General features: G+C 43.8%; 2 protein-coding genes across 2 annotated transcripts; both read left to right on the plus strand.

Annotated features, from left to right (window-relative positions):
- Positions 1 to 28,775: 28,775 nt before the first annotated feature.
- On the plus strand, positions 28,776 to 102,874 carry LOC116147421 (trafficking protein particle complex subunit 9). The gene is given in 12 exon segments (XM_064496841.1): positions 28,776 to 28,868; positions 34,016 to 34,093; positions 34,095 to 34,248; positions 34,251 to 34,313; positions 34,316 to 34,409; positions 34,411 to 34,590; positions 37,818 to 37,858; positions 40,888 to 40,941; positions 40,944 to 40,988; positions 43,718 to 43,846; positions 96,299 to 96,419; positions 102,700 to 102,874. Coding segments are annotated over 11 exon segments (1,026 nt in total). The 3' UTR covers positions 96,394 to 96,419; positions 102,700 to 102,874.
- On the plus strand, positions 56,624 to 79,090 carry LOC135318544 (trafficking protein particle complex subunit 9-like). The gene is made up of 5 exons (XM_064475970.1): positions 56,624 to 56,819; positions 57,329 to 57,378; positions 70,310 to 70,527; positions 73,832 to 73,968; positions 78,719 to 79,090. Exons 1-4 carry the CDS (start codon positions 56,624 to 56,626, stop codon positions 73,833 to 73,835), a joined length of 468 nt encoding a protein of 155 aa, XP_064332040.1. The 3' UTR covers positions 73,836 to 73,968; positions 78,719 to 79,090.
- Positions 102,875 to 144,179: the final 41,305 nt, after the last annotated feature.

Genomic DNA, 144,179 nt, shown 5'->3' on the forward strand with positions numbered 1-144,179 from the left:
GGCCCGATGTGGCCATAAAAACGGATGCCACAGGCCCTGACGTCACTTCACTCGCTGCAGGGATGCTCCCACACTGCCCCGTTCCCCCCCAGAGACCGAGGGCTTTCTGGTTGTTCCCGAAGGCCCCACCCCCGAGGGGGCACTGGGTCCAATGCAGCGTCCAGCCTGCTTCCCCTCCAGCCCTTAGGGCCTTGGTGGGGACTGGAACATCCACTACCCTCCCCTTAGGGGCCCGTTTGTCCTTTCCAGCCAACAGACCTAGGTCATAAGCACTTTAACCCACCTGAGGGTGTTTTCCTCACTTCAGGGGCAGTGAGGACGGGGCTTCTTCACACTCCAAGTGCCCCAGGTCTGGATGCAGACAGCCTGGCTCTCCCCCCAGTCCTGCAGGTCCCGGCCACACCTGCTGCTGGTCACAGTCTGTGCTGTGTTCTCTTCCAGGACAAGAGGTGCACTCTGACCCCTGCCCCGCCCCCACCAGCAGTGGCAGAGGCAGCGGACAGGCAGGTGAGCTGGGGACTGAGACCGTGCCCGGAAATCAGTGCCCCAGAGGCCGCTGGTGACTAGAGGGACCACGGGGCAGAAACCAGCATGGGACGGGAGGAGGAGGAAGGTTCAGGATAAGGAGATGAAAGGGGGTATGGATAGCACTGTGAGGACCTTGACCATGAAAGGGAAGAGAAAAGACAGTGACAGCTGGAGTGGTGTCGGCGTTAAAAGCTGCAGGCTTTTTTTTAATTAATTATTAATTGCCATTACATATAGTGACATTTTTATTTGTTTAAAGATAATGTGCCATGTCATATAACAGGATATAGTATGTTATTATTTATTAAATAATACATAATAGTAGATATACTAGCATACCATGTTGTTTTTTTATTATCAGATAGTATATAATACATATGTAGGTATTTATATACACAACATATAATTCATGCATCTTTATAATATATAACACATAACAATGTAGGATTATGATTAATATATTTTATAACAAGATTACATAACAATAATGATGTAATAGTACCCATTGTATGTCTTGGTTCATGACACATTCTCATCTTAGGTGCCTGTCAGAGGTATTTATGTATTAAAATAAATATTATAAGAAACAGTTGTGAACCTATCACCCAGCATCAGAACAGGACTATTGACAGTGACATACTGTGTCCTATCCTGCTCTTGGCCTCTTCTCACAGGTAGTAACCAGCATCCTGAATCCTGGCTTACACTTGTCTTGTGTTACTTTCACACGCACAACATTTAAGATCAGTTAAAACAAATGAACTGCAGGTACATGCAACGAAATGGATGAATCATACACTCTATGTTAAATTGAAAAAGTAAGCCCTAGAATGCAGCCTATAGTGTGCTATGCCTTTAACTGTGTATATATATGTCAACTAAACTCACTAAATTAAGAACAACTACAGCTAGAGTCCAGGTGGGAGAGGGACAGATAGAAGGTGAGGTGAGCAGATTTGCTGCAGGTGAGCGAGTTCCTTTCCAGTAACATGTCATTCTCTCTGAAGCAGGAGGCAAGGCCATCTGCTGGGAGTCAGGGAAGAGACAGAGGGAAGGTTAGAGGTGTGCAGAGAGCAGAGAATGTTGACACCACTGAGTGATAAGTGGGGAAATGTGCTCACTAGAGAAATCCTGGAGGATTGCCTGGCAGTGGCAACATGGTGGGCATTGATTTGTAGTCTTAGAAATCGGTGCTGGGAGAGCCTGCTGCCTGCAGGCTCAGGACAAATAGAGCTGGGTGAACTGAGATGGAAGTCGTCCTGGTGAGGAACTGAAAAGATCAAGGGTCAAGGGAGTTTTGTTTGTCATAAAGAGAGTGCTGACTTTGGATGCAGAGCTGGAAGGTGGGGAAGTGGAAGTAAGTGGAACGTGGACAGGCAGGAAAGCAGAGGAGTCAGTGCATGATGCCCCAGTGAGGGTGAAGGAGGGCCAGGGAGGCTGGTGGAGAAGAAGCCGGATGGCTAGAAGTGGGCACTTAAAGGAGAGAGGCTTGACCTGGTGTGGAGACACGCCCGGGTATGAACCCGGGGTTAGGGTGAATGGGGGGTGGCTGGCTCAGGCTGACGAAGAAGAAGACCCTAAAATGACCATACTGGGTGGAGGAGGGAGAATGAATTTTGACGTCTTGATGGGAGGAGGTGAGGCAATACAGAGCTGGTTGTCCAGGTGCTCCTGACTGAGGCAGATGAGCAGGGAGGCCAGGGTGGCAGGCACTGCTAGGAATGGATCTGGGTTTTCCAGGTGCTCCCAAGAGAGGAGGAGCAATCATCTGACAGGGGAAAGTGAGCATAAGGAGGCCAACCCAGGCTCCTGATCAAACAGGGGGTGTGAAGGGGCAAAGTGTCAACTCCAGAGATGGTTGCCCAGGAAGCAGGGACCATGGGTGAAGTGAGGGGACACTCAGAGAAGAGAGGGAGAAGAGTCTTCTGGGTGTAGGGGGAAGAGAGGCCCCAGGACAAAGGAGCACAGAGGCATAGTGATGAGGATGGCCTGGCTCTATGGTGACACTGCAGGGATGGCTGGATCTTTGTCCTGAAGGCTTAGGTTGGGGGGGCTACTGGCCTCATGAGGACTCCCCTCTCAGCAGCCTGGACAGACTCTCCCGCTCCTGAGAGCTGTGTGGCCACTACTGTTCCCGGAAGGGCTCTGCCTCCATCTTCTGTCAGACTTTCCTGCCCAGCCCCCGACTGCCAGTGAGGGAGCCTGGGCCCCACAGCTGTTTGCCATGGAGGGACAAAGGCTCCTTGGAGAAGTAGGCTGATCTTACTTTTCTCCTTAACCCAGGGCCTAGCTAAGCGCCAGCCCATGTGTGGGCCATGCAGGGGCTCGGATACTTACTAAACTAACTCAAAGCAGTAGAATATCAGAGCTGGAGGAATTGACCACTGAGCTCACAAAGTTCACTGCCCACACCCCCATTCTACAGATGAGGAAACAGACCAAGCGGTGAAGCAGCCTTGGCCAAGGTCACACTGCTCATTAATGCTGGCCTGTGTCAGGCATGCCAAGTGATGAGCTGCAGTGAAGGGGCTGAGACGGGGCTCTGGGGCCAGAGAGCTTGGGTTCAAGTCCCAGCTCTGCTATTTACTAGCTGTGTGATTAATGACTGTCCTTCCTGTAAAGGGCCACCTCATTGGGTTGTCATGAACACAGAGTTCCTGGAACAGCAGGACAGAGTTCTGTAAGGGTTTGCTGTTGCTTTGGTTACTATTATTATCACCAAGTAAACCCTGAAATGAAGAACAAAGACAGCAAGAATTTTTATTTTAAAGGACATTAAAATCCGATGATGAATGTTTGATTTAATCTATTCAAGTGTGCATTTGACCCTTATTAACAACTACACAATGGATGACTTTCGAGGAAATGTTGCTTCATGTCTTTAATTCTCACTAACGACACTGGCTATTCAACAGGAAGCAGTTTTTATTTTCCAGGAAGAGGGACAAAAAGTTAACAACATCTCGGTACCTCTCGGTTCCCAGTGAGTTGGTTGTGACCTGTCAACCCAAATTTGGGGAAGTGCCCGCTCCTCCTGCGCTCGCTGCACTGCCCCGCGGCCTCCAGGGGGCGCTGTAACCCCACACGAATCCAGTCTCTTGGTTCATATCTTTGCTTCAGATCCCTCAAGGACTGCCCATGCCCCAGGGCCCCATCTGCCCCGCCAGCCTCGCCTGCTGTACTCCAGGACACCATCCTCGGTCTCACCCATCCTCTGTTCCTACGCCCGCCCCACTACTCTTCACTTTGTCCTTCAAGTGTGGGCTCCTGTGGCTCGCCACCCAGCAAGGGTCTCGCCGTCCTCCACCTCGGGTAACTGCATCGTCCTGCACCGTGCCTAGCGAACCCGTGTGGAGGCAGTAAGAATACAGAACAACAGGTGCTCAGAGGGGCTGCCTTTCCCACTGCAGGGACCCTGGAGGGCTTTCTCCAGGCTGGTTATTCACAGGCACTGAAGCTGTGGAATCTCGACCTCACCAATTTAAAGGGCATCATCACTAATTACAAAAGCAATCATTTTTTCAGTAGCAAAAGGAGAAAAGACCTTGTGCCCCGCACCTCCAACTTTCTTCCTCCACCTTCAGAGGTGATTCTCACTCTCTGGGCAAGGATAGAAAGCCCCATGCAGAATATTATTTTTCAATGTTTTTTTCCCACTCTGAAGATTGCTTTCCCAGAACCGATGAAGGCTAGGATGGTTTGGCTTCCCTGGACTGAGGATTCAGAGGTGCAGGGGGGAGGGGGTGGGGAGATAACTCAGCATTATTGAACCAAATAGAGACATTAAAAAGTTCTACTCTAAACAGAAAGGAAGCAGGATGCTAAAGAAATGGGAAAACCATAGTTGGAAATGCAATAACGAGTTATAAGAGAATAAACATGAAGATATAAAAAAGAAAAAGTACATCAAAATACAAAAAGGTGGGAATGGGAGACGGTAGCAAGAAAAGATAGATTTTTTTCTCTTTCTTTTTTTTCTCATTATTCTTAGGATGTGTTGGAACCTACGTGATTATCAGTCTAAAGGAAATAGATATAGTAATGTGTTGATATACTTGAAAAATAAGGTAACCACAAATAGAAAGCATACAATAGAGTCACAAAAAAATAAAGCAAAAAGAAACAAACTCAAAATGGCTTAAAGACTTAAACATTAGACAAGTTGTTATAAACCTCTCAGAAGAAAACATAGGCAAAACATTATTTGACATATATCTCAGCAATGTTTTCCTAGGGCAATCCACCCAAGCAACAGAAATAAAAGCCAAAATACACAAATGGGACCTAATTAAACCTATCAGCTTTTTCACAGCAATAGAAACCATAAGCAAAACAAAAAGACAACTTATGGAATGGGAGAAAATATTTGCAAAAGATGAGACTGAACATGGCTTAACTTCTAGACTATATGAATAGTTCATACAACTTAATAAGAAAAAAAATAAACAACCAAATCCAAAAATGGGCAGAACAAATAGACAAGCAATTTTCCAATGAAGATATACAAATGGCCAATAGGCATATGAAAGAAAGGCTCAATATCGCTAATTATCAGAGAAATGCATATCAAAACTACAATAAATTGTCATCTCACACTAGTCAGAATGGCCACCATTCAAAAATCCACAAACCATAAATGCTGGAGAGGCTGTGGAGAAAAGGGAACCCTCCTACATTTTTGGTGGGAATGTAGTTTGGTGCAGCCACTGTGGAAAACACTATGGAGATTCCTCAAAAGACTAAAAAAGACTTATCATTTGACCCAGCAATCCCACTCCTGGGCATATATCCAGAGGGAACCTTAATTCCAAAATATACCTGCACCCCAATTTTCACAGCAGCATTGTTTAAAATGGCCAAGACTTAGAAGCAACCTAAACGCCCACTGACAGATGACTGGATAAAGATGTATTATTTAGATATAAAAGAATATTACTCAGTCATAACAAAGAAGGAAATAATGCCATTTACAGCAACATGGATGGACCTGGAGATTATCACACTAAAGTGAAATAACTCAGACAGAGAAAGACAAGTATCATATGATATCATTTATATGTGGAATTTTTAAAAATGATACAAATGAACTTATTTACAAAACAAAAACAGACTCACAGACTTAGAAAACAAACTTAGGAGTTTGTGATTAACAATTACAAACTACTATATGTAAAATAGATAAAAAACAAGGATTCACTGTAGAACACAGGGGAAAATATTCAGTATCTTGCAACCTATAATGGAAAAGAACCTGAAAAAGAATAGACTATGTATATGTACAACTGAACCACTATGCTGTATACCTGAAATTAACAAAACAGCTGTATATCTGAAACTAACAAAACATTGTAAATCAACCACATTTCAATAAAAAAAAAGATAAGCTCTAAATACCTTTATTCAAAGAAAATCTTCAACATTTACCTCTTACAAAAAGTAAAATGGGAAGCTTGAGCAGGACCAAATTATACTGAATGAGAGGTTACATACCTTCTCCAGCAAGTGACCCATGCTACACACACATCGTGTTTTCCTTTAGATAAGAATGGCCCTTACTGCCCAGGGAGCGAGTCCTGCTGGGACAAGGCCTCTGTGGCAGTGGCCTCCTTGTCACAGCTCCATCTCACCAGAAGACCAGGGTTTTCAGAGGGGAGGGAACACAGAGCTCATACACTTCAGATCTATTTCCTGAGAAAAACTATGGAAAGACCAAATTCATCTGCAGTGCGGGAAACATGAGCAGGGCCCCTAAGCAGACTGACAAGCCCGAAGCAAGACGGCCCGATGTTCACATCGGAACCAGAACAACAACCGTCTGGCCCTAGTTAAACGATCACCTTCTCACCTGCAATGAGCTGTTCGTACTCAGTGTCAGGGATGTTTCTGTTGAGACTTGAGGGATCAAAAATGTCAGACCAGGGAATCCGAACTTGGTGGATGTCCAGACTCTGCCAATGGTAGAGGCGGCCCCAAGGGGGTAGCACCAGCACCAACTCTTCCATTTTCAGCAGGGTCTTCAGGAGGAAGGCGATGTGGATACAGATGCCCCTACGGAGGCTGAAGCCCTCTGGAGGGTTGACGTCACACAGAATGTATCTGGCAGGGAGCAAAGGAGAGTGGGTCTTCAGGGCCAGGCCTCTGCACAGGAATCCTGGCTTAGATAGAACAGATACAACGGGAATCCCTGCACAGCCCATGGCCTAGGCTCAAGACACGTTCAGCAGCTTCTGGTTTGTATAGTGGAGGCACTGCCCACCCATCTCCATGTGGCCAATTACTTCGAGTCCGGGAGCACATACAGAAGACATCTTGGCATCTGTCTAACAACACTAAGCACCTGACTAGTACCTTAGCACCCGTTCTCCAGGGGCTCTCAAGCTTCTTGTTCTGCAGACCCCAGTACACTCTTAATTACTGAGGACTCCAAAAGGCTGCTGTTTATGTGGGTTAAATCTATCAACAGTTCCTGTGTTAGAAGTTAAATAAGAACTTTAAAAAATGATTATGAGTTCACTTAAAAATAATAACAACCTACTACACGTTACCATTGATACTCTTAAGCAAAAAATAAGTATATTTTCCTAAACAAAAATCATTAATGAGAAGAATAGCAGTGATTTTAATTTCTGCAAATCTCTTTTGGACCGGTGAGAGCTGAATTCTATCTGCTTCTACATTCCCTGTTTTGTGATATCACAGACCAGGTTTTCCCTGGAAAACCCCACAGGAAACTCGGGAGTGCAAGAGTGTGCAAAAGGCAGGTGACATACCGGCGTTTCTACGAAAATAGTCTTGCATCTCAGGGGACTCGGACACACTTTGATAACTGCTGCCCTACCCTAGGCGAGACTGTCCTTCAAAAGAGCCAGGCAAGTGTCCTGGCTTTTTAAATGAGTTACCGCAGCCACACCCCTCCCTTCCCTGTGTTAATGTTTCCCACAACCGCCATTACTGCAGATGAGGATGTAATCCTCAACTGGGGCCTCTAATCCCAGAAGACTGCCAACCTTGAGAGGGAGGGCCCATCTACAATCCCTACACCCCGCACAGTCTATTTTGAGTCAAGCCCTAAATAACTGCTAATCGGCACTGACCCTTGTCTTACTCCTGAGGTTTATCGAAGGAGCCAACATCTGGATGGAACTGAAATTTCCCTGCAGATAAACGAGGCTGATAAACCACCCCATTCCAACATCTGATTCTGGGGATCTTCAAAACCCTGGTAAGGCCCCGCTTCATAAAAGACGGGTCCTCCGCCTGCCCTTCCTGGGGGATTCTGGGAGGCCGCGGCCACGCAGGGCTACCCGGACTCGCGGTCCCAGCCCCAGCGCCCGAGGGGGAGGAAAGCCCGAGGCTGTGCCCCAGCCCTGTTCCCCCCGCCCCAACCCGCTCCCCGGCACCACAGCCCCTCCCCGGCCGCCAAACCAACCCGGATCCCACCCCGGTCCATGTCCGCTGGCCCCGCCAACGGCGCGGACGTACGTTTACCGTCTGTGGGACGCCGCCCCAGATAGGATGTCGGCCGCCGACTGACCAGGCCAGAACTAGTCACCAGGTCGAGCAAGCCGCCATCCCCAGCAGCAAGCACCGCCATGGTCCCGGGCAGCTGCACACTTCCGGAGCCCGCTGCCCGCCCCAGAAACGCACGCAGGCGCGTGCGGAGCGGGGCGCCTGTAGCCATGGCAACGCCGCGGTTCCCGCCCCTAGCGCTTGCGTCTGCGTCCTCCCGAGGCTTGACTTGCGAGGGGAGAACTTGCGGAGCCAATGGGAGCCAGGGCGCGGCCAGGACAGGGGTGGGGGGAGGCTTATGGGACAGCTGGGCTGGGCCGGGGCGGGAGGGGCCGCGCGGACGTCCACACCTGCAGGTGGCGCCGGCCGGAGGCTGGGGCAGTGCCGCCACCATTGGGCGGGGTTGCGGGGCGGAGGCACCCTCACGTGTCCGTGTGCGGGTCTCAGCCTGGGCTCCGCGGCCTCCGCTTGCACCGGACGTGGACCCGGGCTGCCGGTGTTCAAGATAGAGGACTGAGCCCAGGCACGCACGGCTGGCCAGGTAGGGCACCTGAAGTGCAGAACCGCTAGGCCCGCTGCCGGCCTTGAATTCGCGCTGCTGGGCAGTTTCCAAGAAGACAGTGTCTGTCCCAAGAAGGGAGGTAAGGCAGGGGTGCCAGATGCCGGGTTGGGTGTGGTCTCACGGGAGAGCCACGGTGAGAGGGCACAGAGCTGCCCCTGTGTTGGCGGGGCTAGGAATTTGGGGTATGGGGAGGGGATGGTGTGTGCTATGCTCTGTGATCTCCCCAAGAACTCTAACCCCCAAGCAAGGGGCCCTGCTCCCCCCACCCTTCACTGCACCCCCTGCCTTCCCCAGCATCACCGCCCCTGCCCCCGGAGTGTCCCATGACCTCTCCCCACACCGGGCACTGTCCCTGTTACAGGTACTGAGCTCCTGGTGGTTCCAGCCCGAGGGTGGGGGCTGTATCTGACCAGTTAGGATGCCTGGAGCCTTTGTATGAAGCCTCAGGCCATAATGCAGGCTTGCACAGTGGCCCCTCAAACAGGATTCCCTGCATGGCCCTCCCCACCACACACCCACAGCGCAGCTGCCACACCGGGCCAAGCCTGCCAGAGGACCACTGGTCCCTCTCCTCCTGTCCCTGATCAAGAGTGCACCGCCCACACTGCTGGATATTTAGGGGGCCTTAGAAGAGCAGCTGGTATTTTCATGGGCAAATATTTGCTCTTTTGTGAAGATTTGAGTGCAAAGGGATGTAGGGTATGCTTTTTCTGTTGCCCTGGAACTGGTGACTAGAATGCAAACTTAAGTCAAAGTTTTTAGAGAGAGCCGCAAAATATCTAACCCAAAAATCACTGTTCCCCAACAAAGGCTTTTCCAGCACAAACTGCCTTTATTTTGAATCTGGGTGAAGGAACCAGCTGAGAAATCTGGGTAAATCTCCCTGGGTGTAACCATGCCTTTTATGCTGAATGAAAGAGCGGCTTTCCACATGCTAACATCTTAGAACTGAATGTGTGTCGAAGCCTTCATGCATGTAGCGTGTTGGGAACAACGTTTCATGGTGAGGGGAACTATATAACTTACATGTGTATGGGGAAGCCCTCACTCCAACAGGCTTTTCCTGCGCAAACTGCCTTTATTTCGAAATTGGCTCTTGCTGAGAAATCTTGGTAAGCGTTCCTAGGTGAAACCATGCCCATTATGCTGGATGAAAGAGCGGCTCTACACCTGTTCACATCTCAGAAATGAATGTGTGTTGAAGCCGTCATTCATGTAGCGTGTTGGGAACAGAGTTTCGTGGTGAGAAGAACTATGTAAATTACATGTCTATGATGAAGCACTCGCTCGAACTGGGTATTCCAGTGCATACTGCCTTTATTTTGAAACTGGCTTTTCCAAAGACCTGTGGTCTCCACTGGTCTGTCTCCAAGCCCAGGGCCAGCATGGTGACTCTGCTCCCCCTGTCTATTCTGGGAGGTCTAGGTGTCCTCCATGGCCCTTCCACCATTGTTTCTTTTGAAAACACCCCGCAGATGAAATGGGCCTGAGAACAGGAGAGCTGGATGCCAGCTGCCACTGCCCAGTGTGTGGCTCCTGGGAGGGGCATCTCCTCTCTGTGGGCTCTGGTCTCCCCTCCCCTCTCCCCCACCCTCACCCCTCTCCTCCTGCAATTCCTGATTGATCCCTGGATAATGGTCCATACCAGGAATGACCTGGGAGAGGTTTTATGAGTCTTTAAGGGAAAAAGAAATAAAAGAAATCTTTAGACAAATTAGTGAAAGTAACTTCAAGCTTTCCCAGGAAAGTCCCCTTTCCAATGTTTAAGGCTAGTTGACAGGGTGTCAAGTTGCCTAACCACTCACATCTGAGCAAGTGCTAACTCTCCCTCCAGCTGCCCGCAGCATCCACCTGTGGTAGCTTGGCCACAAGAAGGCAAAAAAGCTCTTTCCCCATGCCAGTGCCAGCGTGGCTTTAGAGGCAGTGGAGGCTGAGAGAAAGGGCGCCACCCTGAGGTTTGGGGGGCCTCCAGCCACAGCCAGAGGAACTGGGGGTTTTCAGAGCTGGCCCAGCATGGAAACCAGTCAAGGCCGCCTGACCCAAGTCTTCCCTGCCCAGAGAGCCCCATGAACTGCCCTGGGCCCCACTCCCCATTTGGGCCCCCTGCAAAATGGTACCACACCTGAGAAGGCAGAAGGACAGCCCTTTGGCATAGAGTCCCAGCAGGTGTGTCCTGTGAGACCTGTGGCCACATATCTTCCTTGTCTCTCCAGGTCACTGAAGGGTCTCTGCTGGGCACCTTGGTGGTCAGGGACATGGGAACAACTCTAAACTCTGAAGAAGGACAGAGAGACTCTTCCTGGAAGCAAGGATTCCAGGGAGACACCTTGCCCAGAACTGGAGGACTGTGTCCTGAGTAGATCCCTGGGAGGCAATGAGGGGCTGTGGGGTCCTCTTCAGAGAAGGGAGCAGGTGTGCTTTCTGGGGGTGGGGTCCTGCTTTGTCCCGTCATGTCCTTGTGTAAGACTCATTAACAAACACCTCCCAGTCCGCCTAGGGGTGCCCCCAGTGTTGGGGGTAGAGTAGGAGAGAGAAGGGTGCAGACCTAAGGCCCCCTGACACACACAGGGAGCCAAGGTTCAGTGGGAACATCTTGGGAGTCTATTACAGGTGTGGAGGACGAGCACTAAGAACATGGCAAGTCATGCAATAAAGTGACCCGTGACCACGAGACACAGGTGGCCATACAACAGAGGAGGGAGATAGAAATTTTGACCCAGTCTCTGAGAACCTTGAGAGGGGCTGGAGGGTCCCAGGAGCCCTCAGGAACAGCTCTTCTAGGGGCACAGATATCCCAATACACACATTTCACATGTATGCTTTTTGGGGTGCAGAGTGAGTTACCAGGATCCTGAACTTAGTATGGAATCCCACCCCCTTGTTCATCACGGTTCCTGGCAAGAAATTGCTGTCATTTGTCTCTGGACATGCACAGGGGAGGTGAATGCTGTGGGGGTCACTACAGGACTGGAAGATTCTGGTGTGGGCTCTGTGACCACAGAAACCCAGGGGGATTTCTTAACGGGAGCACCTGGAGACCATGCCTGCCAGGACCACCCTCATGGGATGGCCAAGGAGCCCGTGGTAACCAGGTCACCAAGTGATGAAGTTGGGAGGTTGCCTGGAGTATCCTGGGGGCATGTAGATTTCTGTGGTCAGCACGTGGGCCCAGCACTGCAGGATGGTCTGCACAAAATGGGGCCTGCCCTCCTGATGATGGCTCCTAACACCTGCAGGGAAACTGCTCCCAGGGCTCCTGAAGGTCCATACTGAGAGTGTCCTGCCAGCTATGTGGAGTCACCTCCCCCTGATGCCGAGGCAGACCTCTCCCTCTTGAGGCCCAGGGGACACCTGGCTCAGGTCCCACCTGTGTGCCCTGGACACGCAGAGCCCCAGAGCTCTGGCACAGCCTGGGATGCGGTCATGTCGGGGCAGGGAAGGCCCAGGGAATGGGCTCATTCGGGGGCAGAGGCCACTCTGCAGGGATGTTGGACCTGGCAGTGATGTGGTGCTTCAGAACTCCCCTGGGCTGGGTTTCCAAGCTGTGGGATGGAAGGGCCTCTCCTTCCTGCGGTGCAGTGGGGGGAACTAGATACATTGTCAATGTCAGCCCTGAAAATTGAGGCTGCGCTACATCCTTTCCTGGAAAGAAAAATCAGGCCCCTCCAGTCCAGGTGACTCAGAAAGTCATTAAGCAATGTTCGGGGTCACCAGTTTAGGCTTTGAATTAGAGCTGAGCGGCTCAGTAGGCCAGATCCCTGTCCGTTGCTCCAGGAGTAGGCTTTCTGCTGGGCGACAGGATCCTCACAAACACCTGTGTCTTTGTGGGACACTCCCCTCTGACCAGCTGGGAGGCAGGGTGCAGTTGTGGGAAATCGTGTTTCCATGAGCAGAGGGCCACCAAGTGGTGGGGGCACAGGAGACTGTGAGAATGAGTCCCAAAGAATTTCTGGAATCAAAAAACTGGCAAATGTGAAAAAGTGAATAATTTGTTTTATTGAACAGGCTGCTTATGTACGTTTGGAGGGTGCCAGGTTCAAGGACTCTGCATCCCTCCAGGACAATAGCCTCAAGAGGAGAACGGACAGAGCAGGAGGAGATCTGAGGTTTCTCCCAGGAATGAGGCAGAACAGGCACTTCTGCAAATTTGCAAGGAGTCCCTGACCACTGAGCACAGGGTTACAACCCCACGTGACCCCTGTCGTGTTTGGCTTGGGCTCTGGGTCTTGCCTGATCATATATTCTTCCAGCTGAGTTCCAGAAACTCAGAGGGTGGACTTAGAGGGGCTGCGTTTGGAACCTAGTGAGGAGTTGGGGGGTCCTTTATATTGAGTCCCTTCAGCCTAATAACCGTAGCTGAAGCCCAACAACCCCCAGGCCCCCAGGGAGGGAGAGCAAGCCTGGCAGGCAACCTAGGGGTCCCACTACTTTGTCCCTCCCTTGTCTTCATTCCCTTTCACCCCGGAAGGTGTGATTGTCTCGTGTCATGGTGGCCACCGCAGTGTCCCTCCCAGCAATCTCTCTTCTCCATCAGGTGGGGTTCCCACCCCCGCTCAGCCTTCTCTCTGCATGGATGCTGAAGGACCAGGACCACCTGAAGTTCTGAGCTTGACCAGTAAGATGGAAACAAAGAAACCAATGGAAACAAAGAAGCAAGTGATTGTGGCAAAGCTCCCTACCACAGAGAAGCTGCCCTGATTGGAAGGGAGGGTGTGGGCATGCCCATTTCTTTCCTGTCTCCCAGTGCTTAGTTTTCTTTTGCAGACCTGCATGGTTACAACAAAATGATCTGCAAAACTGAAAATATTTACTCTCTCGCTTTTACAGAAAAGGCTGGCCAGCCTCTGGTCCCGGTACCAGGCAAGTGGTTGGAGTTCCTTTCCAGTTTGGAAACATCTGAGCAGGCCCAGGTTTGCAAAAGTATTTAAGAGTATTTACAGAGTTATGCTACTAAAATATTTTATGGCTGTATATAATTCTGAGATGCGGTTGTGCTATGTAATTCTGAGGTGGGATTTTCTCAAACTGTTTCTCACTTGTTATACCAGACATTCCTAAATTCCAAGGGGAACTGCTTATTAAGGAAGCCATGGAATTTAGGAAAACGATACAGATCTCATTTCCTTTTAAGCATCGTTGTACCTCCATCATGGCAGTATTGGTTATGTGTTATTGATAGGGGAACTAAATAGTAACCAGATTAATAGAAAATAGGGGATTTTAGGTACACAGGTTCATCTTTTCAACCTTTTTTGTAATGTTTGCAGTTTAAGATGACCATTCCTGAGAAACAGGCAGCCTCTTAGAATGAAATAGCATTTCCTCTGAACCATACTTAATTTTTATTTCGTAGACAGCAGGAAGGGTAATCACACATCACACATTTGGGGAAGTCAAAGAGAAAATGTAACTTACTGGGAGCGCACTCACCCGTCTGCCCCTGCTCTTTTCACTGTCCCATTCTCCCTGGAAGGCTCTTTCTTATCTTCTGCTCATGGCTCCAGTAACTCTTTCTTCCTCCTCGTTCCTCAGCTGGTAAGGTTACTTTTCTACTTTGAACAAGCAAACAAGCCAACAGAAGAGAAATTTCACAAGCAACTCCCAGCGCATCCGCTCGCCTTCTGATGTCTGTGACCTCACTCTCGGTGCCCCATGTCTTATTACAGGTGACATCGAAAGCCAGTTCCTCCAAAAGTCCCCCATCCCTCCCATCTTCTCTGGGTTGTCACTCCCAAAACCAACCTCTCTTTCACTACCTCATCTATTTTGTTCTCCTGCTAGTTGGCTCCTATCAGTATATAAACGTCCATCTTCTTAAAAGAAACAAACAGCACTCCTTGATCCTAATTCGCCCCCACCAATTGCCACCCTGTGTCTTTGCAGCAAATCTTTAAGGAGTTGTTTAAACTCGCTGTATGCATCTTCTCTTGAGCCATCTCCTTTTACACCCACTCTGGCTTTTCCCCTGATTCCTCGCTCTATGGAAACTGCTCTGTCAAGGCCATCAGTGACCCCACGTTGTGAAATATAGTGGTCAATTTTCAGTCCTCATCATGCGTGGCCCCTCGGCTGCATTTGACCCAGATCTTCCATCCCTCCTCCCCCGTGTTCCTGCTTCACTCAACCTCCCGCCCGTCGCTCTGTCTGCTTTCTGCTTTTGGTCTACTGGCTGGTCCTTTGCCAATGTCTCCTCTTTTTTCCAAACATATACTGTGGGTGTGCCCCAGGGTTGGTTCCTGGGCCTCTCCTCTCTCTCTCTGCTATTCCTTTGTTGGAAGCAACCCAGCCGTGGAAATTGGCATGCCATCAATTTCTCGAATTCTCCAAAACTCCCTGATTTGCCCTTTCCATCTGGACCTTTATCCCTGAGACTCACATTCTTTTTCTTTCATTCATCTTGCTTTCACATTCATACAAATGTTCTACTATGTAATTACTTTTCCAAATTTTGAATCAGTACATATATATCATGTAAAATGCTCAAATCTGTATTATTTCCACTAAGATGCTTATTCTACCTTAGAACATTTCTGCATTTCTGTATTTATGTGAATAAAGTGAATAGTATTTCTACAAGCCTCATAGTTAAACAGTGTGTTTGGGGCTATTATGTAACATGGAATAATGATACATCAACATAGTCCTTTTTCATTTATTTTTATGTAACACCGAGATGAGGTTTTTTCATTGAAGACTGGTTTTATTGAAATTTTACCTACGTTATGGACAGTCAGTTTATGTGAAAGCCCTCATTTCTCCCCTTTTCTGATATATTTCCCATTTAGCTATATATAACATATACCTTGGCATGAAATAAAATTCCAAATTCGTTCACATAATACAATTAATACATTTAAATTATAATTTTTAAATGTTAAAAAAAAAGACTCCTCTACATATTAGGCATTTCTGTGGCAATATGTAATACACCCCTTAACTATGACATTGAAGAACTGAGCTGATACCAGCCCCTTTCTACCTGCTCAGCCCCAACTTGTCCCATCCCCTGTGGATGGAGAGGACATCCCTCCCATTGTCCAGGACCAGATGTTGGAACCATGTCCTTTCTCTCTCTTTCTCTTACACACACAGACAGCAAATCCAGCTTGTTAGAAAATTCTGGGTATTCTGTCTTCATTAATCACCAGCTCCCAGCTCCCTACCCTCCTAAGAGCCACCTTCAGCCCTTCCTGGACACCAATAGCCTCCTGTTTGATCTTTGCTTTCCTACAATCTCTCATTCACACAGAGTCAGAGGGAGCCTATAAAAGCATATATTGAGGGGGTGGGTGTAGCTCAGTGGTAGTGCGCATGCTTAGCATGCATGAGATCCTGGGTTCAATCCCCAGCACCTTCATTAAAATAAATAAATTACCTCTCCCAAAAAAACCCAAAAACAAAAGCATAAGTTGGACTATATCACCCCTCCCCTCAAAACTCACTAAACGGATCGCCATTTCATTAGGAGCCAAAGTCATCACAAAGGCCTCAGGACCCTGCATGCTCTGCCTCTCTGCCCACACTCTCCCCCTCACTCATGGGGGCCTCTGGGTCCGGCTCTTCCTTCTTCCTCCGGATCTGTTCTGCTTCAAGTTCACTACTCCGTGAGATCTGTCAGGATTGCCTTGTTCCCTCCTGCCTGCCTCCCACCCCATCGCCATCACCCGAGTTTGCTCATATCACTATTTTTTTTAATTTTTCCAAGCTCTTGCTAACCACAACATGCTGCCTGTTTCCTCTGCTGAAACTCTGAGCCTGCAGTGATGGGGATTCATGTCTATTTTGTTGACTGATAAAGCCCAAAAGCCTTGGGAACGGGTCTAGTTAGGAGATTCCCATACGTAGTAGGAGCTTATACACATTTGCTAAATGAATGTAGAGGCCCTGGTCCAGTCCGATGGGGCACTTCTGTGTCCTGCTCAAAGAATAACTCTCCTTTCCACCTGAGAGGGGGTGACAAATTCCTTGGTGATCAAAGGCAAGATTTTTTGCTTTATGCTGTTAACCTTAGGTGGGGAGACTGGGGGATCTTCATATATATTTTTAAATTTGGTTCAGTCTGCAGTTTGTCTTCGGTCTCTGTATAATTTTGAGAAAATTTTTATGAGTGATCATTCTTCCATCAGATTGAACAGGGTCCAGGGGGAAGAACCAAGCCTGTCCCATCGGCTATCCTGTGTGTCATGTCCTGGGACCCAGTGGATTCTCAGCACGTAGTGAACTGACAGGAGTGATTGAAGAGATGGGAGCATCTCCTTATTGTGGTGGCTGCTCTCTGTCCGATGCCTTGAGATTTGGGGAAGGGTTTACAAGTGCGGAGGGGAGACGTCATGTCCTCTGTGCTCTTCCTGAGTGCCCTGGCCTTACCCATTCCCCCAGCCCCCTCTGGGCAGCCAAGCCGAGGAGCTGGGCCACCGGGTTGTGCTGATCAATAATCCACCTTCACCCCAAGTCTGGCGGGTAGGTACAACTGGTTGTAGACTCTGGAGTCAGGTCCTTGGAGGAATTCCTCACCAAACTATGTTTTGGAGCTTTTATTTTTCTCTATAACCTCCAGCTGAAGAAAAAGTTTGTCTTAGACACATGAAATGTGAGGACAGCTACTGTCCCTTCGGAACCCAGGTGGGGCGGGGATTCTGCTGTTTGTACAGCCGGTGGGGTCGTGTTGCTTTGGGCATCCCTATGCCTCAATTCCTGCAGTACACTCGGTGGTAATGATGGGGGTGCCTGGCAGGGAGGGAAGCGGGTCGGGAGACTGCACAGCTGGGGAGACGTTAACCTGGGGTGAGCGGGAGCCTGCTGATGCATGGCATCTAGGTGGAGGGAACTCTCCACACTCAGAGGGGTTCCCATTCCTGCAGGGGCCCTTTGATCAGGGTGTTGGGCTGTCAGGGGACCGCAGGGGTCCCAGTGAGGATTAAGGTGCCTTCAGGCAACGGGAAGTGAGGGGTCCAGCGGCACTTAAATTAACTGTGCACCCAAACCCAGCCCCCACCTCTTTCAGCCTGTTTCCTAATCTGCAACACTGGAATGATGTTAACCATCCCGTGGGGTCGTTGATGGGCTGGGACAGACTACACAGTCAGGAGCTGGAATTCCTCTGTCCCCTGATTGTTTTCCTTCTTTCTGACTATTTGCTCTCACAAGCTCTGTCTGTCTGTCTGTCTCTTTTTCACTTCTAACTTTCTCTCATGCTCTGGTTTCATTTTATTTCCAACCACCGCCCCTCCCCCTCGCCAATCCCCAGATGACTAAACTTGATTTCTGTGTGTCAGTTCCAAATTCCCAGGAAAGATGCTCTGTCTCCCTCTGGATCTGTTGTCCAACCCATAAGTTGTGGCCAGAGGAGCGAGTCCCTCTGGGACCAGCGGAGGGTCTCTGCCCAGCCCCCCAGCCACCACTGTGGGAGCACATAGCTCTCCGAGGAGGAGGTACTGTCTGTGACCTTGTGTCAGTCAGTATGAATTTATATCTTCTCTTGCCCCACATTCATCCTCCTAAACAAAGATGAAAATTAAACACTCCCCGGATTTGTGTCATGGAACACTCAGGGTGAGGACTAAGGGGGCTGGAATCTCTGCTGCATTTAAGGGGCTAAAGTGAATCCCCAACGAGAGCCTGCAAAGGGAACACCACCGGCCCCACCCGGCACTTAGGGCGCTGAGTCTGCGTGATGTTGAGCTAGGCTTCTGACCACAGCTCAGGGGTCTGGTCTGACCAGTTAGCCTTTGAAACCAACCAGCTTTGGATTCCTCAATCCCTCCCTGAGGTTTTACCTGAACCACCATCTCCTGTATCTCTGAAGACAAATGATGAGGACCCTTCACGTAAGCCGTTCGCACAGCCCTGTGCAGGCCTTTGTGTTGCACGGTCTGCCCGGCGAGCTGACCGTGGTTGGTATTTTACTGATGTTAGAAATAGTCTGGTTTCCCGATGCACTGTTTCACTGAACAAGCAACAGAAGCAACTTCTCACTGATAAAATCAAAAAAGGGACCTAATGAAAAGATACTGGGAGGGTGTGTGGAGTGGCCAGGACCGGAGTCAGCCCAGGAGCTGTAGGAGGTGTTAGGGAGCCCCAGGCACCAGGCCGGGCGGGGTGCTACCGGGCCCCCTGCCACCCCAGAAGGGACCCCCCTCCACCCAACACTCCACCTCACTCACGGCAGGTTCATGTCCCAGCAGGGCCAGGTCACACTGAAGCCACCAGCACACACCTCAATCGCGGAGTTGGCCCCATCTCAGCTGAGGGAGTGCCTGGTGTGGGGAGATGCCCAGTTAGAGGAAGGCGGCTCTCCTACTGTTCCGAGTTAAGGTGCAAGTCAGTGCCCATCACTCAGGAGAGCCAGGCTGGACGGACCTCATTGTGGTGACAAGGCCGTCTGCGTTCACTTATTACTTTCTATGTTTGAAGGCCCTTGGGAGAGAAAAAGTGAAGGTTCTAGTACTTATTTTATGTTTCCCACCTACCAGGTGCAGTAAGCAAGCCACTTCAGACAAGGGCCAGAGCAACCACGTTAATAGGCCACGGAGCAAGTCGTGCAGTCAGGCCTCTGTGGTCCCGAAACCTGTGTCCCCATTGGCTCCGTAGTTACCAGTGGAAACTGGGGAGATATATGGAACTGTGTGCTCCTGTAGGGGCTGCGATGTGTGTGTTTAAATCCACATCTTCAGAAACTTGGCTAGAACCACAGCCACTGATTGCACGGAGGCAGAGGAGGGGAGGATTCCAGCCTCTGGTCCAGCTCGCGTGGAGCTCAGAAGTTGCTCCTTCTGTCCTGAAAACACCAGAGCTGAGGGAGCTGCAAACCCACGGCCCTTCTTAGATCCCAGAAAACTGAGGGTAAAACCTGCTCCCAACCCAGAGAGGCAGCCGGGCAGGCTTGGAGAGTCACAGCTCCCAGGGCAGAACCCGCTGTTATAAGAACCCCGGGGGCAGGCAGGTTTAACAGGTCCCTGAGGCCAGCGGGAGGCTCAGCGTGGGGAAGACTGAGTGTGACAACTCCAGGGGGCCAGTCAGAGGAGCCCCATGCTCTTTTTCATGCATTTTACCTCCAGGACCGTGTCCTGTTCTCAGAATGAAGGTCAGAGTAAAGCCACTCATTCTTCCTGCCTGGAAAGTATAAAATAGCTCTATTGAAATACACCCAGAACATTCTGTTTCATTGGGAGAAGTTGTTTTTTGTTTGTTTTTTTAAGGAGAAGTTATTTTACCAGAGCCTAACCAACCTGGGGGAAGGGAAATCCCTTCTGTCTCACCCAAATTGGGCTGGGGGAAAGAGACACACTTGTGGACATCACAGCTCAGGGCACAGGCTCAATGAGAAATAATCACAGAACTACAGATGGTCCCCTCTGTCCCACAACCCCATCGCCTTACCTCCATGAGAGTAGGGCCCCTGTGTAATAACAGGAATAAAACTAAAAGAAGTAAATATCTCAGGAGTGCAAAGGGAAAACCCAAAGACAGCGGGGAGATGAAAACAAGGACACACAGAGGGCTTTAGCTTCTCACACCAGTAGCTGTAGCAAACTACACACAGCCCAGCCCCAGTAGATAAACAGAAAACCTCACAGAAGAAACTATTTCTTTTGGTTCTCTTACCCAGGGCATCCCACTTTGCATCCTCGCCTAGTATTTAATGGAAGCAAGTCCATCTCAGAAGGGGCATAACTGAAGAGGGATGGCTTTCCAGACTCTGACGGGCAGAGAAACACCAGCCTGGGTGAGAGCACTGTGAGCGGTGGGGTAGGGGGTGGGCTGCCTTCTTCCCCAAATAAGGAAACTTCCTGAGGCCAGCACAGTGGGAGGGAGGGCCATGGGGTGGAAGCAGCCAGACTTCTTCCTGAGAACTGATGGGATGCCTCCAAGGGACCTTTCAGGTGCCCAAACTGGGCCCTGATGGTGTGAGCCAGTCTGTCTGCCTCAGAGCCCAGGACTGAGGTGGGCGCACAGCAGGCCTTACTTGGCCGGGTCCATTTCACTTCCGTGAAGCCCTGTGTAAAACATGAAGAGTGGACGGCCTGGTGAGCACAGCTCTGCCCTCAAGAGCGGTTTCAACTCCTCTCTTCCCAGAGAACAGCATCTCTGAGCCTGTCCTGGGTGACCTCACAGAGATCACACTAGTGGCCCAGCCTAGTGGCAGGGAACATATACTTTCTGGCAGGCAACCCCAGAGGTCCACTGATGCATCATGTACTGGCAAGGATATGAGTCCCTGCACGCTGGTGAAACAGCAGAGGCTCTGCCACAGGCCCAAGAGTTGGTGTGTGGGACATGCAGGGGTGCAGGGGTGTAGGTGGTGCAAGGTGAAACTTGTGTCAGGAGTGCAAGGGCTGTGGAGTGTGCAGGCAGTTCTGGGGCGCAGGGAGTGCAGGAGTGCATGCAGTGCAGGGGGTGCAGGGGTTGCAGGGGTGTAGGGGTGCAGGGAGGTGCTCAGGCTCGTGGCCAAAATGAGAAGGCTGGTGCACATCCTCGCAGTCAGCCTGACCCCTGGAGGCGGGTGTGGTGCGTTTGGGGTGGTGGCGGCGGGAGTGGGCTGCCCAGGCAAGCTGGTTGTTTGCTTCTCTTCCCCTCAGTTTGGCCTGGAGGCAGCCTTTGCCGCAGGAGATTCCCCGTAAGTCGGACTCCAGGTAAGCTTGCTCCTGGGAGGCGGGGCCGTTCGGTCAGGGGCGGCCACAGAGGCAGAGGCAGCGGCAGAGAAGGGGAGTAGCTCTGCCCCTGGCGAGCTGGTGGATTAGCTCCCGTCTCCCCGGGGGCCGGGCCTGGGAGCGGCCTCTGCTGCCCCAGGTCGCCTGACACACCTGTCCCACTCAGCTTGCTGAGGAGGGGAGCATGGCAGTGCAATTAGGGTGCGGGGGCAACGTGGGTAGGGGGCCCGCCGCCCGGGAGCCGGCAGTTTGCTCCGCTCCACCCCGCGGCGTGGTCTGGGGGCGGCCTCTGCTGCCCAAGAAGCCGGACGCCCGTCTCCAGGTGAGCTTGCTGCTGGGGGGGCGGGCGCGGTGCGGTCAGGCTGCGGGTAACCTGGCGCAAATAGTTTCTCTCTATGGCTTGTCTTTTCATTTGATTATCAGTGTTTTGAAGAGCTTTGAAGAGTCTTCATTTTGATAAAGTTCACTATATCAGTTACTTTTTAAAATAGGTTATACTTTCGGTGTCATAGCAAAGAAATGTTTGCGAAACCCAAGGTCATATTGCTTAAGCCTATGCTTTTCCTCCTAGCTGTTTTATAGTTTTGGATTTCCTATTAAGATCTATGATTCATTTTGAATTAATTTTTCTGTATTTTGTGACGTATGGGTCAAAGTTCATTTTTCTGTTTTTGCATATGGATATCTAATTGTTCCAGCATGACTTGTTGAAAAGATCCTTTCTCCACTGCATCCTTACTGAGATTCAATTGTCCATATAAGTGTTGGTTTAGTTCGGAGCATTCTATTCTGTTCCATTATTCTATTTTCCTGTTTTACAACAATACCATACTTTCTGATTACTGTAGCTTTATTTAAAAAATCTGAAAATCAGATAGTGTAAGTCTTCAACATTTTTCTTGTTCAAAGTTCTTTTGCATATTTGTGATTTTTTGCATTTTTATATGAATTTTAGAATTAGTTTTTAAATTTCTTACGTCCTGTTTTGCCAAATTTCCACCCATGTCGTCGGCCATCTTCAAAGCTACATTTTCGGAAGAAGTTTCTCTAGATCCCAGGTGAAAGGAATTTTTCTTCTTCTGTGCCCCATAAAAACTTCATAATATTTGATTGCATTTATTCATATTAAGCTGTATTTATTTGTCTGATCTTTCCTGCCATATAGTAAACCTCTCAAGATTAGAAATCTTGGCTTGGTTCCCTCTGTCTGCTGAGAAAACTAGTTCTGTGCTTTGCAGGAGTGAGACCTGCAGTAAGAGGTATCTGCAGCACACATCCAGCCCATAGCTTGCATATTGTCAAGGAATCCTGCAGATTTAGAATTAGTTTATTGCTTGTTATATCCAAGACAGCTCAGTGTTTATTATTTCTGTTGCTACTGCTGCATATTCAAAGAGCAATGGGCTAATTTATTCCAAATATCAAAACATGCTACAATTGACTTGTGATGCTAGTTATGTACTGCTGTGCCTTAACAACCTGCTCAGTGTTCACAGGCTCCTTCACTCACGAAACTTTTGGTAGGATGTCTTTGGCTACTTGAGCAGCACTATCTGAACTGACTCCTCCTGTATTTCCAGTGTCCCCTCGATCCCTCCTCCAGCCCTCCCTGGGGGACCAGTAGTTCTGCCCTCAAAAAGCCTGTTGTTTCTCAAGAAGAGTTTCCTATGAAATATAAACATGTCCCTCTTGTGGGGACATTCAGTCCAGAGATTTGGCGGCAGGGGAAAATGTTTAGTCTGCTTTTGGTAGAGCCTAAACTGTTCCATAATTATTAGAAGCAAATCCAATGAGGTAACTGTGTTGGCATGTAACAAATCAGCATAAATGTTTGATGAGGAAGATCAGCTTCCCCATCCCACTGAGGCGTCATGTTGATGTGACGCTCACCTTGGCTAACGTGTTCTCCTGTGAGCAACGTAAGTTTGAAGACATTATGAATGACTTTTTGTTTTTCTTCCTTAGTCTTTCCACATTCAGTGTGTCTGGTGAAATTATATGAATCCTACTTATTTGCAGCCCAGCACTAACTTTTTATTTATTTATTTATTTTTTAAGAATCACGTGTTTAAAAGGCTGGTGGAAAATTTGTTAAAAGATAGAAGTCCTCTTAGATTTTGGTCCTAAATTCAAATCTTGGTTAGTGGTGAATGAAAATTCCCCTTAAAATTTAAAATACAGTGATATAAAGTTTTAAAATTAGTTAAATTTTAGTCAATTTCATTAAACACTATAACAGTTATTTACCTTTAACCTGTTTCTGGGGCAATTTTGCAATGATTCCCTCTCTTCATTGATTCTCTCTGTATCAGAGTCCTTGAGAGGCCCCTGTCATCACTGTCAGTATCATCATCATCATCATCGTCATGGAACGGATTCCTCTGGAAGATTCTAGGAAAATAAAGAGATGGATGAGGAGACATGTAGATGAGTGTGTGCATATACACTGAGAACAATTATTAAACGTTAGATGCACAATATCCATTCCATTTAGAGAAGAATGTGGTCATGAAATCCAGGTGTGGTGAACGAAGGAAGCGGTGGGAACAGGCTGGTCAGTGGAAAGGAGGAGGAAGTGAGCAAAGCTGGGAGCATAGATCCTCTGTTAGGAGACCAGCAAGTTGGTGTGAATGAAGGGACTGTGGTGGCAGAACAATGTGTCCCCACCCCCACAGGGAAGCCACCTGTGACATGTTACTCTGGACAGTAAAAGGGATGACAGGCATTTTAGGACAAACATCTTAAAAAATCTTAGAGGATTTCCTTCTAATTTGTCTATTAGCCTTCTAAACCCATAATACATTGTTAAAGATTAGTTCCAGGTTACAAATAAACAGGATTTGTATAATCTCACCAGACGTACTGAATGTGGAAAGACTAAGGAAAAAAACAAAAAGGCGTTCACAAGTGTCTTGAACCTTTAATTGCTCACGAGAGGAAATGTTACCCAAGGTGAGTGTCATAGCCACATACATAATGCCTGAGTGGGGTGGGACAAGGGGATCCTGAGATGAGGTGATAGGGAGAGTAGCCTGGATTTTCCAGGTGGGCCCAGTGTAATCACAGGGGTCTTTACAAGCATAGGACATTTCCCATCTGAGTTTAGGATCAGAGGGAGGTGCAGCCGTGGAGCAATGTTCAGAAAGGCTGCTGGCCATGAAGATGAAGGAAATCATGTGGCACAAGCTAAGGAAGGTGGGTGACTGCTGGAAACTGGGAAAAAACAAACAAGGAAACATTTTCTTCTAGACCCTCTAGAAGGAAGGAACCCTGCTGGTACTTTGAATTTAGCCCAATGAAAACTGTGTTGGATCTCTGACCTCCACAGCCATAAGCTGATAAATCTGTGCTGGTTTAAGCTATTAAGCTTATAGGAATTTGTTACAGTGGTAATATAAAAATAACATAGTGAGTGGTAGTGTAAGGGATTAAAGGTCTAGGATGCGATGTGGAGAGGATTCTGACACTTACACCTAAAAAATAACCAGGTGAAGTGGGAAGGTGTTTTAAGGAAGACCTACCTGGCAGGGCTGTTAAGCAGACTGTTTGGAGTGAGGAGAGCTTTGGAGTAGAGGAATCAATTAAATCTCTACCAGAAAAATAAGGAATAAAATCTAACAGGGCTTCAGTGTTAGTGGATGTAGGAATGGAATTGGTCAGAGAGATATACACATTACTTTGAAATTAGTTACATGTTTGATGACTGCATTTTGGGGAGAGTTAGCTGATATGTGGACTGAAAGTTTGCATCCCCTCAAAACCCGTATGTCGAAACCCCATCTCCCAGGGTGATGGTATTGGGAGGTGGGGCCTTTGGGAAGTGATTAGTAGGATAAAATTAGGTCAAGAGAGTAGAGCCCTCATGAATGGGATTAGGGCACTTATAAGGGGCCCTAGAGTGCTTGCTTCTCTCTGCTGTCCACCCCATGAAGATAGTGGGAAGACAGCTATCTTCAAGCCATGAAGGCAATCCTCTCCCAGATACCTTGATCTTGAATGTCTCAGACCCCAAAACTTGAGGAATATGCTGGTTGTTTAAGCCACCTGACCCATGGTAATTTTTTACAGCATCCCAGACTGACTAAGACAGTGGAGTATGCCTCCGGGTTTGAAACTGATTGCCTGGAGAATGCTTAAACCCAGGGAAGTGGGCAGCACACACATTAAATCACTTAATCCTGCCAGCACAGTAGGAGATAGAGTCTACATATTCTTCACCATTAAAAGGTTTGGAAAAAGAGGCACAAATAAGTAAAATAATAACAACAACAACAAAAACAACAACAACAACAACAACAACAATAATAATAAAAATTTCTCCAAAATTCACACAGAACCCCCCAGAGGCAGAGTGAGAATTTATACTCAGGCAGGCTGGCCCCGGAGACCCTGCTCATAACTACTAAATCAAATGGCCTGGCTTATGTGGATCTTTATTTTTCAACTGTGATATGACGGTACTGTGTCCAGTAACTTATAACTTCAAAATACCTCACTATAAGGGAATCATTAGTCATGGGCGTTACAAACCACAGAAAGCTAGACAAACAAAAATAAACTGTTAGGGCAAGAAAACCACTAATGTTTCTAAACATCATACGTGCTGAGCCTTTGCTGTAAAATGTTTATTTATAATTCTGCCTGGCTACAGAATAACTTCATATTTCTGCATGTGGCTGGTGGCTCACATGTTGGACAGCACAGGCCTAGAGAACTGAAATGACTTGCCGAGCCTCACACAGGAAGCTCATGGTGGAATCAGATCTACAATCTGGGACTTTTCCTTCTTATCCAGCAAGTCCTTCATGGAGGCTTAGAAGCTTCTCCTTTGGTGCCCAGCTGTCTATCCATGCTTATGACATATTGTCAGGTGTTCCAGCCTGCTCCTGAACATCAGCCAGTACACACTTCTGGTCTTTTCTGACCATGTAATATCTCTTAGCAATTTTGGTGACATCAGTTCTTATCTGGAAGGCTAGTGGCTAGAGATGTAAATGTGTCCACAGGAGCAGACAGACAGCTTTTTCATAAACATAGCAGGAGTGGTCAAGAAAAGAAAAAGTCAGGAAGAAAGACCAGCAGAAGCAAGTCATTTAATATACCAAATGAATACTTTAAATGTTTGGTTGTGTTACTGAGTCCAAACTCATTCTGCTCACTGCAGGACAGGCAAATAAATTGGAAGACCACGTTTTGTGGCAAGAAATAGCATGTTTAATTGGAAAACCTGCTGACTGAGGAGATGGCAGAGTAATTGTCCTGGAGAACCATCTTCCCCTAGTCACAATTCAGGCTCCTTTTGTATTAAAAAGGGGAAGGGGGTGTGCTTGGTTGTTGGAAACATCTTGGTGTAGAAATCCTTTTTTGTTAGAATCCTTTGTTGTTGCAGCTGTCCACCTGGGTCAGATCCCTGTAAACCTCCAACAAAACAAATGTTATTTTCTGTTCGGCAACATGTTATCTTTATAAGAATGGAAAAGTGTTAATATCCTTAAAGGTCAAAGCCTTGAGAATAGGTTCTCCTGTGTATTTCAGGCTCTAGGCAGCATTGTTTTATAAAAGGTGCAGAACCAACAAGACTAAGCCTTGGAAACAGGGCACAGGCTCAAAGTCAAAGAAAAAGATGTAATATGGAGTCAGATTTGTTCTTTCCTATTACAATAGTGCCATGGAAAAACCACTTTGGTCAGCTTTTTGTGGGGCCCTAGAGGATTTCTCTCTCAGCCTCTGGGCATCTCTGTTGAAAACCCTTCGTAGCTGTCTGGCCTGCTGGAAACCCATTTCCACCTGGTTTGCCCTGAAGATGTTTTCTGTTAATAACTCATTTATACTCCTTGGAAAACAACTCAATAAAAACTCAATTGGTTTTCCACCAGCTCCCCTGGGCAGGGGCCAGGGATATCATGTTATTATTTTATAAAAAATATACATAATAAATGAAGTCATAATACAGCACTGGGCACATAGGAGTCAATAAATGCTTCCTGGCTTAAAGCAAAAGTGACGGCTCAGTTTTCCATGGCTGCTGTACTTGCTGAGTTAGTTACTCCTTCCCTCCATTACACTATTTTTTTTAACTGAAAAAGAAACCCATGCGTGTGATAAAAAAAAAAAATCAAACAGCACAAAAATACACAAGGGAAAGGTTTCCCTCATCCTTTGTTCTCTCAGCCTTCCCTGGAGATGCCACTGTTTACAAACCTTTGTGAGCTTTTCCAAATATTTTATGCACATTTCAACCTATATATGTAAATTCCTTTAAAGTTTTACTTATTTTTAACCTAAAAGGATTTAAATCCTCAAGTGGCTTCTGCCTCGATAATAGCAAAGAACACATCAGACTCTGTATTAGATCTGTTCCTTGACTTTAACCCTGTGCTCTGTTTCCTAGGCTTAGTCTTGCTGGTTCTGCACCTTCTGTAAAATAATGTTGCCTAGAGCCTGAAATAGACAGGAGACACTATTCTGAAGGCTGTGACCTTTAAGGATATTAACATTTTTCCATTCATATAAAGATAACAAGTTGCAGAATAGAAAATAACGTTTGTTTTGTTGGAGGTTTACAGGGATCTGAACCAGGCGGATAGCTGCAAGAACAAAGAATTCTAAGAACAAAAAATTCCTACACCAAGAAGTTTGCAATAAACAAGCAAGTAGGAAAGGATCCTGAAATCTGACTTGGGGAGATGGTTTTCCAGGACATTAGTTTACCATCTAGGTCTATAGAAACTTGCTATTCCATACCCCAACACATGGTCTCCTGATTTATTGGCCTGTCCTGCATTGAGGAGAATGAGTTTGGACTCGAGAACACTCCTATGTACATAGCAAGCTGGGCACTGGAACTGAGGACAGCTCTCCCACACCCAGGGACCTACTGTGAGCCCTTCATTGTTCCACTAGGGTGGAAAGATGTTTACCCAGGAGAGATGGGGAGTATGCACCGACACTCGGGCAGTCTGCTCTGTCTGGGTCTCTGAACTTGTACCTCCCGCTCCCTGCCAGCCCAACACCTGGGACAGTGCAGCTAAGGCAAAGGTCATGCCTGCCTCAGTTTCCCGGCCTGTAAAAGGGGAATTTATACTCTTCCCAAGGTAGTTCTAGGCGACAACGCCTGTGGGTGTTTGGTTCCGGGAGCAACAGGAAGCCCAGCTCCTCTTGGGGGCAACAGGTGTGATCCCCGTAGAGGTTCTGCAGGGCCTTGGTTGGAGGGCTTGACCAGGGAGGTGAAATTTGAGCTTCTGGCCTTGAGGGGCTAGAGAAGGGAATGGAGGCAGGACTGGCTCCTCCTTCGGGGTGCCCTTGAATGTAAAGCTTTTTCTCTTCATCTCTGCTACTCCCCTCCCCCTTCTCTCTCTAGATCTGTCACTTCTCCTTGCTCCTCCTCAGTCCATCTCTCTCCCTCCACTTTTCCCTTCCTCTCCCACTCCTCCCATCTTCTCCCCCTCCCATCTTCTCCCTCCCTCGATTCCCCAGTGTATCTCGCAGAACCCAGAGCCCAGAGCGGATCGCTGGCCCTCCCGCCCATGCCCAAGGTTGGATGCCAGCTGGACCGCGGGTCCGAAGCTCCAGCTCCGAGCCAGGTATCAGCCCCAGTGGCTGCTCGGCTCTGTCGCCCGGTAGGCCTTTGGCTCCTGCCCCGGGTCGGGGCCTCCGGCTGTGTAAATGGAAGGCTGGGGTCTCTGGGGAAGGGGGTCCGCGTGTCACAGCCTGTGAGGGCTCGAGTCAGCAATTGTCCAGCTGAGGGGCTAGCGCCAGCCCCCTCTGCCTGCGCCACCTGCCCTGGCGCCCAGACCACACCTGTCCAGGGCTGGGCACTCACCTGCCGGGGACATGGCCACCCCCGTCCATACCGCGGCCCGCACCTGCCACCTCTCGCCGCAGCCAGGCTCCCTTCAGTCAGCGGCCTGCGCCCCCTTCCGCTCTCCCGCCGCGGGTCCCCTCCTCCCGGTCTTCCTCTCCTAGGCCGCAGACCCCGCCCCGCCCCTAGGCCGGCTGTGTCCGGGGCCGGCGAGATCTGCGGTGCCGGGCGAGGGCGGGGACACTGTCTGGGACTGGCCTCCTAGCAGGGCTGCAGCCCGCGACCCCCGCCGCTTTCCCTGCCCCGCCACCACTAGACTGCACTCCTTTCCCTTTCCCTGTCCCCGAGGTCCAGCCCAGTGGCGTGGACGCTGTTCCCTGGGGCTGAGATACTCTGGCTGTAAAGCCCAGCTTCTCCTGGCAGAGACTTGGGAAAAGAGAGCGCCAATGGTGAGCATGCTTCTTTCTCCTCCCTCAGTGTTTCTGCCCCAGGTAAATACCCTTAATACTTTTTCTGTTATTAAGATGGTGGTGCTTGTTGATGTCACGTGTTTTTATAGTGAGCGTGATCACAGTGTTGAAAGCAGGGCTTGGTTCACTTAAAAATGAGCTGAGGAGTAGGGGCAGGGCTATACTTAATATGTTTGAGTTGTTCTGCAGGAGCTAAGGCTCCCACCCAGGTGGAGGATGGTAACTTCAGGCTGAGCATGAGATTCCTGGAACACGGTCCTATTACCTACCACCAACTAGTCAGAAGAAACTCACACACCTGGAAGCCCTCAAGCCTCATTTTGCCTATTAAAAACTTTACCCTAATAAAAAGAAAAGAAAAAAATTCACCTCAAAAACCATCAGAGATTTCAGGGGTTTTGAGCACGAGCCACTGTTTTCCTTGTTTGGCCCTGCAGTAAAAAGTTTTTCTACTCCAAAAACAAAAACAAAAAAAAAAAAAGAGATGACGGCATGAGGCTGTGACATTCTCCATCCTCCCCTCTCCCAGGGTGAAACATATGAACGTCGATTTTAAAAAGATACAGTCCTTAACTTGTCCAGCCCAACTAGTGTGGGTTAACAGGTGCAGCACCATCAGAGGCATTTTGGAGACCCAGGAACATTACAGTCCTAAAGATTTCCTGGCAAATTTTTGTTTGGTTTTGTTTTTTTGTTTTTCTTAAATTGTGGGCAGACTAGTAATATAGAGGGAAAAATAGTGGTCCAGAAATAATTTTTCGTAGAACAGATTTATTGTGATATTGTTCACACCCTGTGAAGTCCACCCATTTAAATGGTACAATTAAGCGGCTTTTAGTATATTCACAGTGGTGGAATCATTATTATACCAGAACGTTTTCATCACTTCAGAAAGAACAGTGGAAATGAATGATCTATCCACCCCTCCCCAGTGGTGGTTCTAAAGAAGTTTCCTGGCTGTTCCTGACCCTGAATTAACTTGTTACTTTCCATAAAATATCTGGTAGGAATTTAATCAGAATTGCATTGAATCTATATATCAGAACAGGAAGAATTAATGTCTTTATGGCATAAACTTTTTCTACCCATAAATGTATCTGGGACCCAATCTTTTCATCTGTACTGAGCCTGGCCTATGGAAAGTCTTCACTAATTTGTTGGGTCTGTGAATAATGAGATTATATATATCGTTGGTTGCCACTGTAGCTTTTCACGAAAGAGAAAAGTAACCTCAGTGAAGCCAATTGACTCCCTGATGGTCAGAAAGAATGACAGCCATTGCGGGAGTGATCGAGTGGACTTGGTGCTTGCAACCAGTGTTCTCCACCACCTACAGCTAAGGGGATTACAGTGTTCTTTTATTTATTTATTTATTTATTTATTTATTTATTTATTTATTTATTTATTTATTATTTTTAAAATTCTTATTTTTTATTAAAGTGTAATCAGTTTACAATATTAGTTTCAGGTGTACAGCAGAGATTCAGTTATATATATGCATATGTACATGTATATTTTTCAGATTGTTTTCAGTACAACTCATTACAAGAAATTGAATATAGTTCCTTGTGCTATACAGAAGGTCCTTGTCATTTATTTATTTTATATATAGTAATGTGTATCTGATCATACTAAACTCCTAAACTGTCCCTCCCCCTTTCCCACTTGCTAACCACAGTTTGCTATGCCCATGAGTATTTCTAGCAACATCCTTTTTGCTGGTAATATATGCTGGTTATCTGCCTTCATTTTCAGTAATTCCATCTTAGCTGTGGGTGTTTTTCTTCTGGTGGGCCTGCATGTGGTTTGCACACGTGTTCATAGAGATCTGTATTTGGGAGAACTCCAGGCCTCGTGTAGTGCCTGGCACGGAGCTCCCACTGAGCTCATGCTTGAACTGGGAAAAACCATATAAAAGTTGGAATTTCCACTGTGGTTGAGACCTCAGGTTTCTATAACCTGTTTAGCCCACGTTAATGTTGGCAGCCCCCATACTGGATAATTTGGTGGAACTGCATGGTATGATGGTGTAGAGAGAGGGCTTGTATGCTTCTTCTCTTTCCTTTTTCTAACACTCATTCTCCTGGGACTCCCACATCCTTCCCCAGCAGTGCCCAGGGCTGGCTTGGTGCTGCGCTGAAGCAAGATTTGTAAATAAGGCCCTTTCCTCATCTCTTCTGAGCCTCCGTTTCCTTCTCTGCACAATGAGGGCTTAGACTAGATAAGTGCTTTTAGGTTTCTTTTAAACCCTTGTCTCCTTTTAAGAAACAGAGAACTCAAATCTCTGCTCCAACCCTAATTCTTCAGATTTTGATACATCGTCCAAGGGGGTGACACAGCTCTTTGTGGAAAGTTAATGTGACTTTGGTTCTTTCCAGGTAGCACAGAAAAGGCTTAAGAGATTTATTACAGGAAGGGGGCAGGAGGGGGGCAGTATGTCACACTTTCTAGTGTGAGAACTGGAGCAGGGGCTTGGATTTAAATACAACCTCTGACGTGGCCTCTCTATAATCTTGCACAATTTGATAAACCTCTCTTTTCCTCCGTTTCTTCATGTGTCAATTTCGAGTGATATTATTTTAGGTTTTTGTGAAACAATATACACATAAGCCAATTGTGTCTCAGTAGAAACCTGACCTGTTAGAGAATCAGGGGTTTCTTAAAAAAAAAAAAAATCTTGTCCATAGCACTCTATGTGTATGTGTAATTTGAATTTCCTGGAGTGTGTGGGTTGAGACTAAGTTCTATCATGGGACAGGTGGCCCCTGGTTCTGGGGGCCCCAGTTTCCTCCTCCTCCCCAGGTCTCTTCCTCTCAGTCCAGGATGAAGTTCCTGCCGTTAGAATTACACAGAGTTCTTGTGGATATGGCTTTTAATTTTATTGTTTCACTGGGGAGGGCTGCTGTCATATTTTCCGTGGTCAGGTTTTGGTGACCTGAAGGCTATGCAATTGGGTATTCCTATTTAAGTATAAGAAAAGAAAGTTACAAACACAAAATTAGACCTAGGGTGGAGGCAGGGGCTCTTGGAAGTGGGGACCATTACCTTTGTTAGCTTCAGGTGCAGTGGCCTCTGGCCATGAGAACCCATCCTTGTGCTCTGGAGTTGGAGGGAACAGTGGGCTCGGTGGGAATGTTTACTGAGTGTATCTCATGGGCTGTGCATTGTCCTATTTGTACTGTGTGTTCCTTATTTAAGACAGTGAGCTCATTTAATCTCAATAGCCTCTTTAATAAAATCGGAGTTTTTAGTTTGAGATGTAAAGTAGATTCCCATGCAGTTGTAAGAGATAATATAGAGAGAGTCTATGGACTCTTTGCCCAATTTTCTTTCATGATTCCATCTTGCAAAATTGTAGTACGATTTGTTATTGACTCACTAAACCTTTGAGTTTTGTGTTATTACTCCCATTACTATTCATGAATAAACTGGGGTTTAGAGAAGCACACAGGCCTGCCCAGGTCACCCACGTGGTTAGTGTAGAGTCGGGTGGAACGTGGGCTAAGGGTTTCCAGGCAGTACCATTGTGATGGTCTGTGGCAGGGGCAGCATTCACTTGCGTGTTTATTCATTCACTCAACAAACATTTATTGAGTATCTTCTGTGGGTCAGATGCTTTCATAGGGTTATCGAATTCTTCAGCAGTACTGAGAATCAGGTAATGTTTTCTTTTTTTTTAATCTGAGAAATTTAGCTCTGAGAGGTTATAACCCCCCGCAAAGGAAATATAGCTCATAAAGGAGGAATAGTAAATGTGTACAGTCCCCCATTTTTTATGCAGATTGTACCCAAAGCATTTTACATTTGCAAACTTCCATAATCCAGATATATTCTTGTAAGGCAAGGATTTTTTTTTTTTTTAATTTAGGTATAGTCAAGTTTACAATGTTGTGTCAATTGCAAGGCCTTTTTTAGAATTTTGAATTAAAAAAAATTAATATTTGATGTGGGCAATTGGGTATATTTATTTGTTTCATTTTTTTTAATGGAGGTACCAGAGATTGAACCCAGGACCACATACATGCTAAGCATGGGCTCTGCCGCAGAAATGTACCCTCCTCCCCAAGGAAAGTTTTCTTATCCATTATTCTGCAGCTTAGAAGTTCAAATAAATTGGAGTTGAAATCCAGATCTTTTGATCCCACTGTGGTTCTTTTCTTTATATTCTGCTGAAGGGGGTTGGGGAAAGCAGTTCCTTTGTTCATTCCTTTATTCAGCATTTTTGAGCACTGACTTTGCATCAAGGCCTGGCTAGGTGTTGGAAACTGAAAATAAGAAATGACCCTTTTCTGCAGGGGCTGGAAGCCTAGACCAAAGGCTGGGTAATGTGATCCGAGCTATGGTAACCATGTGCAGACGCTGAGGACAAACTGTACCGCTGGCTTTGCTTGGGCTTTCCTGCCTTACGGCTGCTACACACCAGGTCACCACATCCCAGAAGGGCCTGCAGCCCACAGCAGAGTGTGTACCTCAGTCTCCTCTCCCCTCTCAGCAGGGCCTGCAACATGAGCATCCCTACTATGTGCAGTGTGCTGAGGACAACCAGAACCTCCACGTGGTGGTCCAACATGTTTGGGATCGTCTCAGAGGAGAATTTCTATTGCATCTATAAGTGAATCTCCTCGGTGAGCCAGATCAGCCCATGTGACTCCCAGTGGGCACTCTGTATCCACTACAGGCACCACTGCAGGCCCAAAGATGGGTGGAGCGACTTCCAGACCCACCGCAAGGTGTGGGCCTTGTCACCATCACCGACTGCCTCTTGGACAAGACATTCGAGAAGCTCCACGTGCAGAGGAGCTGTATGGCACCAGGCTCTAAGACCCTCAGCTCTTTGCCTTTGGACTGCATGGGGAGGTGGTCAAGCAGCCGCCCACTGATGTGGCCTTCAACCTACAAGGCCTGCAGAGTGGTGGAGAAGAGTGTCGAGGACATCATCGAGTCACTTTACATCGTGCTCGTGTCCAAGAGCCTGGACGGGGCCCCCGACAATTCTAGGGACAAGATCCCCCTCCCCTGCATCCTGTTTGAGCAGGAGGACTTGGTGGGACTGGACACAGACAGCAGATAAGACTACCTGGAGGCCGACTGCCCTGGCTGTGTGCCGGGTTGCTTCCCTACATCCAGAAAGGGATTGGCAAGGAGGAGGGCTGTCTTGAAGCCAAGGGGGGAGGGAGGGGCATCCCGCCAGTTTTCAGGCATTTAAAAGTGAATCCGCCTTTGTTTCACAGAGATCCTTTTAGGGTTAGTGTGGACACTGACTCTCCCTTTTCAGCCAGGACCCCTGGTGGGACCCCTGGAGTTGCTGTCCAATAGAGAAGCCACAGCCACTTATGTTAGGAGCACTGTGGGTTTCTAAGTTTTGCTTGTTCCTCTTTTTCTGCTTTTTCCGTTTTCTCTCGGAACTCCCTGTGAGCATGTTGTTGGGTCTGAAAATGTAGGCTGTGCACACCCTGCGTTGGAAATAGCGAGATTGCCCTCTGTGCTTCCTCCATCGCTTTAAAAAGCAAAAATGTAATGGTAGCCTTGATTCATGTATTATCTCATTCATGTTTTTATTTTCTAATTTTTGGAATTTTTGCTTTCTTAGCATGTCACCTGCTGGTGTTTGATACCTGGTAGAATCCTTGCTTTGAGAAACATGTTTGGTCCTCCTTACATTTGGTGACAAATGAGCCCTTTTTAATTTTGTTTGTTTTGAGGAGATGAGATGCTAACTGACTTAGGCGGCTTCTGAGGGATGTTTTTCATTTGTATTTTCACTTGGAAAGTCAAAGTCTGCAGCACCTTGGTTGATTCTGGCTTTTACACAAACGTGCTCAGCACGCGGTTCCTGGCTGTCGCTGTGTGACGTGCATGACGGCGCTTCCTGGCCGGCGGTCACTGGTGAGGAAGTGGCCAGCTCGGGGGTGAGCAGCTTCAGGGGGCGCTATTGGAGGAAGTAGTCACGGGGTTTTCTTTTGCTTTTCCCTTCCCCATGCCATTTCCTTTACTTTGTCCTCGTAAAGGCGCAGAAGCGGGTCTAAAATCCATCTCACACTTTTACTCCCTTTACGAGGCTGTTTTCTCTGAGTATCAGGATAACATGGCCTTCTGCTAAGTAGCTGGCTCACCTGGATCTGGTGGACACAGGGACCTCTAAAAGGGACCGTAGCTTCCTCTCTGCTTCAGCCAGTGGGCATTCAGAGCCTGGTCTGTGGTTTGCCTTAGCAGTCGTGCAGGCCTCCCTGCACCAGCCTTTACTTTTAACTCATTTTGGCAGTAAATAGCTGACTCTGTGTCTGTTGCAGCTGATGTCCACCACTGACGGCCATGTCGTTAGTTTGAGGTAGTGAGACTTTAACACCCAAGTCAGCCGTGGAGGTAGATGCTTTGGCCGACCTAGGACCTTGCATTTTCACCCCCCCAAGCTGCTTCATCTCACCCGAGTGAAGGGTTTGGCCACCACCTTCATGCTGAACATGAGACCTTGTTTCTCCATTCATGCTCTGGTCCAAATGTGGACACTTCATGCTTCACTGACTCGGTCTCATTTGAGACAGGCTAGACTTTCTGAAAGAGTCCATCACATTCTCGGGGGGAACAGCATAGAAGTAAGTGTCAAAATAGAAGGAGTCTAGGCTGTCCGGGTTGGCAAATGCAAGCTGGGATTGTGATGGCTGGGCTGTGCCCTGGACACAGGCCTTTCCCGTGGCTCCCGAGAGCCCAGGGGTTGGAGTGAGGACAGCCTTGCCTGGGTTCCTCCATCCTCACCTGCTCACTGACATGTGTGTCTGCTAACCAGGCGCTCCCCCAGACCTCAGGCCCTTCGAAGTTCAGACCACGGGAGGACATTGAATCCCATCTCCTGGGCCTCCTTTGTGAGAATCCAGTGCCTTCTGAGGTGACCTGTGCCAGGAGATGCCTCCCCCTCCAGGGAGTACCCTTCAGAGGACTGTGACTCACTGTACCGTGCTGTGAGCTTGCAGAGTTCTGGCCGCAGTCTCTGCAGAACCAGACATGAGATGAGCTTAGCGACGGAAATGACAGGACCAAATCCAGGGCAGGGCTGGTGTGAGGGAACAGGGGAAATTGAATTTGACCTCAAACACCTATGTGGGTGCTGGGGCTGTTAATAAATGGGAACCCGGGAGTTACCTGCAAGGGGCTGAATTACATAGTAAATGGTGGACATGAGGCATTTTAAGATGCCATTTGTCATCCGAGTTATGAATTCAAAGAGGCATTCCAGTCTATGAGGCTGGGGCTCAGGTGAAGGAGCCAGACTAGAGTTACACGTTGGGAGTCGTCATTCTTAGCTGGTGTTCACAGCCGTGCATGTGGATTAGCTCATCTCGAGATGTACAGACTGAGGCTGAGGGAGGGCAGGGCTGTGCCTGGTCTGGAGGAATGCCCAGACCATGCTGCCTTGGTGTGTCAGTCAACAGCATTTGCGATTTTCAGAGCAATGCCATTTAGCCTCAAGGGGCCTGGGAGGGGGGCACTGCCGCCCAGGAAGAAATCAGAAGGGAGGGTCCTGGCCACATGTGCATCTCAGGAAGATGCGGAAGCCGCAAGATCTGGGTGGGACACATCCTCAGAAGATGGAATTGCAGTGGGGAGTGGGGAGAAGGTAGTCACACTAACTTGTGAGGGAGGGAGGGAGGCCTGGGTAGCCCCCACCCCAGCGGAATCGCTTTCCGCTTTCCACAAACAAAAGGTGATCAAACAGAGAATCTGAGGTGAGAGTGGATGGGGGTTGGGAGGGGAGCCAACCTGGAGAATGGTGGTTGGACAGTTCTGGAATATTCTCCCTGCCAAGTAGACTTAAAAAAAAATCTCTTAAAAACACGGATAGTGACTAGGGAGGAGGCAGTTTTTTTTCTGGCCTCTTAAGGGTAAGGCATGTATCCAGGGATACACAGAAGAATCGGGCAGTTTGTCCTGGGGGCTTGACCCTTACCAGGGGGAACAGTGTAAGTTTAAAGGGGGAGAAGGGCAGCAGAGGGAAACTAGCCAGGCCCAGTGTCAAGTACCAGGCGGCTACCCTACTTGCGTGTGGCATTCACATCCATGCCTCCCAGGTGGGCTGTGGCAGCCGCCTTTTGCAGATTGGGAAGACTTCTCAGAGGGGTTAAAGATTTGGTCCGTTTAGAGGCTAGTAAATGCTGTAGCAGGATTCAAGCAGGGCCTTGTCAGAGTTCAAGGGCATGTTTTCTCTACTAATTCCGTTAACTCCCTGTTGTACGTGGAATGGTGAAGTGGGTCAGTTTTGGGGTCTTTCAGAAAAAGTGCGACTTAAGTGCCTCAGGACTGTTTCACAAAGCTCAGTGTTCTTTGATGATTCGGAAGCACCGCAGTGCTTTACGCCCCACAGATGTAAGGTCTTACTCCTTTGAGGATGACATGGTTGCAAATGACGTACAGGTGCAAAACCAGACTTAGCAGCTTCTGAAGGGAAACTCTCCAGTTCTCCCTTGATCGGCTTTCTTCCGCGGGATGTAACTGCTGCAGCATAGGCCTGAGCTTTCCGTATGGAGTGAGCGTTTGGTATCCAATATTAGCATAAAATGATCAGATGGAGAAAATCGACGTTGACAGTTTATTTTTGGGTTTCATTAGACAAGATGCGCTATCAGTTAATGGCCCAAATATATGAAATTGAGTACAGAACTTTGCATTTCTTACTTTCTACTTAGAGCTGTCTTCGAATTTAACGTTGTCTGCTTTGGAACATCAGCTCCACCACCAGGGCACCTGTCAGTGTGTTGGTGTGATTGCATTTACACAGGGCATGTAATCTGGGCTTCCGTGGTCCCAAATGCTCCAGTGCAAAATCAAGGGCTGTAGTCATCACTTTGTCATGCAAATACTTCTAAAACTATATGATGCCAAAAAAAAAAAAAAAAAAAGGAGACAGAGAGAAATTACCTTTATCAAAGTTCCTTTGGATTCTAACTGCAAACTGTTGTTGAGCAGCTGCGGTTTCCTTTGCATATGAGTACATATATTTCTTTGCATGTCACTTGGTTTTTGGACTAGAACACCAAGCTCTTGCTTTCCACAAGCCACAAAAATAGAAGCCAAATTGCACACATATGAAATATTTTATTCTTTTTTCTGAGAAAGACTCCTTGAATTTGGGACTTGGTCTGTGATTTTGCTTTTTGCTTCTCCCACCCCTCTGATCATCTCTCACTCCTTCTTCTCACGTGGCCTTCAAGAGTTCGTGTTCTCAAAGGAGCAGGTGGACAAACACCCAGTTGGTCATTATGCAGTGCTGCTGTAGAGGGAGCCCAGCCAAGAGCTAAAGGACATTATCAGAGAGGACTTCCTAGAGGAAATGGACTCTACATTCAGTTGTGAGGACAGAGTAAGAATCAGCCAGGAGAAGGGGTCAAGAGGGTGGCTCAGGTGGCAGAAGCAGCCCGGGTAGAAGCCTGGAGGCTTGTGGGTGGGGACTCAGGGAGACTGCCTTGTGCAGTCCAGGGTGGAGGGTGCCCCTGCTGGGGAGGACACTGGAGAGGGCCTGGGGTGGAGGGCTTTGGAGGAGCTTGTTTTTTACTAGAACTGACAGAGGAGGCAGTGAAGTGTGTCAGCAGGAAGTGACCCTCAGGAGAGGTATTACTGGTTTTGCTTCTGATGTTCCACAGAAAGAAGGGGTCGGGACCGGTGAGAGCAGATCTGTCTGTCCCTTTGAGACCCACCCCTTCATTCATTTATTCATAACACGCCCACTTCTAAGTGTCTAGGGGAGAGGGGTGAACTGGCAGTAGTAAGCAAAATTTATTTGCTTCTTGCGAGCGTAGCAGTGTCTGAAGTTGATTTAGCTTGGAATGTTCTAGGAACACAGCAGGGAAACCTAAACCAAAGTGCGGGGATTGGAGGCAGGGAAGGTTTCCTTGAGAAACAATCAGAATGAGCCTGGAGGCAGGTGGGAAGTAGCTAGGCATCAGGTCAGGGGGCCCCTGAGATCACTGGGGAACTGGGTACTGCGGTGAGGCTGGGAGATGAGAGGCAGAGGCGGTGGTGTGGTTAGAATTGTACCAGCGAACCTCTGGAGTGATGTAATCAAATCTTGCTTTGGGAAAGCTGCCCCTGCTCGCTCTCTCTCTCTCTTGCTCGCTTTCTCGCTCTCTCACTCTCTGGCTGTCTCACTCTCGCTCTTGCTGTGTATGTGTGTGTGTGTGTGTGTGTGTGTGTGTGTGTGTGTGTGTGGTGGGGAGGAGGGGGTGGGTGCCACTGAGTGGGAGGGTCATTAGAAGACCATTCACAGGCTGGGAGGCGACCAGTGGGAGAGGGGCGTCAGGGCTGCGTGGGGACAACAGGGACAGTGTGGATGTTGTATTTCCTTATGGGGAGGGCTTGTTAGCGGGGCCGCCCTCGCGGCGCCTTGTGGCTGGAAGAAAGCAGATGGTGGCAGCCAGGCTGAATTTCCTCTTCTGTCCTTCCCTGCTTTGTGTGATGGTCTTAGCTCAGCCAATATTTGAAACAGAAGAGCTTAATTCCAGGGTAGCCCAGGACTTTGTTGAGCTTGTTCAAGTGATAGGATTTAGGTTTGTGTTGAGATCTGCACGTTCACTTAGCTAGAAATTCACCGTCTTTTGCATTTCCATAGGGGTTTTTATTCTTGATAAAGATTGCTTTCTTGGTGAAGGAAATTGAATGTAGCTGCTCTTTTTCTCAAAAATATCTTATCTTTAAAGAAATTTAATATTCAAAAGAATAGGAATATTCTGAAATGATAAAGTAAGGCTTCGGTGTAGTTTCTTTGGTTTCAGATTTGACACGGAATTAGAGCCTTTGCATTACTTAATAGCACATATTTGTCAGTATTTAAAGAGCTGTTAGTGAGCGCCCCAGGCCCCAGCTCTCAAAGCATCATTAGATCTTGCTCTGAAATTGTGAATTTGTAAAGATCTTGTTTGCAGAATCCAAGCAGTTAGTTTATAATATGCAGCATAGCTCTTTTTATAAAATAATAGGTTAAAAGTTAAGAAAGTAGAAGATAGATATTAAAGCTGAAACATAAACATTTTTGTGCTAATGTTGCGACTGGAAATTTTGAAAAGAAAAATCCTGTAATGTCATCTACATGAAATACTTATATATCTATCACATTTGAAAAATAACTACACAGTGTTTTTCTAAATCAGAACCATTGCAGCTCAGATACTGGCAGTGATGGTTGCTGGTTTTTAATTGTAGAGTCTAAATTTGCATTCTTTGCCCTTTTTTTTTTTTTTTTTTTTTGTAGTGAGAGGGTTGAGTAGTGCTTTGCCAGCATGCTTTCGGGGCAATTTTGGGGCAGACGTTGTGCACCAGCAGTGAGACATTTCTGTGCATTTTTCTTTCTGGACATCCCCAGGGCGCATGCAGAAACACGAGAGGGTTTGTGCCTGCAGGCCGGAATGCTTCAGGACTCCCTGGAACATCACCATTTGTTCTGGAGCTGCTCCGGTCAGTGAATGACTTTCTGTGGCTTGGAGGTAAGGTGGTCTGATGCAGATGATCAGATGTGTAGTTAAAGTGCTGTTACTTGAAATAAGAGAAAACCTTGAAACACAGCTCTAAAAATACAGGATGAGGGAGGAGAATTGGATGAGCTGCTTGCAGTAGGGGGTCTTCTCAGGTGACTCCCTCACCGTGATTTCTGCCAATATCCGCCCCAGCCCTGCACGTTAGTCCTGCCGAAGCAAGCATGCCCTTTGCTCAGAAACGCGCTGAATTTCCTTGTGTCTCTGTGTGTTGGCTTTTTTAAAGCACATCTTGCCCTTTGCTTTGAATGAAATTCTTGTTAGGAATCTCTTAAACTCATTCTTCCAGACCTCGTCCATATGTAGCTGCTGAGTGGATGAACAGAATACAATATCTCCATGTAGTGGAATATTATTCAGACATAAGAATGAATAAAAAAGAAAAAAAAAGGGGGGGGTGAAAAAGGCCACCTGCTCTGGGAAGTCCACCCTGACGGCTCAGCCCGCCCTTTTCCCTTTGAAACCCCACCCCTTATACTCCTCTCTATTTGATAGTACTTACCACCTTCTAATAAACTATAAACTTTAAAAAAAATAAGATGCTAATACCACTTTGAAATGGATGACCGTTAATAACAGCATGTTAAGTAAAAGAAGCCAGACACAAAAGGCCACATATTGTTGATTTCAGTGATCTGAAATGTCCAGAATTGGCACATGCAGAGGCAGAGGGCAGATGATGCTTGCGAGGGGCTGACTGGACAGGAGGATGGGGAGTGACTGCTAATGGACAGGGGATTTCTTTTGGGGTGATGGAGTGTTCTGGAAATGGATGATGGTAAGGGCTGCACAACTGTGAATATACAGAAAGCTGCTGAATTGTACCCCTTTAAGTGGGTAAGTTTTAAAATATGTGAATTATATCTCAATTATAAAACACCGGAAAAAAAAAAAAAAACTCAGTCAAAGGACAGTCTCTCCTGGGCCTGCCCCGCAGTGGGTTCTGTCAGTCTCCCTCTGTGCTTGAGATGCTTGTGACATGGTTTTCTCCTGCAGGGACTGTCTCCTGGAGGTGGGAGCGGGAGGCACGGTCCATGTGTCTCCATCATCTAGCATGTTGTAGATGTTCCCTAAATGTTTGTTAATAAATGCTCTGGGGGTAAGGACTAAAATGGGGCTCTTTCCTGGGAGAAGCTGTCAGCTCAGAGGGCCTGCCAGCCACTTAGGATAAATACGGGTCAGAGTGAAGTAACAAAATTCTCTGATAGAAGTTTAACAACGAGCTGTAGTACACACTAAGTAGAAGAGATTCTTGAATGGGCTTACATTTCCTAATTTGGCTATTTAAAGAGTAGAGAGAAATAAAAGTGGAAAAGAGAAGAAATCAATGCAAGAGAAAAGAGAAAACATGTAAAAATAATTAAACTGAATGAGAAAAGGAAATGATGGGAGCTTGAGTACATTGTATTGAAAAAGAAGTCTAAATCCTCGTGACTGATGGCTGGAGGGTAGCTGTGAGATTGTTCACTTCTCCAGGATGAGAACCCACCCGGGACCCTGACCCACATGGTGGTGACGGGCTGTCAGCTTCCTGCAGAGAACGGTGTCCTGTGTTCTTGGCCTCTCACCTTCAGTCCATTGGAAAGGTACAATGGAGCTTCCCGGGGGCTCCACGACGTGCGACACCAAAGCAGACAGAGGGAAGAAGTGCTTGTGGGGACACGGCTCACTTGTGTTGAGCCAGACGGTAAGGAAATTTGTAAAGCTGTAAAACGATGCCACTCTTCTGGCGTTTTGTTTTTGAAAATATTTATCCTTCATAAAAACTTAACATTTAATGGGCTTATTATTTTAATAGGAATGAATACACAAAGTTTTAAATCCTTCTCTATTTTTCTTCATTTTTTTTTTAATGGAGGTACTGGGGATTGAACCCAGGACCTCTTGCATGCTAAGCATGTGCTCTAACCCTGAGCAATATCCTTCTCCCCTAGATTTAATTTTGAATATGATAAGTATCTGCAGGTGTAACCTGCACACACACACACACAAAAGCACTCTTTGAGATCCTCAGTGATTTTTCAGAGTGTCAGGGAGATCTAAGACAGAAAAGTTGGTGGCCCGCAGAGCTAAAAAATACAGATGAAGACTGTAGCCCAGCTTGTCAGGCATGTGGCTGCATAAGGTTCTCAGGGTGGAACTGCCAGAGAGAGGAGAGCAAAAAGTTGTAGCTACTAACTGTGGCCGCGTTTGAGAAGGAGGCAGGCCAGTTAGATATTTATTCCAGTTGGGGCAGATGAATTTAGGGTGCAGGAGGTGGAAAGGTATTCTGGTCCTGCTTCAGGTGGTATTATTTTAAAACACTTTCATTTCGGGGTCCTTCCTGCTCAATCCATCTCTCTGCAGTGCCAGCATCTGGCCCAGAGCCTGCCACAGAGCGCACATTAGATTCTTGGTTAAATGAAGGACTGGATGGCCTGTTTCACGTGTGGGCTCAGTCCCTCAGTGGAACCCTGAGCATCGTGAGATTCTTCCATGTTGCCAGCCTTGACACGGGCGTGCAGAGCAGAAAAAGTGGCGTGTTCCTGTTTGTAACAAAACCAGAGATCTGTGGGTTTGATCTTTGGGGGAAAAATTGGCATTTCCACGTAATCAGACTGTCCAAATCATTCTTAGTCACTTCAGTCTGAGATGAGGATGGGCCGTAATTTTGTTCATTGTACTTTCATTTTAACGCCCAGCTGACCCTGAGGGGCTGTGTTCAGCCTCTGTCATCTGTCACTATCCTGCTGGGACTGATGGCCAAGCTGGGGCTCAGAGGTTCCAGGGCAGCTTACTTCCTGCCGAGGCAGCCAACAGACAACGCCCAGGTAAACTCTGCCCGTACCTCTGTCCTGGGCTCTTTGTCAGTCCTTCAGCAAGCAGGAGTAATTTGTTATTGTCCCCTCAGTTAAGCTTGACTAAAGTTTAAATAAAGTATAAAATCCGTTGCGTCAAGAATCCTGCACAAGAGATATTCTCTTCTGATTTTACTGAATATGCATCGATCTTATTGAGTCTTATTGAATGATAATAATGGATTACAGTCATTGGTTGATTTCTGGAACAGATACATAACATTTCATGGTAGATCGACCTTGAACTTCTGGGTTCTTTTCATCCTGTGTATTTGCTGATGTTAATCCCAGATGTCAGTTTTAACAGCTGATTCAGGGCCTGGGGGCTGCTGCCTTTTTTCCTGGTTGAAGAATTTCTCTTACTGAGTGAAGTTAGATTTGGTTATGTTCATGAGCAGCTGCAGACAGCAAAGAATTTTTTTCAGGAGATGACCTGCAAATGATCGCTGAATGACTTTGACCCTTTGGGCCCCTAATGAATGAAATTGCCTCTAAAGGTTCAGGACATAGCTGTCATATCGCACAGGTTGCAAAGGTAATAACAGAATGCGGAGATCCAGGTGGGACACAGAGCTGCCAGGTGATTTTTCATCCATGAGTTGTTATTTATTTTTTTTTATGGATTATTCCTTCCAAGGAGAAAGCCTCTGGTAGTAGATGTGTACTAGATGAGGAAATGCCTTAAATTTCCTTTTCCCTGATTTATTCCATCCCCCACCACCAACAAGTGGTACAGAGAACATTTATAAACCACCACTGAAGCTGTGCGGTCTGAACCTGGGTGCACCCTTTGTACGCAGTGAATCTGATGGTTCTTGAAGATAGGTTCATCATTCTTCCTCAGACCGTTCTTGTGGTTTCAGTGGGGTCTCAGCTACTGGAGAGGGAAGAGGCAGCCTGAGATGTGATAGAGGAGATCAGGTCTAGATGTCTCTGTTCCCTCTTTCCTGGGCTTGATTCTGACCTGAGGTCCCTCCCGTCAGTGTTGCTTCCACTGTGTTTATCCCTTGCCGTCGTCTCTGCTGTCTCTGGGAGGAGGTTCCAGCTTTCTAAGCCCCCGGTCCTCTGCTCCCTCTCTCTGGGAGTGCCTGTTGTTGTGGGTGGCTTTGTTTTGTTGTCACCCTGCAATGTGAATACTCCTCATGTGCTGAGGCCGTTCTACTCATGTGAGCAGTGAGGCTCAGAGACTTTGCAGAGTCGTGTTTCTTTTTCCCCCTTGCTGAGTGTACGTGAAAAAGGTTTAAGCCTGAGAAAGGGCTCTGTCTGCAGAAATGTCTTTATTTAGTTTTGCATGGTGTAAAAACCTTGAGAGCTTTTTAATCACTGAAGACAGTCTGTGGGGAAACAGTCAGTGAAGCCCAGGTGAGACCTGGAAGAGCAGCACTTCCCTCACTACCACGGGTGGTGACTTCACCCCCGTTCAGGCAGTAAAGGGCCCAGTCCTGTGAACAGAGGTGACATCATGAATACATATGTGTATCTGCTGCTTCACCTTGGGTGTTAATTTCAAGCTGAGGCAGTTTGTGGCGGCAGCCTCATCCTACATCAGGAATTTATGTGGAAGACCAGACAGACTTGATTAGTGCAGTATGAAGTTTCCATGAAATTAATGTCATTCAAGTAAGATAGGGAGTAGTTAAAGTGCCTTAAGCAGACAACCTTGAAGATTGTTTACATAGAATGTGTATTTTTACAACTCAGAATTCATATTGCCATGTAACCATCCACTAGAATTTTTAAATTTGAAGGAATCTGACCAGAACCATAAATTTAGAAAAACCAACATTAAATATTTTCAGGGAATAACCTTATATCTTTTGTGATTGAAGAAAATTTTGATTTTTTTCTGTACTCTTAATAGGTTTTAAAATATCAAAACATTGATTTGACATGTCACTTTTTAAATAGAGAGAATAAACTTCAAGCTGTTTTAATATGTAACTAAATATTTTTGTATTTCAGCAAACTGGTGTGATTTCCTGACTCTTTGGGAAGTATTTTGCAAGACACTTAGATTACCTACTGTTGGAAACATGCAGAAGTGACTTTTATGAATATAGGATTAATGCAGATCTGTTGGCATTTGACATAGTGCAAGACATGAGGACTAGGAGAGCTTTGCTGCTGATTGCCTGAAGGACAGATGCCGGGTCTCAGTCTCTCCTCCTGTAAAATGAAGAGGCTGGACTGGATTCTTTCCACTACTAAGATGAGTTTCCATGAGCCTATGTTTTTTGTTTATATTCAGGAGTATATACAATTTCAGATTAAATGCTGAATACCACTCCCTACACTGAAGCAGAATTCAGTGTGTGCTAGATAAGCATTTAATTATCTGATTCTTCTTTCTTTTTTTTTAATTTTATTTTACCTAGTTATAGTCATTTACAATGTTGTGTCAATTTCCAGTGTAGAGCACAATTTTTCAGTTATACATGAACATGCCTATATTCATTGTCACATTCTCTTTCACTGTAAGCTACCACAAGATCTTGTATATACTTCCCTGTTCAATACAGTATGTTCTTGTTTATCTATTCTATATATACCTGTCAGTATCTACAAATTTCAAACTCCCCGTCTATCCCTTCCCACCCCCCTCCTCCCTGGCAACCAAAAATTTGCATTCTTTCTTTATGAGACTCTTTCTCTTTTGTATTTACATTCATTTGTCCTTTTCTTTTCTTTTTAGATTCCACATATGAGTGATCTCATATGGTATTTTTCTGTCTCTTTCTGGATTACTTCGCTTAGAATCACATTCTCCAGGAACAACCATATTGCTGCAAATGACATTATGTTGTCATATTTATGGCTGAATAGTTATCCATTGTATAAATATACCACAACCTCTTTATCCACTCGTATGTTGATGGGCATTTAGGCTGCTTCCCTGTCTGGGCTATTGTAAATAGTGCTGCTATGAACATCGGGTTGCAAATGTCTTTTCAAAGTAGGGTTCCTTCCAGATATATGCCTAGGAGTGGGATTCCTGGGTCTTATGGTAAGTCAATTCCTAGTCTTTTGAGGAATCTCAATACTGTTTTCCACACTGGCCGCACAAATCTGCATTCCCACCAGCAGTGTAGGAGGATTCCCTTTCCTCCACAGCCTCTCCAAAATTTGTCATTTGTGGATTTTTGAATGATGGACATTCTGGCTGGTGTGAGGTGATACCTCATTGTAGTTTTGATTTACATTTCTCTGATAATTAGTGAAATTGAGCATTTTTTCATGTGTCTATTGATCATTTGTATTTCTTCCTTGGAGAATTGGTTGTTTATGTCTTCTGCCGATTTTTGGATTATTTTTAATATTAAACAGTATGAGCTGCTTATATATTCTGAAGATCAAGCCTTTGTCGGTTTCATCATTGCAAAAAGTTTCTCCCATTCCATAGACTTTCATTTTGTTTTGCTTATGCTTTCCTTTGCTGTGCAGAAGCTTGTAAGTTTCATTAGGTCCCATTTGTTTATTCTTGCTTTTATTTCTACTGCTTGGGTAGACTGCCCTAGGAGAACATTTTTGAGATGTATATCAGACAATGCATTGCCTAGGTTTTCTTCTAGGAGGTTTATTGTATCTTGTCTTACGTTTAAGTCTTTGATCCATTTTGAGATTATTTTTGTGTATGGTGTAAGGGAGTGTTCTAGCTTCATTGCTTTACATGCTGTTGTCCAGTATTCCCAACACCATTTGCTGAAGAGACTGTCTTTGTTCCATTGTACGTTCTTGCCTCCGTTGTCGAAGATTAGTTAATAAAAGTGTGTGGGTTCATTTCTGGGCTCTCTATTCTGTTCCATTGGTCCATATGTCTGTTTTTGTACCAATACCATGCTGTTTTGTATACTGTAGCTCTATAGTATTGTCTGAAGTCTGGGAGGGTTGTTCCTCCAGCTTCTTTCTTTTTCTTCAGTGATGCTTTGTCAATTCTAGGTCTTTTATGGTTCCATATAAATTTTATTAAGATTTGTTGCAGTTCTCTGAAATATGTCCTAATTAATTTGATAGGGATTGCATTAAATCTGTAGATTGCCTTTGGCAGAGTGACCATTTTAAGAATATTGATTCTTCCAATCCAGGAAAATAGGATATCTTTTGTTTTTAATTTATTTTAAGCTCTATTGGGCTTAACATTCCTTGATTGTTTTTCCCCAATCGTATAGCAGGCAGGTAGCCTTGATGTGCCATCATTGCTTGGCTTATTTGACTAGATTGGGAGAGGAATGTAAATTTTAGCTTTCCATTGTTTTAATAAGACTTTCCCCCATAGATTTATCAGCAAGTCAGCAATATAAAGTTGTATCTTAGCTATCTGACCATCAGGGCCTCAACAATCAAGGATCAGACTGCTACATTTTAATCCCTGGGTTCTCCCTAGACCCACAACATCAATATTTGCTGGCTGTGTTGGCTATCGACTCGGCAGAGAGTAGAATTAATCATAGAAATGTCCGCTCCAGAATCAATTAAGCCTCTGAAAGATTTTTCTTGTATATAGACAGGATGTGAATCCAGAATCTTTTTGGTTAAAAACACCCCCACCTTTCCTGTCCTTCCAAACCCTTCGTTTCCTCGCACACTGTTGCTGACTCCTGCAGGGTAGTGTGGCAGCAGCGGCAGCTGAGCAGTTTTATTTTCTTTTTCTGCTTTTCATGGCTTTGTAGATGACATCATAACCTTAATTTCTCCTGTATAGTCACTATCTGTCACCCCAGTATGAACCCGGACACCTTGAGAAGTTAAACTCGATCTTCCTAATAACAGGCCTACTGTCCCAGGAGGAAGAGTTCCATACATTTCTGTTTCTATTAATGATGGCTCCTCTCCTGGCATAAGAATAAGAGAATTTAAACAGGGGATATCGATGGAGGCACTCCCTGCGGTTGCTGGGGATAATTCCATGACATTGTGCTGTAATCTTTGTTCATGCTGTCATGTACAGGGAACGCTACCTTTTGTCACAGGGCTGGGAGCAAGCCCCTCGAAGATTTCCTGAAGCATTGTCCCATCCTTATGCAACACAAACCTACATTGATTTGCCCAGTGATTTCCTTTTTCACATCTTGGACAGACTCCAGGAGATTTTTCCTTTTTATTTCACATAAAATTTTCTGGTGCAGCCTTTTGTTTTGTATTTCTTCATTCCTTTTTTGTATGACCAATTTTTCCACAAAACATTTGCCTTGAAAAGTTTTTCCTAATTTCAATCCTGCCATGGCTTGAAACATCATATTGGCCTTAAAACTTTCTGTTCCCAATCCCTGGTACAATTTTATATATTCAGTCAATGGAGCCTTCCCTTTAAAGGGACTGATAACCTTTTTGCTGTCCTCCTTAGCATTTTCATAATCAAGAAGTTGAAGAATTGTGTTTGCAGACTCCAGGCTTGTCTGAGTTGGAGATGGGATCAAGATGACCAGAGCAGAGTATACTGGGCAGGTCCCATACACCTGCCTCTGTCACTGCCTTACCCCCAGACCCCTGACCTCACCACGCAAGCTTCCTGGGAGCAATTTAACAAGGAGAATTGCATCCCTTGAACCTGGGGAAGCAGAAGCTGCCCCCAAGACAGGCCTCAGGGGAGATGGAAACCAATCCAGTAGCTCACACCCCACTTCTTATGCACATACTGAGAGTCCCTGCTGTGATAATGATGACAGTGGGGGTTGGAGGTGCCCAAGACCATACTGGGCACAATACTCAGTAATTAATTCATTTACTTTAACCCTCACAAGCCCTTTATGAAGTTGGTGCATTTACTGTTTCCCTATTTGACAGATAAGGAAGCTGAGGTTGGAAGAGGAGTGACTTTTCTAATACTAATTACCAATGATGGAGGTGGGGCCCAGGTCATCCATCTCCAAAGCACAAAAATCTTAAAACACAGAGGATCCAGGAAAATGGGCATAGAATCTGATGGGAGACCCTTTTCCACTTGGTTACTTCTTCATCTGGTTTACCAAGGTGTTTTCACGTTCTTTCTTGAAATGTTAAGACTATATTGACCTCTTTGCAAATTACAAACTGGATAGAAGAAGGTCAGACACCAGATGGTCCCGAGGTCCCTCTGACTCAGTGACATTGTGAACTGCTATAAATAACAGCCAGATACCCTTCAGTCTTCCACTTCAAAAAGATAAGCCTGCACGTTATGTCCAGTCATTGACTCCTGAAACTACAGGCTGTTTTCTCCCAGCTGACCTCCCCTTTGGAGGATATGTACAAAAATGATGTACATCCAAAACCAGGAGCTTGGGCTCCAATAATGACATACCTTATATGAATATTATTTACATATTTTACATGCATTTTAGTAAACTCATGAGTTTCCTAAACACCAGGTGGTAGAAATGAAAACTTGCAACATAATGGAAAACTTTGGCACTGAAAAGTTGACTCACACTCCCCGTCCTACATAAAATTCTGTGCTGCTCAGGAGACGATGAGGAAAACTGATGATGCAATACGTGTAGTTCCTTCCCTAAAATCACTTGTGACTTCATCGATGAGATCACATATATAGAAGAAAGCAAAAAGCCAGTGTTAATACGTGAGTGCTGTGATAAGATCTGTATGGATTGTCAAGGCTGAGCTCCCCAGGAAGCAGATCCTCAGACAAAAATGTGTGTGCGAGTCTGTTTCGGGTATGTTCTTAGGAAGCTCCTGTGGGCAGGCAAAGTGAAAAGTGCTATTTCAAGTGAAAACAAAAAAATTCACCATCCCCCAATTTAACCATGTGGTTGGCAGAAAAAGCCACCTTTCATATGGTTTCATTCATAGGGAATAACCAGGAGAGGTAAAAACAGGCAGAGAGGAAGAGGACTTGTGGTTGTCAGGGAATGGGGAGGAAGGAAGCAGAGTGTGTGCTTTGGATCCAGGGTTTTACTTTGAGGAAAGAAATAGTGAAAAACTAGATAGTAGTGATGGTCGCACAGCGTTGTGAATGCACCTAATCCTCCTGAATTGCACAATTCAAAAGGGAAAAAGTCTATATTTTATTGGAAGAAACTAAAAACATAAAAATAAAGATATCATAGAAGATGTGAAAGAAACAAAGGAAACTAAAGAAAAACCAAATGAAAACAACTCCAGGGGAAGGGAAGTCAACTTTGGGTGGGGGAGGGGATTGACCGTGGGAATTTGGAGAAGAAGGTGTGGCTGGGGGCAGAGGGTGCTCAGCCCTAGGGGGTGGTGATGTCTGAACTGGTTCTCCGTTACCCAGCATTCCAGGTTTAGGTTCTGGAGGAGCAGTAGGAACTGCAAGCCGGAGCTTGGGGTCTCCTGGTGGGCCAAGATCGTCCTTCGTTTGATCTCTGGCATCTTCCCCTACACCGCCTGCTCTGGATCTGTAACTTGTAGACTTGGAGAGAGCTTTGAGTCTTGTGGAAATGCTCAAGCTGTGACAGAAAAACAATTTACCCACGAGCCTCCCTTTCCATGTGACTTTTCAAGAACAGAAATCTTCCCAGAGCTTTTCAGACACATCTCACCCAGGAAGAGCCCACAGGATGTGTTCTGTGACTGAATTCTTCCAGACAGGTTGTCTGAGGCCAGTCTTTGCTCTGGTCCCAACAGCAGCCTCTGGGGATGCCTCCCTGTGTGGCCCAGCCCTCGGCCCTTCCTCACCTACACACATGCACCCAGCCCTGCCCTTCTCACTTTCGGGCTAGGCCCCTTTGGGCTCCTGGTCCTCCACCTGACTCATAGGGAGGAGGGCACGGTGCTCCAGGTCGAAGCCGGGTGTGCTGAGCTGCCCGTCAGCCCCGGGCCTGACCCTGGTGAGAGGCCTGGGTGTTGTCTGGGCAGGAGGCCTGCCCTGTTCACCTATGGGCCGTGGTAGTGGGGACACCTCCATGTCCAGATCCACCCGGAGCCTGTGCTGGCCCTCAGAAGTGTGGTGCACCAGCCCCTCACTTGGGGATGTGGAATGGGTGTCCTTGTCCACCAGCTCCTGTGGTGTCTGGCTCTGCAATGACAGTGACCAGCAGCCACCCTGGCCTGGAGCTCTCAGAGCCCTGCCCGGCCAGGACCACCCCTACTTCTGTCCACTCGACCCTCTGCTGCCACATCAGACTGGACCTTGGTCAGCTCAGTCACCTGGGAGGGAAGAGACACACCCAGAGGGCATGGGCTCCACCTCAGGCAGCAGGGCCCTGCCCTGGCTCTCCACATCCCAGCCAGCCATCTTGGACCAGGGTTGTGGACGTGGCCAGCCTCACAGGCCTCTAACTCTTCCTCAGCCTGCTCTTGCTTGAGGCAGGACCCTCCCACACAAACATGACTGCCCCATCTGCACCAGCCAGGAAAGGGCTGTGGGGCTACCCAGGTGGGATCTGAGTGGTCGCACAGCCTCGGTAAGCCTGCCCTGGGGCTCCCTGTGTTACCTTTGTGTCCCTCTGGCCAAAAGGCCAGAGGCGCCTGGGGTGAAGATTCACCCAGTGTCAGCACCCATGATAAAAGTCCCTTGTTGCAAGCATTCCACAGGCCGCGCCTCGGGTTTTGGGATGCAGCAGAACATCTCTGAGTTGCGCTGAGTTGACCAACCAAGTGAGCTGAGTAGGGGGCTCCTCTACAAAGTTGGTGTCTTGGAACTTGGAACTAGGTTCCGAATTCTGTTGAGCTCTATTGTGAGGTCACTTCCTGGGGTCCCCTTCCCCAAGCTTCCTCCTTACACAAAGCTCCCCAAGGGCATTTCTGGGCTGCCGATGGCTCACTTCCCACCCCATGCCATGTCTACACACAGTGACACCAACTCAGCTCAGCCCTTAGCCCTGGGGAGACCTGGATACATCCAGGGCACCAGCTCTGGACACACCTCTGAGCACACAGCTGGGTTCAGACGCGGCTCTCCCGTCAGCAGTGCTGTCACCCTGGAAAAGCCACATGCCTTTCAGTGTCTCCCCAGACCCCCATCAGTGCAGAGGGCATCATTCAGGCCCCTGATTCCTAGGTAAGCCATAAGTCTATAGACACATAAGTGTCCACTGCATATGTCACCCCCATGGGCTTGGATCACAGGGAGCTCGTGCACAGACCTAGCAAATGAAGGACACCACACAGGGCTGGCAGAGGGCAGAGCACAGCCTACACAGCCTGGGGTCTGCCCTGAGGAAAGGGGAAAGTCACCCTTCTTGCGGCCTGCTTCCCAGCTCCCTGTCCCCAGATTGAAATTAAATACAATTCTGAAATTGTCCACTCTGGCATACAACCTCCTAAGTCATTCTGTCATGTTCAGATTCAGGCTCAGTGTCTCCCTGCTTGTTTGCCTTCTGGTCACACGTCCTTGTGTGATACCCACACCCTCCCCTGAAGGGTGGATGGACATTAGGACCAGGTTCTGACATGTAGACTGACTTGTGAAAACGTGCATGACTTCCACACATTCCCAGATCCAGTGTTCATTCTTTCCCTGTCTCTCAGTTCTTCTCTGTCTGTTTTGTCTCTCTCTGTTTCTCTCTCTCCCTCTGCCTCTCTGTGTTTCAGCCTGTCTGTCTCTTTCCTGTATGTATGTGTGCATATGTTTACGTGTATATGTGTGTATTCATGTGTGTGTATTGTTAGGACCCAGGGCAGATCACTTCTGAAAATGCCTTGATGACATATTATGTGGTATTCATGTTACTGAAGAAAAAATATCTTTGAAAGTTGTGCAAACACTTTGGTGGGATCAGCTCTAAGGATCAGTACCCCTGGGGAAGGGATGCACCTGTGGCCCTTTGATGCGTCCTGCACACTGTTCCCCTGGAGAGGAGTTTCTATTCTCTGTTCCCTCCAGGGTAGCTGCTGGGGCCTCTGCCTCCTCACTTTGTCACCAGACTAAAGACCTGCCAGTGCGATGGTGACAGTGCTGCCTCCACAGTGTGTCCATCTGCCTGTGACCTCACCTGAGAGGTTGAGCATCTCGAGCACACTGGCCACCTGCATTGCCTCTCATTGGAACTGCATGTGTGTGTTCTGTTTCTTTTTAGAACACTGGGTTTTATGAGGTTTTTGGCCCACAGGGATATGAAATCTTTCTCTGACCTTGGGTCATGAGGAAAGCTTTTTCCACGTTGTGGTTTGGCTTTCCAACTGTCTTTCTTGGCCTTTGTTTGTTTTTTGGTTTTGTTTGATTTATTTTGCCACAGGAAGAGCTAAGCATCTCCCTTTTGGCTCTGGTTTCATAATTAGAACAGCAGTGCCTACCCCCAGATGATGCACAGAGTTATTAAAAAGGCATTAGTTTGTACATATCATCTTTAATTCATCTGGATTTTTCCTTTCAAAATACAAACATGCTAATTCATGTAAACACACACACAAAAATCACCAGTCCCCTCTTAAGGTATGTGGGCACACACAAAAAGCCACCTTTTATATGATTTCATTAACAGGGAACCTCTAGGATAGGTAAAGACACAGAAAGAGAAAGGGGATTGGGGTTTTTCACAGGCTAGGGGAGGGAGGAAGTGGGCTGTGCTTTGAATACAAGTTTTTACTTTGAGGAAGGAAATAGTCTGAAACCAAACAGTGGTGTTGGTCTCACAGCATTATGAGTGCACTTAATGCCCCTGAATTGTAGAATTTTAAATGGGAAAAGGCTAAACTTTATTCTTGTAAACTTAAAACATATTACTAGATGTTACTCTAATAGAAAAGAACAAACCTGACTCCACATTAGATCTGTTTTTGGCTTTAACCCTGTACCCTGTCTTCCAGGCTTAGCCTTGCTGGCTCTGTACCTTTTGTAAAACAATGTTGCCTTTAGCCTGTCTGGTAAATGAAAGAGCTTGTTCTCAAGGCCATGACCTTTAAGCATATTAAAACTTTTGCACTGATATAAAGACAATAAGTTGCCGAATAGAAAATACCTTGTTTTGTTAGAGGTTTTGCAGGGGCACCATGACCTGACCCATGTGGACAGCTATAGACCAAGAAAATGGTAGACTGCGTCCTGAAGAACCATCTTCCCCATGTCAGACTTCAGGTTCCTTTTCTATTGAAAAAGAGGGGGCTGTGGTTCGTTGCTGCAAACTTCTTGGTGTAGGATTTCTTTGTTCTTGGAATCCTTTGCAGTGGTCCAATTGGGTCGGATCATGGTATCCCTGTAAAACCTCCAAGAAAGCAAAGGTTATGTTCTATCCTGCAACTTGTTATCTTTATAGGAGGGCAAAAGTGTTAATATCCTTAAAGGTCAGAGCCTTGATAATAGGCTGTCATGCATATTTCAGGCTAACGGCAACATTGTGTTACAAAAGGTGCAGAGCTGGCAAGAATAAGCCTAGGTAACAGAAGACAGGTTTAAAGGAAAAGGAACAGATCTAATATGGATTCAGATCTGTTCTTTTCTATTACAGTGCCTTTTCGTGAGAGGTAAGAGGATGTTTACAGGTGGGTCCTCCTCTGCCCCAGGCTGGGGTTCGGGCAGGAGTCCTTCCAGGTTCACCATGACTGTGGACTTGATCCCCTGCAGAGAAAGTAACAGTTATTGGTGATTAAAATTGCAGTCAAAGTCCCTTCAATTGCCTGTAAACCATACCATGGCAAGGGACATCTCATAGGCCAGTCAACGGTCAGTCTCCCCTGATGCAAGGGACCAGAATCATGGTGGGTTCCAAGGTGGCCTTGCCAGCGAAGCTGCCTGCTTTGTTCTCCAGCCTTGGCTTCCTAACATGAACACTTTAAAAGCTCCCATCCCTCTTCCCTTTGGTCCAGTGTGAATGAACAAGGTCCCTGCACCGACATGGGCTGAGCCCACGCCATGCACACAGCCCTGTGCACACAGCCAACTGCTGGCTCTCCATCTCTGGGCTTAGCTGCACCCTCCAAACTCCCCAATCCCTGCAGGTCCACGTTCCCAGTGCTTCTGCCCTAGGGGTCTGGATCACCATCAGGACCATCAATCACCCCAGGTCCACAGGCCAGTTGCGGGCAGCCAGAGATCACCCTGACACTCAGACTCAGATGAGGCACAGCACGCAGGTTCAGGACACCAGGGCGGGAATTTTATCTGCCTCCAGCTCGGCCCGCCTCGCCCTGTAGCCACAGACACTAGCTATGCAGGTGCACACTAGGCCAGAACCATTGCTGGTGGCAGTCACCATGGGGACTGGAGTCCGGACTACCAAACCCCAAACACGGGGTGAGTGGTGAGAGAGTCATCCCCAGGTAGGGGTGCACTAGGTGTGAGGGGGGAACCTGCGGTGAAGAGGGTACAGGCTGAGAGGTGATGGGCCGCTCAGAAGGAGCTGACCCAGTTGAGGCGTGAGGGGGACCACTTCGGGATGTTGGAGGTCCTGTGGTGAGGCATGAGTGGTGAAGCTGGGGTGTAGGGGCCATAAGTTAGGACCTAGCAGGATGGAGTATGTGGCAGGGACCTCGGTGTGAGGAGAAGAAGCCCCATCTTCGGGGTCTGGTGGGAGACTGGGTCTGTCCAGGATGGGAGGGTAGTATCGGGAAGGGAGAGGCTAGCAAGGGGAGTGGGGCTGGGGGTGTGGTCCGGCCCAGGCGGTCGTGGCTTTGAGTTCCAGGACCCCATTGGTGGCGGTATGGGGGCACTGGGGATGGAGATCTGGGGAATGGCGGGCAGCGGTGTGGCGGGCAGGAGGGTAGGCCCTCAGGAGAGTTGGTCTACTGAAGGGTGGGGTCCCAGCCCACCGCCCCAACGCAGGGCCCCACCCAGGTCCTCCTGGACCCAGGCGCCACTTCCGGTACAGCAGGAGCCCCAGCCGAAAGTCCCCGATGCCGGTAGGATGGGGAGGGGCGCGCATGTGCAAACTCACAGACGTGCGGACAGCGGAACCCACGAAGAGCGTGTGGCAGCCAAGTGGGAGCCAGGTGTCCCTGGAGCAGCTCCCTGAAAAGGAGAACGGCCTGGATTCTGGGCCGACACTTACAGTCTCCTCCACTGCCGGCACCTGGGAGGTGAAGGGGCGCTGGATGGGGCATGGAGCCGGCCAGTGCGGTCTGAGCTGCCCAGTTGGGGAGGCGCATGGGTAGGGGTGCTTAGCTGAGTCCCGGGCCACGAGGCCCATTAGGACCCTGAGGAGGGTCTGAGGCCGCCGCCTGGTTCGTGGTGCTGTCCCCTCTCCGTAATAGTCCCTGAACCCCGCGTCTTCCCTGACTCTTATTCCTGGGTTTGGGAAAGCGGGTGTGGCCCCGGAACATCTCCAACCGGCCCTCAGACCATGGCCTGCTCCCTGGAGGCTGGTGCGGTGCAGTCAGTGGGCGGCGGCTGAGAGGCGGTATGCCTGTCCTCAGGGGGAGCAGGTGGACTTGCTCCCATCTCCTCCAGGGCCTGTTCTCGGGGCGGCCTCTGCTGCCTCGGGTTCGGAGACACATATTCATGACAGCCCGCTCCTGGGAAGAGGGTGCAGTGCTGTCTAGGGCAGCGTCCACAGCGGGCAAGGACTTGTGGAGGACAGGGCTCTAGCCCAGGGTAACTCACTCTCCTTTCTTCTCTTGCTTCCTCAGGTGGTGGCAGTAGCGGCTTTTCCAGTATAGGTTATTACCAGATACTGAATGTAAGTTTCTGTGCTATAGAGAAGAAACATTTTTTTAAATCTATTTTCATATATACTAGCTAACATTTGTAAGTCTCAAACTCCCAAATTTATCCCTTCCCACCCCCTTTCCCTGGTAACCATGAGATTGTTAACTATGTGTACGAGTCTGTTTCTGTATTGTAGATGAATTCATAGTGACCTTGTTTCTTTCTTCTTTTTCTTTAAGATTCCACATATCATGTGGTATTTTTCTTTCCCCTTTTGGCTTGCTTCACTTAGAATGACATTCTCTGGGTCCATCCACCTTGCTGCAAATAGCATTATTTCATCCTTTTTAATGGCAGAGTAGTATTCCAATGCAGAAATATACCACAATTTCTTTATCCTGTCATCTGTTGCTACATTATAGGATGCTTCTATGTCTTGCCTGTTGTATATAGTGGTGCTGTGAATATTAGGGTACAGGTCCCTTTTTGAATTGGAGTTCTCTCTGGATATATACCCAGAAGTGGGATTGCTGATTCATAGGGTAAGTCTATTTTTAGTTTTTTGAGGCATTTCCATACTGTTTTCCATAATGGCTGTACCAAACTACATTTCCCAGTGACAGTGTAGGAGGCTTCCTTTTTCTCCACAACCTCTCCAGCATTTCTCATTCATGATGGCCATTCTGACTGGTGTGAGGTTATACCTCATTGTAGGGTTGATTTGCATTTCTCTGATAATGAGAAGTATTGAGCATTTTTTCATGTGCCCATTGGCCTTATGTCTTCATTGGAGAAATGCTTGTTTATATCTTCTGCCCATTTTTGGATTGGGTTGATTGTTTTGTGTTATGAAATTGTGTGAGCTGTGTATATACTCAGGAAATTAGGCCTTTGTCAGTCACATAATTGGCAGATATTTTCTCTCATCCCGTAGGTTGCCGTTTTGTTTGCTTAAGGATTCATTTGCTGTGCAAAAGCCTGTAAGTTCAGTTGGGTCCCATTTGTTTATTTTTTGCTTTTATTTGCATTGCTTGAGTAGACTGCCCTAGGAGAACATTGCTGAGAAGTATGTGAGAGAATGGTTTGCTTATGTTTTCTTCTAAGAGGCTTGTAGTGTCTTGTCTTATATTTAAATCTTTAAGCCATTTGAATTTGTTTTTGTGTGTGGTGTGGGGGAGTGTCCTTACATCTTTGATTTGCATGCAGATGTCCAGTTTTCCCTGCACCATTTGCAGAAGAGACTGTCTTTACTGCAGTGTGTGTGCTTGCCTCCTGTGCTGAAGACAAATTTACTGTCAGTCTGTGTTTATTTCTGGGCTCTGTGTTCTGTTACATTGATCTATATGTCTGGTTTCATGCCAGTACCACACTGTTTTGATAATTGTATCTCTGTAGATTCATCTGAAGTTGTGGAAGTTCATTCCTCCAGCTTTATTCTTTTTCTTCAATATTGATTTGGCAATTTTGGGTCTTTATGAGTCCATAGGAATTTTAGGATTATTTGTTCTAGTTCTGTGAAAAATGTCCTGGGTAACTTGATAGGGATTTCATTAAATCCGTCGATTGCCTTGAACAGTATGGCCATTTTAACAATATTGATTCTTCCAATCCAAGAGTATAGTATTTCTTTCCATTTCTTTAAGTCATCTTTAATTTCTTTAATCAGGGTTTTGTAGTTCTCCAAGTATAAGTCTTTCACCTGCTTGGTCAGAATTATTCGTAAGTATTTTATCATTTATTGGTTGTGATTTTAAAGGGGATTGTTTCTTTACTTTCTTTTCTTACTATTTCATTGTTAGTGTAAAAAAGGCAACTGATTTGTGCATGTTAATGTTGTATCCTGCCACCTTGCTACATGTTTTTGTAGTTCTTCTCTGTCCTTTTTTCATACTCTTCCCTTATGGGTAGTTGATTTTCTTTATTGTTACATTTGTGCTTCTCAATTGTTTTTGCATATCTAATGTAGGTTTTTGATTTATGGACACCATGAGGTTCATATAAGTTGCTTTGTTACAATATCTGATTGTTTTAAAGTGATTGTCATTTAAGGTTATATGAGTTCAAAAATGATCTGCTCTTTTACTCCCTCTCCACTCCTTTTTTGATTGTATTTTTTACATCTTCATATGCATCCTATAAGTGTTTATTGTAAGTATAGTTTTTACAAATTTTGTCTTTTAGCCTTTGTAGTAGCTTCTTTAAGTGTTTGATTCACAGCCATTGCTCCATTTTTGCCTTTAAAGTGGGATTTCCCCCTTCACATAAGTTCTTACTTCTTGTTCTTTTTCACATAATGAAAACTTTTTAATACTTCTTGTAACGTCAGTTTAGGAATGATGAACTCTTAGTTTTTGCTCATCTGAGATGCTTTTTAATTCTCTTTCAATTCTGATTAATAACTTTGCTGAGTAGGTGGCCTAGATTCCAGGTTTTTTCCTTTGAGTACTTTAAATATATCATGGCTGTTCCTTCTGGCCTGCCGTGACTCTGCTGAAAGCCAGCTGATAGGCTTCCACTATTTGCCTCTCCTCATGACTACAGTGAAACCACAACTGACTGCTAAACAAGCATCAAAAAAAAAAAAAAAAAGACTGGATCCTAGCAAAAGAAGACCTTCAGTGGAATCACAGAGACGGAACCACAGCAGGATGGTAGGAGGGGCATTCTCATGATATAGCTGGACTCCATACCCCTCACTGTGGGCAACTCACAAGGTGAAGAATAAGTCACAAGGAACCTCCAACAGAAGTGGGAATTATAAGCCCAGCATCAGGCTCCCCAGCCTAGGGTTCTGGCATTGGGAGGAGTAGGGGACCCCAGGACAACTGTTTTATTTTTTTAATATTCTTTTTATTTTTCTTATTGATTTATACTCAGTTTACAATGTTGTGTCAATTTCAAGTGTAGAGCACAATTTTTCAATCATACGCTATTCATTGTCACATCCTATTCCACCATGAGCTACCACGAGATCTTGTATATATTTCCCTGTGGTATGCAGTATAAACTTGTTTATCTATTCTTTATATACCTGTCAGTATGTACAAAATTTGAACTCCCAGTCTGCCCCTTCCCACCCTCCTCTCCCCTGGCAATGACAAGTTTGTATTCTATGTCTGTGTGTCTATTTCTGTTTTACATTTAAGTTTATTTGTTTTTAGTTTTTTGTTTTTTTAAGATTCCACATATGAGCAACATATGGTATTTTTCTTTCTCTTTCTGGCTTACTTCATTTAGAATGACATTATCCAGGGACATCCATGTTGCTGCAAATGGCATTATATTGTCATGTTCATGTATGAATAGTACTCCATTGTATAGGTATTTCACATCTTCTTTGTCCAGTCATCTTCCTATGGACATTTATGCTGTTCCCATGTCTTGGCTATTGTAAAGAGTGCTGCTGTGAACATTGTGGTGCAGGTGTTTTTTGATGTCAGGTTCCTTCTGGATGTATACCCAAGAATGGGATTCCTGGGTCGTATGGTAAGTCAGTTCCTAGTCTTTTGAGAAATCTCCATACTGTTTTCCACAGTGGCTGCAGCAAACTGTATTCCCACCAGCAGTTTTAGGGGGTTCCTTTTTCTCTACAGCCTCTCCAGCATTTGTCATTTGTGAACTTTTGAATGATGGCCATTCTGGCTGGTGTGAGGTGATACATCATCATAGTTTTGATTTGCATTCCTCTGATAATTAGTGATATTGAGCATTTTTTCATGTGCCTATTGATCATTTGTATTTCTTCTTTGGAGAATTGCTTGTTTAGGTCTTCTGCCCATTTCTGGATGGGATTGTTTGTTTTTTCCATATTAAGTCGTATGAGCTGCTTATATGTTCTGGAGATCAAGCCTTTGTCAGTTTCATCTTTTGCAAAACTTTTCTCCCATTCTGTTGGTTGTTGTTTTGTTTTGCTTATGGTTTCCCTTGCTGTGCAAGAGCTTGTAGGTTTACTTAGGTCCCACTTGTTTATTATTGTTTTATTTCTATTGCTTGGGTAGACTGCCATAGGAGAACATTTTGAGATGTATGAGAGATAATGCTTTGCCTAGGTTTTCTTCTAGGAGATTTACTGTATCTTGTCTTATTTTTAAGTCTTTGATCCACTTTGAGTTTACTTTTGTGTATGGTGTAAGGGAGTGTTCTAGCTTCAGTGATTTACATGCTGCTGTCCAGTTTTCCCAACACCACTTGCGGAAAGCCTGTCTTTGTTTCATTATATGTTCTTGCCTCCTTTGTCAAAGATTAGTTAATGAAAAGTTTGTGGGTTCATTTCTGGGCTCTCTATTCTGTTCCATTGGTTCATATGTCTGTTTTTGTACCAATATCATGCTATTTTGATTACTGTAACTCTATAGTATTGTCTGAAATCTGGGAGGGTTATTTCTCCAGCTTCTTTCTTTTTCTTCAGTAATGCCTTGTCAATTCTAGGTCTTTTGTGCTTCCATATAAATTTTATTATGATTTGTTGTAGTTCTGTGAAATATGTCCTGGGTAATTTGATAGGGATTACATTAAATCTGTAGATTGCTTTGAGCAGGGTGACCATTTTAACAATATTGATTCTTCTACTCCACGAGCATGGGATTTTTTTCCATATTTTTAAGTCTTCTTTAATTTCCTTAATCAGTGTTTGTACAGTTTTCCATGTATAAGTCTTTCACATCCTTAGTTAGATTTACTCCTGATAGTTTATTACTTTTGGTGCCATTTTAAAGGGAATTGTTTCCTTACTTTCTTTTTCTGTTGATTCAGCATTAGTGTAAAGAAATGCAACTGATTTTTGAATGTTAATCTTGTAACCTGCTACCTTGCTGAATTCTTCGATTATTTCGAGTCATTTTTGTGTGGACGTTTTAGGGTTTTCTATATGTGGTATCATGTCATATGCGTATAGTGACACTTTTACCTCTTCTTTTCCAATCTGGGTCCCTTTTATTTCTCTCTCTTGCCTGATTGCTGTGGCTAGGACTTCCAAGACTATATTGACTAGGAGTGGTGATAGTGGCCAGCCTTGTCTTGTCCCAGATTTTAGAGGGAAGATTTTGGGCTTTTCACCGTTGAGTACTATGGTGGCTGTAGCTTTTATTATGTTGAGATATGTTCCCTCTATACCCACAATGGTGAGAGTTTTTATCATAAATAGGTGTTGAATTTTATCAAAAGCTTTTTCTGCATCTATTGAGAAGATCATTTTTTTCCTTTCTTTTGTTGATGTGATGTATTACATTGATTGATTTGCATATGCTGAACCATCCTTGTGTCCCTGGGATGAACCCCACTTGATCATGATGTCTACTCTTTTTAATGTGCTGTTGGATTCTATTTGCTAGTATTTTGGTATGGATTTTTGCATCTATGTTAATCAGTGATAATGGTCTGTAATTCTATTTTTTTGATGGTGGCATTGCCTGGTTTTGGTATCAGGGTGATGGTGGCTTTATAGAATGAGTTTGGGAATATTCCCTCTTTTTCAGTCTTCTGAAAGAGTTTGAGGACTGGTATTAGTTCCTCTTTGTATGTGTGGTAGAATTCCATTGTGAAGCTGTCCGGTCCTGAACATTTATTCGTAGGGAGGTTTTTTATTGCTAATTCAATTTCATTTCTAGTGATAAGTTTGTTCAAGTGGTTAGTCTCTTCTTGATTCAATCTTGGTGGACTGTGTGTTTCCAGAAACTTGTCCATCTCCTGTAGGTTGTCCATTTTGGTTCCATACAGTTTTTCATAATATTCTCATATGATATTCTATATTTCCATTTTTATTGGTTGTAATTTCTCCATTTTCCTTTCTTATTTTGCTTATTTGTGCTGTCTCTTTTTTCTTCTTTGTGAGTTTGGCCAAAGGTTTGTCAACTTTATTTACTCTTTCAAAAAACCAGCCTTTGGTTTGATTGATTTTTTTTGTATTTTTTTTAATCTCTATTTTATTTCTTTCCTCCCTAAGTTTTTATTATTTCCTTCCTTCTGCTGACTTTTGGGTGTTTTTGGTCTTCTTTTTCTAGTTCTTTTAGATGGTGGATTATATTGTTTATTTGAGATTGTTCTTCTTTTTTAAGGAAGGCCTGTATTGCTGTAAATTTTCGTCTTAGCATTGACATTGCTGCATCCCATATGTTTTGTGTGGTTGTGTTTTCATTTTCATTTGTCTCAAGGTATTTTTTAATTTCAACTTTGATTTCCTCATTGACCCATTGGTTTTTTAATAGCATGTTGTTTCATTTCCATACTTTCCTTTTTTTCTTCTTTGTTTCTCTGTAGTTGATTTACAGTTTCATGGCATTGTGGTCAGTGAAGATGCTTGAGATACTTTCTATCTTCTTAAAATTGTTGAGGCTTCTTTTGTGCCCAATTACATGATGAATCCTAGGAAATGTTCCATGTGAACTTGAAAAGAATGTATATCCTATTTTTAGAGAGTGCAATGCTCTGAAAATACCCACCAAATCTAATTTTTCTATTGTATCATTTAATTTCTCTGTTGCCTTGTTTATTTTCTGTCAGGAAGATCTGTCTAGTGATGTTAATGTGGTGTTAAAATATTCCAACAATGATTGTATTCCCATCAATTTCCTCCTTTATCTCTGTTAGTAGTTGTTTTACGTACTTAGGTTCTCCTATTTTGGGTGCGTATATATTAATGATTGTAATATCCTCATCTTGTATTACTCCTTTAATCATCATAATATGTCCTTTTTATCTTTCTTTATGGCCTTTGTTTTAAAGTCTATTTTGTCTGAAATTAGTACTGCAACACCTGCTTTTTTTGGCTTTTCCATTTGCATGGAATATCCTTTCCATCATTTCACTCTCAATCTATATGTGTCCTTCTCCCAAAAGTGTGTCTCTTATATGCAGCATATTGAAGGTTCTTGCTTTATTATCCAGTCTGCCACTCTACGCCTTTTGACTGGAGCATTTAGTCCATTAACATTTACAGTAATTGATAGATGAGTATTTATTGCCATTTTCAACTTATTTTTGCATTTGATTTGGCATTTTCTCTTTGTTCCTTTCTTCTTCCTTTTGTGATTTGGTAAGTTTCCTGTGTATTATCTTGGATTTCATTTAGTTTGTTTGACTCACTTGTAAGCTTTTGGCTTGTGGTTAACCTTTTTTGTAAGTCTATTAACCTATTACTGTAAATGTTTGTACTAAACAGATAATAATATTAGCTCAAACCCATCCTACCAAGAACACATTTTTGTTTTTAAAGAAGAAAGGAAAACAAAATACTGTTTGTTTTCTTGCTTCCCTCTCCCACTCTTAATGATTTAGATGTCTTCTTTTACAATTTTGTATTTATTCTATTTGTAATTCATGGCAGTCATCTCCTTTCCAGTTCTGAGTTTCTCATTTTTGTAGCATCCTGCTTCTTTTCTATTTAGAGAAGACCTGTCAATATTTCTTTTAGCATGGGTTTATTGTTGTTAAACTCTTAGTGTTTGCTCGTCAGTGAAGTTCTTTGTCTCTCCTTCTATTCTAAAGGATAGCCTTGCTGGATAGAGTATCCTAGGCTGCATATTTTTTCATTCAGAACTTTGAATATATATTGCCACTCCCTTCTGTCCTGTAGTGTTTGTGTGGAGAAATCAGCTGAGAGCCTTATGGGGGTTCCCTTATAACTCACTTTTGTTTTTTCTCTTGCTGCCTTTAGGATCATTTCTTTATCCTTGACTCTGGCCATCTTGATTAGGATGTGTCTTGGTGTGAGTCTGTTTGGGTTCTTCCTGTTTGGGACCCTCTGAGCCTCCTGTACTTGGATATCTTATTCCTTCTTTATGTTTGGGAAGTTTTCAGTCATGATTTCTTCAAATACCTTTTCAATCCTGTTTGTTCTTTCTTACCCTTCTGGAAACTCTATTAGGCATAGATTAGCATGCTTTGTATTATGCTATATGTCCCTTTATTGTTTTCATTATTTTTTATTTGTCTTTCTCTCAGCTGTTCTGATTGGGTGGTTTCTGTTGTCCTGTCTTCTAGGTCACTTATTCATTCCTCTGCATTATCTAGCCTGCTATGTACAGCTTTTAGATCACTTCTCATTTCAGCCAATGAGTTTACCAATTCTACTTGGTTCTTCTTTATAGCTTCTATTACGTTTTTGACATATTTTATATCTCTAAACACTATCTCTTTTAGTTCCTTCAGTACTTTGATCACTCCTTTCTTTGAAATCTTGATCTAGTAGGTCATCAATGTCTATTTCCTTGATTGTGCTTTCAGGGGATTTCTCTTGCTCTTTTAATTGGGGGTGGTTCTTCTGCTTCTTCATATTGCTCATATCTCTCTGGCACTGTGACTTAAGGATTATCAGTTTTCTATTATGGTCCTTAAGGAGTGTATTTATTTATCTACCTAAAGCCTATGCAGGAATAAAACAGATTTTTTCACTTCCTTGTCTTTCAAAGAAGGTGATGTTCTGTCTGCATTCAGCAGGTGCTCTCGTTGGCTGAGTGGGTCCGTAGATGTGAGTTTTGGTGTATTCATTGGAGAGAGTGCGCTATGAGCATTCTTCAACTCCTCCATCTTGCTTCTAAACTCCAATATCATGTGTTTTTATAGCGAGAGGTATTACAGTATTGAAAGCAGGGCTTGGTTCAGTTAAAAATGAGCTGAGGGCATGAGGGATGAGACATCCTCCAACCACTCCCCTCCTAGGGTGAAACATATGACAGTCAATTTTAAAAAGATAGCCACAGTCCCTAACTAGCCCAGCTCAAATAGTGTATGTTAACAGAAGCAGCACCACCAGAGGCACTGGAGATCCAAGAATATTGCAGTCTTAAAGGTCTGTTAGAAAATTTTTGTTTGATTTTGGTTTTTTGTTTGTCTTAAAATGTGGGGCATCCTACTAGTATAGAGGGATAAATAGTTGTCAGGATATGTTTTTTTCATATAACAGTTTCATTGCAATTTTATTCACACACCATGAAGTCCACCCTTTTAAATGGTATAATTTGGCGGCTTTTAGCATATTCACAGTGGTGCGACCATCATTATTCCATAATGTTTTCATTGCTTCAAAAAGAGCTGTGGAAATGAATGACCCATCCAACCCTCCCCAGTTCTAAAGAAGTTTCTCGGCTGTTCCTGAGCATAAATTAACTTGTTACATTCCATGAAAAATCTGGGGGAAATTCTAATCAGAATTGCATTGAATCTATATATTAGAATGGGGAGAATTAATGTCTTTATGACATAAACTTTTTCTACCCATGAGTATATCTGGGACCCTATCTTTTTATCTCTGTAGAGCATGGCCCATGGGAAGTCCTTACTAATTGTTGGATCTGTGAATGATGAGATTATATGCATCATTAGTTGTGAGTGTAGTCTTTCACAGAAGAGAAAACTAACCTCAGTGAAGCCAAGTGCCTCCCTGATGGTCAGAAAGAGTGACAGCCAGTGCTGGAGTGATCCAGTGGACTTGGTGTTTGCAACTAGTGTTCTCTCCCTCCTACTGCTAAGGAGATTACAGAGTTCTTTTAATTTTTTTAATGGTGTTGCTTTTATTTATTTTTATTTATTTATTTATTTCTTAATTTCTTATTTTTTATTGAAGTGTAGTCAATTTTCAATGTTAGTTTCAGGAGTACAGCAGTGATTCAGTTATATTTATGCAAATGTACACATATAATTTTCAGAGTGTTTTTTGTACAACTCATTACAAGAAACTGAATATATTTCCCTGTGTTATACAGTAGGTCCTTGTCATTTATTTATTTTATATATAGTTATGTGTATCTGTTAATCCTAAACTCCTAATCTGTCCCTCCCCCTTTCCCACCTGCTGACCACGGTTTGCTATGTCCATGAGTATTTCTAGCAGCATCCTTTTTGCTAGTAATATATGCTGGTTGGCTGCCTTCACTTTCATTAATTCCATCTTATCTGTAGGTGTTTTTCTTCTGGTGGGCCTGCATGTGGTTTGCACACGTGTTCATAGAGATCTGTATTTGGGAGAACTCCAGGCCTCGTGTAGTGCCTGGCATGGAGCTCCCGCTGAGCTCATGCTTGAACTGGGAAAAAACATAGCAAAAGTTGGAATTTCCAGTACAATTTAGACTTCTGGGTTTCTGTAACCGACGTTTAGCCCACCTTAATGTTGGCTGAACCTGTAGTGGATCATTTGATGGAACTTCACGGTATGGCAGTGTAGAGACAGGGCTTTATATACTTTTTCTCCTTCCTTTTCTCTAACACTCATTCTCCTGAGCCTCCCAGATCCTCCCACAGCAGTGCTCAGGACTGGCTTGGTGCTGCACTGAGGCAATATTTGTTAATATGTCCCTTTCCTCATCTCTTCTGAGACTCCATTTCCTTCTCTGCACAGTGAGAGCTTGGACTAGATAAGTGCTTTTTGGTTTCTTTTAAACCCTTGTCTCCTTTCGAGAAACAGAGAACTCAAATCTCTCCTCCCACCCTAACTCTTCAGATTTTGATACGTCCTCCAAGGGGTGACGCAGATCTTTGTGGAAAGTTGATGTGATTTTGGTTCTTTCCAAGTGGTGCAGAAAAGACTTCAGAGGTTTATTGCAGGGAGGGTCGGGAGGGGGACAATATGTCAAACTTTTTGTATAAGTGCTGGAGCAGGGGCTTTGGTTTAAATACAGCAACTGACGTGGCCTCTCTCTAATCTTGCACAATGTGATAAACCTCTATTTTCCTCCGTTTCTTCATGTGTCAATTTGGAGTGATATTATTTTAGGTTTTCGTGAAACAATATACACATAAGCCAATTGTGTCTCAGTAGAAACCTGACCTGTTAGAGAATCAGGGGTTTCTTTAAAAAAAAAAAAAATCTTGTCCATAGCACTCTATGTGTAATTTGAATTTCCTGGAGTGTGTGGGTTGAGACTAAGTTCTATCATGGGACAGGTGGCCCCTGGGTCTGGGGGCCCCAGTTTCCTCCTCCTCCCCAGGTCTCTTCCTCTCAGTCCAGGATGAAGTTCCTGCCATTAGAATTACACAGAGTTCTTGTGGCTATGGCTTTTAATTTTATTGTTTCACTCGGGAGGGCTGCTGTCATATTTTCCGTGGTCAGGTTTTGGTGACCTGAAGGCTATGCAATTGGGTATTCCTATTTAAGTATAAGAAAAGAAAGTTACAAATACAAAATTAGACCTAGGGTGGAGGCAGGGGCTCTTGGAAGTGGGGACCATTACCTTTGTTAGCTTCAGGTGCAGTGGCCTCTGGCCATGAGGACCCATCCTTGTGCTCTGGAGTTGGAGGGAACAGTGGGCTCGGTGGGAATGTTTACTGAGTGTATCTCATGGGCTGTGCATTGTCCTATTTGTACTGTGTGTTCCTTATTTAAGACAGTGAGCTCATTTAATCTCAATAGCCTCTTTAAAAAATTAGACTTTTTATTTTGAGATGTAATGAAGATTCCCATGCAGTTGTAAGAGCTGATACAGAGACAGCCTGTGTACTCTTTGCCCAATTTTCCTTAATGGTTCCAAATTGCAAGTTTGGGGTACAATTCATTATTGACTCACTAACCCTTTGAGGCTTGTGTTATTACCCTCATTTCTATTCGTGATTAAACTGGGGTTTAGAGATGCACACAGGCTTTCCCAGGTCACCCACGTGGTTAGTGTAGAGTCAGGTGGGACATGGGCTTGGGATTTCCGGACAGTACCATTATGATTGTGGCAGGGAGCAGCATTCACTTGCTTGTTTATTCATTCATTTAACAAACATTTATTGAGTACACTCTGTGGGTCAGATGCTTTCATACGGTTATCTAATTCTTCAGCAGTACTGAGAATCAGCTAATGTTTTCTTTTTTCATCTGTGAAAATTAACTCTCAGAGGTCATGAAACCTCCCAAAGGAAATACAGCTCATAAACAATGGATTAGTAAATTTGTACAGTCACCCTATTTTATGCAGGTGGTAACCTAGGCATTTTGCATTTGCAATCTGCCTTGATCTAGATATATTCTTGTAAGGCAAGGTTTGTTTTTTTGTTGTTGTTTCTTTTGTTTTGTTTTTAATTGAAGTATAGTCAAGTTTACAATGTTGTGTTAATTGCAATGTTTTTTCTTTTTAGTTTTTAATTAATTTTTATGGGGTAATTAAGTTTATTTTTTGTTTCATTTTTTTATTGGAGATACTTGGGATTGAACCCAGGACCTCGTGCATGCTAAGTATGTGCTCTACCACTGAACTGTACCCTCCTCCCCAGGGCGAGTTTTCTTTTCCATTACTTTGCAGCGTAGGAGTTCAAGCAAATTGGAGTTGAAATCCAGATCTTTCGATCCCACTGTTTTTCTTTTCATTATATTCTGCTGAGGGGTGGGGAAGCAGTTCCTTTGTTCATTCATTTATTCAGCATTTTTGAGCATCATGGCCTGGGTAGATGTTGGAAACAAAAAACAAGAAATGACCCTTTTCTGCAGGGGCTGGAAGCCTAGACCAACAGCAGGATAATGTGATCCTGGCTATGGCAGCCATGTGCAGACTCTGAGGACAGACTGTACCCCCAGGTTTGCTTGGGCTTCCCTTGCCTTCTGGCTGGTACACACAGGTCACCGCATCCCAGAGGGGCCTGCAGCCCACAGCACAGCGTGTACCTCAGTCTCCTCTCCCCTCTTGGCAGGGCCTGCAACATGAGCATTGCTGAGTATGTACAGTGTGCTGAGGACCACCAGACTCTCCCCATGGTTGTCCAGCACGTGGGGATTATCTTGGAGGAGAATCTCTTAGGCATCTATAAACAGATATCCTCAGTGAGCCAGGTCAGGCTGTGTGGCTTCCAGCAGTCATTCTGTATCCGCTACAGGTACCACTACCCACACAAAGCGAGTGGGGAGACTTCCAGACCCACCGAAGGGTCATGGGCCTCGTCACCATCACTGACCGCTTGGCCAAGGACTGGCTGCAGGTCAAGGAGGTCCCTGTGCAGAAGAGCTGTGTGGCAAAACGCAGGACGATTCATGGCTCTTCGTCTTTGTGCTTAAGGGCGAGCTCGCTGAGCAGCTGCGCACGGATGTGGCCTTGTACTCCAGCTACGAGGACTGTGGGACGGTGGAGAAGATCGAGGACTTCATCGAGTCGCTCTTCATGGTGCTCGAGTCCGAGCACCTGGAGAGGGCCACCAACAAATTTGGGGACAAGATCCCCCTCCTCTGCATCTCATTTGAGAAGAAGGACTTGGTGGGACAGGGCACAGACAGCAGGTAAGCCTATGTGGCATCCCAGCTGACCTGGCTGTGTGCCTGGGTTGCTTTCCTACATCCAGAAAGGGGTCAGCAAGAAGGGGAGCTGTCTTGCAGCCAAGGAGGGAGGGAGATGCAGCCTGATGGTTTTCAAAGTTTTAAAAATGAATTAATCTTTAGTTCAGAGAGATCCATTTAGGGTTAGTTTGGATACTTACTCCCCCTTTCCAACCAAGACCCCTGGTGGGACCCCTGGAGTTGCTGTCCAATAGGGTAGCCACAGCCAAAGAGGCTGGGAGTGCTGGGGAGGAGGCTGGTATAAGGTGAGATGTGCAGAAGGTCAAACAGCATCAGACACTGAGACTTGTCTAGAAAAAAGAATGTAAACTATCTTGATAATTTCTATACTTACTACATGTCAAAATGATAGTATAATTCATATTACATTAAATTAGATCTGTTCTTAGAATCACTTTAAAGTATTTGTTTTTCTACTTTTTTAAATATGGCAACTGGAAAACTACCTTTGTGTGACTCTCATTGCATTCCCGTTGTCCTGGGACAGTCTCGTCCATCTGATGTATAGGTGAGGGGTTGAATCCCGAGATGCAGCAGATCGAGGCACTAGCTGAGCTGGGGATGGAGCCCGTGTCTCCTGCCTCCCAGGCTGTTCTTCCTGCCCAACAGCCACCATGCCAGGTTAGGACATCAGAAACACCGCCAGGGATTTCCGAAGGAGCTCCTTATGCAGGGGAAGGCGTGTCACGGAGTGTGGGACAGAGTATGGAAAGGTTCGTCCTCACTTTGTCCCTGTGATTAGGTCAGTGGCCCCACTTTGCCCCAGAATTGCAGACGAGCTCTTCTGGGCCATCTGCCCCCCTCCGCCACCCTCTGCTCTGCTTCCCTGTGTGGCCATCGTGCCTTCCCTTGGGCGGAAGAGGGCGAGATGCCTTTGCTGAGAGGTGGTCCCCCTTTGCTGGGGAGAGGGAGGGAAGCTGTGTCCCCCGAGCTTGGGCCTCGGGCCCTGAGTCTGCTCTCCCCTCACTGGAAAGCACGCAATGAGGTCTCATAGGTGACGGTTGGTGGTCCTGGCACATGCTACCAGGCCCGCTGTGGAGTCGAGGCTCCGTAATTCTTGGACTTATCTAAGGTCAGACCATACTTTCTGGGTTTTGGTAAGTTGGAGGAGAAGACACCAGAGAATTGACAAAAAGAAAGTCCCGGCCAGCCCTGCGAGTGAAAGGCACAGGGGACCCGAGTCCCACCTGCGTGTGGTGCCTGGCGGGCTCTGGATGAATTTTCAGTTCCTCCCCAGACATGCCTCTATGGCTTAAGGAAATGGCGAGACATGATGTGGCCATGATGTGTACTTGTCCTCGCAGGGTTCTGTGATCTACACACCTAAGCCCCCTTCTGCTCCTTGGAGATGAGGTGTCACGTTTAGGGTCCTGGGCACTGCTGAGGGCACAGCTGCCAGCACCAGGCCACTACCAGGTTGGCTCTGTTCACCTCACCTGTCACCTCCTGCTGAGCCCCCAGGCGTTAGGCGAGAGAAGTACATCGGTGATGCACTAAGGTGGGGCTACACGTGTGCACAGCGCTGCAGCGTCAGCAGGGACCACCTTCTCCCCCTGGACAGACTGGTGGGTGAACGGTGGAAACCTGGAGCCCTGCTCCAGCCCCCTGGCCAGTGCCTCCTCTTTTGTCATAGGAGGCACTGGTGAAATTTTTGCTCAGCAACTGCTTGGCTCTGAGTCTGCGGACCCACCGGAGATTGACAGCTTTTTTTTGCCTTTTGAAGTCTGTCCTCGGGATTTGGCGGAGGAGCTAGTTTCAGGACATTGTGCTTAGTGCAGTGTTTGACACTGCCACCATTGTTTACCCAGAACCTCGTCTACCAGGCACAGCTCTGGGCATCAAAATACAGCAGCGCATTAAACTTCCCTCCTGTTGGATCTGTCTGTTCTGGTACCAGAAGCGCTCGGCCAGCATCTGAACGTCAGTGAGGTAACGCAGCCAGTGAGCTCCAGTCAAACACGTTCTCCTCCCATCACTTTTACTCCATTGTTGCTTTTATTCCATAGTCACCCAACTTTTAAAGCAATTATTTGTTGCAGGAGCAGAGCCTAATTCTCTCCTGCTACTCTTTGTGGGAGTGAGTAAAACTGTCAAGCCTGAAATGCGACCAAGTATTGTAGATCAAAAGCTGTCTAGGCGCATGTAGGTGGAGTTTTGGTTTGGGGCACTGACGACGTTGGAGTCCCCATGGCAGTTACGCTCCCCTCAGGCCCCTGGCTTCCCCAGAGCAGGAGGTGAGGGTGGGAATCACTCTCCCCGCGTCTCTGGCATCATCACACTCACGTAAATTCTTATATTCATGCTGTCAAAATTATTTTGGTTGTTGTGTATTTCTAACTTTTGCTTATTCCTCTTTTCCTTTTTCCCTCGTACTGACCTGTGAGCATGCTCTTGGGTCTGAAAAGGTGGGTTGTGCACACCCTGCATCTGAAATACTTACATTTCACTTCGTGCTACCTCCATCGATTTAAAAAGCAAAAACTTAACAGCTGCCTGAATCCATTTATTATCCTAATCATCTTATTATTTTGTAATGTTTTGGAATTTTTGCTTTGTTAACACATCACACAATGGTGTTTGATACCTGTTAAAATCCTTGCTTGGAGGAGCCGCTTGGTCCTCCTTATATTGGTGACAAATGAGCCATTATTAATTTTGCTTGTTTGTTTGTTTTGAGGAAGTGAGATGCGAATTGATTTAGGTGGCTTTTGAGGGAAGATTTCATGGGCATTTTCACTTGGAAAGTCAAAGTCTGCAGTACCTTGCTTCATTCTGGCTTTTACTTGCATGCGGTTCCTGGCCGTCGCTGTGTAACGAACCTGACGGCGCTTCCGTGCCGGCGGTCACTGGGAAGGACATGCCCGGCTTGGGGGGGGTGAGCAGCCCACAAGGGCTGCTGTTGGAGAAAGCGGTTTTCTTCTGTTTTGCCTTCCCCATGCCATTTACTTTACTTTGCCTTCATAAAGGGGCAGCAGTGGGTCTAAAATCCATGTCACTCTTTTGTTCCCTTTACGAAGCTGGTTTCTCTGAGAATCAGGAAAATGTGGCCTTCTGCTAAGTAGCTGGCTCACTTGGATCTGGTGGACACAGGGACCAATAACGGGGACCGTAGTTTCCTCTCTGCTTCAGCCAGTGGGCATTCAGAGCTGGGTCTGGGGTTTGCTTAAGCAGCTGTGCAGGCCTCCCTGCATTAGCCTTTATTTTTAACCCATGTTGGCAGTAATAGCTGACTCTGTGTCTGTTGCAGCTGACGTCCACCACTGACGGCCGTGTCGTTAGTTTGCGGTAGTGAGACTTCAACACCCCAGTCACCCGTGAAGGAAGATGCTTTGGCCGACCTAGGACTTTGGATTCTCACCCCCACCCTGGTTCATCTCATCCGGGGTAAGGGTTTGGCCACTACCATCATGCTGACCATGAGGCCTTGTTTCTCCTTTCATGCTCTGGTCCAAATGTGGACACTTCATCCTTCACTGACTTGGTCTCGCTTGAGACAGGCCAGACATTCTGAAAGACTCCATCACATTCTCGGGGGGAACAGCACAGAAGTAAGTGTCGCAGGTAGAATGGGTCTAGGCTGTCTGGGTTGGCAAATGCAGGCTGGGATCTGTGATGGCTGGGCTGTGCCCTGGACACAGGCCTTTCCCGTGGCTCCCGAGCGACCAAGGGTCGGAGTGAGAACAGCCTTGCCTGGGATCCTCCATCCTCATCTGCTCACTGGCAAGTGTGTCTGCTAATTAGGAGCTCTCCCAGACCTCGGTCCCTTCAAATTTCAGACCACGGGAGAACCTTGAGTCCCTTCACCTGGTCCTCCTTTGTGAGAATCCAGTGCCTTCTGAGGTGACCCTTGCCAGGAGATGCCTCCCCCTCCAGGAAGAACCCTTTGGAGGACTGTGACTCACTGCACCTTGCTGTGAGCTTGTGGGTTTACGGCCGTGGTCCCTACAGAACCAGACTTGAGATGGGCTTAGCGACGGAAATGACAGGACTGAATCCAGGGCAGGGCTATGGGGAGGGAACAGGGGAAGTTGAATGTGACCTCAAACACCTATGTGGGTGCTGGGGCTGTTACTAAAATGGGGAGCCTGCGAGATACATGCCAGGAATCGAATTCCAGAGTAAATGGTGGATATGAGGCATCTTTAAGATGCCATTTTTAATCCAAGTTAGGACTTCTAAGAGGCACTCGGGTCTATGAGCTTGGGGCTCAGGTGAAGGAGCCAGACTAGAGTTACACATTGGGAGTCGTCATTCTTAGCTGGTATTCACAGCCGTGCATGTGGATGAGCTCATCTCGAGAGGTGCAGACTGAGGCTGAGGGGGGCAGGGCTGTGCCTGGGTTGGAGGAAAGCCCAGACCATGCAGCTATGGTGTGTCAGTCAGCGACTTTTGTGATTTTCAGAGCAATGCCATTTATCCTTAAGGGGCCGGGGGGTGGGCAGGGCCACCCAGGAAGAAATCTGAAGGGAGGGTTGTGGCCACGTGTTCGCGTCTTGGGACGATGCAGAGGCTGCAGATTCCTGGAGGGGAGACTCCTCAGAAGCTAGAGTTGGAGTGGGGAGTGGGGAGAAGGTAGTCACACTCACATGTGAGGGAGGGAAGGAGGCCTAGGGAGTCCCCACCCTACCAGACTCAATTTCCCATGAACAAAAGGCAATCAGACAGAGGATCTGAGGTGAGAAGGGATGGGCGCTGGGAGAGGAGCCAACCTGGAGAATGGTGCTTGGACTGTTCTGGAATAGTCTCCCTGCAAAATAGAGTTAAAAAAAACTCAGACTCTTAAGAACATTGATAGTGACTGGGGAGGAGACAGTTGTTTTTCTGGCCTCCTAAGTGTAATTCATGTATCCGGGGATACACAGGAGAATTGGGCAGTCTGTTCGGGGCCTTGACCCTTACCAGGGGAACAGTGCAAGTTTAAAGAGGGAGAAGGGCAGCCGAGGGAAACTAGCCAGGCCCCGTGTCAGGTACCAGGCGGCCGCCCTACTTGCGTGTTGCATTCACATCCATGCCTCCCAGGTGGGTGGTGGCAGCCCCCTTTTGCAGATTGGGAAGCCTTCTCAGAGGGGTTAAGGAATTGGTCCGTTTAGCGGCTATTAAATGCTGTAGCAGGATTCAAGCAGGGCCTTGTCAGAATTCAAGGGCATGTTTTCTCTACTAATTCCGGTACATCCCTGTTTTACGTGGAATGGTGAAGTGGGTCGGTTTTTGAGCCTTTCAGAAAAAGTGCGATTTAAGTGCCTCAGGACTGTTTCACAAAGCTCAGTGTTCTTTGATGGTTCAGAAGCACCGCAGTGCTTTACGCCCCACAGATGTAAGGTCTTACTCCTTTGTCGATGACGTGGTTGCAAATGATGTAAAGGTGCAAAACAAGACTTAGCAGCTTCTGAAGGGAAACTCTCCAGTTCTTCCTTAATAGACTTTCTTCCACGGGATGTATCTGTGCTGCAGCGTAGGCCTTAGCTTTCTGTATGGAGTGAGGGTTTCATATCCAAAGTTAGCATAAAACGGTCAGATGAGGAAAATCCACGTTGACAATTTATTTTTGGGTTTCATTAGACAAGATATACTATCAGTTAATGGCACATATAGCGAATGAATTTGAGTACAGATCACTGCATTTCTTCCTTTCTATTTAGAGTTGTCTTATAGCATAAGGTTGCCTGCTTTGGAACATCAGCTCCACCACCAGGGCGCCTGTCATTGTGTTGGTGTGATTGCATTTACACAGTGAATATAATCTGGGCTTCCTCAGCCCCAAACATTCCAGTGCAGAATCACGGGCTGTAGCCATCTCTTAGTCATGCAAATACTTCTAAAATTATATGATGCCAGAAAAGAAAGAAGAGAGAGAGAGATTGCCTTTATAAAAGTTCCTTTCAATTCTAACTGCAAGCTGTTGTTGAGCAGCTCTGGTTTCCTTTGGATATGAATATATACATTTCTTTGCATGTAACCTGGGTTTTGGACTAGAACACCAAGCTTTTGCTGTCCACAAGCCACAAAAATGGTAGCTAAATTGCACACGTGGGAAATATTTTATTCTTTTTTCTGAGGAAGAATCCTTGAATTTGGGACTTGGGCTGCGATTTTTGCTTTTTGCTTCCCCCACCCCTCTTGTAATCTCTCACTCCTTCCCAAGTGGCCCCTAAGAGGTCATGGTCTCAAGGGAGCGGCCAAACACTCAGTTGGTCACCATGCAGTGCTGCTGTAGAGGGAGCCCAGCCAAGACCTAAAGGACATTATCAGAGAGGACTTCCTAGAAGAAATGGGCTCTACATTCAGTTCTGAGAACAGAGTAAGAGCCAGCCAGGAGAAGGAATCAAGAGGGTGGCTCAGGTGGGTGGAGCAGCCGGGCAGAGGCCTGGAGGCTTGTGGGTGGGGACTCGGTGAGAGTGCCGCGTGTGGTCTAGGGTGGAGGGTGCCCTGCTAGGGAGGACACTGGAGATGGCCTGGGGTGGAGGGCTTTGGAAGAGCTTGGGTTTTACTAGAACTGACACAGGAGGCAGTGAAGGGTGTCAGCAGGAAGTGACCCTCAGTACAGGTACTCCTGGTTTTGCTTCTGATGTTCTACAGAAAGAAGGGGTCGGGACGGGCGATAGCAGCTCTGTCTGTACCTTTGAGACCCACCCCTTCATTAATTTATTCATAACATGCGCACTTCTGAGTGTGTAGGGGAGAGGGATGGACCCAATGTACTAAGGAAATCGTACTTGCCTCTTGCGAGCTTAGCAGTTTCAGAAGTTGACCCAGGGTAGAATGTTCTAGGAACACAGCAGGGGCACCTAACTAAAATTGCCGGGGTTGGAGGCAGGGAAGGCTTCCTTTAGATATAGTGAAAATGAGCCTGGAGGCGAGTGGGAAGTAGCAGGTGGTCAGGGAGCCCCTGAGGTCACTGGGGACCTGGGTACTGCAGTGAGGCTGGGCAATTAGGGGTAGGGGTCGGGCTCGGGTTGGGCTAGAACTGTACTAGGGAACCCCTGAAGGGCTTGAAGCAGGGGAGTGATGTAATCAAATTTGGGTTTTGGGAGGGCTGCTCTTGCTGTGTGTGTGTGTGTGTGTGTAGTTGGGAACAAGGGTAGGGTGCCACCAAGTGAGAGGGTCATTAGAATACAATTTACAGGCTGGTAGATGACCAGTGGGAGAGGGGCATCGGGGCTGCCTGGGGACGGCAGGGGCAGTGCAGATGCAGTATCTCCTTATGGGGAAGGGTTGTTAGCGGGGCCGCCCTAGCGGTGCCTTGTGGCTGGAAGTAAACAGATGGAGGCCGCCAGGTGGACTTTCCTCTTCTCTCCTTCCCTGCCTTCTGTGATGATCTTTGCTCAGCCAACATTTGGAAGAGAAGAGCTAAGTTCCAGGGTAGCCCAGGAGTTTGTTGAGCTCGTTTGAGTGAGATCTGATAGGATTTATGTGTGTGTTGATATCTGCACGTTCACTTAGCTAGAAATACCCCGTCTTTTGGATTTCCATAGGTGTTTTTATTCTTGATGAAAATTGCTTTCTTGGTGAGAGGAAATTGAATATACCTACTGTTTTTCTCAAAACAAAATCTTATTTTTAAAGAAATTTAATATTCAAAAGAATAGGAATATTTAAAAATGATAAAGTAAGGCTTAGGTCTAATTTTTTTGGTTTCTGAGTTAATGTGGAGTTAGAGCCTTTGCATTACTTAATAGCACATCCTTGTCAGTATTTAAAGAGCTGTTAGTGAGTGTCCCAGGCCCCACCTCTCAAAGCATCACTAAAGCTTGCTCTGAAATAGTGAGGTCATAATGGACTTGTTTGCAGAATACAGTTGGTTTATAATATGCAGCATAGCTCTGTTTATAAAATAACAAAAGGCTCAATATTAAGAAATTGGAACATAATTGATTTTTTTTAAAGCTGAAACATAAACATTCTTATGCTAATGTTGCGACTGGAAATTTTTGAAAGAAAAATCCTACAGTAATATTATGTATGTGAAATACGTATATGCCTTTCATGTTTGAAAAATAACTACACAGTGTTTTTTGAAGTCATGACCATTGCAGCTCAGATATTGGCAGTGATGTTTGCTGGTTTTCAATGGCAGAGCCTAAATTTACCTTCTTTGTTTTTTTTTTTGTTTGTTTGTTTGTTTGTTTTTTTGTAGTGAGAGGGTTGAATAGTGCTTTGCCAGCATGCTTTCGGGGCAATTTTGGGGCAGACATCGTGCACCAGCAGTGAGACATTTCTGTGCATTTTACTTTCTGGACATCACCTGGCCGGGATGCTGTAGGACTCCCTGGTCCATCACCATTTGTTCTGGAGCTGTTCCAGACAGTGAATGACTTTCTGTGGCTTGGAGGTAAGGTGATCTGATGTAGATGATGAGATGTGTAGTTAAAGTGCTGTTACTTGAAATAAGAGGAAACCTAGAAAAATGGCTCTAAAATACTGGATGAGGGAGGAGAATTGTCTGAGCTGCCTGCAGTGGGGAAACTTCTCAGATGACTCCCTCACTGTGTATTCTGTCACACTCCCTCGCAGCCCTGCACAGCACTCCTGAAGCAAGCATGCACTTTCTCAGAAACGTGCTGAATTTCCTTGGGCCTATGTTTGTTGGCCTTTTTTAAAAGCACATCTTGCCCTTTGCTTAAATGCCATCCCTGTTAGTCACCTCTGACACATATTGTTCTGGACCTCATCCATATATAGCTGCTAAATTGATGAACAGAATGTAGTATCTCCACATAGTGGAATATTATTCAGATTTAAGAATGAAAAAAATGAAAAAGAAGATGGAAATGGCCACCTGCTCTTGGAACTCCACCTGACTGTTCAACCCGCCCTTTTCCCTTTGAACCCCACCCCTTATACTCCACTCTACTCTTTTTGATAGTACTTACCACCTTCTGATAAACTTTAACATTTTCAAAAAAAAAAAAAAGAAAAAGATGCTGATACCACTTCAACATGGACAAGCCTTGATAACAGCATGTTAAGTGAAAGGAAGCAGACACAAACGGCCACATATTGTTGACTTCAGTGATCTGAAATGCCCAGAATAGGCACATGCAGAGGCAGAGAGCAGGTGATTGTTGCAAGGGGCTGGGTGGAGGGGTGATGGGGAGTGACTGCTAGTGGACAGGGGGTTTCCTTTGGGATGATGGAGTGTTCTGGAAATAGATGGTGGTGAGGGCTGCACAACCGTGAGTGTGCAGAAGACTGCTGAGCGCTGTCTCTGGGAGTGACAGTTGTTGGGGCGGCTTTATTTTGTTCTCACCCTGCAATGTGAAGAGTCATCTTGTGCTGAGGCCGTTCTACTCGTGTGAGTGTTGAGGCTCAGAGACTTTGCAGAGTCATGTTTCTTTTTCCCCCTTGCTAAGTTTAGGCAAGAAAGGTTTAAGCCTGAGAAAGTGCTCCATCTGCAGAAACGCCTTTTAGTTTTGCATGGTGTAAAAATCTTGAGAGCTTTTTAATCGTTGAGGACAGTCTGTGGGGGGAAATAGCCCGTGAAGCCTGGGTGAGACCTGGAAGAGCCGCGCTTCCCTCCCTGACACGGGTGGGGATTTCACCCCCGTTCAGGCAGTGAAGGGCCCAGACCCGTGAGCGGAGTTGACAATCGTGAATATTTATGTGTATCCGCTGCTTCATCTTGGATATTAATTACAAGCTGAGTCAGTTTGTGGCGGCAGCCTCATCCTACATCAGGAATTTATAGGATCTGCTCTTTGAGGTGAAGACCAGACAGACTTGATTATTTAACAGTCTCTCTTGAATTAATATCTCAGATTCCTTTGTCAATAGCAAAACAGCAGAAATACAGACATCCTTTAATGCTGATGTGACCTGGAGCAGGTTTAGTCTCTGTGCCTCAGTGGCCTTATCTGCGGGTGGGGAAGATGATAACAGTGCTTCCCTCAGAGGGGCTGGTGAGGGGGGAGTGAGAAGCACAAATGGAGGACTTACACAAGATGCTCATGAATGACTGGATCTCAGCCTGGTGAGGACTCAGGGGCAGAGATGTCAGAACAGAGCAGTCCTAGCCAGAGCTCGATGCGTGTTGGCAGCTGTGATTATGATCAGTATCACCACTGTGGGTTATCAGGTAGTTTTAAGACTTGGTGATATGAATTCATGAATAATGTTAAAAGACTAGACATCTCAGATCTGGTTTACATAGTTCTCAAGATTTCCTCTGAGAAAAGGGTGTCTTTTTTCCCCAACATAAATCTGAGGTGAGTCTGCAAAAGAATTCTGTGGTCCATCATCTTTGTGCTTTGATTCTCCATTTCTTCAAAAAAGTATTTAAATGGAGTTACTGGGGACTGAACTGAGGGTCTCATGCATGCTAAACACATGCTCTCCCAACTGAGGTATAATCTCCCCCCTATTTTATTTAACTTTACTTTGTTAGTATTCAGAAGTTAGAGGCCTCTAATTCTTTTTCTTGAGACTTGTTCATGAACCTGGAAGTCTATAAATAATGGGCAATACTTGGCTTATTAAAAAAAATCAATAGAACATTCTGCAATCCATCCAAAAGGAAAAGCTCATTAACTTAAAATGTTTCTCCGTTATGTTGATTTCTACTTTTTCGTCTAGCTTAATTTGTTAACAGCCATCCTCATCATCATAATGACCAAATTCGCCCTGCATGGGCACCGACCAAAGACTAAAATGCTTTCCTCATGTTTTACTTCATAGCAGGTGTTTGAGGGTAGGTATCAGTGTCTCCTTTTTTGCAGCTGAGGGATTGAGAGATGGGGCAGCTTGTCCCAAATCACACGCAGCTGGCGGTGGCAGGCTCAGGGCTGGAACCCAGGCTGCACAGGATGCATTCTCAATTGCTCCTCTAATCAGCCTCCCGTTGAGTGGTTTCCTGGACACCTGTGAGACCGTAAATGAACGATTTTAGTGACCTCAGCCTGATGAGGCCTTCAAAGGAGAGACACCAGTGAGAATGTGAGACAGAGTGGCATAAATTAAAATTGTACATTTTCACAAATGTTTTATTCTCGGCTAGTGACTTAAAAAGTTAGTGTTATTTATTCTAGTGTTCTGCAAGCACTAAAAACAAAATATTAAAAATGATTATAATGCAAATGAAAAGTCAGCTTTGAAAGTCTAACAACTGCTAATGACTCATTGCTTGTTTTTCTCTAGGGGCGCTTATTGAGAGAAAAATTTACAAAGTCTGAATTGGTTTTATGTAGTTTTAGTATGGAAGAAAAAATTGTCAGTGAGTATTGAAAGTAAAATCTTGACTCTTTTCTTTCCTGATGATGAATATGTAAGTTGTTTTTTATGGCTTAAGTACATTTCCTCATTTGTGAAATTTGAGTAGTGCTGTTTAAATTGTCTTGACTGTGAGAGTTCGACGCCTTGTATACAAAGCACCCAAGAGGTGCTCAATAAAAAAATGTGCTGTCACAATTACAGTTTAGAAGAATCAGCTCTGAATACTAAAGAGGATAGCTTATTTCTGATACATATTCGATATGTATATATATATATATGATACATATAAATTTGATTTACAGTAATAAGGATTCAGTTGTTTTTTAGTGCAGTATGAAGTTTTGATGAAATCAATGTCATTCTTGTAGGATAGGGACTAGTTAAATTGCCTTAAGCAGACGACCTTGAAGATTATTTACACAGAATGTGTATTTTTACAACTCACAATTCATATTGCCGTGTAACCATCCACTAGAACTTTTAAATTTGTAGGAATCTAACCAGAACCATTAATTTAGAAAAATCAACATTAAATACTTTCAGGAAATAAGCTTATCTCTGTTGTGATTGAAGAAAATTTTGATTTTTTTCTGTACTCTTAATAGGTTTTAAAATATCAAAACATTGATTTGACATGTCACTTTTTAAATGGAGAGAATAAAGCTCAAGCTGTTTTAATACATAAATTAATCTTTTTGCATTTCAACAAAATTATATGATTTCCTGACTCTTTGAGAAGACTATTTTGCAAGACACTTAGATTACCTACTGTTGGAAAAATGCAGAAGTGACTTTTATGAATATAGGCCTAGTACAGATCTGTTGGCATTTGACATAGTGCAAGACATGAGGACTAGGAGAGCTTTGCTGCTGATTGCCAGGAGGACAGATCCCAGGTATCAGTCTCCCCTCCTGTAAAATGAAGAGGCTGGACTGGATTCTTTCCTCTTTTAAGATGAGTTTCCATATGCCTATGTCTTTTGTTTATATTCAGGAGTATTATCAATTTCAGATTAAATGCTGAATACCACTCTCTTCCCCGAAGCAGAATTCAGTATGTGCTAGATAAGCATTCAGTTATCTGATTCTTCTTTCTTTCTTTTTTTAAATTTTATTTTATTGAGTTATAGTCAGTTTACAATGTTGTATCAATTTCCAGTGTAGAGCACAATTTTTCAGTTATACATGAGCATGCATATATTCGTTGTCACATTGTTCTTCACTGTGAGCTACCACAAGATCTTGTATATATTTTCCTATGCTATACAGTATAATCTTGTTTATCTATTCTATATATACCTGTCAGCATCTACAAATTTCAAACTCCCCGTCGGTCCCTTCCCGCCCCCTTCCTCCCTGGCAACCACAATTTTGTATTCTATGTCTATGACTCTGTTTCTCTCTTGTATTTATGTTCATTTTTCCCTTTATTTTCTTTTTTAGATTCCACATATAAGTGATCTCATATGATATTTTTCTTTCTTTTTCTGGCTTACTTCACTTAGAATGACATAATCCAGGGACATCCATGTTGCTGCAAATGGCATTATGTTGTCATTTTTATGGCTGAATAGTATTCCATTGAACAAATATACCACCTCTTCTTTATCCAGTCATCTGTCAATGGATATTTAGACTGTTTCCAAGTCTTGGTTATCGTAAATAGTGCTGCTATGAACTTTGGGGAGCAGGTGTCATTTTGAAGTAGGATTCTCTCTGGATATATGCCCATGAGTGGGATTCCTGTGTCATAGGATGTGTATTCCTAGTCTTTTCAGGAGTCTCAATACTGTTTTCCACAGTGGCTGCACCAAACTGCATTCCCACCACAGTGTAGGAGGTACCCTTTCCTCCACAGCCACTCCAGCATTTGTCATTAGTGGACATTTGAATGATGTCCATTCTGACAGGTGTGAGGTGATACCTCATTGTAGTTTTGATTTGCGTTTCTCTGATAATTACTTATACTGAGCATTTTTTTCCTATGCTTATTGATCATTCATATGTCTTCATTGGAGAATTGCTTGTTTAGGTCTTCTGCCCATTTTTGGATTGGGTTGTTGTTTTTTTCTTACTAAGTCATATTAGCTGCTTGTATATTCTGGAGATCAAGCCTTTGTCAATTTCATCTTTTGCAAACATTTTTTACCATTCTGTAGGTTGTCATTTTGTTTTACGTAGGTTTCCTTTGCTGTGCAAAGCCTGTAAAATTAATTAGGTCCCACTTGTTTATTCTTGCTTTTATTTGTATTGCTTGGGTACTGCCCTGGGAGAACATTTTTGAGATGTATATGAGATAATGTTTTGCCTATGTTTTCTTCTACGAGGTTTATTGTATCTCCTCTTATGTTGAAGTCTTTAATCCATTTTGAGTTTATTTGATTCTCATTTCTGATCCTACAGGCAATTTTCGTCTTGCATCTTTCCCGGCAACCTGGAAAGACTTTTTAGCCATAAGTGGCGCTGTTGCCCCTTCTTACAGTCTTAATTTTCCTGTTTGTAAAAGAAGGCTTAAACAACGTTATTTTATTTTGATTTCTTTGCTTAATGCTTCAGGATAGCACAATGTCCATTGTGTCTGTCTACCTGGAAAAATTATTCTACTTAGATCTTACTTTTATTCTGTCATCTCACTGTGAACATTTCAGACTTGCTGTGCAAACAATGGCAAAATAGGACTTTTCTTCCAGTGTTAGAAACCAGTGAGCCAGGATTTCATTAAACAGCTAGAAGCGGCCTCTGGAGCACCTTAAAGCTGAAAAGTGTACTGAGTTCCCTGAGTATTGACCCCGCTGCTGTGTGTTAATTTGTGGGAGGTGATTTGGTATATATAGGAAAGGGTGTATAGTTTTGACTTGGGAATGCATGCACGCACTGCCACTGAGCCATGTGAACCCGAGTCACTTCGTTCTGAGATTTTCCCTCATCTGTGAGATGGGGATGCTCATATCTGTTTTGTAGAATTGTGGGAACTTGAAATTATGTAAAGTGTTTAGCACAGTGGTTATCTCAAAGGGCCCATAAACTTTAGCTGCTGTTTTGTATGAAGCCATCATTTTATAGTCTTTGGCAAATTCTAAGTAATAGCAAAATAAGAAAGCTGGTTTTATGATGAAAGACATTTGAAGAGGTTCCATAGTTCCTATAAGCATAATTTAGCATCAGCAGAGTCAGGACCATTACACAGTCACCCTGAACCAACGTTAAGCCACAGAATTTTTTGTTAATTAGTATACATTGGGGCTTAAGGGGACCCAATACTTATACACATGTTTTCTCCAGCAGCCAACTGAGAGATGACACAGAAAAGCAGGCAGGCGATTAACATCTCCTTTATTACTGAGGAAGACATGTTCTCCGTGAAATTCAGGGCTGTGGGAAAATGGCTGTCATGGTACTGTGTCCAAGAACTAGAGACTCATCCTGTCCCAGGTAGCTCTGGGCCACAGCGAGCCTTCCCTTGAGAGGATCTGCCCCATCATGCACAGGGCTGTCCTGCCATGGAGCTGAGCATCCCGGGTGCTTCCCGAGGGTGGCCAACAAAGGAGAGAAAAGAAGGTTTCCACATGTCCTGCTTGTCTCAAGGATTCACAGCTCACTTTGTTAGTGTGTCAAGGGCTAGCTGTGGGCCAGGTGTCAGGGGTGTGAAGGGAGAAGCACTCTTCGTGGCCCAGAGGAATGGGGAGGAGGCATCCCCTCCAGCAGTTTAAACTGGTGGTGGGTGGAAGAGAAGGGTGCTCTCCAAAAGTTTATAAAAGGAGAAATAAGGATTTCCTTTGGGACTTAGTCGAGCCAGGAAACACTGACGATGATTAGAAGGAAGACTTGTAAATCACTTTAATATTAAGTTAACATTTGTTGAGCACAAAAAAAATGCTATGTTCTTTTCTGAGCATTTTATAGAAATGAAACCTTCAATCTTCAAAACAAGCGGGTAAAAAATTTGATTGTTATCCCAGTTTTACAGTGTGGAAATTGAGGCACACAGAGGGTAAGTAAGTTGGCCAAGGTCACAGAGCTAGTAAGTGGCAGAGCTGGGATTTAATCCCTGGCTGTCTGGTTTCCAGGCTCCCAGAGATGGGCTGTGACTGTTTAGACGTATCTGCATGCCTGGGTCTCTGTAACTCTGTACATCAGTTACCCCAGAAAAGATAGGGGAAGGAGAGTTACACAGGTGCTCACAGTTGTGTGTCAGCCACTGTCCAGGAGAGTGCACCGTGATTAACATTGTTTTCCAGGCAGCATGTCTATTAGTATAACATTGAGTTAACCTAGAAGCCCTCCCTGCATTGCTTCTGTCCATGCTTGCCATATGACCAACTGCCCGTGATTGAGGTTTTGAGGAGAAAATGTACTGATGGTTGAACTCTGATATTTCAGTCTGGTTCATAGTTTCATGTCTCCTGTTACATTAATAATTTAAACGTCTGGTTTTCTTGCATCAGTTTGGTTAATGTGAGACCAGTCCATTGGAGCCCAGGGATGCTGATGGTATAATTTCTGAGCACGTTGTGGCACTTCTACCCATGCAGACCTGGCTGGAGGGTGACCCCCTTCCTCTCTGATTTCTCCCGACAGCAGCGTCCTCTCCCAGCCCTGCACGTGAGGCTTGGAGCTCTCTGAGTAGGCCAGACAGTCAGAGGCAAACTACAAATCAGAAAATGATGAAGTACCTGGAAGTGTGTTTAATAGATGAAAAGGGCTTCCAGGTCGTCCGATGGACTCTTCGAGGCCATTTCTTGAAAAGCTGTCCACTGTTTGTGGTTAAGCTACTTCTTTGCTGTTGAAAAGCCTGGATTAGATGAAAGGATTTTAAAAAGCAGAAAGGAGTGATTTCAGGTGGTCCATCCACACTGGTGAGAAGTGATGGGTGACCGACTGTGTGAGGCATAGACAGTCTTACAAGCTTCGTTAAACAGCTTTAAAAGCTCTGCCATCTGAGTGCACTTCATTTGGGGTCTAGTTCATCACTGGTCGCCCTGAGAGGGTAAATAATTGATGATGGCAGAAAGGACACGGAGGCATCAAAAAGGTCTCAGTCATGTTCCCTGTTTAAAGGATGTGGCACAATGTAATATATTTGAGCTGGTTATTCACTGAACAGTTTTGAGTGTTTTCTGGGACTCGCCAGTCCCCCAAGGTTCCATGCAGCTCGATGTCCCCTCAGTGCAGCTCTGTCAGCGCTTGTCCTGGGCTGACGTGGTGTCATGGGGAGCAGGACAGTCAGTGTACCCAGCTCCTCCGAGCTCCGTCTCCTCATCCACAGTGCCGGGTTTCTCATCCCTGTCTACTTTGTAGGGTTGCTGAGAATCACACGTGATGGTTGTCAGGTGTGATTTGTGGTTGTCCTTGTGTTTGGCATATAGTCAATATTTGATAGAAACACTTGTTTTTTTAATTATACTAGATTAATTAATTAATTAATTAATTAATTAATTAATCTCCTAGATTGCAGAGGTTTTTAGTCTGCATTTATTTTTTTATAACTTTATTCTTTTTTTTAAATATGCACTTATTTTTATTTATTTTTTTGGAGGTACTGGGGAGTGAAGCCAGCACATTGTGCATGCTAAGCAGGTGCTCTACAACTGAGTAATACCCACCCTCCTTGTCTGCACTTAAAAATAAACATTGCAGTCCACAAAATAGCTCTTAAACACCATCATGGGACCTAGTCTCTGTATAGACAATTGAACACGTATTCTATTTCAATAAGAATAAATGTTGGGGCATAATTTTCTGAATCTGTAAATGTGCTTAAAAACGATCATAGCTAGAGATAAACACGAGTCTTGGATTCAGTACTTCTTAGGGTCTGTTTTGCCATCATGGGAAATTACATTTTACAGAGAAGGCTAATTGGGTCTCTTTGATATTTGGATGGCTTAGCAGATGATCAAGGCTTTCAAAATCTGACCGTTTGTATTTTAAACTAACTACAAAGTTATCTTCTAGAAGTTGGAAGTCCTAAACTTGTGAAATGCCCAGTAATTCAGTGTGTATGTGTCTGTGTCAGTGTCTGAGTGAATGTGTGTGTATGATTTCAGGAAGGTAGAAATAAGTTTCATATAGCCTTCTGGTACATTTCTCCTCCAGTGTAAGGTGTAGGTATATATTTACACAAATGAACAGATATTCTTTTGTCATTTGGCATATTGGTGGGAATAAGTAGTTCTCATACTTGTTTCAGAAGGGTTGGGGAGTATGGGCATAGAAAATGGGAGGAGAAAGCGGCAGGGAGGCCCTTCACACTTTGTGCAGGATATGAGAAACAGTAGCTTTTCTTTTTTCTTCTAAAGCAAATTGGCACTGAATTGTAACATACTATTAGTCAGAATTGCTTTTCTGATCAGATACAAGTGCCTCAGATTTTTCAAGGCAACATGAATGATGAAATGTATTTTAGCAGTTATCTTTAAAAGTAGTTTTATTTTTCAAGTAAAAGGCTACAGCCTGTTCTTTCTTCCAGCGGTACAAGTTCTCATTGATCTATGTATATGATCTATGTGCTTAGTTTCTTTGGGTTTTTTTTTTTTAAGTGCTTGTTTCATTATGGTCTGAATGAATGCTTAAAATTTCTGGATTTTGATCTTTAGAACATTGTGATTTTTCAGAACTGTTAAAAATCTGATTGTTCTTTCCTCCTTGTTTGCGGGGGCACCCTATTGCTTTCTGTTGTCTGTTAAAGAGGGAAATCCTTCCTCTAGCCTGCAGATCATTAAGTGAATGGTTTGCAGTGTGCCTTTAAAATTCTTTGAATGCAATGAGCATGTTTGTCCAGTGAATTTTTAATTGTCTCATAGTAATGACTTTCTTTTGATTCTTTGGCTTTTCCTTCTCTCCACAAGTATTTGAATTCTCTGCTGCATTTTGCATACGTGTTCTTCACAGGGGAAGAAATTTTGCTTTTTTTAAGGGGTGGATTTTCCTATCCCCTCTGAATGCCTCCTGTAATTGATACAACAAAAGTACGTTATTGCAGTGCTTAATTATTTCATGAACTATTTTGTGGCTTAATCAGAAACAATGACAAAGAGTGATAATAAAAATTATGAAAACCTTCCTTCCTTTCAAGAACAGAAATCAGGTGGTCAGGCTCACGCATGCTTTCTGCCTGACACACTCTCATGTCATTGTGTATCATGATTCGGAGATGGAGTTGCTTCAGGTTTGTAGATTTTTGTTTGAACATTTTTGTTGAATTCTTTCTCCAGGCTGATGTTTCCTTGTGGGTTTGTGGAAAGTGTAGAAGAAGGGAAACAAATGCTTTGTTTTGTTTTCAGGAGGCCTGAGTTGCTGATGAGAAAAGAGTTGAGGGTGGGCTGAGGAACACAGTGACACTCAATCCTCCCAGCTGAAATCGATGAACAATGAAATCAATTAGGTGTATCGGTATTTGACCAATAGTATTCAGCAAGCCCAAACTGGCTAGTTATGCCCAATGGAAAGTACTGAATACACCTGCAGAGTTAGGTGTTTCCCAAGTAGAAGCAGCTTAGAGCAATCAGAAAAATCAGTCCTATGATGAGATATAAAAGTATATAATATCTTTTATTTCTGAAACTTTTCTACGTTAAGTTGTGTAGAGCTAAAATTAAGTTTCAAGCACCAGGAGTTAAGAGTGTGAGTGGTTCTGTGGGATTGTTATTCAGGGAGGTGTCTAGACCCTGCTAGATTGGCTGAAGCTGGCAGGAAAAGACCCAGAGCCAGGATTTGTCATTCCAGGGTGTTCTCCATAATGGTTCCATGTGGGGGCCCATGATTGAGTTAACAAATTATAACAGACTCCAGCCGCCTGTCAACTTTAAGAAGAAAAAACTGTGCTTAGTAACTACTTTGCAAGCAGGGGCCTGTGCATTCTCACACCTGTCTCCTTGCCGTAAAAAGGAGAGACAATTCTTTGCTTGCATAGTTGAGGTTTTAGATAGCACTCTGCTGGTTGCAAAGCAAGGACTCAGGCCCTCAGCTATAAACTTTGGGCTTGTGTGCTGTTAGATAGTCTATTATCCCCAAAACAAGGACCTGGCTGGTCTGGTGATCTGCATTGTAATTCACATATCTAAAGAATATATCTTGTTCCCCTCACCCCATGAATTCCCTAAAGATAAACTAAGACTTTGTACTCATTTTGGATTCTACAACCTCTATCTCAATCTGCCTTTCCCCAAGTTCCTGCTTACTATCAAACAACTTTTAATGACTTTTTCCTTTGATTATACACAATAAATATGACAGCACTTGAGAGGCTCATGGAGTTGGCACCCTACTCCCTCTCGCTCTGTTAACTTTTTCCACAGAGTCTTGAGTAATTTATTCCGTGTCAGTAAGACTTCTGCCAGCTAGAACCCACAGTTCCAGGTGAGAAGGATGCAGGCTTTATATCTGCTACCCGAGGGAGAGAGAGAAGAGAATTGAGATCTGCTCCTCCGTGGTCCCTTTCTGCCCCAGAGCCACCCCAGTTTACCTGCAGCCTTCTGGCCTCTGCTCACAGGGCCTCTGTCCCAGGACTGACTGCAGCCTTTTCTTCCCTTGTCAACATTTCCTGTCCCTTCCAGAAGTTGGTCTCTTCTCTGCATTTCAACCCTGGCAGATGTGATGGTAATCAGCGTGCTGGTGGGCAGTCACCTGGGGACCCCAAGGAGCCATGCTGATTCTCCTGAGTCTCTCATTCGGGGTTACAGAACTGTTGAGCACTGGAGGAAGCCCATTCACGTGAGGCCAGCACTCACGTGAATCATCACTTTCATTTTATTTTTGAATTTTCAATGGAGAAATTATTTGTAGCAAAGTGTTCCAGATTTTCGGCCATCTGCTTTCCCCACCATATTCTCATTGTTGGCTCTGGTGCTTGTTTTAAGAACCAGGTTTCTTCTCTGGTCATTTGTAGCAGCTGGGCTTGCCAAATCCTTTATCTGCATTTGAAGGAGAATTCTTCGTGATGTCAAACTGATTTCCCTTGTCATTTCTGAATATTTCGTGTACACTCAGCAACTGTTTCAAGTGAAATACTCTTGTCCAATTTCGGTTAACTCACATTTGCTGATCTGCTGCTTTCATGCTGAGGGCAGTTTCTTCTTCCTGTAATAAAAGTTAGCAATTTGCATTTACTATTGGAAGGTACTGGCCTAAGGTGCTTTTGTTCTTAACAGTTTTAATACAACTCACCGATTAAAATGTATTGCAGTTTTTAATCTATGCCGAGAATTGTGCATCCCAGACAATCTTAGAACATTTTCATCCCCCCAATAGGAAGCCCCGTACCCATAAGCAGTCATTCCCATCTTCCCCATCATCCCCCAGCCCCAGGCAGCCACTATTCTCTCCCTGTGGATTTGCCTGTGCTGGAGATTTCATGTAAATCGAGTCACTTCATGTAAATGGAACCGTCTATTGTGACTGAATTCTTTCACACTGAATAACGTTTTCAATGTTTGTCCACGTTTGTCCACGTTGCGGCCTGTGTCAGTACTCCTTGCTTTGCTATTGCTGAATAATATTACACTGTATGGCTGGGTCCCTCTGTTTACCCATTCATCACGTGATAGACATTTGGGTTGTTTCTGTATTTGGCTGTGATTAATAATCGTGTCATAAACATTCCTGTAGGAGTTTTTATGGGGACATTTGCTTTCAGTTCTCTTACGTGTGTCCCCAGGAAGCAGAATTGCTTGGTCATTCAGAAACCAAATGTTCAACTCTCTGAGGACCTGCCAGGCTGTTTTCCAAAGTGGCCACACTATGTTACATCCTCACCAGCAACGGCTGTGTGCTCTGCTTCCTCTTTGTCATTAGTTATTGTTAAAATTTTTTTATTATAACCTATTGCAGTGAGTTTGAAGCAGTTTCTCCCAGTGGTTTTGACTTGGTTTCCTTTACAGCTAATGATATTTAACATCTTTTATTGTGCTTATTGGACATTTCTACATTTTCCTTTAAAAATATCTTTTCAGAACCTTTATTCATTTTTAAATTGAGTTGCCTTTTTATTGTTGAGTTGTTGGAGCTTTTTTTATCTTGGGAATACAAATTCCTTATCAGGTAAATGATTTAATAAAATTTTCTCCTGTGTATTGTTTTTCCACTTTCTGGATGGTGTCCTTTGAAGCAAAGTTTAAAATTTTGATGAACTCCAGTTTACCTCTGTTTTGTTTGTTCCTTGTGTTTTGGGGTCAATATTTAAGATATGAGTTATTTTATTTAAACTTTTATATATAAAATACTGAATTCTTAGGACCGTTCTAGGGATGGGTGCTGTTGTTGTCCCGAGTCTATGGATGAGGAGAATGAGATGTATAAAATTTCCCTGAATATCAGTGTTCCACCTACCCAGTTGTTCTGTGGGATTTCAGACCCTCTTGTTTGTCCCCAGCATCTGTGCTCTTCACCACCATGTTCTACTCCTTCCTGGAATCGTTAATGAAAGTATTCCCTTCTTTGATTTCTTGTTAGTTTTTTTCTCATTGGGGTCCTCATCTTCTCATTTTCCTTGCAGAGCTCAGTGTAGGTTTATTTTAGGTCTCATGTTGGCAGAAGCATTTCTATCAGTTAACTTTTTTGCTAGTCACTCTGCAGTGATGGCTGTTGCTAATTGACCCAATCAAGTCATGCTTAAGTCTTGCCTGCTCATGACACTAAAAACAGAGTCATGACTTACAGAATGCTCAAAGAAGAACGTACTTGATTGATTTTATTTCGCTAACCAATCAAATAAAATCCCCAGTGTTGACACAGATTATAAGCCCTCCAGTATACGGTCATTGCCTTCCTTGTGTTTCATTTGTTTGGTAACAGTGTTTGGATAGTGCCTTGCTGTCCAGCAGTGTTTTTAGGATACGGTGCTCGTGAATCATTGTAAGGACAGAATTTTGATAACAGACTGTGTTGTTCATTTCACAAGGGAAAAGATAATATAAAAATACTGCTGAGATCTATTTTAAAATTAAGCTTGGAAATTTGAGAAGAGTTCAAGAAACCATACAAAGACTTTTTTTACTAATTACAGATCTATCTTCGACACATTATGGTTACATAGCAGACTAACTTATCAACTAGATTTGACAAGAGGGGTGTATTATTGATTATTTGTTTTAGTCGAAATATTCTACCTGGGATAAAGTAATCAGTGCCCATAAATGAACAAATGTAACTTTGTATTTCTAAGCAACATGGGAGAAGACTTCATACATTTATATATAATCTATATGGGTGTGTGTTTTAAACTGTCTTTCAGTGTTTTTATACTTTTTCAGCAATGTTCTACCTTTAGAATTCTAAGAAAATCACCCCCGTATCTAGTGCAATTTGTACTGTGTATCCTGTCTTATGCATGGAAACCCACTGTCCCCTCAGTGAGGAATTTCCTCTCCTACTGAGTTAGTAGCAGAGCTACAGAGACTGGGATTTCTAGGCCTTTGCTCTCCATGTGTTTGAAGTTGTGTGTCAATCACGATTTTCCCTTTCTTGGGTTTTCATTGTTCAATTAGTATTTTTGAAAATAACTCTTAATATGTTGCAGCAGGCTCCCTAGAAACTTGATGTGTTTGTGCTTTCCAGTTTTCAATTTATGAAAAGTGTAAATGCACTCTTGTTTTTAAGTAGTCCTTTTTCACTAGATATTTATTTACCTCTTTATAGTTAATTTTTTTCCCAATGAATGAATCGGTGTGCGTGTTTTAAAAGATAAATTACTTTTCATTTTTTTTATTGTAACAGTTATATTCATTGTAGAGAATTTACAAAATAAGAATAAACACAGTAAATAAGTTAAAAATGGCCTGTAATCTGCTGACCTGGAGATACAGGTGTAAGTTTGGAAATTGAGAATTACAAGTCCTCTCTTGTTGTTCTACATTTTCAAGATCGCTTTGGTTACTGAGACCCTCGAATTCCCATATGATTTGAAGAAGCAGCTAGTCAGTTTCTGCAAAGGATCCTGCAGGAATTGTGATCGAGACCACGTTGAATATACGGATCATTCTTGGGAGCACTGCCATTCCAAGAGCGCTGTCTTCTGATCCAGGAATTTGCGTGGTGTGTCTGTCCAGGTATTTAGGTCTACTTTAACTTTTTTCAACAATGCTTTGAGTTTACAGAATATTATTTTACTTTTTTTTCCTTTATACTGAGGACAAGTGTGTAAGGCACTGTGATCAGAAGTGTATTTGAGTCCCTCCCCTTGCTGCCACCATGGTCTCTGTGCTCTTGCTTCACCCTCTGTACAAACTTGCACAAAATAGGAACTCAGTAACTCTCTCTTGAATGAATGATTATATGATTGTTGGATGATACTTGAGAGTCCTTGTGATGATTTTTTTTCCCAGCCTTTCCCCACTTCTTAACTATGCCCTTTCTCTTCTTAAACTCCAGCCTTTGTTTCAGCCTGCCTGTGGCATTGATTTTCCCTGTCTGTAGACTCTTCCTTTCACTGGTTCACGATAATGTTACATGTGGGCTGTGGAAACTTGCTAGATGTCAAGAAAGAGCAAATCCATTGCATGCTAGTATTTTTAGAGTGTGGTATTATTTTATCGATTGAAATAAAATCAGGCTGGCCCCTTGAGCTTTCCCGTGAGCTCTTTTCGCCTTCCTATAGGTGATACTGCTCTGGATGCTGCATGTGCCCTTCCCCAGCCTTGGTTTTGGAGCTGAGTAAGTCACCATCAGTGGAGCACTGTCTTTAAAAGATAAAGAGAACATTTGCTCCTTCTCCCTGGTTGGGGATTTGGATGAGATGAGGTACCAGATAAAAATGGAGCCCCACCTCATTCTGACCTCCGCTGTTTCCGTTCCTTTCTCCAGAGGAAAGAGTACAATTCAACAGTATAAAGATTGATTGTGAGCTAATGAGATAGACAAAACAACTGACTATTTATTAAATATACATTCATGCCAGAAACAAATGTATTATACACACAAAAAGCACACAAAGCAAGGTAATACCGTGGTTACAAACGTGGGTCCGAGTTCGAGTCCTGCTCTGAATTGACCAGTCCTTTGAGATGGGGAACTGGTAGGTCGGCTTAGCCTCTCCTGGGCTTGTTTTCTGTCCTGCAGAGACGGGCCTCGCTAGGCGTCCCTCCACCGTAGAGGTGCTGTGGGGTGTAAATGACGCGCATGGGAAGCCTGAGCACAGCTGCTTTTTCCTCGTAAGTGCAGGATAGCATAGCTTTTGCGGTGACGGCTTTATGACTGCCCGGTGTAGACTCTCAGTGCTCCAAAGGGATGCCTTGTGGTTTGGAGGTGGGATTTTCACCTCTGTAACACCCAAGGACTGTGTTATTGGGCCTTGCTGATTTGAATCTATTCTTTAGAAAGTACATATTGTAGATTTTTTTGAAGCATGCATGATGTTTTCTTTTAATATATATAGTTCTACACTCTCATCACTTGTGTGATATTTCATGGAAAGTAGGAAACAATCCTAAGCCACCTGCCTCTTCACACTTCTCCGTGGTGGTTTTCCTCCCTGACTGGAAGAGGGTTTTGCATAGGAAATTTACTTTGTTCCCCTTTTCTTGAAGTCTCTCTGTCTGTCTGCCCATCTCTCACCTGTCCATCTGTCCATTTATGTACCCACTCATTCTTCTGACTTGTTCCAACAATCATTTCAGGCAGCTTACAGAATAACAGATACCAAATGAGGAGGTGAGAAAATGGAGCCAAGTTCAGACAGTGAGGCTAGGAGGCGAGGCTGTGTGAGGGTTGCAGGGTGAGACACACACCACTGCCCTGTGACTTATATGATCGACAGCAAGTGTGTGCCTGAGGGTCCCAGCAGACAGAGGGAAGCAGGGTTTGTGGGAGATGCTCACTGACTGTGAAATAAATAAGTGGCTTAGGAGAATCCCAGCATTTCCAGCTACAACGGCTTAGGAGAATATTTTGAGTGTCTTCCAAAATCACAGTATTTCATCATTTCGTTCGTCACAGTTCTCCGTGTTACATTCTATACCTGGAAATTTCTCCCAAACTCCTTCCCAAGTGAGTCCCATGGCTCGGGAATGGGGTGGTTCTACTCATTGACGGGGTTGCCCAGAAACAGAAAATGAGAGCCTCAAAGGGGTCTCGGACTTTTCAGTCATGTTTTGTCAGTGCTGTTGACTTCAGAAAATGCTTTCACTGTTTCTCTCCATCTGAGGTGGCAGCGTGCTCTCTTACCAGCATCAGGAACTCAGGGCCACGGGATGTTGGGCGTGACTGCACTGCCTTCAAGACAGCTGAACTGGTCACTGCAGGCATGGTGCTTTCACGTAGTGCATTTCATGTTCTTTAATAGAAGGTTTCAACAGGAAGTTAAATAACTGACTTAACATTTAATAAATATGATGCTTTGTTGAAAAGACAGTTATAGGCACATTATAAGCTGTGAAGGCTTTAAAAACGGTTTCATTACTGAAGTTTCAGTAGGGAAGATGCACAGTCTATCTTATTTGTGCCTCTCTTTTAAAGTGAAAAGGAAACAAGACAGAAAAGGCAAAGGAAGATTTCTGTTCTTCCTGTCTGTTTGCAGGCGCCCTCACCTCCAGTGGCATCCACGCAGACACAAGCACTGACACTGGCCGTGCTCAGAACTGCCTCAGCCCTGAAGAAACAACTGACAAATAGAAGGGGGCCACGCCCTGTTACAGCAGGTGAGCTCACTTTGTGGGTCCTTATGCAACTGTGCGGTGTTATTCAGGACCGCCCGTTCTACATTGTGTGGCGCTGCTGCGGTGCCTCCTAGTTACTTGTTTCTGTAAATACTCGCTTATTATTCTCAAATGTGCTTTACTACACATCTAAAAATGCTTTTTTTCAGATGAAAAATAACGTGTATTTAATATAATAAGTCTGAAAAAACAGGCAAAAGAGGCTATCCTGGTCCCACTACTCAGAGATAATAATTAAGACTTTAACATAGTTTCTGTTCTTTTCGTCAGTGTGTATCACCTCTGTCATAAAAACCAGCGGGCACTCTGTGCCTGTTTACTGTGTGGAGACCTCCATTTTCCATTCGGCTTATTACATGTTTTTCTACAATATTCTATCTCCCCTGGCATGATTTTTAATGACCAGTATAGCATTCTGTCTTGTGGAGGCATCGTCCATTTTACTTCGTACTTAAATAAACTTTTAAATTCCAAGTAAATTTAACTGAAATACTGAAAAGAGAACAGCGGTGGTACAGGAAGGCCCCTACCTCGCTTCCGCATATTTGCTGAGAGTAAAAGCTGGTGACAATGTGGTGTATATATTTCATGACCTTTTTGCCTATGACATATATATATATACACACACACACACAGAAACACACACACGTATATGAGAAATCTATGTATATGTGTGTGTATATATGCTTTATTGAAAAATGAGACCATACTGTATGTTTTTCTGCAGCTCGCTTTATTCACTCAGGGGTGTATCATAGACGTCCTCCCACTACAGACTCACCCGGACCTTTCAGATAGAGTGGAGGGGTCTCCTGATGTGCAGGTGTGGTATCTTGTGCAAGGACACCTTTGGTGGGAGAGTGTTGTGGACAAGGCCCTGGACCACGCCGAAACGCAGGCTCCCTCATGGCCCGAAGCTCACCGTGATTTAACCGCATCATTTTCTTGATGGTGGACACTTAGGTTTTCTCCATTTTCCACTGTCATAAAAGATGTTTGACTGGCATCCTTCTTGTACAGACATTCCTGTGATCTTGTATGAGTATTCCTTTAGTTAAGGCTTCTGGAAATTTAGTCCCTGGATGTGACATTTACATTCATCAAGGGTTCCTTTCAAGTGACTCTAGGAATTCCTTCTCCAGTGGGGAATGAAAAGGTGTAGAATAACTTATGTAACCAATTCTCTATCACTGGATATGATTTCACTTCTGCTTTTCTTCCCACCCTTGTTAACAGTGCTGTGTAAATTCCCTGATGACTACATCTTTTTGAGCTGATTTCTTTTTTTCTAAACGAAACGATTCCTAGAAGTGGAGTTGAGTTATTGTGTATGCACGTTATTTAGAGTTTACATATTCATTGACTTGTCGTCCTCCCAAAAGTTCGCTCACAGTTTGTTCTCCCACAGATGGACACTAGGTAGAATACCTTTTACAAATATTTGCCAATATGATGAGCAAAAGTGCTTTTTCAATGTTTTAGTTTGCATTTGATGACCAGTGAGGTACTGAGAATTTTTCACTCATTAGCCATTTTACTTCTTAAAAATGAATGATCCCTTTTGTTCTTTGCACACAGTTAAGTGAGGGATCTTCTTGCTGCTTTGTGACAGCTCTTTGTATGTTATGAACATTAACTTCTTGTCTTCATCAACAAGTGTCACAGAGCTTTTTCTTGTCATTTCTTGCCTTTCATTTTGTTCAGTAGGTTTTTTATTTTCGTTGTGGCCCAAAATATTCTTAAGGTAGTAAATGACTTCCTTATGGGTTTTATCTTTGGCATTATTCTTAGAAATATTTTCTTATAATGGAATAAATCTCTTCTGTAGGTTTTTTAATCTCTAAGATGGAGATGATAATAGTACTTGTTATAGTGAGGGTAAGTTGAGTTAATATGAGCAAAGTGTTATATTTACTCTTATTATTACTTTTAAATATTTACATCATTATCTGTAATTCTTCTTGTGGTCATTATGACAGGAATAGAATTTATTCTTACCAGGTGATTCTCTGATTTTCCCAGGACAATTATTGAATTCATATTTTTCTCTTTGATTTGAAATCCCACGTGTACACAATACTTATGTACAGTAGAGTTTCTTTTTGAGATCATGGTTCCTTTCTATCAATCTTCCTTTCTTATTCCAGCACCATATCTTACATATTGTAAAAATTTATTTAATATTTGACAGTGTGATTTGTTTTTGATTCTTTTCTTGCATCCCAAATTTTCTTGGCCAGTATTATCACTTTATTGTTCCGGAAGAATTCAAAAATATTTTGCTCAAGTTAAAATAAAATCAGATAAGTGTTTTTGTGGCATTTTTTAGGAAGTTTTGAATTACATTTAGAAAAACTTATATCTTTACAAAACTGCTTTCCTCCATGCAATATGTTGATGTCTCTACATTTACACCTCTTATTTTACCCTTCAGTACAGTCCTGTAGTTTCTTCATTTAGAACATGGGCATAATTTTTGAGTTTATTCCAGATTATTGTTTATGTTTTTGTTAATTTTCTAAGTGAGAATTGTTTGCTATTGTATTTTCTGACTGCTTAAAACTGACACCTAGAAAGGCATAAATTCAGTTTGTAAATACTCACTTTGTAACTTGTCATTTAAAATTGGAAGTATTAAGTACTTATTCCAGAATCCTTTCTATTCTGTTTTTAAAAATTTGTTTCCAAGATTATCAAAATGGTCATAGCTAAGTAGTATAGGCGGGGAGACAGATGGAGAGAGGTAGTGTGGCTCATGTACAAACTGTGAGCCATTTCATGGCTGCCTTTAGGCTGGAGAAGCCCCAGAAGAACCCAGGTTAGAGCAGGGGTGGCTTTGTATGCACTTGAAAGCCAGCTTTCCTGCCTTTATGGTGAAGCCTGGTGGGCGTGGCAGGTAGATGATCAAGGTCCGATGAAGGTCATTGGCTGCACAGGGCGCTGTGTCTGTGAGAACTGGAGACCACTGCCATGGGAAATGCTTGGTGTCAGGAACACTGCAGGGAAGCTGGGGAGCCTGTGTGTTAAGGATTTTCCAGTCCTGGGAGTGGGAAGATCAGACTCTGCATTCAGATCTGAGTTTGAATTCATCCTCTCTTTTTTACTGGTCCTCAGGCTTTTGTCAAGTTATATATCCTCTTTGAACTCCTGTTTTCTTGTCTCTCAAAACAGAATTACAGCCTGCTGCTAGAGTGTTTGTTCAGGGTAAATGATTTGTGTCTTTAAGATGCCACGTACAGTAACAAGCTCAGTGAGAATTAGGCTGTTGCTTCTTCTGCAACTCACTGCTCGACAAGACATCGGGGGGAAGCCAGTCCCTAATTTGTATGTGATGCAAGTAGGAAAAAAATTAATGTCATGCCTTTCCCTAGCATTATTCTTACTCCTTTGCTTCATTTACCTCTTTCCTCCTTTCCTTTCCCTTCCCTTCTTCCACCAAGGAGCCTGAGACTCTCTCAGAACAGTAGATTTAAATTACTTTAAAGGTTGGATCGTCCCCTTGAAATGACAGTGACATAAAAAAATCTTTTCACATCCCAGACTTGACTGTACTTGATTTACACACACACACACACATACACACACACACACATATCAGGCTACCTCTCACTTGCTGAGGGAGAAGGACCACTTTTTCTGAGTTTTCATTCACTGAGCATGAGAGCAAAGTCTGTTAGGCAGACTTTCTCCTGGCTTCATGCATGGTTTTTTTTGGATTTCTCTGTGGTCATAGAATCATTCTCCTATTAGAAGAGGGGAAGTGGAGATATAGAGATTCTGCTGAGACATCGATGTCATCATATTTGAGTTGGAAATGACTTAAGATAGCATAGAGTCGTAAATTTTGATGGGTGAGAATCCATGATGGTGTAACTTGGACAAGAACCTGGGTCTTCTGTCATCGTGCCCACGTGGATGAAGAGGAAAATGTGTGCGGGATAGCAGGGAACCTTTTGCTTGAGTTCCAGAGTCTTGCTAGTTTTCATTGCTCAGCTGCCTTTAGTTTATGTCCATGTGGCCTCTCATGGGAAGGTCACTCTGTCCTGATAGATTGAGTTTCTTATCAGCAAAAAGCTCTGGACCCACTCACATTTCCCAGAGTTTATCTGCTTACCTGCTGACACTTTATGTAAATGAGACCTAAGAAAACTACTGGATATAAACTCCTTATGTTTATCATTTGACCTCGAGTTCCATAGGAATGGGGTGCTGTTTCAGGCTGTCTAAGACTAGATCTGAACAAAGATAGGGTGATAGGCTCTGCTGCTGGACCATCACAAGTGGAATGGGATTTCCACCTTAGTTTTTAGAATCAGGCAGACGAGTTCAAATCTTGCCTTTACAAGTAAGTAGCTTTGTGACCTTGAGGAAGTAAGTTTACTTTTTTGTGTCCAATTTTCTTTATCTGTAAATAAGTTCAGTATTTATTTTAGGGTTTTTGTTTTAGAATTGAATGAGCTAATTCCCTCATTTATACCTAAAATACTGATCACGTGGTTCTATGCTGGTGCCTTGGTAGTTGATTACTAAGGGAATTGGCAATGAGAATGGGTGTGGGGGACCCCTGGGTCATAGAGCTTATATTCAAAGTTATGCTTATAAAAGACTGGATGTACAGTGTATTTTTAGTAAATGTCCATTCTTTTCCTAATCCCCATTGATTGTATATATATATTTATACTAATATATGAACTTTTTTGTTGCAATTTAAATCACTTTGTAGTATTTAAAATATGTAGGTATAACAAAAATTCTTGAAATAAAATGATATGATTTTTATTTTCCTTTCAATAAGCAAAACAAAAGAAAATAGAAAGAAAGAAAGTTTTGAAGGACTAGAAATAATTTAATTTCCATGGAATAAAGTCTCTATATTAAGTTTTTTGGTTTTGTTGTTAAACGGCATGTAAAATTAAATAGATTGTGACTTCAGTGTTGATAGCTAGGTGAGTTTCTTGTTATTGTTGTCTTTGATGTATTATTTGCACTAGATCATAAATGATGTGCATGCTATATATTGGAAATGAGGAAACAGTGGAGACATACGACCTCCAATGTATATTGTTACTGAGTCCAAAGTCATTCTGCTTGCCACATGAGAGACCAATAGTTTGGGAGATGATGTGTTGGGGTAAGGAATAGTGACTTTATTTGAAAAGCTGGCAGACCCAGAAGATGTCAGAATGATGTCCGGGAGAACGCTCTTCCCCAAGTCAGAATTCAGGCTCCTTTTATACTGAAAAGGGGAGGGGGTGTGGGTGGTTGTTGCAAACTTTTTGCTGTATGAATTGTTTGTCCTTGGAATCCTTTATTTTTGCAGCTGTCCATATGGGTCAAATCATTGTGCCCCTGTAAAACCTCCAACAAAACAAAGGTTTTTCTCTATTTTGCAACTTGAAACTCTCTACATAAGTGCAGAAGAACTAACATCCTTAAAGATCAGAGCCCAGAGAATAGGCTCTCCTGTATATTTCAGGCTAAAGGCAACTTTCTTTCACAAAAGGTGCAGAGCTAGCAAGTCTGAGCCTAGAAAACAGGGCACAGGTTTAAAGCCAAAGGAACAGATGTAACAGTGAGTCAGATCTCTTCTTTCGTATTAAAATTTCTTTTTCCATCTCATAAATAATTTTAGTAAGAAACATAAGCAATATTGTATTTTTGCTTCTTAATAACCGATAAGTGGGCAGACTATATTTTTGTGAGCAGGGATGCTGTGCGGGCCTTGGGGTCTCAGCAAGCTCCTGTTGAGGGTGGTTGACCCCGCAACATGTCTAATGCCCCCAGGAGTGTTGGTGAGGGTCACCCCAGCCTGGGGCTCTATTCAGGAACCAGCCTATGGTCATTTACCTCTGGAGACCTCTTTTTCGGCTGCAGGAAATTTTTTCAGATACTGTGATTGAAAAAATCACTCCAGCTGGGGATAATTAGGGAATAAAGGAAGAGGAAAAGGGTTTGGAGTAGAGAAGAAGAGAAATGCAGAAGATCAGGGAGCCTAGGGGCTTGGCAGCGGGGCCTAGGGGGAGAGGGGAGCAGAGGTGGGGAGGGACCCGGTTCCGGAAACAGCTCCTGCACCTGTCCCCGTGCCCAAGCCACACAGCTTTTAATTGGCCTGGGCCACTCTCCTGGCTGGTTGTCACCCTGGGCAGAACCTTGAGAAATGAATTTGAGGGGTGGGCAGAACTCACCTAGGGGTCACAGAGGACTTTGGTCAAGTCCACAGTGCCTTTTCTGTTCATGTGTCTTCACTTGCCGTTTATCTCAGGATCTGAGGAGCAGGAGCAAGGAACTCAGGGAGAGATCCAGGAAGACTTCCGACTGTGTTAAGAGAGGACAGACACAATGACACGGGGAGTGAGGACTATCGCAGCTAGGTAAAATGACTTCACAACTATTGCACAGAGCTGCAGGTGTGAGAGAGCCTAAGCCTGTCTCAGAGTGCAGGGGACAAGTGGAAAGGAATGGTAACATTTCCACTGACAATTGAAATTTTGTAAAATAGCCTGCGACTGTTGGTTGTATCACTTGAATGAATGCAGGTGTATTTCTGTGGGCATTTATAGGTCCACTCAACCCCACCAGCCCCTCTTGCCCCCAATCAGGGATAGGTTTTCTCAAGCACAGTGCCCCTCCTGCTTGGGTGGGCCATGCTGCGGGTCCTCGCCTGGGGCCGGATAGCTACAGGACACTGAGTCCCCGAGGCACAGCCAGGGAGACATGAGAGGAACACCTCTGCTCTTGACTGGGGGCCTCCTTTTCCCCCTGCAGTGGAAGAATGCCGGTGACTCAGTTAGAAGCATGCATCCAAGCCGTCCTTCCGTGTCATCACCATCTAGAAGCGGAGCCTGAATCTTCTGAATTTCTCCAGAATGTCATTTACAATCACTTTCGACAAGTGAGTGTGTGTTCTCTTACAAGTGGAGGAATTACTGCCGTTTTCCTGGAACTTACTCACCACTAGTCCATCTGATGTTTCTGTGCTAGTATTCAGTATGGCATGCTAAAATTTCTGGAGTCAGATCTTGAAACCCTGATGAACAGGATTATTTTATTTCTTTATATGATAGTCTTTTACTTTCAAAATTCAGAATTTTTGGTTCATTCAGGATTTTAGGGGGGTTTGGAGAAACAACTTTGCTCTTACCTTCCTTGCGACCTGTTTCTTTATGCCTCTAACCCGTCTTCTGTCACTTTTTAGGCGGTTCCATTTGTGACCCTGTCCAGGTTGTTCATATTATAAAACATAAAGCCTGTGAAAGTACAATTCCTCTTATTCCGAAGGTATTCCACAGACACTACTTAAATCTGGGTGTGGTTTTAAGAAGGCAGAACTATTAGAACATGTACTTGCAGGTTGCTAGTGCAAAATCCCCAAATCAAAAGTCTAGCTAAATATCTAAAATCTTTCTAATCTAACTTGGATTTGTATGGATAAGTGAAGCAATTTGCTAAGAACTCAAGACCAGGGTTAGAATACAGGCTGGTGTAGCTCAGCAGGTCCTCCCGAGCTGGCGCTGTGCCAGAGGGTGGGGATGAGAGGAAAGGGCAGGGCCGGGGGGAGAGGGCGGGACTGAGGGGAGAGGGCGGGTCCTGCCCTCCCTGAGCTGATAGTTTCATGGCAAAGGCCTTCACCAGGTGAGGAACTTGGAGTTTCTTCTAAGAACAGTGGGTTTGAAAAGAGTCTTAAAAGCATGGGAGTGACACAATCCCATTTGTCTCAAGTAGGGAAGAGCGGCTGGGGGGGCCACTGGGAGACTCATGAGTCCAAGTGGGCAGTATTGCTGGCTTCCACCTGAGCGGTGGGATGGTCAGTGGGAAAAAGCGAACAGATTGAAGACATGTTAGATGGTAAAATGAAAAGATGAATGATGTCTGTGAGGGTAGGATGGAGCAAGGCCTGGATTTCTGGGTGGATAAATGAGGTAAATGAGGGTCCTGCTGTGCTCTGAGGAGGGAAAGCTGCAGAGGGAGTCCTGGGGGAAAACTGATGAGTTCAGCTGTGGGTAAAATGAAAGGCTGTTAGATGTGTGGTCTGGGAGCTAAGGTGAGAGCCAGTAGTGAGTAGGGGGGAGGGGAGAGAGACCTTCAAATCATTTTGTCTTGTGAATTTACAAAAAAGTGTGAGTAATACACTTAAGCCTCTATATTCTGGATTTAAAACCCATTAACATTTTTCTATATTGACTGCAGAGGTTCTTAATTCTTTTAATAGAAATAAAATAAATAGAAACAAAATAGTGGAGTTAATGAACTTCTTACAGTGGATCTGTGTCCTTGTATGTATTTTGATACCTCATCTGTTTATAACTAAAATCTATTAAAAGTTAACTAGTTTAGCCTAAGTGTTAAACAGAGGGACGAGACACACACTGTTGGGGGTTGAAGTTGATCTCCTTGGGCAAATTATGTAGCCTCTCTGTGCCTTAGTTCCATCTTCTGTGATTGCCCACCGGCCCCTCATCACAGCTGATTTCCTAGATTAGACTTTGGGAGAGAGGCTGCTGTAGGGAGAGTGAAGTGGCAACTGCCAGGGACACTGAAGAGAAAGACAAAAACAGATTAAAGCCGATAAACTGAGTACAACAAATACCCTCAAAAGAGAATGAATCCCACAGTCTTTTGAGCCACTTAGCGTAAGGGAAACAAAGCCACGTGGACCCAAACTTCTTGAGCATGTGAGTATTGTGGGTGGAAATGTGTCATCAGAAAAGGGTTGAGAAAAGGCCTTTTGGTTTCCCTTGATGTTTCCGGTAAGGATGGACAGCAGAAGGGAAAACACCCCGCTTCAAAGTGAAAGCTGCTGTTTTGTGTGAAACTGATCAAAGGTTGGAAACCAGTCATCAGCGGTGCTGGCAAGTGAACAGCCTTCTGGATTGGGTGGGGCATCTACTGTGACTTCCTGGTGACCTGCTGGGTAGGGTCTGGGAGATGGGCAGTAGGTCTGCCGGGTGACCCGGGCATAACCCCGGGCTCTGAAGCTGCTGATCTGACTAGCAGAACTGGGCACAAGCAGTCTTAATGGGGCAGCTCTGGATGTGGCCTGGGACACCTGCCATGCTGTGGGGGAGAAGAGGGCTCCCCTGAGGGGGTGTCCCTGCGGAGAGTGGAAAAATCCACATGCAGGGACGGAAGAGCCTCTGAGCAGGGGGCCGGATGCACAGGCATGACTGGCCTGAGCACGGAGGGTTCGGGGAGCCGGAAGTCATACAGTGGCCGGAGCAGCCTTGTTCCTGAGAAACTGGAGGGAAAACATGCTGAAAAGGCAGGCTGCGGACAGAACCTGTGGTGGGTCATGAGTGACAGGAAAAGACTGGTCAGGCAGGCACGAGAGAACCCTGTGGGCGTCCCAGCTGGGGCGTCACGCCGGAGGGAGGAGCAGAGTTATAGACTTTGCCACTTATTAGCTGTGTGACTTTGAGCAATATCACCCCACCTCTCTCTATATATATGTTCATCTGTAAAGTGACACAGTGGAAGCTCGTGTTATCAGAAGGCTTAGTTTAGCTCTGATCCTCTGTGTCCAGTCCTGTCAGTGCTGCCCTGCAAGGTTCTGCAGCAGCTGTTCTTACCCTGAGATGGGAGGGCGTAGAGGGACATTGTAGCGCCCGAGGGCAGGAAGGGGTTGCTTTTAAAACAGACATGTAGCCGCCTGCAGCTGCAGACCTGCAGGCAGTTTGGTTGACGGTCGTCGTGGAGAGGACTTTGGAGGCCTTAGCATCGTCTTAAGACTTGCTTTCTCTTGGGGACCGGAATTGCCTTTGCAGATTAATGTTGAAGATTTGGGCTTCTGCCAAAGCTGTTTTCAGAGATGGGTATATACGTAACATATCGTATAAAATAAAACGCTTTTACTTAATGTGTGGGTCTTTGCAGCTGTTGGGAACAGCTCTGTTGGCCTGGTCTCCACGGAGGACACTAGGGGTCAGCAGAGCGTGCGGGAGGGCAGGCAGCCCGTAGTGCTGCTGCGGGGTGTTCTCCCCAGTAGGGCACTCTGCTGAGTTGACTCTTCTCTGAGTTTGGTTGCCAGATGAGCAGACAGCAAAGTAATGAGTTATGGTGGGACTGTATAATGACAGGAAGAAAGAGGGACCCATAGTTTTCTGGACTAGGACACGCATTTTGTTCTTGATCCAGTGTGTTTCACTGCGGATTTGATGAGTTATGTCTGTTCTGGATCTGATTTGGGCTAATCTGTGTATTTGGAAAGGAACCGAGATGGAATTATTGCAGGCACCTTGTTCTTTAATAAGTCCTGTGCAAACATAAACACGGATGAAGCGTACGTTTGAATTTAGTGGTGTGGTAAAGGGTTCCTGCGCATTAAAGGAAAGGCAAGGCAGAATTCCTCTTCTTTGTGGGCAGGGAATTGGGTCCATCTGTTTTTTCTGTAACGGTTTCTGAGAGCAGTTTATGGTAATTAACCAGAATTGACAAATGGTGGCACACATTGCATTTAAGAGCTGGCCGGCTGCAAACTTGTATATTGGACAGGTGGATTTCACAGATAGATGGGAGAGAGAAGAAGCACAGGCATGGGCACCCCAGCTTCAGGTTTAAATCGCCATTTCCGCACCACAGGAACTTGGACTAGAATGTAACCTCACTTAGCCTGTTGGTGAATCAGTAAAAGGGCATGATAATATTCACTTCTTCCTGGGTTTGTTGTAAGTTGTGTCGACTGAAATAAATGTGCAGCCTAAAAGTTAAGAGTTAAGTTTTATTTGGCGGGAGGACTCGAGCTGGGATGACAGACTCTCAGATTGCTCTGAGGGATTGCTCCAAAGATTTAGGGAAGGAGCAAGGATATATAGGAGCTTTACAACAAAGACCAGGTAGTTGGAAAAATAAAAGATTGCTTGTTATCTAAAGAAAACCAGATATCTCAAGTTTAAGAATTTAGTACTTTTCTGTGTATGGCAGGAAGCAAACATTTGGGCTCACTGAATTCATTCCTTTGACAAGCACCTAGCTATCTAGGGCCAGTATCCTCTCCTTTCTTATTCTGAGTCCCCTCAGAAGGCACCATTGTGAGTGGCTGCAGAGGCGGGGCTGAAGGCCTGTCCTCGCTGGGAGGTGGCAGCAGCTGCTGATGACTTGGTTTCAGCATTCTTTGTTTACTGACATGGTTGCAGTATTTTCATTCGCATTGTAGTACTTTCATTCACAGTGCTCCCCCTTGGTCCTAAATTCGACCAATATTTTGAGACATTTCATGACCAATTTTGTCCTATGGTGCTAGGATGGCCCATTCGTAGTTCAGGTGAAGAATCTTCTGAGCTGCCATTCAAGGTGTTAGGTGTTTTATCAGGCCCTGTTGATACTAAAAGTCCTCTGGATCGCCTGTCTTACTAGTCTATTATGATCCATGAAATGTAAACCTTTCATTGCTCTTTCCCATATCTAGAATCACACTATTACAAATTTTTTATGCCGGGTTATAAATTTTATCTATTTCTTCAAGATTAGCCATCATCAATCTTGTTGTAGGCCTATTTACACATTGGGAAATGTAAGATAACAATTTTATAAAATAGGATAAAAGTAATACAGCTAGTAACGTTAATAAAGTCACGAGTAAGAATTTAACAGTCGATAAGTTATATTTCTGGGTTAAAATTTTGCTTGTGTTTCTGATTGAGTTTGAGTGACCTTATGAGAAAGTTCATATTTATGGTCAGTCTCAGAGTAGTTATTATTAGGCCAGGTGAGGTCTCACACCTTGTAAGATCAACAGTGGCCTAAACAAAACTATAATTTCTTTTAAGAATAACGTTTCTGAGGGCTATCTAGTTAGAGTCTTGGAGTAGGGAAACGCACCAAGGCAACACAGAAGTACTAGACATAGGTAATTTACCATAAACTTAACAATTGGGGTGGTTCATAATCAAAGGTAGGAGAAATTATCAAAGTAATTAGTATACAGGCCTGGTCCGGTGTCTTGGGTCAGCTATCTACCTCAGATGTCGTCTTCTTCTCATCCTGGCCTGTTAGCTTTTTCTCCATTTGGGCATTGTTTTAAGGTGAGCAGTGCTCTATAGGCCAGTGCATTGCAGGGGCTGTTTCTCATTGGAAATGAGTCCGAAAGTCCGTTTCCTTCAGCTTTCCTGTGTATGGTCTAGTTAATAGTACCTGATAAAGGGTCCTTCCATTCAGGTTGGAGACAGTTCTTTAAGTCATGCCTGTTCAGTATGTGTAATCCCCTGGCTGCAGGTCATGGGACATTGGAACTTTACCCAAGGATAGATGACTGAGCTTCAGAAACAAACCTAGAGTATCCTTTTAATAATTCCATTAAACTCTACAGCAATGTGACATAACAGCAAGGAATGATCTGGGAAGTGTCTTAGTAAATATAGACCTCAATTAACAAAACTAGAATTTAGTATCCACTAAAATATAATTTTTTTCTCTATAAAGTTACCCTCATTTTTCTCAAATATAGCCAAATCAAGATTAATTTGTTTGCAAGTTAAGTCTGATTATTTGATCATATAGACTTTTTTAAATTGGCTGTGTTGGAAGTTTTAATAAGGAGTCTCAGGGTAGAAAGTTAATAAGGTTTTCTAAGGTCAGGAAAGCCATGTCAAGGGCTTGTCATAGATTTCTGCCTTACAGATTTAGGTAAATTCTTTTCTCTTTAACATCCTTAAAATACCTTGAGATTCATTTATCTGTTAGGAGATGATCTTCCTAATTTATCTGATGGAGCCACTGGGGACCTAAGAGTTTTTAGTCTCTTGAGGGATCAGATGGAGCGAAAAGGTAACTCTTCCAAGTCTGCTTACATAGGTATAATTTATCAAATTGCCGTGAATCATTACTAGCTTAAGGAGAAGAGTTTCTTTATGTCTGGGAAACAGGTTAAAGCCAGTAGTATTTCAAACAAAATCGAAAATTATAAGCATATTCATCAGTTTACTCAGTCCCATGTAACTAATTCTTTTAATCAGAGTTTTCATTAGAACTTTAAAATTTCTTACCCAGTTTAGTTCAGTGCTCTAGTTTGAAATTTATTAGAAACCAGTAAATCTCCTTGAAGAGAAAGCATTTTGCAAAATCATCAGAAGAAACAATTACCTGTCTATTAATGACAAAAGATTTAACAGCATGGTTAAACACCGTTACACTATAATCAGTAAAGAAACCTGGTCACAATAACCAGAATTATGACTGGTAACATTTCAGATATACCAGAATTTTAGAGAGTCCATATAATTTCTAGAATATCTATATTAATAATACTTTCTCATACAATATAAACTAGGAAGTTTTACCATTCATTTGACAATACTTCCCATGTTTCTTAACATGCCAAATGAAAATTACTATTTTAAAATCTCTCTTTGGTATGTTTCAGGGGCCCTCAGTAGCATCCCAAAATTAACTGGAGATGAAAAGAATTTTAATTAGAATTTGATATTTGGGGAAATTGTTAAAAGATTTCAAAACACTTCGTCAGATAAACGTATAGATCACTGTAAAGTACTTATTCATTAACAAGAAAATATTTCAAAGGTAAAGGCAGAACAGATCAGTTAAGTGGTATAAGAAGCTTTACAATCTTTTACTGAAGGTGGTTTAACATTTTAAGAAAATTTTGTCCTCTTAATAGAGAGAAAACCAAATCTAGTCTTGTACCAGCTTACTTCTAAGATTCAGTTACTTTGCCCAAATTGATTCTAAACTTAGCCAATTCCGACTACGTACAAAAGTCTTTCCTCATGGTTCCTCTTCCACAAGACTTCCACAGCTTTCTATTCTCATATTAGTGTGTCCCTTATTTTCTCTTCCATTCAGAAGTAACCGGCTTCAGGACAAAGTCACTATTTTCATTAACGAAATATAATTCCATTCCTTATATCTTCCTTTACACATTCATTTTACTTTCCTAGGATACTGAGATCTTTCCCTTAGTAATAGAGACTATTTCAGGGTGGCACCAACTATTTATTAATATTTATAAACACCTTTAGTTTCTCTGTAAGAAGTTAAATGTTAAGAAATTCATATTTCAATCTTATTTTATCTCAAAATGACAGTTATTTAATCAAATCCTCTCATTTAACTTTATTTAGCACAACTCTAGAATTTAAAGATACCAAATATTTAGAGATTAACTTAAGCATACATTTTAAAAATATATTTTAAAGAATTTACCCAAAGCTCTCTTCTCATTTGCATTTAATTTACTTAAAAATTTATCACACCACATTACTATTATTTTTTTTGACAAATCTGCAACACATATAACATGATCTTATTTGACCTTCATTAAACCTAGGTACAGTAAGGGTATTGTACTTAATATTGATGACTTTAAAGGTGTCTATATTAATTAGGACATACTTAAACTAAACTTAATACCAAGTATTATCTTAATATTGAATATTTTCCAGTTCACCTGACGCTGAAGGTCAAATTGGTCAGTTTTTATTTTAAAAATACTTAATTTGTAAGCTTTTATTTTTTACGTCAATTAAGCAGAACTCTTTGACATTAAATTTGTTTTTTTTTTTTTTTAGCCGTAGATATACCTCATATCTTTAATGTGTACACAGGCTTATAAATAGACAAAAGCTAAAGATTTCATAGATTCACTTTAATACTTACCTATGAGGTAGGTATAATAATAGTTGGAGTAAGCTGAATTTGCTTGCTCAAATCACTAAGGCTTACTATTTTTGAAAAAGGCATTTAAGATTTCTTGACAAAGTCTGAAGGACCCGTCAGAGTTCTAAGTTCTAAAATGCCAAAAATTTCTTTGGCCTTAAGTTTTATCTCGTTGAGCTAATTAGGCACAGCCCTAGGTGACTGTTTGCTGTATTTACATTTCTGATCTGGAAGACAAAGACAGACACTTCCAGTTCCCCAGAGAACTGCTCTGTCACCCAGGCCCAATTGTATCTCCTTAATTTGCTTTTTTGTATCAGTGACAAGAACTGTAAACAAAGAATTCCATGTTTTAAAACTTTAAGGTTTACGTTATCAACTCTTCCAAAGCTTGAGTTATAAGAAAGGTCTCTTTTCCTTGAGTTATAAGTTGAACCCAGGGTAAACCTCTTATTATATTTTTTTATTAGCCACTGAATATTAGTTTTTAGTTTTACATTATATTTGCGGCTCATGTAACTCTATTGGTTTCCATTAGTTTATTCAGTTACTATTTTCTGAGAGACAGATATGTGCCCAGCCTTATAATACCAAGAAGGGAAGCGTTTATCCATTGAAACTTCTGTATCCCACAATGTAATTAAGCAAAAGTTTTATATAAAGCCCATTTAAATATACCAATTTTACAAATTTTTATCTCAATTTTATTAACTCATATCTTTAATTTTAGTATTTATTAGGTTTAATCAATAATTTTAATTTCTAGGAGTGCCAGAAGCCTTTTTCTTTTTCTTTTCTTTTTTTTTTTTTTCTTGTGTGTGTGTAATGTATCTAATTTTATAGAAAAGTCTCTGGGATCACCATGTTTAAATAAATCGGACTTGTTTGAACTTTAATGTTGAGGGGGCAGTAGTTGAACTCTTTGGTCTTTTTTTTTTTTTTGTATTTTAACTTTACGTAGTGTAGCATCAAAATCTTGTATTTAAATCCAAAATTGTCCATTTTATTTATCTCATTCAAAATAACCATTTAAAAATATTTGCACATTTGGGATAAACCCATTATCTTTTTTTTTTCATTAAGAAAAAATCTTTTGACATTTTTACATTCCTTTTTCCAGTTGCTCAACCTAATTAACATTAATTATTCTAAGTTTTTTTAGCATCTCTAAAACCATTGATGGGAAAGGAAAAACACAAATGTAGCTTTTCAAACCAGTTTTTTTTTTTTAACTAAGTTCTTAGGTTAACCATTAGATATGTTTTTCTACCTTTAAACTTGATTTTAATAGGTACCGATAAAACAGCTGTTTATAATGAGAGCTCTTTCAAATTTCACCAATTTAAGTTTTTCCAAATTAAAGGATCCATCATATGGCCATCATAATATATATATAGTGATTTTAAACGAATAAGATGAAGAGGCTTTTCCACATGAGAGTGGGGGTGTTGCCTAAATAAAATTCAAAAGTTTACTCTCCAAAAGGTAAAGGCATTTGTGGTCCAGCCTGATGCAACAAAGCTTAAGATGGCAAAATATCTGAAAATTGGTACTATAAAAGGATTGTTGAGAATCCCAATTTATTTGCGTTGCCACCATATGTACACAATACTTGTACCTTTTGCATGGCAGAGTCCAAGTTTTCCTTTAAAAAAAAGGAAACACATCTATACATACATACACAAACATAGAATACCCAGACAAAGATAAAACGTTTACATTTCAAGGACATAGGAAGAGAAATACAAGTTCCCCGTAAAGGGGTTTTTGTTTTTATAAGTTCAGAATTCCAAAAAATGTTTTTATCAGGCCTGGTTAGTTACTTTCAGAGTGAGAGTTTTTTTTTTTTTTTACCCAATTAATGTCGGAAGTTTTGTACGTATATAAACCTGGCTGTGGTATTAGTTGGAGGCTGGCAGTCTGTCATTTCTTTTTCTTTTCTTTTCTTTCCTTTTTTTTTTTTTTTTTGAAAGTTCTATTACCCATTCTAAGTTCAGGTTGTCAGAATAAAATTGCTAGTAAGTTTTCCCGCAGGGACAACTCTATAGCATGAAGTCTTTGCCTCTACCACTCATGCAAGTTTCTCAGTAACCCGAGAAATCTGTTACAGGATAGGGAGAGGGTCCCATTTTTGGAGTTGAAAGGTTCCTCCTAAGAGTTTTACTTTTATTCCGAAAAATTCAATGGAGGTAACCAAATTGAGGAAACCATTAGACCAGCCTCTTACGTAACCACTCAGTCCTGAACCCAGTGTCTTTCAACTTGGACCAACTCGGAACGTCTCCATTGGGTGAGTATTTTCCTGGTATCTTTCCACCAGCCCCACCTCGGATGTCTCCTCAAGGTGGGTATTTCCCGTTATCTTTCAACCAGGCCCCACTCAGTATGTCTGCACTGGGTGGGTAACTCACCCCCATATCTTTCAACTGGAGGCCCAGGTACCTGGATACACCGCCAAATAAAACTCAGGATCATCAACCAACATGGGAGATCCGAGAACTAGGAGAGACTCAACCAAATTCATCTGGACTCCCCAAGGAGGCGGGTGGGCACAAAGAACCACTGCTGGTAACAAGGCTCCGGTTACTCAGAGAGTTCAGGTGGAGAGAAGTCTGCTCTGGGTCCCTTCATGGTGTCCAAAACTGTTGACTGAAATATATGTGCAGCCTAAAAGTTAAGAGTTATGTTTTATTTGGCGGGAGGACTCGAGCCGGGATGACAGGCTCTCAGATCGCTCTGATGGGCTGCTCGGAAGAGGTTGGGGAGGAGCTAGGATATATAGGAGCTTTACAACAAAGACCAGGTAGTTGGAACAATAAAAGATTGCTTGTTATCTAAAGAAAGCCAGGTATCTCAAGTTAAAGAATTTAGTGCTTTTCTATGTATGGGAGGAAGCAATCATTTGGACTCACTGAATTCATTCTTTGGACAAGCACCTAGCTATCTAGGGCAAGTATCCTGTCTTTTCTTATTGTGAGTCCGCTCAGAGGTCACCATTGTGAGTGGCTGTAGAGTCTGGGCTGCAGGCCTGTCCTAGCTGGGGGATGGAGGCAGCCTCTGATGACTTGGTTTCAGCACTCTTTGTTTACAGACATGGTTGCAGTATTTTCATTCACATTGTAGTATTTTCATTCACAGACTGAATATGGATATTCTGGAAACTTGGAAAGCAACCGAGATGGAATTACTGCAGGTAACTTACACTTTAATATGCCGTGTGCAAACATAAACACGGATGAAGCATACATTTGAATTTAGTGGTGTAGGGAAGGGGTTCTGCACATTACAGGAGAAGGCAAGGCAGAATTCCTCTTCTTTGTGGGCAGGGATGTGGGTCCACCTGTCTTTTCTGTAGCGGTTTCTGAAAGCAGTTTATGGTAATTAACCCACATTGACAAACACTGGCACACATTGCATTTAAGAGCTGGCCTGTGCAAACTTGTGTATTGGACAGGTGGATTGGAGAGAGACATAGCCCAGGCCTCGGCTCAGATTCACGTTTAAATCGCCATTTCCTCACCAAAGGGCCTTGGACTAGAGTGTAACTTCCCTTAACCTGTTGGTGAATCTGTGAAATGGGCATGATAATATTCATTTCTGCCTGGGTCTGTTGTAAGTTGTAAACAGTACTATAACACACATGAAGCACTTAACACACTGGCACTTAGCAGTGTTCACTGTGTCCGCCCGCACCGCTTGGCGTGTGTCACAGCCGTAAAGGCAGCAAGTGTCTGTTGAGGATGCACTGGTAGCCCCTTGAATAGGTTGTGAATTTGGTGATTTCCTTTAATCCTTGTAACTCTATGTGACATGGGCATTTATTTTCATGGACAGATGAGGAATCTCAGGGTAAAGAAGACTGTGTAATTTGCTCAAAGTCAGACCATAATTTTGGGTGCAGGGGCCTCGGTTCAGCATGGGCCTCTGGGCCTTCTGCCCTCTCCGTTCAGCACCAGAGCCAGAAGTGGGGTCGCCTGTCTCCCAGCCCAGAATATCCAGCAGGCAGCAAGACACACCTGGACCTGTGCTGCTTAAGCAAAAACTCCAGAGGGGAGGCAGGTACTAAAGGGATAAACATAAAAACAGACGACTGCAAACTGTGATCAGCTCTGAGAAGGAAAGGAACACGTCTCGCCGCGCAGAGCTGGGAGCTTTCCCTTCGGGGCTGTTCTGGGGGCGTTCATCTCAGCTAAACAAGCTCTGCTGCTGCACTAAGACAGGAAGGCAGGGCCCGTGTGACCAGGTAGACTGGGCCTCGTTGATCATACTCATTCCCCATTCAGCGAAAGCTGTCATGGGCACTTACATAGTAAACAGATGTCGACCATAATCATCACGCACTTTGCTCGGTAGTTTTATTGGTCTCACATTTGAGATGACGTAATAGAAGCTGGGAAAATTGTTGCATGCCAGTGATTACCATGGAAATATCCCCACTTGTCTTTCAACCTAGACTGGTGTGGCTGTCATGTCCCAGCCCTGTGAATGGCATCGTGTAGCTTCTTCCAAGAGGCCCAAATGACTGACATTGATTTTCTTAATTCGTAGGAAATGGTATGTGACAATAAGAGAAAAAGGTAGTAAGAAATTGTTTGGAAAACTAGAACAAAATCCAATAATTCCTCAGCTGGGAAAGCGTACCCAGTGTCACTCATCCCACTCACTGCCTGGCACCTCATCCCTGCCGACTATGTGTTCAGAAGCCACTCTGAGCCTTTGAAGGACATTTTGGCTCATGACACTGTTGACTAGGACCTGTGACATCTCTGTCCCTGGTTAGCTCTCCCTTCAAAGCCATTTAAATTTTATGCAGGCCCCTCCACTCAGATGTAAGAATAGCCTCTTTAAACTTCTTGATGCAGCTCCTTAATGAAGATCTTGCGAAGGAAACCTAGCCAAAACCTGGGATGTATGCACATAGTGACTGTAACCTCAGCATTTCTTGAAGTTCAGAATCAGAGGGGTGGGAGACTCAGGAAAAGCTTTTTAAGGTAGAAAGGGGAAAGTGAAAGGACTCAGGCTGTGTGAGACTGAAACATCTCGGTTCCAGCCAGCAAAGCACCAGCGTTCAGGATGGTGTGTGGGAAATGCAGAGTTCTCACAAAGAAAGAAGTGGTGGGATGGGAGGGACGACAGTTAGGTTCTTTACTGGGGAAGGAAAAATTGGGCTGAAAATTTCCTGGTTGAACAAGAGGACTGTGACATGATGTGCTTGTATTTTGGAGTGAAGGGTTTTTTGCGGACAGGCCTAGGGAGAACGCTCTGTGGCTGGGGAGTCAGCACAACAGAGAAACACAGCGAACCGGGGCGACCCCAGGGCCCCTGCTGGGGAGGGGCTGCCCGCCATTTTGAGCCCTGGAGGCTGTTTCTGACCCTTAGATGGGGCCTCAGAGCTCCTTTCACAACCCAGTCCTGTTGATACAAGAAAACAGATGTGGGGCATGAGAAGGGCTGTGTTCCAGGCTTTGGTTGAGCCCCTGGGATGTGCCCCGCCAGATGTGGGTCTTTGGCTTCATGCAGGAAAGAATTCAAGAGCAAGCCACTGTTGAGTAAAGGAAGATTTATTCAAAGAGACACATTGAAAGGCAAGAGAAAGGCCACGAGGTGTGGGGGTTGGATGCTCAGATTAAAAGTAGATGCACACCCCACAGACAGAGTGTGGACCTTCTCCGAAGAGGGAGAGAGAGGGGTGACCTCTAGTCGGCACTGTGTTGCTGGTTTTCACGGGCTTGGTGGTTTCATATGCTAATAAGTAGAAGGACCAGCCTAAGGGGAAGGGGCTGGGATTCCCAGGGAGTTGGCCATTTCCCACCCTTTGACCTTTTGTGGCTAGCCTTGGGATTGCCATGGTGCCTGCGGGCGGTTTATTCACCATGTTACTAGTACAATGGGTGTATAATGAAGCTCAAGCTCTGCTAGAAGTTAAATCCCTGCATCCTGAGCCTCAAGGCCTATTGGGGGTTGAATCCTTCACCATTTTGATGTTAATTGCTGTGGCCTTCCTTGAATGGCTGTGCTCTGCCCCTTTCGGTCTTGTCTCTCTGTGATGACACAGAGAGAGAAAAGGCCGGGCCCTGCCTGTGCTCCTGTATTTAACATGGGTTGGGGTGGGGTGGGCTGAGGATGACTCTGAGTGGTGAGAAGGATGTTTCAGATTCTCGCACGTGGGACATGGGGACCTGCCAGCAGCCACCGCAGATTTATCACACGGCCATTAGTCGCTTGTGTCCCTCATCTTTTACTATTTTTCTTTTTTATTTTTAGGTATTTAATCTACATTTAATATGAGGTTTTTTTAGGAAAGAAATTTCTCTTTTTCTTTTCTTTGGGGTTCTTTTGGGGGGGTAGGTAATTAGCTGTATTTATCTGTTAGTGGAGGCCCTGGGGCTTGAACCCAGGACCCCGTGCACGCTAAGCCCACGCTCTACCACTGAGCTCTACCACCCGCCCCATCATCTTTTTCTTTTCGCTTTAGCTGCCAAGAATCTTACAGCTGAATTTCTAGTCGGCCTTTAACACTTGTCCTGATTTCATGGCCTCCAGTTTTATGACTTTACCTGCCCCTGGTTTCATTTAAGTATTGAATCTCCATTTTCTCTTCACTCTCACTTTTGTCTTTTTGTTGTTATGGTTGTTAAGCTGTGTTTAAAAAATTGTTTAATTTCTCTTTTAAGGCAGGAGGCTGAAAGTAAATAAATATGTAAACAAACATCACACTTAAATGATTTTATACATTCTAAGCTGTTTCGTAGTTACTTAAAAACTGAATTGAATATTAAAGTGATAACATTTTAAAATTATTTTTTAATTTTTTCTAAAGCTATAGCTGATTTACAATGTGATATAAGTTCCAGGTGTACAATAGATGCTCCATTTATAGTTATTGTAAAACATTGGCTGTATTCCCTGTGTTGTAAGATACATCCCTCTAGCGTGTTTACGTTACATGTAGCAGTTTGTATACGAAAGTTGTGTAACGCAGAGTCTGGGGCGTGGCTGTGTCTGACCGAGGTTCACAGTCACCTTGCCTGTCAGAGCCCAGGCCCTCACTCCTGTCTGCAGGGGAGCGAGTGGAGGCAGCTCTCATCAGCGCTGTCACCACCCTCTGAGTGGCAGTGACAGCAGTGACTGTCTGTGGCCGTGCAAAGTGTTGTTCCAGGAGATTTACATGCATTTCTTCATTTAATAGCTAAAGCCCTCCTGTGAGGAATCGTTTTATGTTTTTAATGAGTAATACACTTTAAGTTTATTTTGATAGACTTCAAACTTACGGAAAATTTACAGGAGTAGTACAATGAACACTCAGATACACTTCACCTAACAGGGCAGTATTTGTCCTTTTGTGTCTGGCTTATTTTAGCATACTGTTTAAAGGTTCATCCATGTTGTAGCCTGAAACAGTAATTTATTCTTTTGGTTTAATAATATCTTTTTTCTTTTGTTGTTGTTGTTTTTTTTGTTGTTGTTGTTTTTGGTCTATTTAAAAATAGTTTCATTGAAGTCTAGTCAGTTTATAATGTTGCATCAGTTTCTTGTTTACAGCACGACACTTCAGTTATATAGATATACATGTATTCATTTTCATATTCTTTTTCAACATAAGTTACTATAAGACATTAAATATATTTCCCTGTACTATACAGTATAAATTTGCTGTTTATTCTATACATAGTCAGTATCTGCAAATCTTGAAATCCCAATTTATCCCTTCCCACACCCTCTCTACTCTGATAACCATAGTTTGCTTTCTATGTCTCTGTGCCTGTTTCTGTTCTGTAGATAAGTTTGTCTTGTTTTGTTTTGTTTTGTTTTGTTTTGTTTTGTTTTTGATTCCACATATGAGCGATCTCATATGGTATTTTCCTTTCTCTTTCTGGCTTACATCTCTTAGAATGACATTCTCCAGACCCATTCATGTTGCTGCAAGTGGCATTATTTTATTATTTTTTATGGCTGAGTAGTAGTCTATGGTATAAATATACTACAACATCTTTATCCAGTCATCTGTCAGTGGACATTTAGGTTGTTTCCATGTCGTGGCTATTGAAAATAGTGCTGCTGTGAACAATGGGGTGGAGGTGTCTTTTTGAATTAGGGTTCCTTCTGGATATATGCCCAGGATTGGGATTGCTGGGTCATATGGGAAGTCAATTTTTTGCCTTTTGGGGAATCTCCATACTGTTTTCCACAATGGCTCCACAAAACTGCATTCCCAGCACAGTGTAAGAGGGTTCCATTTTCTCCACAGCCTCTCCAGCATTTATTGTTTGTGAACTTCTGAATGATGGCTATTCTGACTGGTGTCAGGTGATACTTGATTGTAGTTTTGATTTGTATTACTCTGATAATGATATTGAGCATTTTTTCATGTGCCTATTGGCCATTTCTAGGTGTTCATTGGAGAAATGTTTGTTTAGGCCTTCTGTCCATTTTTGGATTGAATTGTTTGTTTTTCTTTCTTATCAAGGGTAAAAGCTGTTTATATATTCTGGGAATTAAGCCCTTGTCAGTCTCATTTATTGCAAATATTTCCTCCCATTCCATAAGTTGTCTTTTTGTTTTGCTTATTGTTTGCTTTGCTGTGCAAAATCTTGTAAGTTTAATTAGATCCCACTTGTATATTTTTGCTTGTATTTCTATTGCTTGAGTAGACTGCTCTGGGAGAACATTGCTGAGCTGTATGTCAGATGTTTTGCCTATGTTTTCTTCTAAGAGGTTTATAGTGTCTTGTCTACATGTTGAAGTCTTTAAGCCATTTTGAATTTATTTTTGTGTATGCTGTGAGGGAGTAGTCTAACTTCATTGATTTACATGCAGCTGTCCAGTTTTCCCTACACCATTTGCTAAAGAGGCTGTCTTTACTCCATTGTATGTTCTCACCTCCTTTGTCAAAGATTCAATGACCAAAAGTTTGTGGGACTATTTTTGATAATATTGTTTACCCATTCATTGATGGATGGATATTCTTTGTAACTTCTGGCTACTCTGAATGATACTGCTATGAATATTGATGTGCAGGTTTTTGTGAGAATATATTTTCATTCTGTTGGCTGTACAGTTGGCCCACCATATCTGTAGTTTCCACTTAATGGATCCAGATGGCTGATTGTAAAGGGACTCGAACATCCTTGGATTATGGTATCCAGGGTGGGGGTTTCCTGAAACCAACCCCCTGAGGATACTGAGGGATGACACTATATGTACGAGAAGAATTGCTGAGCCATATGATAACTCTAATATTTTGAGGAAACAGCAGACTTTTCCAAAGAAGCTGCACCATTGCCCCTTTCCAACTGCTGTGTATAGAGGGTTCCCATTTCTCTGCCCCCTTACTGACACTTGTTAATGTCCATGTTATGATTATAACCATCCTATTTTGTGTAAAATGAGATCTCATTTTGATTTTGATTTGGCTAGTGATGCTGAGCATCTTTTGATATGCTTATTGGCCAAATGTGTATCTATTTAAATTCTTGGCAAATTTAATAATTGGCTCAATTTTCTTTGTATTGGTCAGTTGTAAGCATTTGTTTTATATCCTGGATACTAGTCTCTTATTAGATATATGCTTTGCAAAATTTTTCTCAAAATCTGCAGATTGTCATTTCACTTTAATTTTTTTAAACATTAAAACAATTTCTTTATAGGGGTGGTAATTACATTTATTCAGTTATTATTATTAATATTATTTTTTGCCAAGCACACAATCTATCACTTGAGCTACCCTCTTCCCCTTTCATTTCAATTTCTTGATGATATCCTTTGCAACAAATGGTTTTAATTTTGATGAAGTCCAGCTTACTTTTTTTTTTTTTTTATCACTTGTGCTCTTGGTATTGTAACTAGGAAACCATAGCCTATCCTAGGACCACAAAGATTTATACTATGTCTTCTTTTAGAAAGTTTACAGGTTTGGTTTTTACGTTTCTGTATGTGATCCACTTTGAATTAATTTTTATTTGTTATATACAATAGGGGGGGGTCCAGATTCCAGATTCATTATTTTGCCTGCAGATACCCAGGTGTCTCTGCACCATTTGTTGAGTAGACTATTCTTTCAATGGAGTGTTGTTGGCACACTTGTGGAAAACTGACTGTAAATGTAAGTTTCCCCCCACTGGATTTTTTATTGTGACTCATAGACTTATATATCCAAACTTATGCCAGTACCATACTGACTTGAGTACTATAGATTTGTAGTAACCTTTAAAGTGAGTCCTCCTACTTTGCTCTTCTTTTTCAAGATTGTTTTGGCTGACCTGGGTCCCTTGCATTTCCATATGAATTTTGGGATCAGTTTTTCAATTTTTCCAAAGAAGTCAGCTGGAATTTTGATAGGGATTCCATTGAATTTGTAGATCACTTTGGGGAGTCTTAACATTTTGAACAATATTGTCTACCATTCCATGAACACGGGATGTCTTCCATATATGTAGATCTTTTAAATTTATTTGGTGATACTTCAAAATGTTCAATGTACAAATCTTGTAAATTTTTGTTAAATGTATCTTTCACTTTATTTTTAATGCTGTTGTAAATGGAAAGGCTGAGTTTCTTAAGGGTGGGACTATATATCAATTTGTTTATTTCTAGGATTCCTACACAGCAAATACCCTAGGTTTATATTGGCTACATACATCTATCCACAACTCTTCCCAACCCCGTGTTATAAGACACCAAGACCCAGGTTAAGCTACCTGAACAACTATGTGGAAGTGAGAAATCAGACCCTTGGGTGGGGCTTTGTGCAGATGATACTGAGAGCTTATTCAGGATGGCTTCATCTTAATTTCTTTTAAACAATCCTTTCAGTGTATATAGTCAGATACATTAAGAACATGCCCTTTTGATGTACAGAGGAGCTAAGACTATCATTTTCAAATAATTTGTAGTGAGAGTGCTGTACTTGAAACCTAATTTACATCAATCTTTGAAGATTTATGTTTCAGGAGCTTTGAATAAATAATACCTGTCTTTATTCTATAACTACAACTAAATGCTCAAACAACGTGTAAGAGTTTGAGCAAACTGCCCCCGCCCCGAAGTGCTGGTTGGCTGCAGCTGTAACTGGAGTCAGTGCTTACCTCTCCCAGTATGCTTGTGCTGATCTGCTCAAAGGGGTTCGTACAACAGTTTGTAGTCTGTTGGACAAAGCCATAAAGCATTGATTTAAGGTTGCTGGAATGGAATCTATTCTTATTAATCTTAAGTAAGCACATATTGAGTGCTTACTGTAAGTTGGGAAATGTCCCTCAGCCTCACATGAATATTATTTCTCTTAAAACCTCACATATTTCCTTGTTATTCCCACTTTACAGATAAGGAGATTGAGGATTAGGTCTTCTCTCTTTTGGTGGGAGCTCATTATCAATGACTGGAAGTTGTAAGGAAAAAGATTGATTCATCCTGAGAAAACATTTTTCTGAGAGTCAGCAATGAAGAGGGTGACCACTGAAGAGGGTGATCATTGTTCGAGTGAGACGAGCCCCGGGTTGTACGGAGTCAGCATCCCTGTCCTGGACACGGCACGTGTAGAGTTCCGTGGTGGGTGAGGCGGCGCGGCTGCGCAGGGAACGAGGATGCCGGGCCGTTGGGCTGTGCTCAGGCCCGGTGGGGCTTTCTCCTAAGGGCAGTGGACCGTCAATGACAGATTTTAAGCCGGGGAGTGGGGTGCTCTCGTAGATCACTTTTGTCTTGTAGAATGCTTGGGAACATTTAAAAGGCTCGGCAGGAGGTGATGTGATGAGTCAGAGTAGGGTGGCTGCGAGGTGTAGCAGTGTTCAGTTTTCAAGTGGTTTTCAGTCCCAGGTTTGTGGCTCAGTAGCCGTGTCACTTTGGATGACGCACTCAAGGAAGCGAAACAATTTATCTAATCAATTAAAGAAGTGATGTACCGACTTCCCAGGACTGCTGTGGAGATCCAGTGAGATTACATGTGCACAGTGTGCAGCGTGATCCCCAGCACAGAGTCAGTGCTGAGTGAGTGCCAGTGAGTACCTGGTAGGGCAGGTTTGGGTGGTGGGACTCGGTGACTGAGGAAATCTGGGCCTTGAAGGAGGGGTCCAGTCACATCTGTGAGTGATGATCCTGAGCTGGGAGAAGCAGGGAGACCTTGCCCCCGACCAGAGGCTCTGGGCAGGACTGCTATGGGAGGAGAACTGTGAAGTCAGCTCTGTGCAGGTGGAGTTGGAGATGCCCTTGGGACCTCTAAGTGCAGTGTCACGAGCTCACAGAGGAGGTCTGGGCCCGGGCTGTGCATTTTCCTATAATCTCAATCCCTGAGGACCCCGAGGTATTGATCACTGAATGTGAAGACATACTTTATGGACAAGTGAATAGTAGTATCATCTCTGTCATCAAAGCTCACGTCTCTTAATTCATCACTCACTTTGCTAATTGGGTACTTAAAGGGATCACTTCAACGCCCTCCCCTGGGCTCAGGATCCACAGTAAAGAGCTGGTGAGCCTCCCTCTTTTCTAGAAGAAGACACATTTAGCTGGTACCCTTCTATACCTTGCCAGACTTAGAATTTTAGTTCTTTGTTTTAATTCTATTTTCGGTTGGCCATCTCCTGACAGGAGAAATGTTTTACCTCATGGTCATGTTTCAGTTAGCTGTTACTGAGAATTGCTGATCTGATCCATAGTGTATATATTCTATTATCTTTGTAGAGTACTTATCATTTTTCAGTCTGTGCCCTTTAATTTTGTTTGTCCCTACAATTTCCTATTCTATTTGGGGCCTTATATTTTTTTTTAATTAAAAAATGTCTGTTAGCAGTTAAGAAAATAAAAGAAAAGAAAAAAAATGCACATGATACCTAAATTTAGAAAATATCTAGTGTGTTTTCTGTCTCGGCAATGGAGGGTTCTAGAAACTCGTGAAAACCTTCATTACATAAGTTCCTTAAAATGCTTATCAAGAAATAAAACCTTCCTTCCTCATCTTTCAAGCTGCACAGCTAATTGTCAAGAAAGTGAGGGGAAATCCTCAGAAGCCAAGGCAAACCAGAAAGCAGGGATTCTGGGAGATACGTGAGCCTTAGAAGCCCTGGGGTGCCGGTTGGCTCCTGAACTGAGTTTCAGTTGCCCTGACAGGAGGGCAGGAGGTGAGCTCCAGGCCTCTCACACTGGGAGTTGGATGGCTGATCTTATGTAAGGCCAAGCACATCCTGAGAAGCCTGCTTTACTAAAGGGTGAATTAGAAAGAAAGAAAAAAAAAACCATTCCTCAAGGCAAGAAAGTAAGGAAAGTCAATTTTGTTGGAAGCAGGGAAAAATAACAAATCCAAAGTAAGGATTTAGTTTAAAGCTGTTCTGGCATGAGAGTGACCACAAACTCCTGGCAGAAAATCACAGCTCCTCCCGGAATGAGAAGTTGTGTTTTGAATGAATCAGTGGACAGCCATTCCGAAAAAGGCCTCCAGGGTCTTCTGGATCAAGATACTGGACCCAAACACCTCTCTTCCAAGGTCTCATTTAAATAACCAGAAAGGTTTTAAAGGAAAGAAGCCATAATCATAGTTCTATTTATTGGCATTACTATATGCTAGGAATTCAGAGGTGACTTTGGAGTTGTCTCCTCTTTTATGGACCTTACTTTCTATTTGACATAGTTGGTGAGCTGGGTGGAGGGGGGTGTTAGTCTGTTGCAATTAGCCAGGAGAGGAGATTAAGAAAGCAGTGAATGGTGGGTGACATTTTTAGCTGAGGACAGTCCTGTTCAGTTGGCTTTTAATTGCAGGCTCAATGAGTTGTCACTGGAGGGAATGGATCTTAAGGAAGATGGACTTAGCTCAGGCCTCTTCAGAATGGACAAGTGAACCTGGAGAAAGACAGTCAAATCTGTGCAGACATTTAAGTCCACGTGAACGTGCTCCATCCCTGAGTCAAATATAGGACAAGTAGTCAGCACTTCTTGAGGACAGAGGAGTGGTTTTTAAGGTTCTCCTAGAATGAATCCCATGGAACCGAGATGGCCAGTTGTCAAACTGTGACTTTGCTCTTTGGACGGTGTACCCACCAAGGGTATTGGCTGTTTATAGGTTTTTATTTCTCTTTAATACATGTCAGGTGATGAGGACGTGGGCACAAGCATTTGACACCTTGACGAGGTGACTTTGGGTACCTGCCTAGAAGCGCGGGCACAGCTGCGGCTGCGTCATACATCTTGCCGCCCCTCCCGTTCTCCGGCTCCGTGATCACAGCAGAGTGGTGCCTTGTTGACCTGTCCGTATCCTCTGTGACATTGTAACCCAACAAAAGACCGGAGCGTGTTAGCTTGGCTTTGTTCTTTTCCATCCTTCTCTTCGAATGATGATGACTGATAGTGGACCCAGTTACGTTAGCAGATGTTTTACAAGTAGGGCTGTCAGTATAAACCTTGTAATCCCTGCTGTGTGATCTAGAGAAGAAAGTTACATTCTTTCCAAATTGTTTTGATGCACTTATGTGGGAAATTGGTGTACGTTTGAATATGTATTTCCTCTCTGAATCATCATGGCTAGAGATGAATGTTTGTAGACAAGGACTGTGTTTTCTGTACTTGAAATATATGGTCCCCTAAGTTCTCCCTTGCTTTTTAAAGTCATCACAGGAGTACTACCTCCAGAGTGTCCCAAAGCATCCGCCACTGCCTGTTCTTCAGACACTGTGACTTTCCAAGTTGGAGAAGGCTGATGGCTGTTGAGGCATTCTCTGGCACATCTCTGGCAGGCTGATGTGGGCTTAGCACCCAAGACTTGGCAGACAGTATCTAACCACGATCACGTCCATTTCTGGAACACTCAGGGAGGATTTTAGATCTATGCTAGTGGCATACGTTATTTCATTTAGTTTTCCCAACAATCATAATTAGATTTTATCACATGTATTAATAAGGAAACTGTCAAATCGAGTGACCTGCAGACTTTGGACTGGAACACGGGTCTTTCTGATCCCTGTCTCTGTACCCTCCACGGCCTAACCTTCCAAATGCCGGGAGAATCTTCCTCTATCTTGAGTTTCCTGCTGATGTTACCACTCTCTTTGTTTCTAGGAGAGGAAAATAAGTCTAAATTTAATTTCCAGTTGGAAATGGAATGGAGAGTTAACGTTGGAAGACGGGTGAGTCTGTCCTGTGATTAGGTGGTCTCCGAGCCAATTCCACTGGGATGTCACGTCACTGTGTGGGCCCCTTGCACAGCCTGTGCACAGGTGACAGCGCAGATGTGATGAGCAGTCCTCCCGGACAGGGCAGTGGGTTGGAAATGAGTTTGGGGATTTGATTTCATTTCATAGGTTCCTGAGGGTCTTGGCCTGGCACTTCGAGTAGGAGCACTCCCACAGGCTCGTGCTCTGGGCCCAGGCAGACCTGACGTGGCCTCAGCCTGAGGCTCAGGGCCCGTGGTGATGAGGAGCATTTTAGTCCAGGGTCTGCCGGAGGCTCTGACACTTCTGGGCCGTGGAACTTTGTCCAGGATGATAATAATTCCTCCCCGAGTTTCAGATTTCCTTGCCTGTGAGCCAGGGTAGTAATAGTTTCTGAGATGATTGTAATGATTCAGTAAGGGGCGCAGCATGTGCTGGCAGGTAGCTGGTGCTTAAGGAGCAGAAGTCGCAGTCACTCTGTCAGCCTCTCACTGTGTGCTCTGTGCTTTGAGAAGTTGTGTGTTTGGTGAAAGTCCCGCCCAAACCCTAGGGTCTAGATGACCTGTTGTTCCTTTACTTTCCCTTCCTTTTCCTCTTTCCCTTCTCTGTGTCTCATGTTTAGATAGCACATTCCTCTGTTTCAGGGAATACGGGTCTTTCTAGTAGAAGGACAGGCTGAACGTGGAGAGGTGGGGCCCAGAGGGGGTCTGGAGACTATGCACAGCGCTGCTTCCCTGCGTTTCTGCCTGCGGTCCCGTCAGTGCACTAAGTCAGCCTTCCTCTTCCTTCCTGTGTCATCAGATCTCTGTTTTACGGGAAAACATTTTTTACGTGTCTTTTTTCACTTACATGTTTCGTTCAGACTCTTGCTGCTTTTCTCCCTGTGCTTCAGCGTTCCGAGGAGAGAATTCAGCGGTGCAGCATCCTCTCCGAGCTCTATGAGTTAATCGGCTGCCACTGCAAGTCCGCCTTCTTCAAGCGGGTGGCCCCCGTGCAGCGCTCGGCCCACCGGTAACTCGGAACCTGGCGGGAAGGCCTCCTCCCGACTCCTTCTGCAGACGCTTCCTGGCTACAGTCTGTCGCTGGATCTGCAGGACTTCAGCAATGGTGTTGGAACTAATCCATTGCTTCAGTCCAATTAACCATGCCTGGTTTGGGCCCTGCTGTCCAGTCTCATCAGGGTGAATTCTGATTCGTGTAGAACAGGGCTCAGCAGAGTTTTTCTGTGAAGGGCTTGGGAGTAAATATTTCAGGGTCTGCAAGCATCCTGATCTCTGATGCAGCTGCTCAGCTCTGCTGTTCAGACGCCAGAGGAGCCGGACAATTCACACACCCACAGAGCTTTATTCACAGGGGTGGCTGGGGCCGGATTTGGTGTATGAACTGCAGTTTGTCCCCACAGCCTCCTCACTATTGACACCTGCACCAGAGCGTGCATTTGTGACAATGGGTGAACCTACCCTGGCATGTCATCATCACCCAGAGCCCATACTTGACACTAGGATTCACACTTGGTGGTGTGCACTCTGTGGGTTTGGACAGATGTACAATGGCATGTATCCACCATCCCAGCATCGTACAGAGTAGTCTGTCTTACTGACCCTAAAAATGCTCCATGCTGCACCTCATTCATTGCTCCTTCCCCTCTAGCCTCTGACAGCCACTGATCTTTTAGTCTCTGTGGTTTTGCCTTTCCCAGAACACCATACAGTTGAAATCACACAGATGCAGAACCTTCCCAGATTGGCTTCTTTCACTTAGTAATATGCATTTAAGTTTCCTCCATGTCTTTCCATGCCTTGATAGCTCATTTCATTTTAGCACAAAATAGTAGTCCATTTTCTGGCTGGACCACAGTTTATTTATCCATTCACCTACTGAAGAACAGCTTAGTTGCTTCTGAGTTCTGGTGATTATGAATAAAGCTGCTATTAACATCTGTATGCAGATTTCTGTGTGGACATGTTTCCATTTCGTCGAGTAAACACCAAGGAGCACGGTTGCCAGATCATATGTTGGAGTACGTTTAGTTTTGTAAAAAATTGCCAGACCGACTTCCAAAGTATCTGGGCCATTTTACATTCCCTCCAGCAATGCCTGAGAATTCCTGTCGCTCCACATCCTCACCAGCATTCGGTGCTGTCAGTGTTCCGCGTTTTGGCAGTTCTGACAGGTGTGCAGGGGTAACTCGCTGTATCAGTCTGCATCCCCTTGATGACAGATACTGTGGAGCATCTTTCCATAGACTTCTTTGGCATCTAGATTTCTTCTTTGATGAGGTGTGTGTTCAGGCATTTTGCTCATTTTTTAATCAGGTTATTCATCCTTCTTGTTGAGTTTAAAGATATTTTCGTATATTCTGGATATCAGCCCTTTATCAGTGTGTCCCTGCCCTTCACCTCCAGCGCCGGAGCTGTCCTTTGGGTCTCAGTGGAGTGTCAGCTCTTCAAAGAGGTTCCCTGTCTTCCCTCAGCCTAAATACTGTCCTTGTATTTTTCACTTTCATTGACTCATTTTGTTCTTTTTAAATAGCATTTCCCATAATTTGTAAGTACATTAAAAAAAAAAGCGCAATGACTGAACACCGCCTCCCCCACCAGGCTGTGTGCCCTGTGAGAACAGAGGCCCTCTCCCCACTCACCGTTTCCCATGACAGCACATGGCACATGTCCCTGTAAAATTGTGTAACGTGGAGCCAAACCTGATGAGCAGCTATGACGACATGTGTTGGCTACCATTTATTGAGTAGAGCTTGTTTCTGATCTTAATTATTAAATCACATGAATGAAACTTGTTTGTTTTGAAAAATAAAACAACAAAGCACACCTCCATGTGATTGGTACTTTCTACTTAGCCTTCTGACCCAGGAGGGGACGTTCACCATCATTTTGCGGAGGAGGTTGGGGAGGTAAAGTAAGAGAGTGAGGTCAAATAAGGTAAAAATGATAGCTATCAGCTGGCTTTATTTTCACTAAGACATAAAAGTTACTTTAAACCCTATCTCAGCTGTTGTTCTGTTGTTTTAAACATTTCTCATAGAATTAAATGGAAGCCCACTAAACCCTGAAAGGGAAATTGTGTGCTCAGGTCCTGAAAAGTGTTTGTCTATTTCTTGAAATGCACATTTTCCCTGCTGGTTATAGAAAGTCGAGGCAGGAAGACAGCCGTGCGCTGTGTGTGTCTGCCGGCTTCACGGGCTGCTCACAGTCATTTTCAATTTCTTGTGTTGCAGTTTATGAAGGTTTTCCATGAGATATATTGCTCAGCCTTTTCCTGAATGAAGGATTGAATTTTCCACAGGAAATCTTATGAAAGAGTGACAAGGCACATGGGTTTCCCAAAAAGCAATAGTTGATGTAATAAACTCTCACATTGGTGAACTTTTTTAATACAAGTGAGTTGAAAATTTTATCACTCGGTTATATGCCACAAATCTGTCTTAAGAATAAAAAGATTCAAATTTTATAGAAGGAGCAGTTTAAATCAAGTAGAAATTATGATTTGCACACTAGTTGGTGTTAGAACTTATACTCAGTCTTATCATAATTTCCTGTGGTAGGAACTGGATCATTATTTATTTATTTAATAAACAAATCCACTAGGTGCTATTTGCCCCATTCTTGATGTGGCAGTGCTGAGGTTAGTTAAGTTGGGCCATTTAGAATTCTTGGCTAGGTTTTGAGGACATTGATTTCAGCCTCTCTATCTCTTTTACCATCTCTTCTTTTGTGTCGGCCTTTGGTCTTCTGACAACGTGGAAATACTGCACAGATCTGCCTTTCCCTTTTATCTTGTCTTTGTGGGAAAAGATTTCTGTAAGACAGACTACTAGGATATGAAGGATTTTGTGTGGGGTAAGTTTGGTCAGTTCTAAGGATTTCAATTAATACGTATTAATACTTGCTATTCAGCTAATGACAGTAAAATTATAAAATAACTTAAGTATACATCAATAAGTATAATACAATAAGCCCATCACCCAGATTAAGGAATTCACAAACTTTTCCATATTTCATTTATTGAGACCTTTTTTCTTTTATTTGTCCTTTGTTGAAGTATTTGACAGCAAATCCCAGAAGACATGTCATTTTACCCTATGTAATCAAGTAGGCATGTCTGAAAAATGAGGGCCTTTTCTTTGATCAGATTTCTCCATTTGACCCATGTGCTCGTTAAGTACCAGCTGTATCAGGCATCTCACTAGGCAATAGAGATCCTTGGGGCAATGAGACAGTCCTGGCTCCCAAAGAAGTTAAGGGCTGATGGAAGAAACCAACACAGGAGCTTGGGTGCCTCACCTAAGTTACCTGCTGGATGACACCAATTGGATAAAATTTGTGCACAATACAGTAGGATTCACAGAAGGGACTGGTCAGACTTGTAAGGCAGGCTGCGAGAGAGGCGGTCAGAAGGGCTACAAGAGGAGGAATCTTTTGATCAGAATCTGAAATCCTTTCTGCCAACATTTCTACCAAGCCCCCAGGGCCCATCACACACAACCCTGTGTTGTAACTGTTTTTGATTCCTGTTACCACATCTCCTTCAGGAAGGATTTCAAGGTGGAAAATATTGAAAATCAGTAATTGTTGCCAGAAGGGACATAGACCAAGGAACATGGAAACAACACAAATGTCCATCAGCACATGACTGGATAAAGATGAGTTGATACATATATACAATGGAATACTCCTCAGCCATAAAGGATGCCATTTGCAGCAGCATGGGTGGACCTGAAGACTGTCATTCTAAGTGAAGTGTGGTGGAAAGAGAAAGAAAAATGCCATATGACTTCATTTATGGGGAATCTAAAATTAATAGCAATAATAATAAGACCACAAATGAGCTAATTATTAGTTTGATTTCTTGAATACGTGTAAGCACATCTGACTGTCCTTTGTGATTGGATTGCCATATTCTGTTTATTATTCTTTTGTAGATGTCTTTATTCCTCTGGTAACTGTAAGTTTAAAAATCTAAAGCTCTAATTTGTTGTTAGAAACAATAATTAGTACATATATATAAACTTAAAAAATGCAGTATACTCTATACATGTATTTACAGGCAATATGTATATGTGGAGTTTAACTGTAATAATTCTACCTAATAAAACTGAGAAAGGAAAAAAAATAAAAAATTTATTTTAAAAAATCACCCCTCTTTAGATATTAAAACGTTCAGTTCTGAGATTCTGTGAAAGACCACATGGAAATAGGTTTTTAAGATTTTCTCCTTGCTCCTCAGTGAGCAGCCTGGGCTGCAGAGCTTGGCTGCCACAGGCACCCAGGACTTGCCTGCTTGCTTCTCACTTGTTGGGAGGAAGATTAGCTGCTTCAGGAATATTTATGCTCTTAGAAGTTGCTGAAAACCCCAGTTTTCAAGTTGCTTCTGTTTACATGGAATGTATCTGTCAATATACCCAATTTTAGAAATTAGAACAGAAAATTTTAAACCCAAGAATTGACAAGCACTCGCTGTCCCAGCACTTTGTCAAAGCAGTGCTGCCACGATGGCTTGTGTTGGTTCTAGAAGAAATGCACCGTACACACAAGAATGAGTGTGAACCCAAAGATCTCATCTCAACAATGCTATGAAGAGGTGGGACCCAATGCCCCTAAAACAGTGCTGAAGTCCCCAGATATCCCAGAACACACAGAGCCATGGGATCAAGAATCCAGTGTCTCATGGTTCATCAGCCTTGGAGACCGCGTCCTGGGTCAGGAGAAGCAGAAGTAGGGATACCAGGCACACAGTCTTATTGACAGCAAAGCTTTAAAGTGTTGAATTGACTGAAAGTTTGGCAAAGATTTGCATTTAGAATACTACGTTTCCTCTCCTGGAGACGTTAGAAAGATAACACTGGTTAACAGAGGATGATTGTAATGGATTAATTATGATACTGATGACAGGAGCTGCTAACACTAACCCTGCACTCAGTGTAGACTAAGCCTTTTATGTACACACTTCATTAGGTCTCCACACCCCTGCAAGGTGGCATTAAGCACTCATACAACCATGAAACCAGTGACTATAAAACAGTCACAAGGCTTCCTTTCCTGCATGAGGTAGCAAAACCAGCAATGATTTTCAATGACAAAAGCCAAAATCCTATATTTGTGGGAAAGAAAGCAAATGAAACACTGAAGAACAATAAACCAAAATAGTAGATGGAATGGAAACTTTTATTGACGAAAACAATGATTGATTCAATTAAAACAGCTAATGTCCCTGGTATAATTGAACCATCAGTCCAAATTTTTGGAACAGTGGGTTGTGAAATTACTGTCTCATTTAATATTGGAATTCCTATTTGGACCAATTTGATATGCATCACTGGTGCGAGTTTAGCTATTTAGGTAAATAACAATATTCCTATTTTTTAAGTTAACAGGAAACATAACACAGGTCTCCAGATTTAGGGAGAGAATGCAAACAACTACTATCATACTCCATCCAGTAAGGACACTTGTCCCTGCGATACCAAAGCAATGAGAATTTGCACAAAGAAATCACAGTTCTCCAATTGTGACAAATACGAGACCGTGAGCCATGAATTACGAGAACAAGCAACTGTTTAAATGCCATGGGCACATTTTTTTTTTTAACATATTGAAAACATCTCTGATGCGCTAGGTAAGAAAAAGAATTGTTTAAATAACAAATCCAACTGACACAGGGGTTTTTTTCCAAGTGAGAATGTGACTCCAAAAAGTGCAGTAAAATGAGTAAAGATGATCTGTGCAGTGACGGAGATGGTCTTAGACTGACCAGCACCACGATTCCGGGTTTTACACTTGCTCTCTGCTCGTCACCTCTGACACAAGTACTCACCAAATGATTATTTTTTTCTTTAGGGAAAAAAAAAGATAAAATCTAACTACAAGATGTGGTATGTAAAGCGGTAATGAAGTTGTCTAACCTAATAATGCAGCCAGTGTAATGTAGCACTTATTCGGGCACTAGAATTTTTTAATTAATGATTTATTTTATATCCTATTTCTATCCTAAAGGAGACACTTAAAGTTTTCTACTTTATTCAACATATCTTGTGGGGGTTGTTATATACAGTGGTTTGGCAGTTTTCAGAGATTCAAAATTGCCTCTGTGGTTGTGGTCAGGAAAGGCAAGGCTCCCTCACAGCTGCGACGGAGAAGGAATCCCCGGAGTCAGCCCCCGCACCCGGGCAGCTTCCGAACTGCATCTGCTTGCACTTGGCACAGGACACCCTCAGCAAGTGTAACTCTGACAAGGAGTTTTCCCCGGGGACCTGGGAGGTGCTCTAACATTGTGAAGCCAATTGTTTCCCTGTTACGTAAGTCTTGGAAAAATTGTTTATTAGAAGTTACTTATTTTGTATATGCCTTTTGTCCTGAGAGGTCACTAATTAGCATAGAATATAAAATAACCCATAATATAAGAATTTAGGTACTCCATCTTTCCATCTACCTATTTGTTTATCATATTTATAGTTAGGTTACATTTTCTATAACGTTCACTTCCTGGAAACAATAAAGAAAGGTTACAAAATATTTACTATAAACAGGGGGGACTGGGTCTAAGGGTGAATAACCAGTACTGCTAACAATAAAAACCATACAATATTTTTAATCTCAGTTGCATCAGACCTTCCCGAATTCCTCCCTCAAGTTCACTGTTACAACAGTAATGGGATCTCTGTTCTTCCAAGACTCGGGACTGATCGCCACCCATCCAGACATCTGTCTGTGAGTCCCTACTTGTCCTCGAGGCCCCCGAACACACCTTGCGGGGTGAACTTTCTTCAGTGTCCCTACTGTAGGGGAAACCTGGAAGTCCCAGGCACTGTCCAGGATTCACACCTACCTGCAAAAATCAAAGTCATGTGACTGAAACGGGACAACCCAGGTGGTGTGATAGGGCTGAAAGCTCACCAAAAACAGGTTTGGGGGGCTAATCCAAGTCCTCCGGCTCCACACATGAAGAAGGGCAGGGAGGCCCAATTAGCCACGAGACTGGGGGGCTTCATTACTCCATGAATAAAGGATTTGTGCCAGTGCCACCTTTAGACAAGGAACCCCAGAACCCAGACATGGAAGCACCCCGTCCCCTCCCCTCTGAACAAATATTCTCTCAAGAAACATAGTGAGAGATGGGAGCCCCGGTGAGCTTTGGAATAAGATGAAATCTGAAAGACTGCTGGTAACAAATGGTGTGGAGCTCGGGCAGCCCCCAGGGCCACCAGCCCCCTTCTGGTACCACTGATGCCCACACTTCCATCCACAACAGTTTCTTCAGGACACTTATGCACACATAACCATCACACAAAAATGATTGCTTAGACATATTTTAAGAAAAGTAACATTATGAGAATGCCAAATTCATCACATGTCAGAGTCAAGACCCCAGAGTATTTACTGGATGAGATCTCACGTGTGCTCCCCAGTGAGCTTTAAACCCTTAGGACACAGTCATGGAACAGTAGGCATTTTCTTTCCTTCCTCCAAGTTGGCTTTACTGGAGAAGTCCGTAGACACAGGAAGACACTGGATCCCACCTCTACTACTTACACAAAGGGCTCACCACGTGGAGCGGGATCAGCACTGGTGCGACCGGCTCCAATGTGCGCACTCCCGTGCCCAGCTCCCCGCGGAGCAGAGCTCCCCCCACAGGAGCAGAGACCCCCCCAGGAGCAGAGCGCCCCCCACGGGCACTGCAGTGCCTGCAAGAATCAGGTGCCTGATGAGTGAGCCTGGGGCAGGCAAGACAGGAAGCAAGCACGGCTCCCTCGAGCTCTGCAGGTGATCTCTGTGTCATCTTGAGTAAATACAGTCAGCATTAAAGATGTTTGACAAGAGGGTAAAAGGTAAGGCCTCCACAAATCTCTATGCATTCCACAAGTGGGAGTCCTGGTAGAACACAAGGTGACAAGAAACGCTGGCTTTACATGCACACATTGCCCTCAGGGCTGCAGGGGAGGCCACGGTGCTGCCTCTGCCCCACCTCCTGCCCTCGTCCCCCAGACATCACAGGGGCCGCTGACTGGTTTCTCTGACTTTCTCTCCTTGGTTGTGCTGCTCTTCCAGCTTTTAAGAGCTCATAAGAACCTCACCAGAAAATCTTGAAAAATGAACCCAAGTCAAATGAAATCAACCACAGAAACACACTGCCTTCATCATTACTTTACATTTTAGGAAGAAATTCTTGAAGACGACTCCCTGACCTGAAGGGATGGATGGAGGGGAAAAGAAAACCAGACAAGCATTTTTGGCCCATAAAAAATGAGAGGTAACCAGACGGTGGCTAGTTTTCATTGCACCTCTCTGCCGGCCCCAATTGCACATGCCCCTCCCAACTGAACTCATCAGAACTCGACTGAAGGAGACGGCTGTGCAAGTTTATTGGAAACCAAAGAAATCGCGACAGAAACAATCTCCCAAACCCAGCGAGAACAGTGTAAGCTGACCAGTGCCAGGATCTGAATACTAAAACACACAGATCTAAACTCCGACCCCCTCCCTGGTAGGTGTACTTACAGTGGGGGTGTCGCCATGCAGTTTGCCCGCATCCAACATATAAAAGTGCAAGGGACTCCAGTTTTCAACATCACAGTCCCTCTGAAACAACTGGTGGTCAATTAGCGTTTGTTGGCAGCAAAACTCGATTTTCTCCCCTGCACGTGGAGGTGAACACACAGAAGAGACTGATGATCCCCGCTGCGAGTGTAGCTAAGTGTTTCTAAGCAAACTGGCTCCATTATCCTCCTGATGAGCAGGGGAGGGTGTGAGCCGCGGGGATGTGCACATTAACAGCCAGGCAAGGAGGGCGCTTCTTTATTTTGGGGAGAAAATCTCAGAAGTAGCACTAGCTGGAAATAAATTCTAATTAAAATTTCAGGCGCGGTTCCTGCAGCGGAACCCACGCCAATAGATGAGGCTCCCTCCGTGCTTCCAGTCATGTGAGCCAGGCTCATAAATATAACTGTGTGTTTGGTTTAGCAAGTGAATCATGTCTGTTTTCTGGAAATTACATGAGGGTGGAAAAACTTCCAAACATATTCATTTACTTGCTGTGGAATTTGTTTAATCCTCTTAAGAGCATTTATAATGAGAACTTTCTTAATTTACCATCTTTGCCCGAGAGACCTTTCCAGTCACATGCGCCGAAACCTAGGAAACCCAGAAGCAAAATAAAAACCTTTTCAGCTGCACAGCACCGCAGAATGTGTCCAGTTTGAGAATCAAGTATTTTTTCTCCACAACCTTTTCCTCCTCTGCCCAAGCTAATCAGACTCTGCTGCTCTTGTATAATGAGTATCGTATGACTCATTTTCTCTGCCTGTAAAATGGAAATGGGAAATACTTCTACCCAATAAAGTGTCATAGAAATTACTCCCAAAATTATATATATTAAAAAAAAAAAAAACAAAACAGCCAGGGCTTTATGCTGTCCAGGGCTATGAATCATTTATTTAATGTATCAATTGTTACCAGTATAAAATATTAAAAACATAAACCCTCCTCAGAATACTTCAACTATTATTCAATAAAAATATCACACAAAATTTCTGAAAAGAATTTAAAGGAAAATCATTTTTAACTGAATCATATTCTAGGCACACTGTATAAGTTCTATTTAGAGAACTACTAAATTTTTTAAAATAAATGACCTATAAAAACACACCCAGCATTAATCAGTAAATCTTCATTCCTTATTTTTAAAATTCATAAGGCATGCTATTTTTCTTAAATCAAATGAGGAGGTATTCGCAAGCCAATGGACAACGGAATAACATAAGAGGACATTATAAAGCAGCAAGAACAACTAAAACTTTGCCAAGCATTCTGCCTGAGAGTCACTCGTACTATCTCATTTTGACCTGACCGCTTGGAGGTGAGCTCCTTTAGCCCATTTAACACATGAAGAAACTGAAGCTGTCCATGGTCATGTTTCCAGTACTTGGTGGAGCCAGGATCCAAACCCGGATCACTGTCTATAGAGCCTGTGCCTTTACCAGATCACACTTACTTTTCTCACTCTTCAAATGCAACCAGTCCCCGAGGTAACACAACTTCCTTGCGTTTCTGAGAGTCTTAGGAAGTACTGAATTACAAGGACTAATCAGACATTTGTGTGGGCTAATTTATATTTTCTGATTTTCCTGAATCAGTTCAGGCTGAATTCATACTACTTACGAGGAGAAGTCCTGATGCAGAGGAAAGAGGGGAAGATAAGCCAGACATAAACAATTTCAAGAGATCCACTTCATCGAGGAAGCAAAGTATTAAATAAACAACTTCAGCAACACGCTTGTCAATAAACCTTGGTGTCTCTGTCTCAGCCTGAAAGAGGGTAAGCCCTCCAGCCCATCTGCCTTCCTGCCACTTACCCTGGATGATCTTGGTTCCCTCACCTGTGACACGTGGGTTCTCCTGGGACTCTTTGTAGAGATTAAAAGATAAAACTATATGCAAAGGGGCTACTTATTTGCCAGACAGTAGGCACTAAACAAATAATAAAATTATTTTATTTCATGAAAATGGGAGGTAAGTCTCCCAATTAAACATTCCTGATAGAATCCCAACAAGCACTTTAATTTATCTGCCAGAAATTGTAAAATAACTTTTCTTTTTTAAAGGCTGTATCCATTCTCCCTACTTTTACCAATCCTGGCTGTTATCCTGAAAATCTATTCCCAGAACTTGGCATCCATCTCCCATATTTAAATCCTTTAATTTTGAAATTATGATGAATCTTGGGCACATAAAGATTCACACCATAATTCACAGAATAAACAAAGACCACAGGAACAGGGCCACCTCCAGAACCCACATTCTCAGGACACGTTCCAAACTTCATAAATTCAGATTCATGCTGTTTCAACAGAAAGAAAATTGAATGTGATCAAGGAGGTTAACATAGAGCACTGGCCGGCTAACGAGATGACTCCTTCGCTCCCTCGTCTTACCTAAGTCAACTAACAGTTATCAGTTGATCTCTAACTAAAACTAAAACAGGGGTAGTGTTGGAAAGTAACATTTTTTCCTATAATATTTACATATTGTCAACTAAATATTGGCACTTGTCATCTGCCTCTGATTTGATTAAGTCATGAGCCACTGCAGCTACTGACCTTCAACACCCTCTGAAAGTAGTTCAGGGTGGAAATCAGGAATGGGGCGCTCTGTGCTCTGGGAAAATGGGCAGAAAAGCATTCAGATAGTTTGACATTTTCAGGAAATTTTATGAGCCCAATTCCTTGCATCTCCTCCTATGTAGAAAAGCACTAAAATAATTAACAGAGACACCTGTTCCTCGACTAGCAGAAGCCTCTGCCTAAACGTATACTGGACTACACGTCCCACTTCACTGAAATCTCATATAATTCTGATCTCTCCCTCCTCTTTAGAGCAGTTTCTCCGAGCTCTCTGAGATGCTGTCTCCTGGGATCTGGTCCTCATTTTGCCCCAGATAAAACTCAACCCACAACTCTCACGTTGTGTGCTTTATTGACAGTAACCCAAAAATTAAGCTTACATACTTGAACTCATAGTAAACATTCGGTATCAAATAATTCTTGACTTAAATTCCTTTTCAAAAGTAAATAATTATTCCATTTCTTAAATATAGCATCTTTAAATAAAAATTAACATATTTTTGAAACTTAGGAAAATATATTCTAGAAAAAAATTTAGCTAATTAAAAAAAAGCTATTGTGTGGAGTTATAGAAATTCAGAAGTCAAAAAGAATAGTATTATATCTCAAGTTCTTGTTTTAAATGCAGAGATGCTGCGGCCTCAAAAGACATATCAATTTGCCTGATTTTATACACTGTCCTGCAACAGAAAATCTAGAACTAAGATCCTGGTCTTTGAGAAACCAAGACTTGCTCTGCTGGTGCAGGGCTGTACCTGATGGAAATGGGTCATGAGAAAGAACCAGAATGCGGGGGACTGGGTGAGGCAGCAGAGGAAAGGGGGGTCTCATCTGGTCGTGGGTGAGAAATAGGCTCCCAAAGTGCTGGTGTGATGGGCATCCCTCAAGTGCCTGAAAACTACTATTTAGCACAACTGCCACCGAAATGCACACAAGCTGTTTAACTTGAAGGCTGACCAGGAGGCTTTCTCAGTGACATAACAAGCTATATTCACATTAAGTATACAACTACAGGAAGAGAAAAATAGAAAGCTGATATTAATTATTAAAAATTTACACCAAGAACCAAGGAATTTCCAGGAGAAATATAAAGACTTGTTGGAAGTTTCATTATGTGAACTTACTGCCAATTCAGTTGTCTTAAAAGACGTGCTATAAAAGATATTGTCCTTTGCTGTTTCAAATCACATATGAAAGAAATAATAAGTTTCTTAAGGGTGTTTCTGGAATTTTCTTCTATTTAACACCAAATCTCAGACATTTAAAGAAATGGGGAGTTGGCATTTCATCCACTGTTCTGTAGACAATTTGTAGTTCCTTCAAAGAACAAGGGGGGAATCACACAGAAAAGCATTTGAGCATCAGGCTGCTTAAATTTCCTCCGGAAGTCTTGGAAAATAACGTGGAAATGAACAGCAGGACAGAAACCTGGCGGAAGGGTCACTGGCTAGAAGGTGAGAACAAATATGTTCTCCAACGTGCTCTGGCAGCCACTAGTTTAAATGAACCGAGCAATTGTTCCAGCATACACGCATCTATACGTGAAAATCTCAACTGTTACCAACTGCTCAGTGCAGCCTGAAGCAATGGACGGACTGCAGAGGCCCCCGGTGGCTCATCGTGGTCTTACAATCTGTGCAGGATGAGAGGTGCCTACACGCCCCCTCCCTCCCCTCCCCTCGAGGGAGATGGCTGGTCTTGAGCTGAACTTACCTCATAGCAAGCTGTCTCTCAGCCCTCTGTCTAAAGCAAGATAAAACCAGGAAAGCTACCTGGGACTTCACAGAACCATCCCAAAAGGGAACTGAAGCACTTTTCTTCCCTCCTGTCTGCTGCATGGAATGTGGACCTGATGGTTGACACTTAGGCAGCCACTTTGGGCCATTATGTTGATGGGCTGAAGATAACAGGCATCTGGTTCTCTGACCCTGGGGCCATCGTGCACACCAGCCCTGGGCTACCGATTGCTTGACTTCTTTATGTAACAGGGAAATACAATTTTAGCATGTTTAAGCCACTGCTGTTATCTGGGGAACTAGGTGTTGTATATTGCCATGGTAAGTCCTAATATTAAAGTTAAATATTAACCAAAAACTATTTATCAAATAGTTAATAAATGATAAAGAGATCTTGATTTTTGTTTTAATGCTATGAAATGTAAATCAAGTTTCAGCATACGCCAGTAAAACAAGACACTGTAGAGAAAAAGCAAAACAGAGTTTGTAGAACAGAGACCCAAAGCATCCTCCTCTCCAAGGCACAGGAGGACAGCTGTGACTCTACGTGCCAAGGCTGGAGTCACATGGGCTCCCTGTTTCCCTTGTCTTGGGTTGTGTTTTGTTTCCAGCCTTGGGAAAAATGGATAAGACTGCTGGTCAAATCATTTCAGGAGCGGCTTCCATCATGTAGAACCCCAGTCTTTTCCTTTCCTCTGCCTCCTGGAATGTTCTGACACAATTAATCACTCCAGCCTTCTAAATTGAGGAAATGGAGCTCAATCAATCTGCTTTCAGACAGAGTTAAGAAATAGACATTAAAAAGCATAACTAGGAAATCTTATCTTCCAGAGGTCATTGCACAGATGAAATAGGAGAATAGATGTGAATCACTCTGTAAACGCTAAGTACAATACAAACAATATTAGTACTGATTCTATGTTACACTCATCAAAAAAGGAAAACAGAACCCTTTTCTACCAGAAGGAGAAGGTGCTTTGCAATTTTCTGTCACTGTAATTCTTCAAAAGTATCTATAAAATTGATGTCTTTAAAAAAAGTCAATGCACATTAGGGATTTTAATTCCTTCATCTCCCCCAGTTTAACAGATATCAAGAATGGTACCATTTCTAAATATTTTATTTAGGAAACCCTTTGGTATACATGAGGCACAGAGCATGGCAAATTGTCAGTATCACTCAAAATAGGAAACCCATATTTGATACCCTAACTTGAAGACATGAAGTGGATGCCTGACATGTCCCACTGACCTTTCAAGCTATTCTTTTTCAAACACTTGTTTCTTCTTGGTCCAGAACAGACACGCATTTGTTGATGTGATACTATTTAAGTGAAAAGGTCAACCCATCATTACCACTTTAGAGCCTGAAATCTTACCCTCCTCATCCATGTGGACATAGCATCCTTTCTGATTCCTAACATGAAAAATGACCACCGATAACATCTCAGGATGCTCCAATGAAGAGGTTCTTTGCTGCAGTGAGGAGGAAAGAGCCGTGTGCTTCAAGACGCACTTACTGTCTGTAGCTCACTTGGCAAGACGCTGCAACTTGTCTAAGCTAAAGCGTAAGGGTGGAAAATAGAGACAACATCCATGGCAAAGGGCATTCGGAGGCTAATTCCTTGGCCCCACTTCATCCCTTCTCAAGAGCCATGGGCAAGGCATTGAGAAAGGCAGCAACGTGGTACACAACTCATCAAAAAGCTGCGCCTCCTAATAATTGACAGTAAAGCAATGGTCACCTGGTTCAACAGATCTCCCTGTGTCTCTACAGTGTATGTCTAAATTTTCTTTATTTTCTCGGTTGGGGGACACTCCATTTTTGAAAACCCCCTCCCTGCAGTAGAAGTTCTTAGTTTCCCAATCACAATGCAGGCTTGAAGGGGGGATAAAAGAGCTGATAAAATATAGGTCACTATTTATTCCTTGATACATTTTGGCACATGGGCTAAAAATATTTTGGGTCAGTTGGACATCAAGATCATATCTAATTTACATATTTATCACTTGTCATTTTACTACCAGTTCCTGAAATATTCACGTGGTCACTGGGTTTTATATTTCCCTTGACCCATGGATTTGATGATTTCTCCCTAGACACAATAGCTTTTTGAAAAGAAATCTGTTTCACGATTTGCTTTTAAACTAAAGTTTTGTACCTGACCCTGACTTCACTCTAACATTCACAAAGATTTACCCAAGGGCACCCCCTACTGACATCATCTGTAGATGTCTTGAATACACTGCTGAGCTGATTCTTCCAGATCATTAAAATATATATGCATATTATGCTGTGGTCCTCTTCAATTTGTGGTGTTTTCAGTAATCATTACCTCTTTGGATACTTTATTACACATTTACCATTTCTTTATCCAATTCAGTTACATTGTGTATAAGATTTCAAAAGAACTGGTTTCTCAAAATGATGATATTTAACATCTATGGCCTTTTCTTAATCAAGTAATTCTATAAGGCTGTCAAGGACAGCAGTGAAGATTGTGTGTGGTGATTGCTGCTTCAGAGTCTCCGGTCCTGCCCCATGATCTTGCAGGTGTTTACGCATCCTTGTCAACGTCATCACATCAGTCTATTAGCAGCTGAAATTAAACTACCTGGATGATAATTTTTCTTTTTAAAAACAATACACTCAATTTCCCCTACTAATTCTTTATTATTTCTCATACTGATTCTCACCACTTTTCCTAATATACATATTTGGTGGGGAGGGGTGGCACAGCCCTGAAAGGCTGCAGACAGCACCAAATCTATAAGAGTAACCAGAGGTGGCCGTGGATGTTGTGTGACTTCAGCCACTGAGCACGAGCACCTGCTGTCCCTCCAACTGTTCTGCCTCCGTTACTGACAGTCCTGCAGGTCACTGCCTCTTGTAAAATTCTACAACATTGCAGTTCATATATTTTTAAAATGTATAAAATTGTGAAAGCCGTCTGTTTTTTGTGTAAAATGGTGGGTACTTGCCTTTGCTCAATTCAGGCTAAACTAACTCTAGAAGGACACACACACACGCAGTTCTGAGTGCCCCCAAGCAAAATTTGAAAGGTTTCGGGACAGTGGTGACACTCAAACCTTTGGAATTTTGAGCTCTATGAAAGTGTCTCTTATTCAGAAATTAAGCATTATAATTCTAGGCCAAGAGAATCAGAATCCCCCACAAGATACTTACCAGAATATTTTTAAAGAAACATTGTTCCCTAAAGTCCAATGATAAATCAAATATCCATGGAAAGAATATAGATCAGTAATATCAAGCAACAATTTCTACACTAATGCTGATTAGCCATCAGCCCCAACCAAAGGACATAGAAATAAGACACCTGGAGATAAAGAGATGGAAGAGAGGTATTAAAAAGCAAGAATATAAAAGAAGTAATGGCCCTATGGAAACCTGCTCATTTTCTTTGAAATAATTACTTGGTTAAAGGAACTCACTCGTGAGGATTGGAAAAGCACCAAGAGGAATTCTAGCAGGGAAAAGAAGCAGAAGCAGGCCTCAGTTTTCTCCGAGGCTGATCCCAAATAAAAAAAATTTCCTTGTCTTCCATAATACACAACCTGCATTGATGCCTAAGTAGAAGAGTGAGGAGGAGAGAAAACCGAATGTGTGTGGAAGCCATCCTTCAACAACACTGCTGGAAACACAGAATTGTGGTGTTGGGGCACTGCCCGACCGATATATATAACAGCAGGAATAAGCTCTAACTAGGTTTCTGAGCGAAAAATGTTTTTAGCTTGAAACGTACTCAAGTAAACATGCAGAGAAATCATGGTAAGTGTTTGAGATGTAGCCCTGCTGTTTAGGTGAGATAAAGGAATGTTTCTACACTTGTTCCATTTTGGAAACATATGTGAGTGGAAGCCAAACTTCACCTAGGTTTTTGAGAACCCAGAGTTTCTGGCCTCGGGGAATTACGGTACTTACATATACAAGGGGAGGCACAAGCTCCAGGTCGCTTTTCCACTCCAAACAGCTTTTGCTTGAAATCAGCTTTCAGAATCATGCTGAGAATTCAGTTAGTGTTTCTGCATGCCATTCCACCTTTTATGCTGTATGAAAGAACTCCACACCACATCCTCAATTTTCAGATCTGTATGTGTTTGGAAGTCTTCCTTCAACTAGC

Source organism: Camelus dromedarius, chromosome 18 (assembly GCF_036321535.1).
Source record: "Camelus dromedarius isolate mCamDro1 chromosome 18, mCamDro1.pat, whole genome shotgun sequence".
Classification (NCBI taxonomy): Eukaryota; Metazoa; Chordata; class Mammalia; order Artiodactyla; family Camelidae; genus Camelus; species Camelus dromedarius.

Bases quoted from the DNA above. Each gene is read 5' to 3' on its own strand.
- LOC135318544 (XM_064475970.1), top strand. From the start codon at position 56,624: ATGTGCAAACTCACAGACGTGCGGACAGCGGAACCCACGAAGAGCGTG. The intron at 56,820-57,328 runs GTCTGAGCTGCC...TTGCTTCCTCAG, and splicing joins GCATGGAGCCGGCCAGTGCG to GTGGTGGCAGTAGCGGCTTT. The intron at 57,379-70,309 runs GTAAGTTTCTGT...TTTGTGCTTAAG, and splicing joins GTTATTACCAGATACTGAAT to GGCGAGCTCGCTGAGCAGCT.